At 38.7% G+C, this 144,179-nt stretch overlaps 1 non-coding gene across 1 annotated transcript; it reads right to left on the bottom strand.

Annotated features, from left to right (window-relative positions):
* Positions 1 to 75,498: 75,498 nt before the first annotated feature.
* Positions 75,499 to 75,604, bottom strand: LOC122003147. The gene has a single exon (XR_006117817.1). It is a non-coding gene; the product is annotated as a small nucleolar RNA R71 (small nucleolar RNA).
* Positions 75,605 to 144,179: the final 68,575 nt, after the last annotated feature.

The raw sequence follows: 144,179 nt of genomic DNA, 5'->3' as shown, positions 1-144,179 counted from the left end.
GTCACGACAGGTTGACGGGCTAACCAAATGTCTGGCAAAGCGGTAGGTTAAGGTAAGTCACTGAAGGGGAGTGACTTGGTGAGGATGCGTTCCCCGTTTGAGGGAACAGTAGGCGTCTATCCAACTTAGATCCACTTCGAAAATCTAAGTTGAGATCTTGACTAGATTATGGATTCAAGGAGATAGAATCTAATTACTACTCTGTTTTTATAAATGTGCTAACTTTTGTTTTGAAGGGTAGTATAATGTTTATTGCCTTGGACTAATCTTTTTCATACAGGTAAAAGTTTTGCTAGAAAAAGTGGTCCGAGCGCCCGTAATGCAAAAGTCTATCTCGTCGCAAATGTGGAGTGCACAGATTGGCTAGGCTGACATCATATTACATCTGCCCGGAGCAACCTATATAAGAAGCCTTCAGCCAGAACATGAAACACAACTTTCTACCATGATTGCTCTATTGTGCACTGCTCAAAAGACGCTCCTGCGATGCTACGAAGCACCTCCGACAACCCGCTACTCAATTTTAATTTCCTTGTTGTCGGTAATTTAGTTTTATAATTCTTGTACTAATCTTGCAAATCTTTTTATGCACTATTAGTGGATTGGCCAACGAAAGCACTCGGCGAGTGCAGACCTAGGAGTAAGAGTCAACGAAGGCTCCGAACCAAGTAAAAACTTGGTGTGCTAGCATTGTTCTTATTTTTCTGTTTCTGCTGCTTACTCGATTAAGTTTCAATGATCACTATTCACCCCCTCTAGTGAACTTTATGATCTAACAAGTGATATCAGAGTGAGTACCACTCTGAATTGGAGCAACCATCAATCAGGCAAAAGGGGTCCTTTTTAAATGAAAAATTATATATCGTTTGTGATTAAAAATATTTCTTACGCCTATTGGTGCAGGTTTCACTAACGGTCTAACATAAAGTTTTGATGAATGACAAAGTAAGTTAAGCTAGATTTATTGTGATCTAAGGAATTAGCCAAGTGTGCAGGAGAAGTACAGATACGTCGACGGGCTGACTGGATAGCTGGTACGATGTTTAGATAGGTCAATGGGCTGACCAGATATCTGGCTCGAAGTCCAGCTAGGTCAACAGACCGATCGGATAGCTGGCACGAAGTCCAGCTAGGTCAACGGGTCGACCAGATAGTTGGCATGAAATCCAGCTAGGTCAACGGGCCTACCGGATAGTTGGCATGATGTCACGATAAGTCGATGGGCTGACCGAATGTATGGCAAAGCGGTAGGTTAAGGTAAGTCACTGAAGGGGAGTGACTTGGTGAGGATGCATTCCCCGTTTGAGGGAAGAGTAGGTATCAATCCAACTTAGATCCATTTCGGAAATTTAAGTTGAGATCTTGACTAGATTATGGACTCAAGGAGACAGAATCTAATTACTACTCTGATTTTATAAATGTGCTAACTTTTGTTTTACAGGGTAGTATAATGTTTATTGCCTCAGACTAATCTTTTTCATGCAAGTAAAAGTTTTGCTGGAAAAAGTGGTCCGAGCACTCGAAAGGGATCCGGGCTCCTGGAGTCGATCGGCCACCCGCAACTGGTTCGGGCTCCCATAATGCAAAAGTCTATCTCGTCACAAATGTGGAGCGCGCTGATTGGCTAGGCAGATGTCACGGTCCAGGCGCCCGGAAGAGATCTGGGTGCCCAGAGCTACCCATATAATAAGCCTTCCACCAGAACATGAAACACAACTTTCTACCATGATTGCTCTATTGCGCACTGCTCCAAAGACGCTCCTGCGACGCTACGAAGCACGTCTGACAACCTGCTACTTAGTTTTAATTTTCTTATTGTCGGTAATTTAGTTTTATAGTTCATGTACTAATCTTGTAACTCTTTTTATGAACTATTAGTGGATTTCCCAATTAAAGCACTCGATAAGTGCGAGACCTGGAGTAGGAGTCGACGAAGGCTCTGAACCAAGTAAAAACTTAGTGTGTTAGCATTGTTCTTATTTTTTTGTTTCTACAGCTTACTCGATTAAGTTTTAACAATCGCTATTCTCCCCCCTCTAGCGAACTTTACGATCTAACAAATGGTATCAGAGCGAGTACCGCTCTAATGGTGAAACCACCAATCAGACAATGGGTGTCCTTTTTAATAGAAAAATTATATATCGTTTGTGATTAAAAATAATTCTTACTCTTATTATTGCAAGTTGCACTAACTGTCTAACTTAGAGTTTCGATGAATGACAAAGTAAGTTAAGTTAGGTTTATTATGATCTAACGAGTTAACCAAGTGTGCAGGAGAAGTCCAGATAGGTCGGCGAGATAATCGAATATCTGGCAAGAAATCCAGCAAGGTCGATGGGCTGATCGGATAACTGGTACGAAGTAGAGATAAGTCGATGGGTTGATCGGATATCTAGCATAAAGTCTAGTTAGGTCAACTAGTCAACTAGATAGCTGGCACGAAGTCCAGCTAGGTCAATGGGCTGACCAGATAGTTGGCACGAAGTCTAGACAGGTCGACGGGCTGACCGGATGTCTGGCAAAGCGATACGTTAAGGTAAGTCACTGGAGGTGAGTGACTTGGTGAGGACACGTTCCCCGTTTAAGGGAACAGTAGGTGTCAATCCAACTTAGATCCATTTCAGAATTCTAAGTTGAGATCTTATTAGATTCTGGTCTTGAGAAGACATAATCTAATTACTACTCTATTTTTATAATTGTGCTAATCTTTGTTTTGCAGACATGTATAATGTATATTGCCTCGGACTAATCTTTTTCTTGCAGGTAAAAGCTTTGCTGGAAAAAGTGGTCCGGGCATTCGGAATGCAAAAGTCTATCTTGTTGCAAATGTGGAGAGCGCTGATTAGCTAGGTCGACATCACAGTCCTGGCGCCCGGAAGGGATCCGGGCACCCGGAGCTACCTATATAAGAATCCTTCCGCCAGAACATGAAACACAACTTTCTACCATGTTTGCTCTATTGCGCACTGCTCCAAAGACGCTCATGCGATGCTACGTTGCACCTCTGACAACCTGCTACTCAGTTTTAATTTCTTTATTATCGGTAATTTAGTTTTATAGTTCTTGTACTAATCTTGTAACTCTTTTTATGAACTATTAGTGGATTTTCCAATGAAAGCACTCGACAAGTGTGAGACCTGGAGTAGGAGTTGACGAAGGCTCTGAACCAAGTAAAAACTTGGTGCGTTAGCATTGTTCTTATTTTTTTTGTTTCCGCTGCTTACTCGATTAAGTTTCAACCCTCTAGCAAACTTTATAATTCAACATGTGGTATCAGAGCGAGTACCACTCTGAATTTGTCCAACCACCAATCAGGCAAAGGGGGTCCTTTTTAAAAGAAAAATTATATATCATTTGTGATTAAAACTAATTCTTATAGCTATTGGTGTAGGTTGCACTAACAGTCAAAATTAAAGTTTTGATGAATGACAAAGTAAGTTAAGTTAGGTTTATTGTTATCTAACGAGTTACCCAAGTGTGTAAGAGAAGCCAGATAGGCCGACGGACTAACTGGATATCTGGCAAGAAATCCAGCAAGGTCGACGGGCTGACCGGATAGCTGGTACAAAGTCTGATAGGTCGACGAGTTGACCAAATATCTAGCACAAAGTCTAGCTAGGTCAATGGGCCCACTGAATAGTTGGCACGAAGTCCAGCTAAGTCAATGGGCCGACCAAATAGCTGACACGAATTCCAGACAGGTCAACAGGCTGACCGGATGTCTAGAAAAGCAATAGGTTAAGGTAAGTCATTGGAGGGGAGTGACTTGGTGAGGACGCGTTCCCCATTTAAGGGAAGAGTAGGTGTCGATCCAAATTAGATCTATGTAGGAAATTTAAGTTGAGATCTTGACTAGATTCTGATCTCGATGAGACAGAATCTAATTACTACTCTGTTTTTATAATTGTGCTAACTTTTGTTTTGCAGGCTTGTATAATATTTATTATCTCGGACTAATCTTTATCTTGCAGGTAAAAGCTTTGCTAGAAAATGTGGTCCAGGCGTCGGGAAGGGATCCGAGCGCGCAGAGCTAGTTCAAGTGCTTAAAACTGGTTCGAACGCCCGGAATGCAAAAGTTTATCTCGTCGCAAATGTGGAGAGCGTTGATTAGCTAGGCCGACGTCACAGTCCAGGTGCCCGGAAGGGATCTGGGCACCCGGAGCTACCTATATATGAAGCTTTCCACCAAAACATGAAACATAACTTTCTACCATGATTGCTCTATTGCGACTACTCCAAAGACTCTCCTGCGACACTACGAAGAACCTCTGACAACCTGCTACTCAATTTTAATTTCCTTGTTGTTGGTAATTCCATTTTATTGTTCTTGTACTAATCTTGTAACTCCTTTTATGAACTATTAGTGGATTGTCCAATGAAAGCACTCGATGAGTGTGTGCCTTAGAGCAGGAGTCGACCAAGGCTCCAAACCAAGTAAAAACTTGGTGTGTTAGCATTGTTTTTTTCTTATTTCCGCTACTTACTCGATTAAGTTTCAACGATCTCTATTCATCACCCTCTAGCGAACTTTATGATCCAACAAGTGGTATCAGAGCGAGTACTGCACTAAATTGGTGCAACCATCAATCAGGCAAAGGGGGTCCTTTATAAAAGAAAAATTATATATCGTTTGTGATTAAAAATAATTCTTATGCCTATTGGTGCAGGTTGCACTAACTATCTAACTTAAAGTTTTGATGAATGACAAAGTAAATTAAGTTAGGTTTATTGTGATATAACAAGTTAACCAAGTGTACAGGAGAAGTCCAGATAGGGTGATGGGCTGACCGGATATCTGGCAAGAAATTCAGCTAGGTCGACTAGCTGATCGGATAGCTGGTATGAAGTCCAAATAGGTGGACGGGCTGACTGGATATCAAGCACGAAGTCCAGCTAGGTCAACGGGTTGACCAGATAACTAGCACGAAGTCCAGCAAGGTCAACAGGCCTACCGAATAGCTGGCACGAAGTCTAGACAGATCGATGGGCTGACCGAATGTCTGGTAAAGCGGTAGGTTAAGGTAAGTCACTAGAGGGGAGTGACTTGGTGAGGACACATTCCCCGTTTGAAGGAACAATAGATGTCGATCCAACTTAGATCCATTTCATAAATCTAAGTTGAGATCTTGACTATATTCTGGTCTCGAAGAGACAGAATATAATTACTACTCTATTTTTATAATTGTGCTAACTTTTATTTTGCAGGGTAGTATAATGTTTATTACCTCGAACTAATCTTTTTCTTGCAGGTAAAAGCTTTGTCGGAAAAAGTGGTCCGGGCACTCAGAACTGGTTCGGGCACCCGAAATGCAAAAGTCTATTTCATCGCAAATGTGGAGCGTGCTGATTGGCTTGGCTGATGTCATATTCCAGGCGCCCGGAGATACCTATATAAGAAGCCTTCCACTAGAACATGAAACACAACTTTCTACCATGATTGCTCTATTGTGCACTGCTCCAAAGACGCTCCTGCAATTCTACGAAGCACCTCCAACAACATGCTACTTTGTTTTAATTTCCTTGTTGTCGGTAATTTAGTTTTATAGTTCTTGTACTTACTTGTAACTCTTTTTATGAACTATTAGTGGATTGCCCAACTAAATTATTCGACGACTGCGGGCCTTGGAGTAGGAGTCGACGAAGGCTCCGAACCAAGTAAAAACTTGACTCTTTTTATGCACTATTAGTGGATTGCCCAACTAAAGCATTCGACGAGTGCGGGCCTTGGAGTAGGAGTCGACGAAGGCTCCGAACCAAGTAAAAACTTGGTGCCTATAAATCTACTTAATTCTTAACCTAAATTAAAGAATTGACCTAACCTAATTATCTCTTAACTTATTTAACAAATTAATTAATCTATTAAATCTCTCAATTAAAATCCTTAACCTTAATAACTAAATTAACCATTTTAACTTCTTTACTTAATTTTCCAAGTTCACCTAATAAAAATTAATTAAACAATTTAACTTGAATCTATTTATCACTTAAATTAATCTTTAATTTAATAAATTTTAAATTAAATAGATCCTAAACCTTAACCCCTAACTAATTAATTTAAAAATATATATATATAATAAATAAATATATAAATAAAAAACAAAAAAAAAGGAGCCTGAAACCAGGGGCGCCCGCCCCTGGTATTTGGATCCGGGCGCCCAAACGGGGGTCCGGGCACCCCGCACCGCACCAAATCCAGGCATCCAGACCTAGTCCGAGCACCTAGAACGCCCTATAAAAGGGGGGTAGGGGTGCTCCCAACCCTTGCTACTCACCCTTTTCTCTTTTGGAAAAAGCCCCTTATCAGGTTTTACAAGCAAAAGCAAGAAAAGGAAAATAAAAATATTTTTCCTATAACTTTCCTACTTCGGTTATCAAGTCGTGCGTTATAGATCAACCAAGGTCATCAGTTCTTTTATAAATATTCCTGTTGCCTTTGTAAATTATTTTTAACCTTAAACTTTATTTTTTCCCCCTTTCTTACTTAGAATTCCATTTTTTGGATATTATTTTTTAATTAGGAAACTATCTCATTCTGGTGCTGGTCCCTTGACTGCTAGTACAGACCCTAGGTTCCCCATTGATGAACTTAGGATTAGATTTTCCTCTATCAAATATGTTGGTGCGGGAAGCATCTAACGATCGAACCTGAGTTTTGATAATGGCAAAGGATTCAAAGTTAAGGTGTGTTGTGATCTAACATGTTGAATGAGTATTTCAGGAAAAGTCCTAACTGCGGTTAGGCAGGTGAAAAACCCTAGGGGGTGGTAACCCTAGGTCCTAGGGGGTGGTAACCCTAGGTGGAGAAAAGTCCTAGCTGCGGTTAGGCAAAGGGAAAAACCCTAGGGGGTGGCAACCCTAGGTCATAGGGGGTGGTAACCCTATGCGGAAAGTCTTGGCAGGTCGATGACTTCAGGCAAAAGTCCTAGGGGGTGGTAACCCTAGGTGGAAAGTCCTGGTGTCGCGAACCAGGTGAAAGACTGGACTAGCCGGGAAGCGGATTTCCAGCAGAAAGTCTGGAAGTATCGAGTGTTGAGAAAAAGTCCAGTCGATCTGGAGGATCGCACTGGCAGCAGGTAAATCTCCTGAGTGGAGTAGGTGAGGACGCGTTCCCCGTAGAGGGAACAGTAGGCGTCGGGTCGACCTAGGGTTTCCGGTCAGAAATCCGAAGTCAGACCCGGACAGTCCGGAGACTGTCATAATTTCATATTCACACTATTATTTTGTGTTAACTTTGTGTTGCAGGTATTTTTGGATTAACATACTTGCAGGTACCAAAAACACAAAGAAGAACTCGGATGAACAGTGTCCGAGGCGCCTCCATGACGCTTGGAGGCGCCTCGGGTTCAAAATCCTGAGCTGGCGCGAGGAGGAGGCTTAAGGCGCCTTGGAGGGGTTTTAAGGCGCCTTGGAGGGGTTTTAAGGCGCCTTAGACAGCTTGGAGGCGCCTTGAATGGGTTTAAGGCGCCTTCAGGTCGCGGCAGTCAAAGGATTATCCCAGCGAGCAGAACGGGATAAAATTCAGGCTTAAGGCGCCTTGAAAGGGTTTAAGGCGCCTTAAACACTGTTTATAAAGGGGGTTCGACCAGCAGCTCAGGACAACAAGTTCCAAGTCTTCTTTACTCAACGTGCTGCTCCGAAAGACTCCCGGAAGTGCTGCTACACGTCTACGACGACCCAGAGCTCCAAGATTCCTCTTTTTCGTCGTAGGTATAGATTTCTGTTATCGCATCTCTTGTAATACTTAGTCTGTAATAATCGAGCTTATAGTTGTTGCCCACCGGAAGAGATCAAGGATCGCGGGCCTTCGAGTAGGAGTCGCCTTAGGCTCCGAACGAAGTAAATTCCTCTGTGTTTGTGTGTTTGCCTTTTTATTCCGCTGCGTCTTAATTACTCGAGTGTTTTACAAATCGAACGATTTAGCCACGAGTGCTATTCACCCCCCCCCCCCTCTAGCACGTCTCGATCCAACAATTGGTATCAGAGCGGGGTCGCTTCGAATAGGTGAAACCACCATTCAAGCATTTCTTTTGTGGCTTTGTCGTGTTTATAGGGTAAAAATAAAACCTTACGCCTTTCGTTTTTTTTCCCTCCAAAATTATTTTCGAAAAAATACATTTTCATCCTTTCACGATTTATTAGTATTGATAAAATATTGAATTTGACAAAATTTGAAATAATATTTTTAAATATTTTTTAATAATATTTTATTATTTTTTCTTGAAACTCGTAAATTTCTTTTTCTATCCTTCTACCACACTACTAATCCAGGATTAAGTCCTGGGACAAGTTTTTTTGCTCATTTTTTCGTGCAAGATTCAATGGCTCTCCAAGAAGGCTATAGCACCACTCGACCACCGCTCTTCTCCGGCGAAGACTTCGGCTACTGGAAAGGACGAATGGAGTCGTACCTACAAACCGAGTTCGATGTCTGGATGATCACCAAGACCGGGCTCGAAATACCAACTGACGACGCCGGCATGCCACTACCGTTCGAGAAGTGGGACGCAAACCTTATCAAAAGTGTAGAAGCAAACGCAAAAGCAACGTATACACTTCAGTGCGGCTTAACGAATAAGGAGCTGAATCGCGCCGGCCCATTCTCAAGCGCCAGGGAGCTGTGGGAGAATCTGATTCAGTTACACGAAGGTACCCAAGTAAGTAAGCATAATTTAATAGACGATTTATTTGAATTAGATGAACAGTATGATACTACTTCGGTCGAGGAAGGTATTACATTGGTTGCAGGTACAAGCAAGACAGAGGAAGGTAGAAAGAAAAAGACGAAGAAAGTGTTAAAGGCAACATGGTCCGAGTCATCAGACGAATCTGAATCCGATGAAGAAGAACAAGCAAGCCTCCTAGCTCTACCAGTACTAGCGAACATTATCGACACCGAGTCCGAGTTCGAGTCCGACTCAGAGACCGAGAGCGAATCAGACACCGAGTCCAAGCGAAGCCACGGATCCGTATCCGTTTCAGAAGGACCCAAAACCACTGTAAGTGCTTTAATGTCTAGTATTAACTTAGATGACTCGCAAAATTTAATTCTATACTTGCTTAAGAAGTTGGCTAAATCCAACGTCCGGGTTAAGTCGCTCCAAAAGGAGGTAACAACCCTTAAGGAAGTGACTGACTCGAGTTCTTTAACTAAGTCAGTTCAAATTGGAAGTTCAACTCAAGTCCAACAACTTGAGGAAGAAAATTCCAATATGAAAGCTCAAATTAGAGAACTCAAGAACACGTTGGAACGGTTCACCTTGGGTTCCAAGAATCTGGATCTGATTCTTGGAAAACAGCGAGCCGTTTACAACAAAGTCGGACTTGGATTTAAGACCAAAACGAAATACAAATCGTATTTATCGCTAGTTAATAGAAATAATAGAAAAATTGTCCAAGCATGGGTGCCAAAATCCAACTTGGTTAATCAAGTTGGAACTGGTCACTATTGGGTCCCCAAAGATCAAGTCTATTATCCTGATAGACCATATCGAGGCTATGATCTAGGGGGAGCTAATAGAAAAACAATATTAAGAACATAATTCAAATTAAAATTCTAAATAAAAAATTATAAATTCTAAATCAAATTCGAAATTCTAAATTCGAAATTCTAAATCAAAAATTCAAATTCAAAATTCAAATTTAATTTAAATTTGAAATTCTAAATTCAAAATTCTAAATCAAAAATTCTAAATTCTAAATCAAATTCGAAATTCTAAATTCAAAATTCTAAATAAAAAATTCGAAATTCTAAATCAAATTCGAAATTCTAAATTCGAAATTCTAAATTCAAAAATAGATGGTGGATCCAAACTAGCTGGTACCTCCAACTGAACTACCCGACAGGGTAACTGAACCTAATTTACCCGAAATGGGTAAAACAAGAGTAGATTACCCGGCAGGGTAATTAAGGATAGTTAAAAAGGGCTGAGTTTAACTTTAACCACAGTACCGGTGAAGTTTTTGGATGATAGTACGTTAGGGAAACTTGGGCATCGCATGTCTAGGAAGATATGGCTTCGACCTGGTGCATTTGGCCAAGTGGAACTGACCGAAGCTACCCTTAAATGGATCCTAACTAGTTAGACCAAGGTTTAGTATTAAGTTCAATGGGTAGGACTATTTGGAAAACCTCGAAGGCATGGTTACTTTAATGAGTTCCTTGTGACTCACCATAGCCCAGAAGTTTATCCAAAGAATGCTTACTTGTTGAACCCAAAACTAAACCTAAATCTAACACAAAATTAAACCAAACCCTTAAGTTGAACCTCAATTCATCTCACAATAAGAATAGGGGTTCCCTGATTGACAATTTAGATCGGGTAAGATGACTAAGAAATTAAAATTAAAATTGACTTGAACTTAAATCAAGTTAATTAACAATTAAATTATTTCAAAATTTCAAAATGATTTTTAAAACTCAATTTCAAAAATATTTCAAAAATATTTTAAACTTAATTTCAAAAATCTTTAAAGTTTATTTGAAAAATCTTTTCAAAATCATTTTAAAAATCTTTTTCAAAACTTAATTTCAAAATCATTTCAAAATCTTTTAAAAATCATTTTAAAATCTGCTCAAAATTTAATTCAAAATCTTTTAAAAAAAATATTTTCAAAATCATTTTAAAATCTTTTCAAAAATCATTTTAAAACCTTTTCAAAATTTATTTTAAAATCTTTTCAAAATTTATTTCAAAATCTTTTAAAAATTATTTAAAATTCTATTTAAAAATCTTTTCAAAATTTATTTCAAAATATTTTCAAAATTATTTAAAATTCTATTTAAAAATTTTTTCAAAATTTATTTCAAAATCTTTTCAAAATTATTTAAAATTCTATTTAAAAATCTTTTCAAAACTTATTTCAAAATCTTTTCAAAATTATTTAAAATTCTATTTAAAAATCTTTTCAAAATTTATTTCAAAATCTTTTCAAAATTTATTTCAAAATCTTTTCAAAATTTATTAAAATTCTATTTAAAAATCTTTTCAAATTTATTTTAAAATATTTTCAAAATTTATTTCAAAATCTTTTAAAAATTATTTAAAACTCTATTTAAAAATCTTTTCAAAATTTATTTCAAAATCTTTTCAAAAATCATTTTAAAATCTTTTTCAAAACTTAATTTCAAAATCATTTTAAAATCTTTTCAAAACTATTTAAAAAATCTTTTCAAAACTTGATTTCAAAATCATTTTAAATCATTTTAAAATATTTTCAAAACTTAAATTCAAAATTCCTTAAAATTTATTTGAAAAATATTGTTCAAATCATTTTAAAATATTTTCAAAATCATTTCAAAATCTTTGGAAAATACTTGAAAAACTTATTTCAAAATCCTTTGAAAAATACTTGAAAAACTTATTTCAAAAACCTTTGAAAAATCTTTGGAAAACTAGTTTCAAAAACCTTTGAAAAATATTTGAAAAACTTATTTCAAAATTCTTTGAAAAATCTTTGGAAAACTTATTCAAAATCCTTTGAAAAAATACTTGAAAAACTTATTTCAAAATTCTTTAAAATTATTTGAAAAATATTTTCAAAATCATTTCAAAATCTTTAAAACTTATTTCAAAATTCTTTAAAATTATTTGAAAAATATTTTCAAAATCATTTCAAAATCTTTAAAACTTATTTCAAAATCCTTTGCTCCCCTAAATTTACTAGACTTACAAAAACATGGAATTAGCCCTGAAGGAAATGGAGATTTGAAGTTTGAGCATGCTCATACTTTAGGGCTCTGATACCTTAACAAAACAATCTGGATAACTAAAAATGTATTTAACCTCATGCTTGGACTTAAAGACCAGCTAAAATAAATAACCTAAATTAAATTTTTAGCTACTCTCTCTCTCCAACTTAAAAATTAACAAGTTTTTTAATTAAGCTAAGTCACTTTTCACTTAAGATAAACTTTCAAAGTTCAATGTTTGCAAAAGGCTTAGCTAAGTGGTTCATAGAGCAACTTTCAAATTGTTTTTCAAACTTAGCCAACCTTGAAACCTAACGTTATATATTATTGCTAAGATATTTTCCAGATTACCTTTCAGATAGTTTTGTAAAATTTTAACTTAGTGCTTTCAAAATTTTAGGTGAAAAGTTATTTTTCAACTTGGCACTTATCCTATTTTTTAGTCTAATTTATTTTTCAAAAAGAAAAATTGAAACTGGCTTATTTTTTTGATAAAGGCAAAGGGGGAGAATAAGAAAATTCAAAAGTAAACTTTAAAAAGTAAAAATTTAAAAAGGAAACCCTGTATTAAGGGGGAGCTTCACAAAAGTTTAAGTGTTAGCTTAAGTTAGGCGTTGATTTGATTTTATATACTTAAGCTTGCTCACTTAAAACCTTTTTATGCATTTGTTTTTACTTAACTTTGAATTTGGATTGCCATAATCAAAAAGGGGGAGATTGTTGGTGCGGGAAGCATCTAACGATCGAACCTGAGTTTTGATAATGGCAAAGGATTCAAAGTTAAGGTGTGTTGTGATCTAACATGTTGAATGAGTATTTCAGGAAAAGTCCTAACTGCGGTTAGGCAGGTGAAAAACCCTAGGGGGTGGTAACCCTAGGTGGAGAAAAGTCCTAGCTGCGGTTAGGCAAAGGGAAAAACCCTAGGGAGTGGCAACCCTAGGTCATAGGGAGTGGTAACCCTATGCGGAAAGTCTTGGCAGGTCGATGACTTCAGGCAAAAGTCCTAGGGGGTGGTAACCCTAGGTGGAAAGTCCTGGTGTCGCGAACCAGGTGAAAGACTGGACTAGCCGGGAAGCGGATGTCCAGCAGAAAGTCCGGAAGTATCGAGTGCTGAGCAAAAGTCCAGTCGATCTGGAGGATCGCACTGGCAGCAGGTAAATCTCCTGAGTGGAGTAGGTGAGGACGCGTTCCCCGTAGAGGGAACAGTAGGCGTCGGGTCGACCTAGGGTTTCCAGTCGGAAATCCGAAGTCAGACCCGGACAGTCCGGAGACTGTCATAATTTCATATTCACACTATTATTTTGTGTTAACTTTGTGTTGCAGGTATTTTTGGATAAACATACTTGCAGGTACCAAAAACACAAAGAAGAACTCGGATGAACAGTGTTCGAGGCGCCTCCATGAGGCTTGGAGGCGCCTCGGGTTCAAAATCCTGAGCTGGCGCGAGGAGGAGGCTTAAGGCGCCTTGGAGGGGTTTTAAGGCGCCTTAGACAGCTTGGAGGCGCCTTGAATGGGTTTAAGGCGCCTTCAGGTCGCGGCAGTCAAAGGATTATCCCAGCGAGCAGAACGGGATAAAATTCAGGCTTAAGGCGCCTTGAAAGGGTTTAAGGCGCCTTGAACACTGTTTATAAAGGGGGTTCGACCAGCAGCTCAGGACAACAAGTTCCAAGTCTTCTTTACTCAACGTGCTGCTCCGAAAGACTCCCGGAAGTGCTGCTACACGTCTACGACGACCCAGAGCTCCAAGATTCCTCTTTTACGTCGTCGGTATAGATTTCTATTATCGCATCTCTTGTAATACTTAGTCTGTAATAATCGAGCTTATAGTTGTTGCCCACCGGAAGCGATCAAGGATCGCGGGCCTTCGAGTAGGAGTCGCCTTAGGCTCCGAACGAAGTAAATTCCTCTGTGTTTGTGTGTTTGCCTTTTTATTCCGCTGCGTCTTAATTACTCGAGTGTTTTACAAATCGAACGATTTAGCCACGAGTGCTATTCACCCCCCCCCCCCTCTAGCACGTCTCGATCCAACAATATATGTACCTATACCCTCTAGACTTTTAGATACACTTTTTCATACGATCATGCATTCTTACTATAGAGATTATTGATTATTACAACTTGCAGCAATTAGTTTATTGCTCTAGTTTAGTTAATGTAGGTTTGTGTGCTAAGTTGTATAACAACCTAGTTAGGGTCGATGACTTTACCTACACTACTAGGGTCGTCGGTACAGATATGACCTTATCTTCCACTATTATTCATGACTTTTTGGGTATGTGTCCATCCACATGTTCTTTCCAATGCTACCCTCCTTGGGATTCACCATTTGGTGATCCCTACTCACATATCACACTTGATACGATCTATTCATATTTTTTTGGGAGTCGGCGTATACCAACTGTGACCCTATTTAGATCAGTTACCCTTAGAGTCCAGGACTATGTCCTCTATCGAGTTCTAGTTACATGCATTTTGTCCCTGACCACTCGCGATGTAGCGATGATGCATCCTTTTCATTCTTTTCTCCTTTATGTATTATGTCATAGATTAGATATAGACATTAGTTTGCATATATTTCAAACCATCCTCTATTCGGCTAGCATTACCACTAGTCAGCGGGTCCACATGCCATATTGTCATATTTTGACTGCATACATTACCTCATTGGGTATTGATGTCACTGTAGGTGATGTTAGAGTCCTAAATGAGTTTGACATGGTAGGTGCTAGGAACTTCTCCTTAGGGGGTGTACATATAGATGATGAGAGTGTCCTATCCTCAAGGAGAGCGGCCCAGCACTAGCCCGATCCAGCTGCCCTGCCCAAGCATAATCCTGAGGCCCAGGATCAACCTGATCCAGCTCTAGACGAGGAGGCAGAGCTAGATGCATACATTGCTTATCTCTTTGGGGGCACTGACACCAACACCGGCACCTCCAGTCCCTCGTACATTAGACGACCGAATTACTGGACTTGAGGTTGCTATGACGAGTCTTCGACAGGAGGTCTCCGATCTTCGATGGGACATTACCAGTTCTCGAGAGGAGAACCAGACTCGTCATACTAAGTTGATGGATTTCTTACGATCCTAGGGTTCCGGCCCATCTTCCTCATCCTTGCAGTAGTGTAGTCTTTAACTGTTATTATTCTTGTTTGTTTGTTGTTGACTTGATATGACTTTATTTTCACTTCAGTTACTAGTATTCTATTTTCCTTTAGCAGTTTTGTAACGACCACCCTTCTTACTACTACTACTACTCTCTAAGAGTGACCGTTACTTATCTACTACTCTACTTAACCGGTTTATTAAAAATCTCTAGGAAAACCCTACCGAAAAATTTCGGCAGAATCTCCCCTGTACCGGTGACCAAATCAGCAATACAAACAAATAATAAACCATCAGCCACATGCGGCTGGTATAAATACTTCACAACCACGCAGTAATAATGTCACAATAACTAAAAGGAAACTATTCTAGCAATAATAAACGAATAGAACTCCAACGATAAGACATACCAAGCTACAAGTGCGGAATAGACTCAATTACAATCTCAACTTCATCATAGCATTAAAAGAGAAGTAAAATAACTAAACAGAAAAGTCTTGGCAATTTGTCAGCTCATTCTGGATCTCTCCATAGTCCAGTCATCACACACCTTCATCACCACCACCTTGTCGCCTTCCTTGCTAAATATTTTCCTTTCCTTTATCTGCAGTAGGAGGAAGTGTAGTCTATAAGCATAAAGCTTAGTGAGCGCTATCTACTCACAAAAACTCGATATGCATGTATATAAATAAAAACATGCTAAAACTGAATGCTAACATGTAAAGCTACTCATGCTCATACATAGCAAAGGAATCATGCTAACTGAAATACTAAACATGTATAGTTAATCATGCTCATAAGAATGAAACTATATAAGAAGCATACTAAACATGTAAAGCTACTAAACATGTAAAACTACTAAACATGCAAAGCTAAACATGTAAAGCTACTAAACATGTAAAACTACTAAACATGTAAAACTACTAAACATGTAAAGCTACTAAACATGCTGAATAAGCTAATAGCAAGAAACAAATAAAACTACTACTGCATGCTTCAAATAACAAGAAACTAAACTTTCTAATTCTAAACATATTTGAAGCTTGTTTCATTTGTTTCAAAACTTATACTTTAATACTTCAAAATAGTAATCAACTTCTTCTTGGGCCCGGCATTGTACCACTTTGCGCGCATTCTTAATAAGAATCGAGGTAGCTAATCCCGAAACTACTAAGATACTTCTAGGCCTTGTGCCTAGGGGCAACTTGGAGCCCATCCCTTGGACCTTGTGTCCGGTACATGCCCTTTAAAAGTAAAATACTTTTTATCTTAATTACTTATTCTTTAAATGCCTTGGCATTTTAATAGACACCTTGTGTGCAAAAATCCTAAAATCTTGACTTTGGGATTTACTTAAGGCCTTGGCCTTTCTCTTTCTTTTCTTTTCTTTCTTTTACTTGTTAATACTTCTAAAAGTATTTAATAGGATTCTCATTTTCCACTAGAATACATGGTTGTTCATGCATATTAAAAGAGCAAATGAAAATAACTTTGAGCTTACTAATCATGCTATAAAATAGAGTAAAAGAAAGTAACTTTGAACTTACTAATCATGCTATAAAATAGAGCAAAAGAAAGCAACTTGGACTTTCTAAACATGCTGTAAAATAGAGCAAAAGAATGCAACCTTGAGCTTTCTGTACATGCTGTAAAATAGGGCAAAAGAAAGCAACTTTGGACTTTCTAAACATGCTGTGATAAGAGCAAAAGAAAGTAACTTTAAGCTTACTAATCATACTTTAAGCAAATCTACATCCTAAGCTTAACAAATCTGCACTATACTGCTTAATGAAATCTGTAAAAACAAAGTGGATGTTCTAAAATTTCATGGGAAAAACTAGTAGCACATGCTCTACTGAATACTCCCAAAACTAAGACTGTACATGTCAAATGCATGGCACAACAAGACTATAATCTGCTAAAGTTTAAACCTATGTAAAGCTTGGTGCAGTAGCAAATGAAGTCAATTATTCTGTTATAATTGCATTTCTGGTAAATAGCACAGAAATAACAGATTTCAAAGAAATAAAACCACATGTACAATTACTACTACTACTACTCTATTTCAAGTTCAGCAGATCCTTTTCACGGTTCTGTTGTACGTGTGGTTCAACAAGTATTGACTTGATCCGATTTAATAAATCTGAGCCTTCTTATAGCCAGCTCAGTAGCCGAAATTGCACAGCAACCCAGTGGAAGTTACTCGTGCCCCTTTTTCTTTGCATAAGATCAAGTTCATCTTGCTGTAAAATTTAAAATAAACCTAAATGACACCTTCACAGCTTAACTCTTATTGTAAAGCAACCCAAAATCTCCAACGTGCTGCTAATAGGGTAGAACTACTACTGGAAACCTAAGTTTTGTAACTGTTCTTCATGCTTAACCTAAACTAATCCTTTTCTTCTTTCTTCAACCTCACGACAGCAAACACGAGGTGGCAACCTGTATGGTATGATCCGAAAACAGGGAAGCAAGGGAACAAACCGAAACCTAAATTTGCATGGCAAAATACCTAGCAACAACTAAAGGAAGGGATGCATGACAACCCTAGGACCATCTATTCGGCACAATAGAATCCATGAGCAAGGAAACGAAAATCGAAAACTCGGAGCTACTCCTACTACAGGTGAGAAGCAACTCACTTTTGCTTGTCCTTGCACTTACAACCGAGAAGAAGGGAAGGAGGGCTTCTAGGGCTCGGGTAGCAGCTTTCACGGCGTGTTCTCGGAGCTCTCGGGCTTCTCTCCGTCGGGAACAGCCACCGTGGATGAGGGACGACTGGAATCAAGTCTCGCCGGCGCCGGAATCTCCAACCCTAGCTCGCTCTAGGTTTCCGCCGCAGCTTTGCGCCGTCGCGAGGGAGAAGAGCGAAGGAGATTAGGTTTTCGGGAGAAAAAGTTAGGTTTTCTTAAAATCCCAAAACTTATTTCCTTTTATAAGTATTCGGATATAACCCAACTATACTATAACCTTATTTAACTCTATATGAGATTAATATAAATCTCTTATCCCAGCTGGTCAAGCCGGTTTGGCTTGGTTCAGTCCGACCCGAGGTCGCGGGTTTGAACCTCTCCTCCAACGTTTTTTGCTCAAACTTCTTTGGTTTTGTAAAAATACTAAACGACCTCCAAAAATTACGCAAAAATACTCTAAAAATTTCTAAAAATCTCTAGAATATTTTAACAGTATTTTCAAACATTTTTATGAACTTTTAGAACTCGAAATAGGGAAAATTGGGTCATTACAAGTTTCACTTTAGTAATTTTCCTTGTTATTATTTTTTACATAATGTTTGATCTCACAATATTATCAAATTAAGGGGGAGGGTTTTTTTAAATAAGTTAAAAATAATTTTTAAAAATAATCTCACTAAGCTTCTTTCCTTTATAATATCTTTCTCGCTTTGAAAATTTTCTTCATTTTTTTAACTACTAGACTTATATAGTTATATTTTTCAAAGTATTTTGGATTTTTGAAGAAAAATATTTATCTCTTTGAAAAATATTTTTAGAATATTTTGAAAAGTTATTCTATGAAAAAAAAATTTACTCTTCAAGTGTTAGAAAATTACTTTGAGAATTTTTTTACTATCTTTTATCTTAAAAATCCTTATTGGAAAGTTTTTTTCAATTACTTTACAATTAATTTCCTACAAAAATATTAAAACTTTAGAAATCACTTTTCTAATTTTCCTTACAAATTTTTTTTAAAATAATAAATAACATTGAATTTTTTTTCAAACTTAAAAAAAGTTTTTTTTAAAAGTTTTATTTCAACAAAGCACTTAAACATAATTCCTTAGATGTTTTGCTTTAAACTTCTATTAAATATATTACTTAGACATTTCTCTTAAAAGTCTTACTTAGAAAACTTTGAAAATCATTTTGAAACCCAGATTTACCATATCTTGAAATATTTGAAAACTTACTTGTAAAATTTATTAAAATATTTACTCCTCCCTCAAATGAACCTAAGCTATTATTTTACAGTAATTAGTATTCATAGTTCCTTACGTGACCATAATTCTTTGAAACTTGCTTGATGATATCAGCTTATAATATTTTCTTACTTCTTTTTATGCATTATGTCTTTCATTTTTTTGATGTATGCCAAAGGGGAAGGATAGTGGGTTAAGTTAGAAAAATTGAACTCACTTTTAAAATACTTTATGCTTTATTACTTTATTGTATTTTTTCTAACTTTAACTCGGATTGTCACTGTTGGTTGCTACTCGGAAAACCTAGAGGTTCCACTGTACAAAAATTTTGTACAAAGGTCTGAACCTTTTCCTAGCTACCATGTGTTCTTTTAAATTAAATTTTGGATTGCCTGCGGAACTTAACACGTTTGATCCAAAACTTAATCTATTCGTTCTTTTAGGTTTTGACTTGGGTCTCCTGCGGAACTTAACACGTTCGACCCAAATCACCTTAAGTTATTAATTCCATTAAATATTAATTTCCATAATTGGTTCCCAGTACTGACGTGGCGAGGCACATGGCCTTCTTGGATATGGGAGCAACCACCACCGACTAGACAAAACCTTTTATAGAAAGCTAATATTTAATTTCCTAAAATAACATTAGGTTAACCGAAAAGAACAATCAAATCACAAGGAAAAATAAAATAAAAGAACACAACATCGAAAAACATATTCGAAATACTAGAATCATAAGCCTCTTGTATTTGGTATTATTTCCATAAATAACTAGCATGATGCGGAAAAGGAAAAACTACTAGTTATACCTTCTAAAAAGACCTCTTGATCTTCTACCGTATTCCTCTTCTAACCTCGGACGTTGTGTGGGCAACGATCTTCCGAGATGAGAACCACCAAGTACCTTCTTCTTCCTTACAAGTTTTGGCCATCAAAACTTCTCCTAGGATGAAGAGGTTCGGCCACCACCACCATGCTCCAAGGGATGCTAGAAAAGAGGCTTCTTTTCTCTCCTTCTTCTCCTTCTTAGATCCGGCCACCAAAGCTATCTCCACCATGAAAAGGTTTCGGCCACACAAAGGAGAGGAGAGGAAAGAAAGGGTCGGCCACACCCAAGGAGAAAAGAGAGGAAAAATATAATAGAGTCGTTGGCCTTGAAGCCTCCTCTACCCCCTCTTTTATAATCCTTGGTCTTGGCAAATAAGGAAAATTTAATAAAAACTTTCTTAATTCTTTTGCCATTGAAAAGGAAAATTTATTTAATTAAAATAATTTTCTCTTTTCAAATTATAATGGCCGGCCACTCTTCTCCCCAAAACAAGGAGAGTTTTAATTAAAACAAAAATTAAAACTTCCTAATTTGTTTCTAGAAATTTATAAAAATTTCTCCAATAATTTTAATCCCTTCATGATTGGTTAATAAAAAGAAATTTTATAAATTAAAATCTTTCTTTTAAACATGTGGATAATTTCCAAAAAGGAAAGTTATCTCTAAAAATTAAAATCTCCTTTCAATCTACAAATAAAGAAAGATATTAAATCTTTTCTTAATCTTTTGTAGAAACTAATAAAAGAGAATTTTTAATTTTTAAACTTTCTTTTAAATCATGAATATAATTAAAAGGAAAGTTTTTACCAAAATTAAAATCAACCTTTTAATCTACAAATAAGGAAAGAGATTTTAACTCTTCTCTTAATCTTTTGTAGAATCTTATAAAAGGAAGGATTTAAATTTTTAAACTCTCTTTTAAATTATATTATCCACATAAGAAAAATTTTAAAATTAAAATTCCTTTTTAATAGGGCCGACCACATGAATTCACCCATGAACATACCCATGGTCGGCCCTAGCTTGGTCTCCAAGCTAGCTTGGCCGACCCCTATTGGATGGGTAAGAAGGTGGGTATACGGTGGATATAAATCTCTATATACTAGAGGCTACGATAGGGACCGAGAGGTGGAATTGGTTTTGGTCTCCTGATAAAATTAAGCATCCCGTGTTCGCCCCGAACACACAACTTAATTTTATCAATAATAATTCATTCCACTAAAGAACTATTATTGAACTACCGCACCAATCCCAAATTACATTTTGGGCTCCTTCTTATTATGAGTGTGTTAGTCTCCCTGTGTTTAAGATAACAAATGTCCACTAATTAAGTAAGTTACTGACAACTCGCTTAATTAATATCTAGATCCAAGAGTAGTACCACTCAACTTCATCGTCATGTCGGACTAAGTCCACCTGTAGGGTTTAACATGACAATCCTTATGAGCTCCTCTTGGGGACATTCTCAACCTAGATCACTAGGACACAGTTTCCTTCTATAATCAACAACACACACTATAAGTGATATCATTTCCCAACTTATTGGGCTTATTGATTTATCGAACTAAATCTCACCCATTGATAAATTAAAGAAATAAATATCAAATATATGTGCTTGTTATTATATTAGGATTAAGAGCACACACTTCCATAATAAGCGAGGTCTTTGTTCCTTTATAAAGTATAAAAGGCGACCTCAAATGGTCCTACTCAATACACTCTAAGTGTACTAGTGTAATTATATAGTTAAGATAAACTAATACCTAATTACACTACGACCTTCCAATGGTTTGTTCCTTTCCATCTTGGTCGTGAGCTACTGTTTATAATTTATAAGGAACCAATAACATGATCTTCTGTATGTGACACCACACACCATGTTATCTACAATATAAATTAATTGAGCAACTACATTTATCATAAATGTAGACATTTGACGAATGTGATTCTTATTTCTAGGTAAATGTTTATACCAAAAGCTAGGCTTTTAGTATACACTCTAACAATCTCCCACTTATACTAAAAGACTAAGCTGTCATATCTACTGCCATACATCTGATTTCCAACCCTTCAACATGCCCATCAAAAGCTCTTGCCTTAAGGACCTTAGTCAAAAGATCTATAGATCATCACCTGATGCAATCTAGGCAGCAACAACTTCTCCTCATTTATACGATTTCTCGTATTGGGTGGTACTTGCGCTCTATTGTGTTTACTTGCCTTATAGACTTATGGTTTCTTCGAGTTTGCTATTGCACCAACATTATTACAATAAATTGTAACAATCTTTGGACAAACCAGAAATCATATCTAAGTCTATCTTGAGGTTATTGAGTCATTCAACTTTTATGGCTACCTCAGAGGCTTGCCATATACTAAGCTTCTATGGTGGAGTCCAGAAAAACACCTATGCTTATCACTCTTCCATAGTTATGACTTTACCTCCTAAAGTAAACACAAAACCCCGAGGTTGACTTATTATTATCCCTATGGAAATCAAAATCCGTTCAACCCACAGGGACCAAATTAACTGCCTTGTAAGCTAGCATATAATCTCTAGTGCCTCTAAGGTACTAATATATGCTTTACTGCAGTCTAATGTCCTTGTCCAGGGTTACTTTGATATCTGCTAACTATGCCCTTGGCAAAACAGATTTCTGATCTCGTGCATAGCATACATTAGGCTTCCAACAGCCGAAGCATAAAGAACTGCCTTTATTTTCTTTATTTCCTTTGATGTCTACAGAGACATATCTTTAGATAAAGTTACTCCATCCTAAAAAAGTAAGAAACCTTTCTTGGAGTTTTGCATGCTTAAAACGAGCAAGGATTTTTCCGATGTATGAAGCTTGGAATAAGTAAAATATTCTTTTCTTGCGATCCCTTTTTACTTTGATCTCAAGAATATATACATTCTCCCAAGTCCTTTATATCGAATTGTTTGGACAACCATACCCTTACTTCTGACAACATTTTGATATTGTTTCCAACTACCAAAAATGTTATCTACGTATAGTACAAGAAATACCACCACGCTTCCATCACACCTTTTGTATACACAAGACTTATCTAGTTACTAAATGAATCCAAAGGTCTGGATTACTTTGATAAACTGGATGTTCCAAGACCTTGAAGCTTTGTATCAGTCCATAGACTGATTGAGCTTGCACACAAGATGCTCTTAGCCCTTTGCAATGAACCCTTCTGGTTGCTTTATATGGATGCTTTCATCAAGACTTCCATTAAGGAATACTGTCTTGACATCCACTTGCCAAATAGATAAAAGAATCCGGATAGACTTAAGCATGGCTACCAGTGAAAAAGTTTCCTTTTTCATCAAGCCTTGCTTTGAAAGTTACTACCTTCCTTTCTATTCCTCTTTTCCTATTATAGACCTTTTTACACCCAAAGGCTTTTACACCATTTGGTGGTTCTACAAGATTCCAGAATTTATTAGAATACATATATTCTAATTCTGTTATTCATTACTTTTTGCCAAGATATTGCATCTTTATCTTGGAGTGCTTCGTCATATGTCCAGAGATCAGGTTCATGTCCTCCGGGGATCGAGTCCAAAAAACTCTCCCAAAACATGAATCTATTTAGGTTGCCTAACAACCCTCCCACTACGACAAGGCACTTTCTGTAATTGTGTATCATTTGTGATACGTGTTGTAGTTTCCTTGTGGTATCTCATCTTGTACAGTTGGTACTAGATTAGACATGCCTTTTATTATTTCCTTAAGAACAAATTTTCTTATGGGCACATGGTTTATTACATAGTCCTTTTTTAAAAATTGGTCATTGATGCTAACAATGACCTTATGATTTTTAAGACTATAAACCTACTTTCATTTCACTAGGATAACCCACAAACAAGTGAATTCCTGTCCAACTTATCATTGTCTCTCTTCTGCATATGTGCTGGACTACCCGAATCTGAATATGCTTCGAAATAGGCTTACGCCTATTCAGCAATTCTATATGAATAGAGAGTTCTAACTTTAGAAGGTACTATATTCACTCCCGTTTCCAGAGTATATCCTTAAAATGATTTTGATAATATTCTTAATAACACATCAATCTACTTATTTCCATAAGAGTCCTATACCTTCCTTTTCCTACACCATTCTGTTGGGGTGTACCAGGTGCAGTTAGTTGGGATTGAATCCCTACTTCTGATAAATGACTCCTAAATTCTCCCAAGAGGTACTTGCCACTACGATCTTACCGTAGTGTCTTGATACTTTTACTTTGTCGTTTCTCCACATCAGCCTCATACTCTTTGAACTAATCAAAGCACTTAGACTTGCGGCACATCAAGTAAATATATCCGTATCTCAAATAGTTGTCTATTAAATATTTGAAACAACCTCTTGCCTGGATGCTCATAGGATCACACAAATCAGAATGAACCAATTCCAATATATCTTTGACTCCATACCCCTTAGACTTAAAAGCTTCTTGGTTATTTTTCCTTCCAAGTAAGACTCGTAGGTTGGAAAGATTTCCACTACTAATGAACCCAAAAGTTCATCAGCTACCAATGAATCCTACTCAAGTTAATATAACCTAGCCTTAGAAGCTAAAGATATAATTGGTTCATTTTCGAAGGTTACTTTCTCTTAAAGTTAGAAGATGTGTTACTAATTTCCATTTGTTGCATCGTGAGAGTTATTGGATTTATAAATTGCCAACCAACGTACCAGAACAGATAACTTCCCTCTTTTTCTTAATAACAACTTTGTTATTAAAAGAGGCAGAATATCAAGTTCTTTGAATAGTTTAGAAACTGAAAACTAGCTCTTTCTAAACTTGGTGCGTAAGGACAATTACTCAAAAATCCATGTTTTATTCTTATCAAAAGATAAACATCTCCCACTGCAACAGCTACCATTTTTACAGTAGTGCCCATGTAGACGGTGTTTTAATTTTCATTTAGTTGCCGGGTTTCCTGGAGACCTGCAATGAATTGCGGACATGATTAATGGCATCTGTATCTACACTCCAGGTTCTGGTAGATAACACCACTAAACATGTTTCAACTAATGAATTAAATACACCTATATTGTTCTTAATTCTAAAAAGACAGTCTACCTTAATGTCCAAGTCCTATTTCCAATCATTACAATTGGGACTACTAAGTCTTTTCTATAGTATGACTACTAGGTGATTGACAAACATTTTAAATCCTAAGAATCACAAAAATATTTGGTCAAGATTAACTCCTAAAAATCCCCATGAATTTTGTATGCCACGATAGTGTGAACGTATACAAAATCGAAGAGGAGATTTTATTCATTAATTTTATTATCTCGTCAACTTTACTTTATGACGAATAAAATTAATAGTTGATCTGTCTTTGATCAAATATTTGATCAAAACTTTTTGAATTTAAAATAACATTGATTCCTCAAACAATATTATTTAAATTCACCAACACCTCAAACACCGTGAATTTTGCATGCCACGTTAGTGTGGACGTATACAAATTCAACATTTGTAAAAGGAGGGTTTTAACCCATTAATTTTATTATCTTGTCAACCTAACTTTTTAACAAATAAAATTAATAGTTGGTATCATTTGGTCACACAAATAATAGCAGTGACTCCGATGGGGAGGATACTATTAGATGTGTCTAAGTGTATACCATTACTTGACACTAAGTCCATTAATAAGATTATGGCCCTTCCGTTGGGGAAGATCACACGCTCTTAATTAACTTCCTATAGTCATCCAGAAATGGAAGTCTGTTCTAGTGATCCACAAACAAGCTCATCCGTTATGGAGGAAGGCACTCAGAGCCAACGCGCAAGCTTGTTTGCATCACTTACAAACCAGTAATGGAGACCATGGGATTTACTTAAAAATCCCTCTCCCACTTAGTTATTTATAAATGAGGAATTTTAACTATGCTAGCCTACTAAATATGTAAACTAACATGTACACACAGCACAATATAAAAGCAATAAATAGAAAATCTAATTTTCAACTATTATGGCTTTTATCTCTTGTTGTCCTCCGTGTGTTGTCATCCCAAGCTGCTGCCATATTTGGCCACTGCCACCGGATCTAGCTGTCGCATCCATCTTTCTCCTAGTTCCGTTGCGCCTCTGGTCCTAAGAAGGTTCCACGCTTTGCAAGATTCGATCCGCGACATAAATAGAATTTTACGTTTTGATCCTATATTCCTCGAAGGAATGTACATGTAAACTAGATCGAACATAAAATAAAATTTACATTCATCGATCCTATATTCCATAAAAGGAATGTACATGTAAACTAGATCAAAAATAAAATCCTAATAAAACTAAATACAGCTCCTGCTGTATTTTATAATACAATCATGCACACACAATAAATGCCCTTGACATGTCCAAGGGTCCAATCACACACATAATAACTATAAGCCATAATAGTTGGATCCTGCATCCACAAAGTTAACACATCCTACTATTATCCTGCCTAAATTATGTATGACATGTGCATAATTAAACTAATACCAAATACACAGAGGCAAAACCCTAGCTCTGATACTAATTGTTGGTTGCCACTCGGAAAACCTAGAGGTTCCACTGTACAAAAATTTTGTACAAAGGTCTGAACCTTTTCCTAGCTACCATGTGTTCTTTTAAATTAAATTTTGGATCGCCTGCGGAACTTAACACGTTTGATCCAAAACTTAATCTATTCGTTCTTTTAGGTTTTGACTTGGGTCTCCTGCGGAACTTAACACGTTCGACCCAAATCACCTTAAGTTATTAATTCCATTAAATATTAATTTCCATAATTAGTTCCCAGTACTGACGTGGCGAGGCACATGGCCTTCTTGGATATGGGAGCAACCACCACCGACTAGACAAAACCTTTTATAGAAAGCTAATATTTAATTTCCTAAAATAACTTTAGGTTAACCGAAAAGAACAATCAAATCACAAGGAAAAATAAAATAAAAGAACACAACATCGAAAAACATATTCGAAATACTAGAATCATAAGCCTCTTGTATTTGGTATTATTTCCATAAATAACTAGCATGATGCGGAAAAGGAAAAACTACTAGTTATACCTTCTAGAAAGACCTCTTGATCTTCTACCGTATTCCTCTTCTAACCTCGGACGTTGTGTGGGCAACGATCTTCCGAGATGAGAACCACCAAGCACCTTCTTCTTCCTTACAAGTTTCGGCCATCAAAACTTCTCCTAGGATGAAGAGGTTCGGCCACCACCACCATGCTCCAAGGGATGCCAGAAAAGAGGCTTCTTTTCTCTCCTTCTTCTCCTTCTTAGATCCGGCCACCAAAGCTATCTCCACCATGAGAAGGTTTCGGCCACACAAAGGAGAGGAGAGGAAAGAAAGGGCCGGCCACACCCAAGGAGAAAAGAGAGGAAAAATAGAATAGAGTCGTTGGCCTTGAAGCCTCCTCTACCCCCTCTTTTATAATCCTTGGTCTTGGCAAATAAGGAAAATTTAATAAAAACTTCCTTAATTCTTTTGCCATTGAAAAGGAAAATTTATTTAATTAAAATAATTTTCTCTTTTCAAATTATAATGGCCTGCTCTTTCCCCAAAACAAGGAGAGTTTTAATTAAAACAAAAATTAAAACTTCCTAATTTGTTTCTAGAAATTTATAAAAATTTCTCCAATAATTTTAATCCCTTCATGATTGGTTAATAAAAAGAAATTTTATAAATTAAAATCTTTCTTTTAAACATGTGGATAATTTCCAAAAAGGAAAGTTATCTCTAAAAATTAAAATCTCCTTTCAATCTACAAATAAGGAAAGATATTAAATCTTTTCTTAATCTTTTGTAGAAACTAATAAAAGAGAATTTTTAATTTTTAAACTTTCTTTTAAATCATGAATATAATTAAAAGGAAAGTTTTTACCAAAATTAAAATCAACCTTTTAATCTACAAATAAGGAAAGAGATTTTAACTCTTCTCTTAATCTTTTGTAGAATCTTATAAAAGGAAGGATTTAAATTTTTAAACTCTCTTTTAAATTATATTATCCACATAAGAAAAATTTTAAAATTAAAATTCCTTTTTAATAGGGCCGACCACATGAATTCACCCATGAACATACCCATGGCCGGCCCTAGCTTGGTCTCCAAGCTAGCTTGGTCTCCAAGCTAGCTTGGTCGACCCCTATAGGATGGGTAAGAAGGTGGGTATGCGGTGGATATAAATCTCTATATACTAGAGGCTACGATAGCGACCGAGAGGAGGAATTGGTTTTGGTCTCCTGATAAAATTAAGCATCCCGTGTTTGCCCCGAACACACAACTTAATTTTATCAATAATAATTCATTCCACTAAAGAACTATTATTGAACTACCGCACCAATCCCAAATTACATTTTGGGCTCCTTCTTATTATGAGTGTGTTAGTCTCCCTGTGTTTAAGATAACAAATGTCCACTAATTAAGTAAGTTACTGACAACTCGCTTAATTAATATCTAGCTCCAAGAGTAGTACCACTCAACTTCATCGTCATGTCGGACTAAGTCCACCTGCAGGGTTTAACATGACAATCCTTATGAGCTCCTCTTGGGGACATTCTCAACCTAGATCACTAGGACACAGTTTCCTTCTATAATCAACAACACACACTATAAGTGATATCATTTCCCAACTTATCGGGCTTATTGATTTATCGAACTAAATCTCACCCATTGATAAATTAAAGAAATAAATATCAAATATATGTGCTTGTTATTATATTAGGATTAAGAGCACACACTTCCATAATAACTGAGGTCTTTGTTCCTTTATAAAGTCAGTATAAAAGGAGCGACCTCAAATGGTCCTACTCAATACACTCTAAGTGTACTAGTGTAATTATATAGTTAAGATAAACTAATACCTAATTACACTACGACCTTCCAATGGTTTGTTCCTTTCCATCTTGGTCGTGAGCTACTGTTTATAATTTATAAGGAACCAATAACATGATCTTCTATATGTGACACCACACACCATGTTATCTACAATATAAATTAATTGAGCAACTACATTTATCATAAATGTAGACATTTGACCAATGTGATTCTTATTTCTAGATAAATGTTTATACCAAAAGTTAGGCTTTTAGTATACACTCTAACAGTCACTACATCAAAAATGGGGAGATTGTTGGTGCAGCTTGCACTTACAGTTTAGTTTTGATGTATGACGAATAGGTTAAAGTTAGATGAATTATTTGTCTAACGTTTCTAACAAGTGTGCTGGAGTTGACTGGTCTGAAGGACCTGACACTAGTATGAAATCCAGCTAGGTCCACAGGGCCCGATAAAGGGCAGGCCAGTGCATGAAGCTCCTGCCATGCGGGGTCCCGGGGAAGGATCCATTGTACGCAGTCTTACCCTATTTTTTGCAAGAGGCTATTTCCAGGATTCGAACTCATGACCTTTTGGTCACATGACAACAACTTTACCGTTGTGCCAAGGCTGGTGGGAAATCCAGCTAGGTCCGCGGGGCCCAATAGCTGGTGTGAAGTCCAGAAAGGTTCGCGAGGCCCGATATCTGGCAAGAAGTCCTGTTGGGTTTGTGGGACCTAACAATCGGCCGAAGTCCTGTTGGGTCTGCAGACCTAACAACTGGCAAGAAGATCTTGTGGGTCAGAGGTAAGTTAAGTGACTGCAAGTGGTAAGTAACGGTAAGCAACTGGAGGAGAGATCCAGTGAGAACGCGTTCCCCATTGAGGGAACAATAGGTGTCGGTCCAGCTTAAGTTCATTTGGGAAACCTGAGCTAAGACCTTGACTAAATCCTGGTCTCGAGGAGACAGGATCTCATATATTATGTTGTTCTAAACTCTATTTTGCAAGGAAAAATTTATTTTTGGTTGCCCAGGACTAACCTTTTCTGTAGGAGAAAGCTACTGAAGAAAAGGGGTTCGGGCGTTCGGAAGGAGTCCAAGTGCCCAAACCTAGTCCGAGCACCCAGACCAAGCTAGCCCAGGTAGGCCGCAGGTTCTAAGGTTGTCCAGGTGCCCAAAGTCAGTCCAAGCACCCAGACTCAAAACTTCATCCATAAGATGACGTAGAGCGCATCAATTGGCCAAGCCACGTTGTCCAAGTACCCGGAGGGGTTCCAAGCACCTGGAATGGACCTATATAAAGGCCTTCAATCTAGAGCTTCAAAATAACAATCACTACAAGTTTTCTTTTTACTCGGTGCTCCAAAAAGTCTCCCACAACGTCGTTACGCTCCATCCACAACTAGTGACCAAGACTTTTCAATTCTATTGTTGTTGTTGGTTTTTTTTCAATTCTTGTACTTAACTCCTATAATCTTTTGTGAACTATTAGTGGATTTCCCAACGAAAGCACTCGACGAGTGTGGGCCTTGGAGTAGGAGTCATTGAAGGCTCTGAACCAAGTAAAACTCGGTTTGTTTGCATTGGTTCATTTTTTCTTCCGCTGCATACTTTGATTAATTCGCTATCGATTTTCGCAATCGCTATTCATCCCCCCCCCCCCTCTAGCATTCTTTTCGATCATAAACATGAGAGTTTCATTGAAGTTGTTGTTTGAAGACTCCTTTAAAGGTGATTTGGGCCCCTAGACCTGCTCGAGACGCCCTCAGCTTTGCTTATCCGATCCATCTTTGTCGATGAGTTAGCTAACTCCGAGTGTCTGGATACCTTCTGGACACCTAGAATGTTAACGTTGCTACACCTAGATGAAGCTCTATCTGCGTTGACTTTATCCCTTCTTGGGCACTTCCCTTTCAGGTTCTTGGAAACTAATGTGCATCGCTCAATCACGGCTAGCTACATCATCTGGACATGAGTTGGATTTTGAGCAATCTGGCCACTTGGACCCACTCGGGGTGCCCAAATGTCTGATCGCCTAGATCTACTCCGAATACCCAGAGTTCTCTATTTCTGACCAACTCCTATTTATAGCTTCCTACATCACAGTGTTAGCACAAGCATAATAAAAGTATGATTAATAGCTTTCCAGCTGTGACGCCCCGCCCCTCCTACTTAAGGGGAACGGGGGTCACTTTACTTATACTTACTTACTTATTACATATTAATATTATTTACTTGCATATCAATATTTTTTTCCTACATAAAACAGCGAAAGTCTAGTTTATAAAATTTCTCTTTTAAAACCTTTCATTTCTTTTCAAATCACCATTACTAATTACCTAGCATATAAGGTCACATAGCATGCTTAACATGATTTTAAGTCATAATACCAATAAGCATGATTAAATGTCATGGAGTCATGAAACAATAACATAAGCTAAGCATAATTCTTATTAAATAAAAGCAGGTCTTTCTCTTTTAGCCGAGCCACTACCACACACGTTCTTCTTGCCCCTCCTGCTGCTCCCTTAGTTCATCCATTCCTTGCCTTTATCTGTGGTACAAGGAAAGTAAGTTATGAGCACACAAGGCTCAGTAAGATCCTTCCTACTCACAAAAACCGTATAGCGTAGCATAATCACAAGGCATAAAACATGGAGATAAACTCATCATATCATGTATAGAAACATCATATCGTAACTCTCATAATCATAAAATACAGAACATCTTATCATATCATGTCATATTCATAAGAGCATCAAATCATATCATGTCATAAAGCACATCATAGCATATCGTAACATAATCATAAGGTATCATAGCATATCATGACATAATCATAAAGTATCATAGCATATCATGACATAATCATAAAGTGCATTCTGGTATATCATAACATAATCATAAGTATCATGGCATAATCATAAGGTGCATTCTGGTATATCATAACATAATCATAAGTATCATGGTATATCATGGTCTAATCATAAGGTATATGCAAGATGACTTTCAAAAACATGTATCATGAACATATATATGCAACATATCTTTTGAAAACTTATTATATACATACTTAAACATAATCTCAACATAACTAGGGCTCCGGCTTGTACCACATACATAAATGCGCACGTCCTATGTAGGTCCAAGGTAGCAAGTCTTGAACCCTACAAGGCATACATACTAGGCCTGTTTCTTAGTCCATCGACCTAGGGGCACTTACGAGTCCATCCCTAACGAGGCTCGTTTCTTAGTCCATCGACCCCGGGGCGCTTATGGAACCCACCCTTGGTACAAGCCATATAAAGTAAAGTAGCATGTCATACATATCATGGTTCTTATCATTTTATGCATATCATATTTTTAACATATCATAAAACATGCATAATTTGGGCACACAGCTCATCATAATCGCATGCATAAATTTGGGCACACAGCACATCATAAACACATGCATAATTTGGGCACACAGCTAATCATAATAGCATGTATAATTTGGGCACACAGCACATCATAAATACATGCATAGTTTGGGCACACAACTCATCATAATAGCATGCATAATTTGGGCACACAACATATCATAAGGGTTATCAACATGCATAGATCATGAGCATACGTAAATAAACATAGAAGCATAGCAAGTTCTTATCATATCATGAAGCATTGCATGTGAGATACATGGAGATCATAATTAGGTCTCTAACCCTAATTTTTCATATAGTGGCCGAAACATATGATTGTAAATTAGGTTAGCAATCAACATACAAGCATGTGAACCCTAAACCAATATCATATCATATATCATAAGGAATATCATGAGCATGTTTAGTTTAGATTCTAGGTTTCCTAAGCTTAGAAACTTGTCATGGCCGAATCTTATCAAGCATTACATTGGGTTAAATGAAACATACAAGCATGTGAACTCTAAACCAATATCATATCATATATCATGAGGAACATCATAAGCATGTTTAGTTTAGGTTCTAGGTTTCCTAAGCTTATAAACTTGTCATGGCCGAATACCATCAAGCATCACATTTGGTTAAAAATCAACATACAAGCATGTGAACTCCAAACCAATATCATATCATATATCATAAGGAACATCATAAGCATGTTTAGTTTAGGTTCTAGGTTTCCTAAGCTTATAAACTTGTCATGGCCGAATACCATCAAGCATCACATTTGGTTAAAAATCAACATACAAGCATGTGAACTCTAAACCAATATCATATCATATATCATAAGGAACATCATAAGCATGTTTAGTTTAGGTTCTAGGTTTCCTAAGCTTATAAACTTGTCATGGCCGAATACCATCAAGTATCACATTTGGTTAAAAATCAACATACAAGCATGTGAACTCTAAACCAATATCATATCATATATCATAAAGAACATCATAAGCAAGTTTAGTTTAGGTTCTAGGTTTCCTAGGCTTATAAACTTACTATGGCCGAAACTTGTAAATCATTTAACTAGGTTTCATGTGGCATAAAAGCATGGAAACCCTAAACAAATTTCATAGTATTTATTACCAAGAACATCATGAGTATGTTTAGTTCATGTTCTAGATTTCCTAGGCTTATAAACTTGTTGTGGCCGAAAGTTCATGGAGCATGAAATAAAGTTCTAACCAACCTACAAGCATGAGCATGTCATGATAACTTCATATCTTGTCTTAAGGAAAATCATGGCATGCTTAGTTTAGGTTTAAAGATCTCCTAGGCCCTTAATGTAACGCCCCGCCCCTCCTGCTAAAGCGACGGGGGTTACTTGGACACATACATGCTTAATACAGCGGAAGTCTTACTTAGAGAATTTAAAAACTTTTCTTACTTTAACATTACCATAGACATAAAAGAACCACATAGCATACCCATCATAAATTTTAAGTCTCAATACCCAAACACATACTTAATGTCATGGAGTCATAAAGTAAAAAAAATATCAACATGGCATATTTCTTATTAAACAAAAGCAGGTCTTTTCCTTTAGCCAATCCACTACCACACACATCCTTCTAGCCCCTCCTGCTGCTCCCCTAGTACATCCATTTCTTGCCTTTATCTGTGGTACAAGAAAGTAAGCTGTGAGCACTCATGACTCAGTAAGTTCCTTTCCTACTCACAGAAACCGTAAAGCATATTAAAATCACAAGTCAAGAGGAACAAAGACAAATTTATCATATCAAGCAGCATATCATGGCATATCGTAACATAACATAAAGTAACATGGCATAATGTAACGTGATCATCAAATGTATCCTAACATAGCATAACATCATCATAAATATCATGGCATAATCATAGAGTATAGCAAGGTAAATTCCTAAACATACATCATCATAAATATCATGGCATAATCATAGAGTATAGCAAGGTAAATTCCTAAACATACATCATGCAACATATGCAACATGTCTTTTGAAAACTTATAATATACATACTTAAACATAATCTCAACATGATTAGGGCCCCGACTTGTACCACATACATAAATGCGCACATCCTATGTAGGTCCAAGGTAGCAAGTCTTGAACCCTACAAGGCATACATACTAGGCTCGTTTCTTAGTCCATCGACCTAGGGGCATTTAGGAGTCCATCCCTAACGAGGCCTGTTTCTTAGTCCATCGACCCCGGGGCGCTTATGGAGCCCACCCTTGGTACAAGCCATACATAAAGTAAAATAGCATGTCATACATATCATAGTTCTTATCCTTTCATGCATATCATGTTTCTTAACATATCATAAAACATGCATATTTGGGCACACAGCACATGCATGAATCATAGCGTACATCATGAACATATCACTTATCATATCATAAAACATGCATATTTGGGCACGCAGCACATGCATGAATCATAAGCTTGCATAATGAACATGTCATTTTATCATATCATAAAGCATGCATAATTGGGCACATAGCACATACATGGATCATAAGCATACATAAAAGAGCATATCACTTATCATAAGAAGACATAACCATTCATGGAATCATTAAATAACATTTCTTGATTCATTACATAGCATGTGAGGTACATCTAGGTTACTAAACCCATATGGCCGAAAGTCATGAGTAGGGCATGATCTCTAGACAACATACTAACATAAAAATCTCATGATATCTTCACATACTAGCATAAGAAAGGTTATAAGCATGTTAACCTAAATTTTAAGCCCTCCTAGGTTTCTAATTCTTTCATGGCCGAAACCTTCATGAAGAGAAATCAAGTTCTAAGCAACATGCAAACATGTAAACCCTAAACACATATCATATCATATTTCATAAGGAACAACTTAAGCATGTTTAGTTTGGGTTCTAAGTTCCTTAAGCTTCTAACCTTATCATGGCCGAACCCTAGCATGTCTCATTCTAGGTTACAAGTAGCATGAAAGTGTTGAACCTTAAGCCAATATCTTATACATTTTCATGAGGAACATCATAAGCACATTGTTTTAAATTCCAAACTTCCTAAACCCATTAACTCAAGGTGGCCGAAACATATCAATCATGGAACTAGGTTTTTAGTGGCATAAGAGCATGAAAACCACAATTACATTTCATAGCATACATCACAAGAACATCATAAGCATATACAAGTTGGGTTCTAAATTTCTCTAGGCCTTTAAACTAGTAGTGGCCGAAACATATCAAGCATGAAACTAAGTTTCTAGGGGCACAAGAGCATGGAAACCACAACTACATTTCATAGCATTTATCACAAGAACATCATGAGCATATCTAAGTTGGGTTCTAAGTTTTCCTAGGCCTTTAACCCAAGGGTGGCCGAAACATGTGAGCTTGGTTTGGTTTTTCATATGGCCTAAAAGCATGGAAACCCTACACAATTTTCATGGAAACATTACAAGGAACAACATGGTAAACTTAGTTTAAAATCTAAGCATCCTAGCTTAAAAACTTAGTGTGGCCGAAAGTTACATGTAATCAATCTTCTATGTAACAAGCAACCATAAGAACATCAACTAGTTTCATATCATTTTATCAAGAAGGTCATGAGCCTCCTAAACTTGGTTTAAACTTTCCTATACTTCAAATTTCATCATAACCGAATCTTCATAAGCATGTAATAGGATTCATAATCAACATACAATCATGGCATAACATTATAGCTTCATATCTTGTCTTAGGAAAAATCTTAGCATGCTTAGTTTTTAGGTTTAAAACTCTCCTAGGCCTTTAGTTCTTCCATGGCCGAACATTCATGAGCATGGAATTGGAGTTTCAAACAACATACAAGTAAGAGAAAAAGTTAACAACATCATTATCATAGGGTACATAACACAAGAATAAGGAAACATGCTTAGTTTGAGTCTTAAGCTTACCTAGTCCTCTTGTTCATGCTTGGCCGAGAGTCTAGGGTTCATGGATCTAAGTTTTCATTGTTCATTCTAGCATGGAAACCTTAGATTAACCTCTTATATAAGATACATGTCACAAAAATAAATAATAAGCATATCTAGTTACAATTTTCTTAAACACTTCCTCTTGTCTTGGCCGAAATTCTCATAAAGCAAACCTTAGGTTTTTAAGCGATCTATCTTCATGGAAAACCATATAAACTATTGTACCACAGGTGAGGGGAATCTTACCTAGTGTTCCCTTGTTAATCCTTAAAGAAATGGTACCCTTGGTGAAGAGGAAGGAGGCTAGCACTCCTTTTGATTTCTCTTGCTTGGAAGGGTGCACCTTGAAGGCTCCTTCTTGTAATTTAGTTTCCTCTTAGGGAGAAACCTAAACTTGGCTTGTGGAGATGAGGGATGAGGGCTTCTAGTTTCAGCAATGGTGAGGGAGAAGGAAGAAAAATGAAATCCTTTCCTTTCTTTCCTTTTTATGCTAGGTGGGTGGAAGATACAAAGATGAACTTTGCTTCCCTTTTTCCTTAATTCATGCATGTATTTTTCTAATGAGAATATGTCCTCATTCCTTTCCCTTAATTCTTCTCTTCATTATTCTCTTAAACTCCATGAAAATAGAGAAGGAAAAGGAAGAAAGACAACTTGTCTTTTGCTTACTCCTTTTCTTAACCAAGAGGTAAACAATAGGAATAAACCTACTTGATTTTCTCTTGTTCCCTCACTTAATCATATCCTCACTTTTAACTACAATTCCCATCATTTTCCATTCATATGTTATTCATTATCCTAGTGGTTATCATACATAACTTTATTTCTATCCTTTGTGAGAGGTTCAAGGTTCAAACCTTCACCTCTTCTTTTTATTTCTCTTATTTCTTTTTCTTTTGATTCTTCTTTTATGCTCTAAAGCAAATAATACCCATATACTTATCTTATAATTTTGTGGGTGTTACACTTAATCCTACCATGGCCGAATGTTCATGAGCATGAAACAAAGTTCAATCAACATACAAGCATGAGCATATCATATTAACTTCCTATCTTATCTTAAGAAGGATCATGGCATGCTTAGATTAGGTTTAAGGTTCTCCTAGGCCCTTAATCTTATCATGGCCGAAAGTTGAAAGGGATACATCCTAATTCTAAGCAGCATACAAGTATGAGAAATGTTAACAACTCTCTTATCATAAGGTACATATCATAAAAACAAAGGGAGCATGTTTAGTTTGAGTCTTAAGCTTACCTAGTTCTTTTATTCATGCTTGGCCGAGAGTCTAGGATCATGAATCTAAGTTCTAACCAAACATTCCAGCATAGAAACATTAGATTAATCCCCTACCATAAGATACATATTACAAGAAACATATTGAGCATATCTAGTTGGGTCATAAAATTTCCTAGGTCTTCTTTTTGTCTTGGCCGAAAGTCCATGAAGAAATCCTAGGTTTTTAAGCAACCTAACCTCATAGAAAAAACTCATGAAATATTGTACCACAGGTGAGGGGAAACTTACGTAATTTCCGCTTGTTGTTCCTTAAGAAAATGATACCCTTGTGAGGAGGAAGAAGAACTTCTCTTCTTAGTTTTCCCTTTTTTTTGTTTTCTTCTTCTTGTAAAAGGTAAACCTTGAGACTCCTTCTTGGAAATAAGGTTTTCTTAGAGAGGAAACCTTAACTTGGCTTTTGAGAATGAGGGAGAAAAGCTCTAAGTTTCGGTGGAGAAGGAAAAAGGAGGAGGAAGAAGGAGGAAGAAGAAGAATTAGAAATTCTCTTTCTCTTTTCTCCTCTAAATCCTATTTATTCATCATGGGAATGAATTATGTCTTCATTTATTCCTCCCTTAACTCCTCTATCTCTTCCCTCTTTGATTCTCATGAAAAATTATAAGGAAAAGAGGGGAGGAAGGCAATTTGCCTTTTTCTTGCTCCCTCTCTTAACCAAGAGGAAGAGAAGGTAAACAACTTGGTTTTCTCTTGTTCTTTTACTTAGTTCTTTCTTCTCACCTTTAACTACAATTTCCATTCCTTTCTATCCATCTATTATTCATTATTCATGTGGTTATCATACACTAATTTACCTCTATTATTTGTGGGAGGTTCAAGGTTCAAACCCTCACCTCTCTTTCTTTTTATTTCTATTATTTCTTTTGATTCCTCTTACTTTTATGCTCTAACGAAAAACAATACCCATATCTTATAATTTCGTGGGTGTTACAGTACCCCGTACCTCATAGAAAGTTCGTCCTCGAACTTAGAATAGCGACGGATACTTCCGTTTCATATCATCTTCCCATTCCCACGTGGCTTCTTCGTACCGTTGATTTTGCCACAGGACCTTTACTAAGGGTACTTCTTTGTTCCTTAGTCTTTTGACGTCTCGATCCAATATCTGAATTGGTCGATTCTCGTAGGTTAGGTCCTCTTGCACTTGTGTTTCCCGTGGTTCGATCACTTGGTCCGTGCTCGGAATACATTTCTTTAGCATCGAAACGTGGAACACGTTGTGAATGGCTGACATCTCTTGAGGCAGCTTTATTTCGTAAGCTACTTTGTCGATTCTTTTCCAAACTTGATATGGTCCCACATAGCGCGGGATTAGCTTTCCCTTCTTACCAAACCTCATTACTCCTTTCATAGGAGCTACTTTGAGGAATACTAAGTCTCTGACACTGAATTCCAATGGCCTTCGTCGCTTATCCGCATAATTTTTCTGTCGACTCTGAGCAGTTTCTATTTGTTGGCGGATGTTCTGTATAGCACGGGTGGTGCTATCGATGAACTCGGTTTGAAATCCCATCTCTTTCTTTTCACCGCCTTCGTACCAACATATAGGGGATCTACATTTCCTTCCGTACAGAGCCTCGTAGGGCGCCATCCCAATAGTAGCCTGGTAACTATTGTTGTAGGTGAATTCCGCTAGGCATAAATAGCGACACCAACTCCCTTTGAAGTCTAATGCACAAGCCCGTAACATGTCTTCTAATACTTGGTTAACCCTTTCCGTTTGTCCGTCGGTCTGAGGGTGGAAGGCAGTACTGAATAATAGCTTCGTGCCAAGAGCCTTCTGGACACATTCCCAAAAATGTGAAACAAAACGATCATCTCTGTCTGAAATGATGGTCTTAGGAATCCCATGTAGTCTAATAATTTCCTTGACATATAATTGAGCCAGTTGCTCAATTGAATAAGTCATCTTGATTGCTAGAAAATGGGCGGATTTGGTTAATCTATCCACGATTACCCATATAGCGTCATAGCCGTTTGTTGTCTTGGGTAATCCTGAAATAAAGTCCATAGAGATATCTTCCCATTTCCATTCTAGAATTTGGACAGGCTGCAGTAATCCTCCAGGCCTCTGGTGTTCTGCTTTAACCCTCTGACAGGTCAGGCAGGCACTGACATACTGAGCCACATCTCTTTTCATACCGGACCACCAGAATTTCTTTTTCAAATCCTGGTACATTTTGGTGGATCCCGGATGCATTGCATAGGGCGTTGAATGAGCTTCTTCTAGTATCTTCCTTCACAACTCTGGATCCCCGGGGATACATAATCGATCCCTGAGGTATAATATTCCACTGTCCGTGATCCGGAATCCGTCATTCCTTCCTTCTAAGGTCTCTTGTTTAATCCTTTGGAGGCTTTGGTCACTGTTTTGTTTGTCCAATATATTGCCGAATAATGTGGGCTCTATGGTCAGGGTAGAGAGTTGCCCGGACATATTTTCGATCCAATGACACGAAATGTCTCTCGGCTTCCCGATAATTTCGAACACCGGTTCGCCTTCAGTATCAGATAAAATTTTAGCATATTGACTAAAAGTAAGTAACTGACCTGTGACTACAGTAGAGGCACTCGCCACATCTTTGGTAAGCGAGAAAACCCTGGCATTCGTTGTCGCTGGCGGGGCTTCCAATCTCCCTTGGCTAATCGGTGTTCCTTCAATAGCAGCTTGCATCTGGTGTAGCTGTGAGGGGGCACTCCTGTTCTGGTTATTCTGCTGGAGTGGTGCCTGAAACCGGGTAGTGCAGTCTCTGGCCAGATGTCCTTCCCCTTCTCAATTATAGCACTCTCTTGTACCCTTGTGGCATACTCCGGAATGCAGCTTCCCACAAATGGTACACTGAGAGTATTTCGGTTGCTTATTCACTGGACCACCTTTAGCATTGTCCCATTGTTTCCTTTTTCCGGTAGGGGTCCCTTTCCAGCCTGTTCTGGTACCTGGAGGTCTCTGTCCTTCTATTCGTGTCTGATTCTTATTCTCGTTCATCGCTTTCTGATAGTGTTCTGTGATCAGGGCATTGCTGACCAGTTCCTCTGTAGTCTGCGGTCTATTAATTCAGCCGGCCATGTTCAGTGCTATCTCGGGTCGAAGCATCTTCAGCATCAGTCTGACCCTTTCTCTTTCCGTGCGGACCAACTTTGGACAAAGGCGTGCCAGACGGTTGGAGCGCTTTACTGCTTCGTTCACTGATAAGTCACCTTGCCGGAACTCGGTGAACTCGTCGTAATGTCGGTTCGTCACTTGCATATGGAAGAACTCTTCGAAGAACTCTGTCTCGAAGTCCGTCCAGTTCATCAGATTAATTTGTCTCTTAGCCTTAACTCTTTCCCACCACATTCTTGCGTCACCGGAAAAACAGAAAGACACGCATTTGATCTTTTCCGATATGGGCCAGTCCAGTAATTTCACTATGCTTTCCACTGTCTTGAACCAGGCCTGGGCGTCCCATGGCTCGCAAGTACCCGAGAAGTTCTCCGGCTTCAGCCTTAGCCACTGTATCAAGTAGGTCTCCTGTCGGACCACTAGGGCAGGGGCTACCAGTGGTACTGGTGCAACTATTGGTATGACGGGCACTGTATTCTGATTTACTGGCGGGGTGGCAGGATTTCCTTGCTGACCTATTAAAGTCGTGATTAGCTGTTGTTGCTCTGTGATCTGACATTGGAGGTCGGTGACTACCTGGGTCAGATCTGGTGGAGTCGCTGTCTCGTCTGCTCGGGTAGTGCGTCTCCTAGCCATGCTTATCTTCATTGATGAAAATAAATTATCGTTTTCCGATCCAAGCTGACATAAGATTATTATCATTCCTATCCTACCATCATGCATACTTAAACTAGAACTGTGACTTATCATAATCAAAAGAATGAGTAAACATGCATAATATTAAAGCATCATAAAAGAATTTAAATTAAGCATATAGATTCTTAGTTGGAGCGGCAGGATGGAGGCTTGACATGTGTGAAGTGAAAAGGCTAAAACTTGGCTCTGATACCAACCTGTGATGCCCCGCCCCTCCTGCTTAAGGGGAACGGGGGTCACTTTACTTATACTTACTTACTTATTATATATTAATATTATTTACTTGCATATCAATATTTTTTTCCTACTTAAAATAGCGGAAGTCTTGTTTATAAAATTTCACTTTGAAAACCTTTCTTTTCTTTTCAAATCACCATTACTAATTACCTAGCATATAAGGTCACATAGCATGCTTAACATGATTTTAAGTCATAATACCAATAAGCATGATTAAATGTCATGGAGTCATGAAACAATAACATAAGCTAAGCATAATTCTTATTAAATAAAAGAATGTCTTTCTCTTTTAGCCGAGCCACTACCACACACGTCCTTCTTGCCCCTCCTGCTGCTCCCTTAGTTCATCCATTCCTTGCCTTTATCTGTGGTACAAGGAAAGTAAGCTATGAGCACACAAGACTCAGTAAGATCCTTTCTACTCACAAAAACCGTATAGCGTAGCATAATCACAAGGCATAAAGCATGGAGATAAACTCATCATATCATGTATAGAAGCATCATATCGTAACTCTCATAATCATAAAATACAGAACATCTTATCATATCATGTCATATTCATAAGAGCATCAAATCATATCATGTCATAAAGCACATCATAGCATATCGTAACATAATCATAAGGTATCATAGCATATCATGACATAATCATAAAGTATCATAGCATATCATGACATAATCATAAAGTGCATTCTGGTATATCATAACATAATCATAAGTATCATGGCATATCATGGCATAATCATAAGGTGCATTCCGACATATCATAACATAATCATAAGTATCATGGTATATCATGGTCTAATCATAAGGTATATGCAAGATGACTTTCAAAAACATGTATCATGAACATATATATACAACATGTCTTTTGAAAACTTATTATATACATACTTAAACATAATCTCAACATAACTAGGGCTCCGGCTTGTACCACATACATAAATGCGCGCGTCCTATGTAGGTCCAAGGTAGCAAGTCTTGAACCCTACAAGGCATACATACTAGGCCTGTTTCTTAGTCCATCGACCTAGGGGAACTTAGGAGTCCATCCCTAACGAGGCCCGTTTATTAGTCCATCGACCCCGGGGTGCTTATGGAGCCCACCCTTGGTACAAGCCATATAAAGTAAAGTAGCATGTCATACATATCATGGTTCTTATCATTTCATGCATATCATATTTTTAACATATCATAAAACATGCATAATTTGGGCACACAGCTCATCATAATCGCATGCATAAATTTTGGCACACAGCACATCATAAACACATGCATAATTTGGGCACACAACTCATCATAATAGCATGCATAATTTGGGCACACAGCACATCATAAATACATGCATAGTTTGGGCACACAGCTCATCATAATAGCATGCATAATTTGGGCACACGGCATATCATAAGGGTTATCAACATGCATAGATCATGAGCATACGTAAATAAACATAGAAGCATAGCAAGTTCTTATCATATCATGAAGCATTGCATGTGAGACACATGGAGATCATAATTAGGTCTCTAACACAAATTTTTCATATAGTGGCCGAAACATATAATTGTAAATTAGGTTAACAATCAACATACAAGCATGTGAACCCTAAACCAATATCATATCATATATCATAAGGAACATCATGAGCATGTTTAGTTTAGGTTCTAGGTTTCCTAAGCTTAGAAACTTGTCATGGCCGAATCTTATCAAGCATTACATTGGGTTAAAAGAAACATACAAGCATGTGAACTCTAAACCAATATCATATCATATATCATGAGGAACATCATAAGCATGTTTAGTTTAGGTTCTAGGTTTCCAAAGCTTATAAACTTGTCATGGCCGAATACCATCAAGCATCACATTTGGTTAAAAATCAACATACAAGCTTGTGAACTCCAAACCAATATCATATCATATATCATAAGGAACATCATAAGCATGTTTAGTTTAGGTTCTAGGTTTCCTAAGCTTATAAACTTGTCATGGCCGAATACCATCAAGCATCACATTTGGTTAAAAATCAACATACAAGCATGTGAACTCTAAACCAATATCATATCATATATCATAAGGAACATCATAAGCATGTTTAGTTTAGGTTCTAGGTTTCCTAAGCTTATAAACTTGTCATGGCCGAATACCATCAAGTATCACATTTGGTTAAAAATCAACATACAAGCATGTGAACTCTAAACCAATATCATATCATATATCATAAGGAACATCATAAGCAAGTTTAGTTTAGGTTCTAGGTTTCCTAGGCTTATAAACTTACTATGGCCGAAACTTGTAAATCATGTAACTAGGTTTCATGTGGCATAAAAGCATGGAAACCCTAAACAAATTTCATAGTATTTATTACCAAGAACATCATGAGTATGTTTAGTTCAAGTTCTAGATTTCCTAGGCTTATAAACTTGTTGTGGCCGAAAGTTCATGGAGCATGAAATAAAGTTCTAACCAACCTACAAGCATGAGAATGTCATGATAACTTCATATCTTGTCTTAAGGAAAATCATGGCATGCTTAGTTTAGGTTTAAAGATCTCCTTGGCCCTTAATCCTACCATGGCCGAATGTTCATGAGCATGAAACAAAGTTCAATCAACATACAAGCATGAGCATATCATATTAACTTCCTATCTTATCTTAAGAAGGATCATGGCATGCTTAGATTAAGTTTAAGGTTCTCCTAGGCCCTTAATCTTATCATGGCCGAAAGTTGAAAGGGAGACATCCTAATTCCAAGCAACATACAAGTATGAGAAATGTTAACAACTCTCTTATCATAAGGTACATATCATAAAAACAAAGGGAGCATGTTTAATTTGAGTCTTAAGCTTACCTAGTTCTTTTATTCATGCTTGGCCGAGAGTCTAGGATCATGAATCTAAGTTCTAACCAAACATTCCAGCATAGAAACATTAGATTAATCCCCTACCATAAGATACATATTACAAGAAACATATTGAGCATATCTAGTTGGGTCATAAAATTTCCTAGGTCTTCTTTTTGTCTTTGCTGAAAGTCCATGAAGAAATCCTAGGTTTTTAAGCAACCTAACCTCATAGAAAAAATGCATGAACTATTGTACCACATGTGAGGGGAAACTTACGTAATGTCACGCCCCCAAAGGAGTTCCTGTCAGACAAAAATCCGGCAGAACCTCCCCTGTACCAGTGACAATCTGAAGCATCACTACAAGCAAAATACATCAGCCACATGCGGCTGGAATATTTTTATACACAACCACGCAGGTATAATAACAGCCCACACGGCTGGAATGAAACAATCACAACCACGCAGTTATATATAAAACAGCTCACACGGCTGTACTAAAAACCAACACAGCGGAAAAACGAAAACGGAAAGCCCAATACAACACAATCAACACACTGCTAGCTGGCTAGGCTTATACAACAAATACAACACCCAAAACCATAAGATAGCCACACGGCTATACACAAATACAATGCCAAAAATAAGAAAAGAATATACAAAAGAAAACAATCACGATCTTCGGATGTGACGTAGGACCCGGCAGACAGGATACTCCGAGCGACACTCCAACCATCTACCTGAAAACATAAATATATACATGCGGTGGTGAGTATAGGTAACTCAGCGGGTAATAGAAAAGATAGTGCATGATCTATACATAAAACATGGAGATCACAAGTATACAGTCTCAGTAGGGAATAAAGAACATGATCATACTATCATAATCAATGCATCTGAACCTACCTAACGTAATAACCAGACATAATCATAACTAACCTACAAACTGCACAAACCGCTGCTGACATAATGGTAAATACATACCCAATCTGAAATCGACGCAAGGTACAAAGATCGGTAAACTCACTGGATCTGCAGCAGATATACCCGTGACACCTGTGCAATATAAGTACGACTGCATATACATGTAAAATAAATGACATGTATGCAGCATGGCAACCAAATGCAACAACCATATCTCAATCAAGTGCAACAACGACAATCACATGCAACTAGTATCTACTAGGCATGTATGCAAATGCAGATGCACCGCGCATCAAATGCAAGAATAATAACTGCGTATGCATGCTCCATGGTCACCCCCGCCACCTCTCTAGACACCACGACCCCTGTATGGCCGAGAGGCTTGGGTCTGTGACGACTGTACTACCCTCCAGCCCACTATATAGTGGTCGAGGCGGACAGTCCGCTAGTAGCTATCTAACTACATAGCATCAGGGTCCCTGACTGCTCACAACGCCGGATCTCACTAAACCTCGTGACCGGGTGGCACGACAGGACTAGCAGCAACTGCTCCAACTACCACTACCCATGAGTGGCCGAGTGGGCGGTGCTAAACCAAACCAACTGATGACTCTCTCACCACAAGGGAGACAATGGTCATCAGATGCAATGAATGATGAACATGATATATATATATAATCATCATCCATGCAACAACCCCAAACCTCATAAATACCTCCAACATGAGTATAATCGTCATGATACCTCCACATATCCCACCAAACATATGTATACAACTACACATGTATAATCAACCAATAATCCCCAATGAACATATCAGACACACATGGACAACCCCACATATACAATCAACATGTGTCCTCCAATAAAAACACATCGGACACGTGTATAAACCACAGACGTGCAATCAACACACTCCTCCAAAAGTACATAACGAATACGGATATACACACCGCATGTAAATGCACGGTTAACCAGATGACTCCTCTACACATACCCACCTATGTACCGTCCACATCATATACCCAATCAGCATGATAATACCAACCACCCGACAATCCCTACAGGACATATTCTACCCGTGTAGTCACCATAGAGTAGATATCAAGAGTTGAGACTGTATATGAATTAAATGGAACACCTCAAAGATCAAGCATAAGTCTCTAGCAGGAAGTCAACAAACAGATATGATATAAGGTAAAGCAGTCTAATCCATCGAATAACAACCATGCACTAAGTACAAGAAAATCTACATAGAGGTAAAGGAAGAAATACCCGCCTTAAGACATCTCGTATCAACAGACCCACCACATCGTGATGAACGTCTCATATCAAAGTCCTGCATAAATCAATACATATATCTCATTTTGCCAAATTCATATGATCAAATAGCTAAATAAAAGTCCTAACCCAATTAGGATCACTCCAACTAAATCTGATCTCTGAGTGATCCTCCAAACAATCCCTAATCCAACTCCTTCTAGATCCAAACATAATCCACAATTTATCAACCAATCCAAAACGCATCAATCATCACATCTTGAATCCAACTCACATATCCACCTCTAAATTACCAATCCACCACGTAATAATCTCAATTCATAACAACTTATCATATAAATCAAATCTCCATCATAAGTCCACATCAACCTATCAACCAAATCATCAAACTACAATCAATCACAAGCTCCAACACTAATCCACACTCATCACAAATCCTTTTAAAATCCACAAATCAATCCAATACAACTTAGATTTACCTTTCTACAATCCATCTCTACTAATCCAAACCAATGTAGAAATGAAATCACCTCTAGAAGTAAAACCTTAATCCACAATAATCCATCCAATCCACATCACAATACTCATAAATCTAAGCAATACAAAACCCTACCATCCTTTAGAAACCAAAATTTAGCTACATGCCAATGAAACCAATAGAAATACCCTACGGGAAGGACATCTCTTACCTTAATATATGGCAGCCAATTCAGTACCTAATAGTGCAGCACTCCACTGTCCAGAACTACACCAGAACACCCACACACCAAACCTTCCAAGAAACAATCCAAAACCCAATTATGCAGCAAAGAATTGCTGAAACCTTAATCCACAGTACCAAATTCACCTTAACAGAACCTTACCTCCAATAGACCTCCACCTCTTCACCCGACCACCACCAAGGAACTCAGCCACCAGACTTGGAGAAAAACCATGATCGGCAACAGAGAAACTTCCAAAGCACATTGATCCAACTCCTTCCTCTAATCCAGAACAGGAAAATCATCACCAACAACCCAATTAAGCAAGGACTTTGAATTCACAGAATCTTCCAACGAGCCTTACCTCAATCGATCCGTGCGATCCACCTCAACTGGAGACGATCCGCAACACCCTCCAGTGAACAGATCAAGGAGGGAAACTGAGAGAGCTCAGTCCGTTGAGAGAGATGCGAACCGACTCCCCCTCCCCTTGTCGTGCCCTAGCTCCGCCGACCCACTGCCGACTGCGAACAAGAACGGCCGAAGAGTCGACAACTCAAACGGAGCTAGCTGGTACCGTCGAGATCCAGCGACGCTTTCCCTTCGACGTCGCGACGAAGACAAGATCGCAGGTGGAGAGCGCTCTCCGTCGGTGTCGGGTTGTCCACGCGCGAGAGAGAAAGGGAAAGGAAGAGAGGAAGGAAGACTCCATGCCTCGGGAGAGAGAGAGAAGAGGGAGGCTTGGCCGGCGGTGGTTCAACTGGCGCCGGCGACATCGAGAGGCGGAGAGGAGAAATCGCCGATGGAGAAGCTCGGGGCACGATGAACAGGGGAAAAAGAATCGGGGAAAATGAGAAGAGGGAATTGGAAATTGATTAAATACTTAGGGTTAGCTTTATTAAACTCTAAGTTCACTCCTCAATTAACTCCCACTTAATTGGTGTTCCAAACAGGCTTCCTCTGTACCCCGAATCCATCTCCTCAAAATAGGTCATACGAACCCCGTTTAAATCCCGAAAAATTTCTAAAAATTTCAGAAAAATCCAATATGATTTTTCGTCCAATAATTTCTATTATTTAGTTTTTCCGGTATCTTACATTCTCCCCCACTAATAAAAATTTGGTCCCCAAATTTACTGGTCAATTTAGGGATCCTCATACAAGGGTAACATCCAAGCAACATACTCGTATACCACTCCAACCATATGTCATGACCAATTCTCCAACCGCAAGGGATGACTCTGTGGGTTATGAGCTCACCCTGCTTCCGCTACTTCCACATTACTATCTAACTCACTGCGGATAAATCAACTACCTCTAAAATCCATAATCCACCATCAATAGATTCTCCAACATCTGTATAGGGCGCGCAAACTATCCATCAGTCTGAGATTAAAATCTATACTAAAGTGAAACTCCTAATCCAAAGTCTGCTGTAACTATAATCAAAACCATGACATGTAATCACTGATCTCCATCCAAAACAATACTCAGAGGTACATCATCCAGTCTGGAAATCACTCTAGAGTATAATCCTGCTACTCCATCCAAAAGAATCTATCCTACAAATCCATAGCTAGGAAGCAAGTCATCACCCAACCATGATTACCCAAACCATCATATCCCCTCCGAGTCTTGGGTAATCCCACAACAAGATCCATCATAACATACTCCCACTCCACTCCAGTATCCAAATCAATGGAGATAATCCCATAACATAATAATCCTAAAAATAATTCTGATGGTCTCCGATGTTCAGCCTCGCTGATATACTAAACATCAAACTACAAAATCCACGATGTCATTCTTCATACCGTTTCACCAATAAGAATGCTCCAAATCTCCATACATCAGGTGTCACCCGAATGTATCGCAAATCCAGATCAATGTGTTTCCTGCAGTAACCCTTCTCGGACAAGAAGTGGCTCGGAAACACACATAATCTCTCATGAAAATAAAGAATCTCATTCTCATTACATGAGAATTCTCACTACTAGCACGAGACTACTCCGCTCATGCTATATCGGAACTGCACCGACTCCCAAATATGATACATCTGTGTAGAGTACAAATCTGTCTGCACTAGAAAGTACAACTAAGACAGTGCAGTTAACAACTTCTCGTTTCAACTCCTGAACTGACCTCATAAGCCTCTATCCAGGAAAATTCCATACTCATCCTGAATAGTCCAGTCAACGGCATAACAATACTGGAGAAACTCTAAATCAATCTCCGATAACATCTAGCCAAATCAAGAAAGGAACAGCGAATCTCCGGTATAGACTACGCCTACTCCCAACTGATAACAAACTCTATCTCCTATGGATCCACCGATATCCTTCTACTAAAGACAACATGTCCTAGAAATCTCGCAGAAGACAATCACAATACGTACTACTAACTGCACATATAGATGGTCCCGTCGAAACATCTCTAGAATTATACGAAGATAGCGTACATAATCCACCTCGGATCGGAAATAGATCACATCGTCATCAATGAAGATAATGAAATCTAATCCAAACGCCCTATGAATACCAAATACACCAAGTCCATGAAAACATCTAGGCATGGTATGCCTAAATGGTAACACCAAAGACTCCTAATATCTGTACAAGTACACTCAACCGTAAGATCTCCAACAACGAGTCTGTGATCGAATCACCCACTACAAATCACCAAATCCATATATATCACAGACATACTACACTCCATATCACTATCAACATAAAACACCAAATAATAGATCATCAAATCAAATATCCACTAATAGATCCTCAAAAGATAACATATCACCACACCTGATCCCAATAACCATCAATAAAAATCATCCTCAACATCAATCAATCATACCAGATAGTCTCCTAAACAAAGATAGAGAAAAAGGAAAGCATCCAACCCTCAACACCTACTGCCAACAAACTAAATGTATCCTAAAAAAGTCTGTCAGATCTCATCATCTCATCCTTTCTGATAATCAAATATCCATAGTAAAGGACTGCCAATCCAAAATCAAAGGGTCACACAATCTCTTGACTAAGAGTCTACTCATCCAAAGCGCATCAACATCACCCTCATAATCATCCTATATATATCCCTCGACAAAAGCTGATGAAAGGATCGAATCCTCTATCCTAAAATATAAACTACAAGATCAGGTAGAATGATCAAAGGTTCAAGATTTTGAGTTACTTGATAGAGACAATGTTAGATGAGTCGTCTCACCATTGTCTTGTACCCCTTATTACTGTGATTGCTCCATCTGAGGTTCAGTAACCTCCAGTATCGAGCAATGCACACGAGGTAAAGAGGTACTCTCTCTCCAAACACCTCAAGGAAATCACTAAGTGATGACCTGATCTCCAAAAACATTCTCTGCTTCTTCCTTCACGTGGTACCGGGTCACGTAAAGGTTAAGCAGCTAATTTCAACTCTCTCATGTCGGTACAAATCATATATCCAAATGTACTCTCCAACTCATACACCCTAGTAATGGATGTATCTCATAAGTGTTAAGCAGGTAGCTTTACACTTTTCCACATTAGTGGAGGTATCATATCCGAATGTACCTTCTAAGTCATCCTATCAGGTACAAACAGTCCATGGTCAAAGTCCCCATGGAATAGGATACAACACCCTCTACAGGCTGACCAAGCCGACAATGGTATACGGCTAACTCAGTCCTCCCCATGACGGTACAAGTCACGTACTCAAGTGAGTCTCCCAATTATCTAACCCAACACAAGTAACCCCAAAGATCAGAATCTCTAAAAATAGAGTATACCCTAATGATCGAACTGCTAAATAAATCGATCGTCAACTAACTGATCTAATAAGGGTAAAACAATCCTCGTCAAAAGCAACTAAGGTAAAATCGATCCACCACTACCCAAGTCAACGAGGGCAATCTACTAACCTAACCAACAGGAGTAAATCAATACTCTACTAATCAAAACAACAGGCATACAAAACCAACTAAGGTAAGTCAAACCACCACAACACAAGTCGATCAGGTAAGTCAAACCTAAACCGATCTAACCAACCGGAGTAATACAAACTGAGTCAACATATGTATACAGATATCATCCACTACCCAGCTAATAATAATAGACACTGATATGTGACTCTAAATCTCAACCAACTAATAGTATCAACAACTAACACAACTGGTAGTATGATATGAAGAATCCCTTGAGACTGTAAATCCTTGATCTCCATTAGGTCAACCGTGATCAGTGATTGACCCAACACATGCAATGGATGCTACAAACAAATAGGCATGTACTAACCAAAGAGTACTAACACATGTCATAATTAACTATCATGAGCAACAATACATACACTAACAGAAATGTATACTAACTATATGTAACCATACCTCCTATAGCCCGGGAGATGTCCTGCTGCTGCCTGGTCCCAAAACCCGAAAAGTCACATCAAGAAAATCGAATCACGAAATCCAAAAACACGAATAACAGGTATCGTACCTGCTCTGATACCAAAAATTGGTATCAGATAAATCTCGAAAATCCAAAACAAAATAAAACAGGCATCGTACCCGCTCTGATACCACTAAATTGTCACTCCCCCAAAGGAGTTACTGTCAGACAAAAATCCGGCAGAACCTCCCCTGTACCGGTGACAATCTGAAGCATCACTACAAGCAAAATACATCAGCCACATGCGGCTGAAATATTTTTATACACAACCACGCAGGTATAATAACAGCCCACACGGCTGGAATGAAACAATCACAACCACGCAGTTATATATAAAACAGCTCACACGGCTGTACTAAAAATCAACACAGCAGAAAAACGAAAACGGAAAGCCCAATACAACACAATCAACACACTGCTAGCCGGCTAGGCTTATACAACAAATACAACACCCAAAACCATAAGATAGCCACACGGCTATACACAAATACAATGCCAAAAATAAGAAAAGAATATACAAAAGAAAACAATCACGATCTTCGGATGTGACGTAGGACCCGGCAGACAGGATACTCCGAGCGACACTCCAACCATCTACCTGAAAACATAAATATATACATGCGGTGGTGAGTATAGGTAACTCAGCGGGTAATAGAAAAGATAGTGCATGGTCTATACATAAAACATGGAGATCACAAGTATACAGTCTCAGTAGGGAATAAAGAACATGATCATACTATCATAATCAATGCATCTGAACCTACCTAACGTAATAACCAGACATAATCATAACTAACCTACAAACTGCACAAACCGCTGCTGACATAATGGTAAATACATACCCAATCTGAAATCGACGCAAGGTACAAAGATCGGTAAACTCACTGGATCTGCAACAGATATACCCGTGACACCTGTGCAATATAAGTACGACTGCATATACATGTAAAATAAATGACATGTATGCAGCATGGCAACCAAATGCAACAACCATATCTCAATCAAGTGCAACAACGACAATCACATGCAACTAGTATCTACTAGGCATGTATGCAAATGCAGATGCACCGCGCATCAAATGCAAGAATAATAACTGCGTATGCATGCTCCATGGTCACCCCCGCCACCTCTCTAGACACCACGACCCCTGTATGGCCGAGAGGCTTGGGTCTGTGACGACTGTACTACCCTCCAGCCCACTATATAGTGGTCGAGGCGGACAGTCCGCTAGTAGCAATCTAACTACATAGCATCAGGGTCCCTGACTGCTCACAACGCCGGATCTCATTAAACCTCGTGACCGGGTGGCACGACAGGACTAGCAGCAACTGCTCCAACTACCACTACCCATGAGTGGCCGAGTGGGCGGTGCTAAACCAAACCAACTGATGACTCTCTCACCACAAGGGAGACAATGGTCATCAGATGCAATGAATGATGAACATGATATATATATATATAAGCATCATCCATGCAAGAACCCCAAACCTCATAAATACCTCCAACATGAGTATAATCGTCATGATACCTCCACATATCCCACCAAACATATGTATACAACTACACATGTATAATCAACCAATAATCCCCAATGAACATATCAGACACACATGGACAACCCCACATATACAATCAACATGTGTCCTCCAATAAAAACATATCGGACACGTGTATAAACCACAGACGTGCAATCAACACACTCCTCCAAAAGTACATAACGAATACGGATATACACACCGCATGTAAATGCACGGTTAACCAGATGACTCCTCTACACATACCCACCTATGTACCGTCCACATCATATACCCAATCAGCATGATAATACCAACCACCCGACAATCCCTACAGGACATACTCTACCCGTGTAGTCACCATAGAGTAGATATCAAGAGTTGAGACTGTATATGAATTAAATGGAACATCTCAAAGATCAACCATAAGTCTCTAGCAGGAAGTCAACAAACAGATATGATATAAGGTAAAGCAGTCTAATCCATCGGATAACAACCATGCACTAAGTACAAGAAAATCTACATAGAGGTAAAGGAAGAAATACCCGCCTTAAGACATCTCGTATCAACAGACCCACCACATCGTGATGAACGTCTCATATCAAAGTCCTGCATAAATCAATACATATATCTCATTTTGCCAAATTCATATGATCAAATAGCTAAATAAAAGTCCTAACCCAATTAGGATCACTCCAACTAAATCTGATCTCTGAGTGATCCTCCAAACAATCCCTAATCCAACTCCTTCTAGATCCAAACATAATCCACAATTTATCAACCAATCCAAAACGCATCAATCATCACATCTTGAATCCAACTCACATATCCACCTCTAAATTACCAATCCACCACGTAATAATCTCAATTCATAACAACTTATCATATAAATCAAATCTCCATCATAAGTCCACATCAACCTATCAACCAAATCATCAAACTACAATCAATCACAAGCTCCAACACTAATCCACACTCATCACAAATCCTTTTAAAATCCACAAATCAATCCAATACAACTTAGATTTACCTTTCTACAATCCATCTCTACTAATCCAAACCAATGTAGAAATGAAATCACCTCTAGAAGTAAAACCTTAATCCACAATAATCCATCCAATCCACATCACAATACTCATAAATCTAAGCAATACAAAAACCCTACCATCCTTTAGAAACCAAAATTTAGCTACATGCCAATGAAACCAATAGAAATACCCTACGGGAAGGACATCTCTTACCTTAATATATGGCAGCCAATTCAGTACCTAATAGTGCAGCACTCCACTGTCCAGAACTACACCAGAACACCCACACACCAAACCTTCCAAGAAACAATCCAAAACCCAATTATGCAGCAAAGAATTGCTGAAACCTTAATCCACAGTACCAAATTCACCTTAACAGAACCTTACCTCCAATAGACCTCCACCTCTTCACCCGACCACCACCAAGGAACTCAGCCACCAGACTTGGAGAAAAACCATGATCGGCAACAGAGAAACTTCCAAAGCACATTGATCCAACTCCTTCCTCTAATCCAGAACAGGAAAATCATCACCAACAACCCAATTAAGCAAGGACTTTGAATTCACAGAATCTTCCAACGAGCCTTACCTCAATCGATCCGTGCGATCCACCTCAACTGGAGACAATCCGCAACACCCTCCAGTGAACAGATCAAGGAGGGAAACTGAGAGAGCTCAGTCCGTTGAGAGAGATGCGAACCGACTCCCCCTCCCCTTGCCGTGCCCTAGCTCCGCCGACCCACTGCCGACTGCGAACAAGAACGGCCGAAGAGTCGACAACTCAAACGGAGCTAGCTGGTACCGTCGAGATCCAGCGACGCTTTCCCTTCGGCGTCGCGACGAAGACAAGATCGCAGGTGGAGAGCGCTCTCCGTCGGTGTCGGGTTGTCCACGCGCGAGAGAGAAAGGGAAAGGAAGAGAGGAAGGAAGACTCCATGCCTCGGGAGAGAGAGAGAAGAGGGAGGCTTGGCCGGCGGTGGTTCAACTGGCGCCGGCGACATCGAGAGGCGGAGAGGAGAAATCGCCGATGGAGAAGCTCGGGGCACGATGAACAGGGGAAAAAGAATCGGGGAAAATGAGAAGAGGGAATTGGAAATTGATTAAATACTTAGGGTTAGCTTTATTAAACTCTAAGTTCACTCCTCAATTAACTCCCACTTAATTGGTGTTCCAAACAGGCTTCCTCTGTACCCCGAATCCATCTCCTCAAAATAGGTCATACGAACCCCGTTTAAATCCCGAAAAATTTCTAAAAATTTCAGAAAAATCCAATATGATTTTTCGTCCAATAATTTCTATTATTTAGTTTTTCCGGTATCTTACACGTAATTTCCGCTTGTTGGTCCTTAAGAAAATGATACCCTTGTGAGGAGGAAGAAGAACTTCTCTTCTTAGTTTTCCCTTTTTTTTGTTTTCTTCTTCTTGTAAGAGGTAAACCTTGAGACTCCTTCTTGGAAATAAGGTTTTCTTAGAGAGGAAACCTTAACTTAGCTTTTGAGAATGAGGGAGAAAAGCTCTAAGTTTCGGTGGAGAAGGAAAAAAGAGGAGGAAGAAGGAGGAAGAAGAAGAATTAGAAATTCTCTTTCTCTTTTCTCCTCTAAATCCTATTTATTCATCATGGGAATGAATTATGTCTTCATTTATTCCTCCCTTAACTCCTCTATCTCTTCCCTCTTTGATTCTCACGAAAAATTCGAAGGAAAAGAGGGGAGGAAGGCAATTTGCCTTTTTCTTTCTCCCTCTCTTAACTAAGAGGAAGAGAAGGTAAGTAAATTGGTTTTCTCTTGTTCTTTTACTTCGTTCTTTCTTCTCACCTTTAACTACAATTTCCATTCCTTTCATTCCATTTATTATTCATTATTCTATTGGTTATCATACACTAATTTAACTCTATTATTTGTGGGAGTTTCAAGGTTCAAACCCTCACCTCTCTTTATTTTTATTTCTATTATTTCTTTTGATTCCTCTTACTTTTATGCTCTAACGAAAAATAATACCCATATCTTATAATTTCGTGGGTGTTACACCAGCTGTTCATACTCAACTTTAGGTCTCTCATGAAATCTTAGGTTGGACCAACGCCTTTTGCTCTCCTTATCAGAATATGTCCTCACCACTCCACTCATGAGAATTTACCTGGTGTCAAACTTTGGTCCACCCAACCTATTTGGACTTTTGCTCAGCTTGATCTTAATCCTCAGGACTTTCCGCCAAACCTCTAGTCCTCGACCCATCTAAACTTCCTGCTTAGTGTCCTCGACCCCCAAACTTCCTGCCCAATGTCTTTGATCTGCCAAGATTTCCTGTCCAGTTCCTCCGATCGAGATTTCCTTGCCTAGTTCCTCCGACCAATTGACTTCCTTGCCTAGCTTCAATTAAGACTTTCCTATAAACTTGATAAGTATATCAAATCTCAAACAAACTTAACTTTTAATCCTTTGCTAACACCAAAATTTAGATTCAATTATATGATGTTTCTTGCAATAACAATTAATCATTTTTTTCTTGCAACAACAATTATAGGCTTTATGTCACTGGTCATGAAAGATTTCATAAGGATCAATTATTACTGAATTATGTCAAACAAATAAATCAGTAGCTTACAATTTGATTGACAGATAATTTTTTTCTCATTTGTTATAGTTTATATATTATAACTACATCGTTTATTTTTATATTGAATTTAATATATTTATTTAATTGGCAAATTGATTCATTTTATTTTAATTTTTTCTTTTTCTATAACAACAACAGAATAAGCAATTTTAGTTATGAAACTTGTTAAAATAGTTCTTAGAAGAAGAATATTTAATAGATTCTATGATTATCTATATTGAACGAGAGTTGGTTGAACAAATTAATAACGATAGAATAATTAATGAATTTAACTCTAAGAATAACAGAAGGGCACAACTTCAATAATATTTTTAATATATATTTTTGAATGTATTAAATATTAAATATTTTTATTTTATATTTTAAAAAAATAATATTCACATACTTTTTATTTTATTTATTATTTTAATTAATTAATTTATTATATCAATCCTAATTATAATAATATTTTTAAATTTAGCTACGCCTTTATAAGAGAAAATAGCTAGATATCCAGTAAAATATTTTTATATCTAATAAAAATTAATTCTAAGACATTGAAATACATATTCATGGAGGTATCAATTACACTGACAAGTGGCCAGCTATTACCCTTCTTTGCTAGATAACAGAGATGTCCAGATGAATAAAAAGTAAATCGATAATACTTATAAAAATGCGTTTAAAAAATCATAATAATAAACTAGAAAGGACATTTGACAATATTAAGAAATTTACCCTTCCTTTGTTAGTGGAAGAAATATTTGCCTTTATAAAGGCCTAGAAACATGCGAATCATTGCAACATATGTATGAACAAAGAGAATGCAATGAAAGACCAATATCAATAAGATTTTTGACGGATCGAATAGATTAGAGGCACCTTTCTCTATTTTTATGGAGCTGAATTATCATACCCTAGAGGAGTCTGACTTGACAAACAGATAGCATCTCCACTATAACGATGATAATTGAAATTTGAATACATAGTCATATAACTGTATAATAATAATATCTACAGCTCATACAACTAGAAACAACAAACATAACCACACAATTGTATATGCATCCCACACAGCGAAAAATAATCACAACTATGAAGTTATATAAGCAGCCCACACGATTGTACTAAAACCACAACGGAAGACAAAAGGAAAACTTATAAACCAAAAACGGCAGACTACTAGTAGACTAAGCTTTACACAACTACAATAAGAAGAATACAAGACACCATATAGTAAAACTCCAAAAGAACGTCGAGTTATACAATGCCAAGTCCATAAGCACGTAATGTAAGTAAAATAGGAAACAAACCAAAAACCATCCTCAGATGTGTCGTGGGATCGACAAACAGGATACTCCAAGCGACTCCACATTCATCTACATGCTACCTGAGGAAAACAATACACAAATTGGGTGGTGAGTGCGGGTCACTCAACGAGTAATAGAAAAGATAGTGCATAGTCTATATAAAATATGAAGATCAAAGTATACAGTCTCAGTAGAGAAATAAGAACACGATTTATGGAATAATCAATGTACATAACCCTAACTGACATAATAATCGCACATAATCATAACTGACATAATAAATATATATGCCCAATCTAGAACAACATATATGGTATAGTGATCAGTAAACTTACTAAAGATCAATAACAGATCTGCTCGTAACACCTGAGTAATATAAGCAACAGCATATACATGTAGGATATATGAGCATGTATGAAGCATGACAACCAAATGCAACAATCATATTTCAAACAAATACAACATATCATAATCACATGTAGCTAGTAACTACTAGATATATAGGCAAATATATCTCCAAGAGATGCACTGCGCATCATATGCATATGCATGTATGCACCACTCCTACAAACCGCTCACAACCACCACTACATTTGAGTGACTGAACGGGCAAGACTATGACAATTGTTCGCATCTCCAAGCTACCACTACATCAATGTAGTCGAGACAGGTAGGATGCAAAGTAGCTATCTAGCTACATAACAATGAGGGTCACTATCTACATGACTCCATGCCACCACTACATAGAGTGGTCGAGCGGGCATGAAAGGACAAGCTCCACTCCAAGCTACCACTCCACCCTTGAATGGCCAAATGGTCAGCTAAAAATAACTGACAACCTGCTCAACTATAATGGAGACATTTGATTGTCAACATGTAGTATAATGATGGACATGATGTAATAATCATGATACAGACACAATCATCTTCTATGCAACAACACAGTAAACATAAATACCTCCAGTACATGATTCATCAAACACCTATATCTATAGGTATAGGTAGATCCAACAAGTGTCCACTAAATATCAAATATAGTAAGTAATAACACCTAAAATACACACTAGACACGTATGCACCCTACAATGATTAATAATTACCTAAATCACATCATATCCTCTCCGTGTCCTGGTAATCCTAAATCGCATCATATCCTCTCTGTGTCCTGGTAATCCCACAACAAAGCCCTTCATAGCTTACTCTCATTTTCATTCCAGTATCTGACTCTATGAACACAATCCTGCAAGTCTCTATTGTTCAACCTTCATTTGCTGACATACTAAACATCAAGCTACAAAATCCGCGATGTCTTTCTTCATGTCATCCCACCAATAGGAACGCTTCAAATCTCTATACATCGTATACTGCCTTAATGTATCGCATATCCAGATTGGTGTGCTTCCTGGTGTAACTCCTCTTGAACAGGATGTGACTCAGGAACACACATAATCTTCCACGGAGATAATAAATCTCATATAAATGATGTCTCCACATTTTTAGCGTGAAAATGGTAGCTACTAATTTCAAATCATGAATCAGATAATTCTTCTCATGATCTTTCAGGTGTTGAAAAGCATATGATACTACTCATTCACGTTGCATCAAAACTGCACTTAACCCCTGGTACGATATATTTGTGTAGAGTATAAATCCGTCTACACTAGAAAGTAAGATTAAGATGAGTGCAATTATTATTCTTCATTTCAACCCCTGAAATTGGTCTCACATGCATCTGTCTAGGTAAGTTCCCTACCCTTCCTAGATAGTCCAGTCAACAACATAACAATACTGGAGAAACCCTCAACTAATCTCCGGTAATATCCAGCCAGACAAAGGAAGCTATGAGTCTCCTATATAGACTTTGCCTATTCCCAACTGGTAATAACCTCTATCTTCTATGGGTCCACTGATATACACTACTAGAGGCAATGTGTCCTAGAAATCCCATAGAAGACAATCAACACTATTGAACTTCACATAGAGATGTTCTCATAAAAGCATCTCCAGAACTATGCAAAGATGGTGTTCGTGATCCACCTTAGATCGGAAATATATCATAATATTATCAATGAAAATAATTACAACTAATCCAAAGTCCCTAGGAATACAAAATTTATCAAGCCCATGAAAACATCTAGGACACTATAATCCTAAATGGCAATGCCAAGGACTCATAACATTTGTACAACAACACTCAACTGTAAGATCACTAGCAACGAGTCTATAATCTGATCACCAACTACAAATCACCAAATCTATAAATATCACAGACATGCTACTCCCTATGTCACTATCTATAAAAAAATACTAAATAATAGACCATCAAGTCAAATATCTACTAATAGATCATCAGAAAATCATATATCACAACATCTGATCTCATAATATCACCAATCCCTAATCATCTTCAACATCAATCAAACCTAATAGTTTCATCAGAAATTAATAGAATTGAAGGAGATCGCCCATCCTTCAACATTTACTGCCAACAAATTTAAATATATCCACTATAGTTCAATACCACCTTCTCTGCATCATTACAAGTCATATATCACTATGTACATCAAGGATATCTAACCATAACCAATTGGTCCATGAGTTAGGATCTCCCATGGAGCAACATTAGGCGAGTTGACTGATCATTATCTTATAAACCATCATGCCACCAAAGGAGGTAGAGAAGTATTCTCTCTCAAAACTCCATAAAGTAATCACTAAGTGATGCCTTGTTCTTAAAAATCGTCTTCTGCATCTGCCTTCACGTGGTGCCTGGTCACATAAAGGATAAGCAGCTAACTTCATCTCTTTCACATCAATACAAATCATTTATCCAAATGTACTCTCCATGTTATACACCCGAGTAACAGTTGTATCTCATAAGTATTAAGCAGCTAGCTTTACACTTTTCTACATCATTGGGGGTCATTTATCCAAATGTACCTTTTAAGCTACCTGCCCAAGTAGGTATAGTCCATGGTCAAAGTCCCCATGGAATAGAATACATCAATTCCTTTCTACGTCTATACAAGTCATGCAGTCATATGTACCTTCCAAGTTATCTAAACAAACATAAGGAATTCATGTATTAGAATCTCCATGAAATAGAGTAAGTCGGTCCTTTACTAACCAAACTGACAAGAGTAAATCAGTCCTCTACTAACTGAACCAACAAGAGTAAATCAGTCATCTACTGATTGAACCAACAAAAGTAAATCCATCCTCTACTGACTAAGTTAACAAGGGTAAATTGATACTCTATCGACCGAGCCAATATGAGTATGCAAGTACTATCCACTACCTAACTAGTAATAGCAAGAGTTGGTATGTGACTCTAACTCTCACCCAACTAGTAGCAGCAGAAACTAGTAATACTGGTGATATGGTAGGAGGAATCGCCTGAGACTGTAATCCCTGATCTCTAATAGGGTCATATAAAACTAAACAGTGGTTGTCCCACACATGTCATATATGCTACAAATAACTGGACAAGTGCCAACAGAAGTGTATGATAATAGTATATAAACATATCTTCTATAGCTTGGAGATGTCTTATTACTGCCTGGTCTCAAAACTTGAACAGTCACATCTAGAAAACAAATCACGAAATCTAAAACACAGGAAATAAGTCTTGTAAACTTGCATCTCTGATACCAATAAATTGTCACGCCCAGAGGACATGATTGTAACGACCTGGCCCTCTTGGCCCATTTGGCAGCCCATTTGGCGACCTCTCATGTCGTCGACCGTCGACCCTTATGTCGTCGGCCTATTTGGCGACCTCTAATGTCGTCAACCGACGACCCTTGGCCGTGCCGTTACTCACTAGGACTTTCCACCCCTGGCAGTGGATTTTTGCCTTCCCCAGGATTCGAACTCTAAACCTCCAGGCTTAAGTATTAGAGTTTATGAATCCTGGTAACCAAGTGATATCATCTCACTTGGTTACCAGGATTCATAAACTCTAATACTTAAGCCTGGACGTTTAGAGTTCGAATCCTGGGGGAGGCAAAAATCCACTGGCCAGGGGTGGAAAGTCTTAGTGAGTAACGGCACGGCCAAGGGGTCGTCGGTCGACGACATGAGAGGTCGCCAAATGGGCCGACGACATAAGGGCCGCCAGTTGGGCTGCCACAAGGGTCACCCAAGAAGCCAAAGGGTCGGGTTGTTACAATAAAAGGCGCCTTTTTATTATAACGATCTCACTTGGTTACCAGGATTCATAAACTCTAGTGCTTAAGCTTGGAGGTCTAGATTTCGAATCCTGGGGGAGGCAAAAAAATCCACTGGCCAGGGGTGGAAAGTCCTAGTGAGTAACGGCACGGCCAAGGGTCGTCGGTCGACGACATTAGAGGTCGCCAAATGGGCCGACGACATAAAGGCCGACGGTCGACGACATGAGAGGTCACCAAATGGGCCGCCAAATGGGCCAAGAGGGCCAGGTCGTTACAATAAAATTTAATTTCTATCTTTTACTCATTTTTTTTCATAATCCATTATTAGAGTTTATTGAAATCCTTTAGATATACCTAACAAGTATAGGATTACTGTAACAACCCACCCTTCTTACTTCTACTCTCTAAGGGCGAATGTTACCTAACTACAACCCTCAATCTAGTGTCACTGACGCTATTATTACAGTTAGTTAGATTTATCACGGTTCAGAGGAATTCCTACCGAAAAATTTTGGCAAAATCTCCCCTGTACCGGTGACCAAATCTATAATACACAAGATATATACGCAGCCACATGCGACTGGATCACATTTTATTCACAACCACGCAGTAATAAATTCATATTATAACCAAAAGATTAGTCTAACAACAAGAACTAAACACAATCTCCCAGAATGAAACATATTAAGCTACAATCCGAATCAAACTCAATCATAATCTCATAATTTTCATAACAATAATTAAAGAAAGGAATTAGAGCATAAACTCTAAATAACTAAGTCCTGCAGGTTTGCTAGAACCCTCTGGATCTCTCCATAGTCCAGTCACCACACACATTCATCATCACCACCACCCTGTCGCCTCCCTTCATATCTTAGCTTTTCCTTTATCTGCAGTAGGAGGAAAGAAAACAAAACTATAAGCTAAAACGCTTAGTAAGTACTAATCTATCTCACAAAACTCGAAGTGCATAAAAAGTAATGCAATAATACTGAAACTGAAATGCTAAAGCAAATCTACATCTGCTCATGGTATACAGAACATGAAACCGAATACTAAACATGCTCACTATCTAACAGGATAATAAAAAATCAACACTGTAAACTTAGAATTAAAGAAACTAACTTTTTATTTATTCTATGCATAAAACTTGTTTCAATTTCCTATATCCTTGTAATAGAAATTAATCTTTTAATTTCTATCTTTTACTTTCTTCTTCTTTCTTTCTTATTTTTTTTCTTAACTTTTCTTTTCTTTTCTTTGGGCCCAGGCTTAGTACCATCTTTGTTTTGCGCGCTCTCTAATAGTGACTGATGTAGCGAGCCTCTAGTCCTATGAGGTAAAGACCTTGGTCTTACCATGGCCAAGACCTTGGAATTGGTCACCTGGATTTATTTAACGACAACCTTGGAAGTCGGGTACTAGCCTCTTATTTTAATTTACTAGTTATCCTTTCTTGACTAGACTCTAATCTTTTCTTGACTCATACTTCTCATACTCTTTTATTAGAGTTTATTAGAGTCCTGTAAATGTATTTAACAGGTATAAGATTACAATTAACTAAGCATGCTATATACAAATACACTAGGGAAATCAGTTTGAACCCTCTAAGCATGTTATAAAACCAAATCAAGGAGAGTGTCTTTGAACTTACTAATCATGCCATATAATAGAGCAAAGGAAAGTGATTTTAGGCTTTCTAAACATGCTGTAAAAACAGATTTAACTACTAGGCACGCAATGGAATCAAGTTAAGCATACTGTGAAGATCAAGCTGTGAAAGTAAAACACATTCAACTACTGCTCATGCTTAAATCTATAGCAAAGAAATAGGACATGAAGTCCGATCATGCATGTTCGATAGCAAAGGGAAAAACTAAGCAATACTACTCAAGTTTTACTAATAGAAAAATTAGCAATCTGCTCATTGGAATAAAACTCTACTGCTGTGAAAAGAAGTTTTCATGCCCGGTTGCTGGAAATAAACAAGTTTAGGGCTGCATATCAAAAGAATACCACTCCTACTTAGTAAACCAGCAAGAAGAAGAGTCTAAAGCTGATCTGAAATCTAGGGCTGTTCTTGTTCGGATCTTAGCAAAAAATCTGCAGCTGAAATGCTAAACTAATCCACGAAAGTATCTAACTAATTCATGCTCATTGCTTGGCAATAAAACTAAATTCCAAGCATACATATGCATAATCCGGAAATGGCATCTCCACAAAGCATGGAAGAATTGAAGAATTCAACCTAACTAGCACTACACGGCACATAACATCTCATGTTCATTGTGACAGCAAGGAGGGAAATTTGAACAACGACACTAACCATGGCAATTCCACACAATCAGGAACAAAACTTAAGAAATCTCCTCCTTCTATTTCCCCAACCCTTCCCTTACGGCAGTATCATCAAACAAAAACCCAATCCTCCCTCAAAGAGCTCACGGCAGCAATCAAAAGATCTCAAAATCCATACCACTTCAATTCCAAAAAGCCAAGAAATCAAAGTAATACTCGGAACTACTCCTACTACAGGTGAGTAGTACTTACTCTTGCTTGTATGACTTACAGTCGACGGAGGAAGGTGACCTAGGGTTTGAAGGCTTGGGAGTCTCGGCCTCTTCTCCTGCCCGTGCATTCGCCTTGCCGAGAGGAGCTTGGGTTTGTGTAGAACCCTTGAAGAAGAATGCTCGCCAGTCGCCGGAACGCCACCCTAATTTCGGCGTCGTCTTCGCCCAAGCAATGTCGACACTGCCGCACGCGAGAACAAGAGGAGAGGGAAGTTAGGTTTTGGGGAAAAGAAAACCTAAACATTCACTTATAATTCGGGTTATTATTAATTACTATCTATGCTTTAAATTTATTTCTCCCCATACTTAGTTAACAAAGCGTGCGCAGCCCAGTTGTTTGGCTGTGTCCGGTTAGGTCAGGTCCGACCCGAGGTCATGGGTTCAAGCCTCGCCTTCAACTCTTTTTGTCAAAATTTCTTTCTTTTTGTAAACAAACTAAACAACCTCCAAAAATTACGTAAAAATACTCTAAAAATTTCTAAAAATCTCTAGAATATTTTAAAAATATTTCCAAATATTTTTATGGACATTTGGAACTCAAAATAGGGAAAATTGGGTCGTTACAATCCCCCATACCTTATAAAAAGTTCATCCTCGAACTTAGAATAGCTCTGGATACTTCTGTCTCATGCTGTCCTCCCGCTCCCAAGTGACTTCCTCATGCTTCTGGTTCTGCCAAACGACCTTCACTAATGGTACTTCTTTGTTTCTTAATCTCTTAACTGCTCTGTCCACTATCTGTGTAGGTCTGCTCTCATAACTAAGATCCTCTTGGATTTGCACTGACTGAGGCTGAATCACTTGACTCGGGTCATGGAGACACTTCTTTAGCATGGAGACATGAAACACATTGTGTATTGCTGATATGTCTTGTGGTAAGTCTAGCCTGTAAGCTACTTTCCCAATCCTCTCTAGGATCTGGTAAGGTCCTACGTAGCGAGGACTTAATTTGCCCTTCTTGCCAAATCTCATCACTCCCTTCATAGAAGCGTCCTTGAGGAAAACTGAATCTCCTACTTGGAATTCCAATGGCCTACGACGGGTGTCAGCATAACTCTTCTATCTGCTCTGGGCAGTCTCAATTCTCTGTCTGATTTTCTGGATTGCTTGAGTAGTCTCGTCTATCACCTCTGTTTGAATACCCAGCTCTACTTCCATTTCTTTTCTCTCTCCTACTTCTTGCCAGCATATGAGTGATCTGCATTTCCTGCCATATAGTGCCTCATAAGGTGCCATCTTGATGGTGGCCTGATAGCTATTGTTGTAGGCGAATTCAACTAAGCACAAGTACTTGCACCAACTTCCCTTGAAATCAAGTGCACAAGCTCTGAGCATATCTTCTAAAATCTGATTCACTCGCTCTGTCTGTCCATCAGTCTGTGGATGGAAAGCTGTGCTGAACTTGAGTTTGGTGCCTAGTGCAGTCTGAACGCACTCCCAAAAGTGTGAGGTGAAGCGCCCATCTCTATCAGAAATGATAGATTTAGGAACTCCATGAAGTCTGACTACCTCTTTAACATATAGCTGGGCCAACTGCTCTATAGAGTGGGACACCTTGAATAGACCAGAATGTCGTCAATGAATACGATGACAAATTTGTCAAGATATTCTTTGAACACTCTGTTCATTAAGTCCATGAAGACCGCAGGTGCATTAGTCACTCCAAAAGGCATGACCACAAACTCGTAGTGTCCATATCTGGTCCTGAACACCGTTCTGGGTATATCTCTTTCTTTCACCTTCAGCTGATGGTACCCAGAGCATAGGTCTATCTTTGAGAACACTGTTGCTCCTCTTTACTGATCAAATAAGTCATCGATCCTGGGAAGGGGGTACTTGTCCTTAACTGCTACTTTGCTCAGCGTTCTGAAATCTATGCACATTAGCACGGATCCATCTTTCTTCTTAATGAACAACTCTGGAGCTTCCCGGGGTGAATGACTAGGGCGAATGAAGCCTTTGTCAAGTAACTCCTGTAGTTGTTCTTGTAACTCCTTCAGCTCTGCTGGAGACATACGATACGGAGCTTTTGAAATTGGACCGGTTCCAGGAACCAATTCAATCTCAAATCCACTCATTTATTGGGAGGTAGTCCAAGTAGATCTACTGGGAATACCTCGGGATATTCACAGACCACCCGAACCCCCTCTTTCTTACCTTCTTTCTGTTCTTCTGCACTTACTTGACTGGGGCTCCGGGCTCCCTACTGTCTTGTCTTCTATCTTGACTGGCTTGAACTCTATAAACTCCTCATAATGCTTGTTGGTGATAGAACCCTTCATAGAACTCTAACTGAAAATCTGCTCAGCTCATCTAATCGGCTGCTCTCTTGGTCTTTATCCTCTCCCACTACATACGAGCATCTCCCGACAGGCAGAAAGAGGCGCACTTGACCTTCTCGACTTCTGGCCAGTCAAGAAGCTCCATAGTGCTCTCTAGTGTTTTAAACCAAGCCTGGGCATCCCAGGGCTCATTCGTTCCTGAGAAGCTCTCTGGTTTCAGCTTCAGCCACTGTATAAGATAAGCTTCTGGTGTCTGAGGTGCCGTGACGGCTCCCTGGGTAGCTGGTGGAGTCTCAATTACCACCGGAACCTCTGCAGTGATAGCTGGAGGAGGGGGAGGAACTGCTGGCTGGTTTGCCATCAGATTGGCAATCACTTGTTGATGTTCTGCTACTTGTCTCTGGAGTTAGGTAACAACTTCAGAGAGATTGGGCTTAGTTGATCTAAGCTCTTCGTTCTCCTGATCTTGGTTCTCAGTACGAACTGTACGGGGACATCCTTTTTCTTAACATCTAATTATGCAAAGGAAAAGACTTGGTATCCTCTCTCTAACCCTTCTAATCATACATAAATATGAATAAAGAAAAGGGAAACTAAATCTTCTATCTTACTTTAGTACTCAAAAAAACAAGCACTCTATACTGCAGTTAATAATAAGAAAAGCAGAATAAAGAAAGGATTTAAATACTTTCTTACTTGGAGACGGCGAGGATGATGCTGATGTGTGTGTGATGCTGGAGAATGGAACACTGCTCTGATACCAACTGTAACAATCCACCCTTCTTACTTCTACTCACTAAGGGCGAATGTTACCTAACTACAACCCTCTATCTAGTGTCACTGACGCTATTATTAGAGTCAGTTAGATTTATCACGGTTCAGAGGAATTCCTACCGAAAAATTTCGGCAAAGTCTCTCCTGTACCGGTGACCAAATCTATAATACACAAGATATATACGCAGCCACATGCGACTGGATCACATTTTATTCACAACCACGCAGTAATAAATTCATATTATAACCAAAAGACTAATCTAACAACAAGAACTAAACATAATCTCCCAGAATGGAACATATTAAGCTACAATCCGAATCAAACTCAATCACAATCTCATAATTTTCATAACAGTAATTAAAGAAAGGAATTAGAGCATAAACTCTAAATAACTAAGTCCTGCAAGTTTGCTAGAACCCTCTGGATCTCTCCATAGTCCAGTCACCACACACATTCATCATCACCACCACCCTGTCACCTCCGTTCATATCTTAGCTTTTCCTTTATCTGCAGTAGGAGGAAAGAAAACAAAACTATAAGCTAAAACGCTTAGTAAGTACTAATCTATCTCACAAAACTCGAAGTGCATAAAAAGTAATGCAATAATACTGAAACTGAAATGCTAAAGCAAATCTGCATCTGCTCATGGTATACAGAACATGAAACTGAATACTAAACATGCTCACTATCTAACAGGATAATAAGAAATCAACATTGTAAGCTTAGAATTAAAGAAACTAACTTTTTATTTATTCTAAGCATAAAACTTGTTTCAATTTCCTATATCCTTGTAATAGAAATTAATCTTTTAATTTCTATCTTTTACTTTCTTCTTCTTTCTTTCTTATTTTTTTTCTTAACTTTTCTTTTCTTTTCTTTGGGCCCAGGCTTAGTACCATCTTTGTTTTGCGCGCTCTCTAATAGTGACTGATGTAGCGAGCCTCTAGTCCTATGAGGTAAAGACCTTGGTCTTACCATGGCCAAGACCTTGGAATTGGTCACCTGGATTTATTTAACGACAACCTTGGAAGTCGGGTACTAGCCTCTTACTTTAATTTACTAGTTATCTCTTTCTTAACTAGACTCTAATCTTTTCTTGACTCATACTTCTCATACTCTTTTATTAGAGTTTATTAGAGTCCTGTAAATGTATTTAACGGGTATAAGATTACAATTAACTAAGCATGCTATATACAAATACACTAGGAAATCAGTTTGAACCCTCTAAGCATGTTATAAAACCAAATCAAGGAGAGTGTCTTTGAACTTACTAATCATGCCATATAATAGAGCAAAGGAAAGTGATTTTTGGCTTTCTAAACATGCTGTAAAAACAGATTTAACTACTAGGCACGCAATGGAATCAAGTTAAGCATACTGTGAAGATCAAGCTGTGAAAGTAAAACACATTCAACTACTGCTCATGCTTAAATCTATAGCAAAGAAATAGGACATGAAGTCCGATCATGCATGTTCGATAGCAAAGGGAAAAACTAAGCAATACTACTCAAGTTTTACTAATAGAAAAATTAGAAATATGCTCATTGGAATAAAACTCTACTGCTGTGAAAAGAAGTTTAGGGCTGCATATCAAAAGAATACCACTCCTACTTAGTAAACCAGCAAGAAGAAGAGTCTAAAGCTGATATGAAATCTAGGGCTGTTCTTGTTCGGATCTTAGCAAGAAATCTGCAGTTGAAATGCTAAACTAAGCCACGAAAGTATCTAACTAATTCATGCTCATTGCTTGGCAACAAAACTAAATTCCAAGGATACATACACATAATCCGGAAATGGCATCTCCACAAAGCATGGAAGAATTGAAGAATTCAACCTACCTAGCACTACACGGCACATAACATCTCATGTTCATTGTGACAGCAAGGAGGGAAAATTGAGCAACGACACTAACCATGGCAATTCCACACAATCAGGAACAAAACTTAAGAAATCTCCTCCTTCTATTTCCCCAACCCTTCCCTTACGGCAGTATCATCAAACAAAAACCCAATCCTCCCTCAAAGAGCTCACGGCAGCAATCAAAAGATCTCAAAATCCATACCACTTCAATTCCAAAAGCCAAGAAATCAAAGTAATACTCGGAACTACTCCTACTACAGGTGAGTAGTACTTACTCTTGCTTGTATGACTTACAGCCGACGGAGGAAGGTGACCTAGGGTTCGAAGGCTTGGGATTCTCGGCCTCTTCTCCTGCCCGTGCGTTCGCCTTGCCGAGAGGAGCTTGGGTATGTGTAGAACCCTTGAAGAAGAATGCTCGCCAGCCGCCGGAACGCCACCCTAATTTCGGCGTCATCTTGGCCAAGCAACGCCGACGCTGCCGCACGCGAGAACGAGAGGAGAGGGAAGTTAGGTTTTGGGGAAAAGAAAACCTAAACATTCACTTATAATTCGGGTTATTATTAATTACTATCTATGCTTTAAATTTATTTCTCCCCATACTTAGTTAACAAAGCGTGCGCAGCCCAGTTGGTTGGATGTGTCCAGTTAGGTCGGGTCCGACCCGAGGTCATGGGTTCGAGCCTCGCCTTCAACTCTTTTTGTCAAAATTTCTTTCTTTTTGTAAACATACTAAACGACCTCCAAAAATTATGTAAAAATACTCTAAAAATTTTTAAAAATCTCTAGAATATTTTAAAAACATTTCCAAATATTTTTATGGACATTTGGAACTCGAAATAGGGAAAATTGGGTCGTTACAATGATTTAGAGTAAAACAAATCTTAAATAGAGTCTAGAGCTTCCTAAAATGCTTGGGTTGCACTTACGAGGCATGGACGTGTGAAAATATGGCACAAACCAATGCCCACACAACCTTGCCATGACTTTTTAGCACGATCGTGTGGATTCCACACAACCATGTCATTTTTCACACTACAAATCAAAAGTAAAATGGTCATAACTTTTTGCTCGGTTGGAGTTTTGGATTATACCAAATTGTAACTAACTTTAAGATCTACAACTTTTCTAAAGACTTCAACTCGAGAATACCACGTTAAGATGTGCTAAAATGATCTATAAAGTCCACACAGCCATGTCAATCCACACAACCATGTGGATTTTCCAAAGAAGAAGAAGACTTTGACTGTGTGGAATCTACATGGTCATGCCACCGAAGCAGAGCCAAGATAGCACATGGTCGTATGGATTCACACGGCTATGTCACACCCCAAGAAAGAGTCATGTCTAGAGCTATAAAAGGGGTTTTCTTCCCTTTTTAACTTATCTTTGGATCTTGGGGAAGGGTTCTCCCACTTGGGGGAGCCGTAGGCTTCATCCTCATTGATCTTCACCGATTCGTCCACCTCCAGAGCAAGGGAATGCCTCCAAGGACACCACGCTTCAAGGATAAGCATTCTCTTCTCTTTATCTCTATGAATTGAGTTATAGTTTGCTTCTTTGTTCATCATCAGATTGTAATTCCTTGTTGTCGAGTAGATTCTCTTGATCTAGGATGTAGAAAGTAGTTGTGATGTGTTGTGATGCATGAACTATGTATTTAGATATTTTTCTATTTAATGATGTGTTTATATCATGTTCTATATGTGTTGTGCCTTGTATGTATTTGACAAAATGTATATGAGGTCAATTCATGTAGATGTAAGGGATTTGTCTCTATACTAAGGTTGCTACAAGACTGGATAACTGGAGAATCCTTACTGATAGAGGATACCCATTCAACCGGACATATATACCCTTAGTGATAGAGGGTATCGATACGTACCCACTTTCTAAAGTCAAAATAACATAGGGACTAATCCTTGTTAGGGTGCTCTAATTAGAGTTGATACTCTAGTGCTACCATTAGGAAGTATATTAGATAACTATAAAAATGTATGATCGGGGGGCCCTATGACAGAGGATAACCCTTTAACCAGACTTTCTAGAGTTACATTTTTACTTAATGGTATTAGGACTCGAGTAAACTTTTCGGTATGACTTTCATAGGGTTGTACCAGACTCTAGTTAGAAGCCCTACACAAGTATAAGCATGGAGTTAGGTAAATGAACAATGCACAGGGACATTAACTAGTATCATAACAAAATTCAAATCCTAGAATCTATCATCCTTAATTCACCTACGCTCCTCTCTCTCTCTATATTCTCTCTCTTCTCTACTCTTTTATCCTCTTTCTTCCTCTCTTCCTTTTCTCTCTCTCTTACATTTGTGAATGACCTTTCGATTATCTAGATAATTCATTATGTGAAGTTAACTAGTGCTTAATCAACAGTCCCTATGAGTTCGATATATTTTGTATTATTGTAAAATACCGGAAATAGGCGAATATTAATAAGGGAATTTTCCGGAATTTTTGGAAATTTTTCGGAAATTTTTCGGAGCTCGTACGGACAAATTGACGGGGATAAAAACGGGGTCTGGAAAAGCCTGTTTAGACTACCCCATTTAAGTGAGGAAAAGTTGAATTTATTTATTCATTTTTCTATTTTCTTTTTCTTTCTCCCTACACGTCGTTTCCCTTTTCCCCCGCAAACCCGCGCGTGCCTGAGCTTTCTTCCTCTTCTCACGCGTGCCCTAATCGGCGTCGGTTCCATCTTGTCCTCTTTATCTTCTTCATCGCGCCGGCCACCACAACCAACGCCGGCGACCTTCGAGTCACCGTCGGCCAAGTTCTCTCTCGGCTGATTCATCTCCGCCGGCCACCAGGTCCAAGCCCTAGCACCCTCTGCCAATCTCCCTTCTTTTCCGACGACACCACACGAGCGCCGGCCACCATGCTCCTCACGCGTGCCACCACTGTCCCGGCGCCACTTCCTTTGTCTTTGCCCTAGCCCTAGTTTCCACTGCTGCCCATTGCCGGCCGAAGTCTGTCTCCTCCTCTCCACTCTGTCCGACGCCATGCCCTAGTTTGCTGGGTTGGCTGTGGTCGGCCTACCAAATTGTGGCTTGCGTTATCTTGGACCAGGGAGGTATACTATCTTCTACTCTTCACTGGATTTTTGGATTTCTCTTCCTCGCTGTGCTTCAACAGACCCGTGCCACTTACCTTTGTATTGGCAGTGAGCTTGACCCCGTTTCCTACCTCGATTTAGTTCTCTAGTTGTCATGAAAAAGCTCCATCAGGTCATTGAGGAGATATAAGCATACGATTATTACTCTTTTGTTGGTTTGGTTTTCCTTTCTAGATTATCCTCTTTAGTCTCATGTTGGATTGTTCTGTTTAAGGGTGATTGGATTTAAAATTTATTGGCAGGTGGAATGTGAAGATTTTAGATCGGTATTGGGGATCTTGATTCAAGGTAAGCTATGTGTGGAGTTTTAGTTGTAATTCTATGAGTATTTGGAGGATATGCATTTGTATTGGATTATGTTGGAGATATTGTAACCTGCAGTTGCTTGGTTAGTTGTGGATTTAGCTAAGTTATGATGGATTCCTGTTTAACTTAACCTAATATGATTATGGAAGGCTTAATCTATTGTAGTTGTGATGAATTAAGTACAGTTGATTTATGTTGGATTAGATTTAATCCTTGGATTTATTAGAGATGATCATATTGCTAATCGTTAAGTTGATCAGCGAAAGGAAATGATTGTGTTGATTGAGGATTATTGATTAAGGAGATTAATTCAAGTTAATCATTAATTAGGATTAATTAATGATGGATCGATTAGGATTTTTCCTAATTAAGTTGGGTTGGATTTAGCTAGTTGTTGTTTATAAAATTAGCTAAATTATATATCACGTTATTTGCAGGACTTTGATTCGAGACGGTGTCTCGACGAGGGATCTATTTCGGATTGGACCTTTCTATTGGAGGCGGGTACTTTTGACTTTTTGTCTTTGATATGCTTAGTAATGAAATTAACATGTTGCATTAATTGTGTTTCTTATCTGTTTCGGTTAATCACTACCCAAATCTTGGTACATGCTTGATTGATTGATTGGTTTGCATCTCATGTATATTTTACCTGTTTATACATACTTATAGGGGTAGTGATATACCATGCTTTACCATGTTCAGGACCTAGGTTTTATACCTTCTGTGTAACTTTGGATTGTTTTGATTCGTTGACCTATGATGCATTTTTATATACATGTGGATTAGGTCAGGATATTTTGTGGTTAGTGCCACGCACCATTTGCATGATTGCATACTGTGCGATAGTCCGCTCCATTATTGTTGAGCACATCGCCAGTTACATGGATCTGCACACACCACCACTCATGGGTTAGTGGTCGATTCAGGCTGAGTGTGTTGCAGCAGGGACTCTGTTAGGCACCGTTGGTCCGCTCATGGGTAGTGTGACACAACGAGTTATCCGGCAGGGATTCCTCCCCGTCTTTGAGTACCGAGAGATGAGAGCATTGCGCTCCCCCATTTATGATTTGGGGTAGGAGGATAGGTGTACTCCGACAGCATCCCGTCCACTCGGTCACTCATCAGGAGTAGTGACGACAGAGTGCACGGTTGTCACAGCCCTACCCACTCGGCCTCACTATTGTGTGTGAGATGATCGACGGCGTCAGGGGTGACCAGGACGCATCATTGGCATCATATGCATGATGCATTTATTGCTTGTGTTTGTGCTTGCTGCATTTATATGCTGCATATTGTTTGGATACCTATGTTTGACATGCATACAGGATTCCTATACCACTCGGACTGTTTGTCCTTCTACTCAGGTCCTGGTTAGTACAGTTCCTCTCCTATTTACTTCAGATGCATGTTTTTATCTTTCTTATATCAGGAGACTGTACGCATGATTAGTGTTAGGTGTTATTTCTTTACTTTGCATATCAATTGTACCTGCTGAGTGTTGGACTCACCCCGCCTCCATTGTTGTTACTTTCAGGTTGATGCTGTCCGGAGGGGGTTCCAGTCGCTAGTCCTCACTGCACGTAGTGCTAGATCCCTGCAGACCTCGAGGATTTATTTACCATTTGGTTTGGTTTTTATTTGCTTATGTGTGTACTTGGTTATTTGGATACTTGGACATCATATGTTTTTTTTTTCTGTTGATATTGATGGATGTTCTATTCGATATGTTTTTACTACATGCCTGCCTGGACGGCAGAAGAGGTGAGATTCGTCGGATTTGAGTTTTACGAGTGTAGTGGAGTAGGGTGGATTTCGAGTCAGTGTAGTATTGTGATGTACTATTATAAACTGCGTGGTGAATGTTTTTTTATTTATTGTTATTATTCCAGCCACCTGTGGCTGAGGTATATGAGATGTAGAAAAGTTTCAGATTGTCCGCCATACAGGGGAGATGCTGCCGAAATTTCTTCGGACAGGGACTCCTCCGGGGCATAACAATTACTGACAACATAATCGTGCACTTGCGGTTCTTAATAAGTTTTTGACACTATTACTGGGAACTATTTTCGATTAATATTAGTTGATTAGCATATGAGTTATTCTAGACTTATTAATAGATTTTTCTTTTTCTTATTTGCTTTTATTTCCTCATCTACTTTTCTTGTTATTAGTTTATAGTTCAGTTTTTCTTTTCATAAATTGTTGCATTTACTTTCTTGCTTCTCATTAAGTATTTTACTTCTGGTCTTTAATTCTACATTTCTATGTTTCCTCATAATTGTTTTTTAATACTGTGAGCACTAACATGTCAAATAGACCCTTAAAAGAATTTCTACACTCAATTTTGCAAGATTTTTATCTCTAATTGTGCAACCTCATATTGAAGCAAAAGTTTCCAACTAGACCCAGAAATAATCACCATGATACAAGGTCACAAATTTGGAGAAGAAATATTAAAAAAACTCATATCTGCACCTTGATAAATTTCTGGAGCTTTATGATATGGTGAATTGTGAAAGAGTGTCAATAGATGTAGTTCAATTGATGACATTTCCTTTCAGTGTCAAAGATAGGGCAAAGATTTGGTTTAATTTTCTTTGTCCTCAAAGCATCACGAGTTGGGAACAATTAGAGTAGCAATTTCTAAATCACTTCTTCCCTCTAAGTAGAATGGTTTACATGAGGAATTGCATCACAAATTTTGCTCAGGTAGATGGAGAATCATTATTTGAAGCATGGGATAGATTTAAGAGTCTACAAAGATAATGCCCTCATCATGGCTTGGAAAAATGGCTGACTCTACACATATTCTATAGGGAAATTTCTTTCTCAGATAAGTGTTTATTTGATGCCCTCTATGTAGGTTCTTTTATGAATAAAAGTGTGGGAGAAGCATATACATTAATTGATCAAGTGACATTGAATCTCTAAGAATGGTTAGATAGAAGTTGGATGGAATTTCCCCTGAGAACTTAAGAAGTGCAAGCCATGAAGACAAAAGTGCTTGTCAAACAAAATGCAGTTCAACCTTCCAAGATTTTGGAAAGTCACAAGTCACAAAAGAGGGGTTCAAACAGTTGGAGGCAAAGATTGATATCATAGTTTCAAAATAGTTTAAGCATGACCTCCCTCCTACACAAAGAAGGTTTAGTGAAAAGTGTAATGATATTAAATTAAGAAGTGGCAAGAATCATGAAGAACTTTTAGAGATGGACTTGAATAGAATTGAGGAGAACAATAATGGAAGACTACAAAAACTTAGTTCCATTACTCCACAAAGTGTTCAAAGGCCATGAGTACCTTTCCCTTAATGGTTGATCATACCATCACTAGACAAACAAGTTGAACCTCCATCATGAGTTCAAAGGGAATATGGGGAAATGAAAGATCAATCCTCCCCAAAACCTCCACTAAGGGTTCCTTTTCCACAAAGGCTAGTGGGGGCTAACAAAGATAAAGATTTTGGCAAATTATGTGATTCTAATATGGTTGAGTGTAGATTTCTTAACTCTTCAGATGAGAAGTGTAATGTTAATGCAGTGGTTAGTATATTTTCATATCTGTCTCCTAGTTTTATAGGGCATTATAATGATACCGACTTTTCATATGATGAATGTACTGAGGTAGATCAACTTAAGAATGCAAATGAAGTCAGTGATCCTCCTATAGTTGATTCTCCTCGTGAAGATATTGATGGGGGAATATTCTTCACCACATGTGGTGATGTTAATGATATGAAAGGATGTGTAGGGGTTGTGTTATGGAAGCAACATCTCAAGAATCACCTCCTTTGTCCACACAACCCTTAGAGATTATGAGAATTGCAAAGATTAAACATATTGTGGATCAATGTGTAAGCACTTATGCAGAGTTAGCAGAGTCTCAAGAATCGCCACTTTCAGAAGCACCACCATTTTAGTCAGAACCAGAGCCACTACAAGGTTTAGAAGAAGTCACATCTACTGGTTTAGAACTTTCAGGTATCCCTCAGCAAAGCAAGGTGAGTATTTCTTGTGATCTTTTGGAAAACTTTATAGAGGTACCTAAAATTAACTTTGTTGGATGTGATTCATTTTTTATTACTTATTCATCTTATCTCAATATAGTTCTAGTTCTTTCTTATATTACTTGCTTGTGGGAGGTATGTTTTTCTTTTGCATGTGCAGATTTTTCTTGGGCCAAAAATTGGAAGATCACTCTAAACCGTCTTCGACCGCCTGAAAGAACTTTTAAGAAGACGAAGATAGAGAGAGTGTTACTTCACATTATAGCTCTTATGTTAAAAGCTCTCTCCATAATAAGAGCCCTTGGTAGGAGGGTGTTAAAATATCTTACCCCTCCAAGAGCGAGATTTCGATGAATCTAATGAGGTGGTTGAGCTAATGACCTTAAACAAGTACTTCTTGGGAGGCAACCCAAGTTCTTATTTCTTGTTTTCTTTATGTCTTTAGTTCTTTCTTGTTTTCATTTCTTTCTTCATAATAAGCCCAAATTCTCTACTTAATTTTTTGTGTCTATCTTTGTTTTATAGGATTCAAAATTGTGGAGGAATGTGAGTAATTGATAGAGGAGTATTTCCAAGCATATGGTGTAGCCTTGGAGCTAATCACTTGATAACTTCTATAACTTCAAAAACCTCCTCTATATTTGCATTTCTAGTTTTCATTGAGATAATGAAAATTTTAAGTCTAGGGGGATTTGTTAGGTTTAGTTTAATTTTTGTTATATTCCTTAGTTTTTATACTTTTTTACATAATAAAATTTTGCTAGTTGCATCATTCATCACATAATGATTGTTTGTTCCTTAATACAAAATACTAGCACATTTAGTCTAGATTTCATGTGGTTTATTTGTTACTTATGATGCTAGTATGTTTAGTAATCTATTTTTTTCTATATATGATAGTATGAAGTGAGCAATGTTTTTATTGTAAGAGTTTGAGTATTGATCTTATTTTAAGATCTCTTTTCACTATGCATAGTTTTGATAGTAGATAACTCTGAAAATAGTCATTATTCATAGAATTGGACTAGTATTTGTATTTTTAAAGTGATCTCTTAATTATATTTTGGTTACTGGATAATCTCGAATCATGGTAACTCACTTGAAAAAATCAAAATCCCTGCATTTGTATTTTCATATGTGTTAGTGCTACATTTTTAAAGCACTAAAAAAAGAGAGAAAGAAAAAATCATATGAATAAGGGATAAGAAAATAGTTGTCGTGAATGGTGTTAGTGCAATATCCCTTGGGTCAGGTTGACCAGGTTGACTAAGCTTGAGTTGGCTCAAGCTTGAATCTTGATATTTGGGTTTTGATGTTTAACAATACATGGAGATTGCAGATGTAATTGTCCGATTGGAGAGATTGTTGGATCAATTCCCCTTTAGTCAAGGACTAATCAGTTTGATGTAACAAAGAGTCAAGTAGGTCAAGGTTGACCGGATACTTTACTGGGAAAGTCTTAACTAGATGTTGGTAGTGGGAAAATCTTGGTGAGTGAAGCCAGGTGAAAATCCTAGTGAGTGAAGCGAGGTGAAAGTCCTGATGAGTGGAGCCTGGAAGATGAAAACACTTAGTGAGTGAAGCTAGGGAGGTGAAAGTCCCGGTAAGTGAAGCCGACCAGTGGGAAAATCCTGGTGAGTGAAACTAGGTGAAAATCCTAATGAGTAAAGCTAGGTGAAAGTCCTGGTGAGTGAAGCCAGACAAATGGAAAATCTTAGTGAGAAGTCAGGCAGATGGAAAGTCCTAGTGAGTGAAGCTAGGCAGATGGAAAGACCTGGTGAGTGAAGCCAAGTACGTCGAGATCCAGGTGGGTCAAGGTTGACCAGACACCTAGTGTTGGGAAGCCCAAGTAGGTCAAAGGATTGATCGAATAATTGGCACAAGGAAATCCAGATGAGTCCAAGGTTGACTAGATATCTGGTGGAAGTCCAAGTGGGTCATGGAGGATCGGACACTTGGCACAAAATGGTAAGTCCAAGTGGGTCAAGGTTGACTGGATGCTAGGCACGAGGAGTCCCAACAGGTCACAGTTAACCGGATGTTGGGCTTGGGGCACCTTAGACTTGACTAGGGCATGCTAGGGTTGGTCAATTTGATCAAGTGATCAAATTGGACCGAGGCCAATCGATTAGTTGATCGATTGGGCACAGTGCTGTAACAAATAGAAGCTCAATCGATCAGCCAATTGATTGGGAGCAATTGTTGGGGGAACAGAAGCTTCCCCATTCGATCAACCGATCAATTGGGCTCCTCAATAGATCGGTCAATCAATTGGGGGCTGGTTTTCTTGCGTGATCGCAAGAAAGCTTGAATCAATCAGTCGATAAATTCAGGTACTTTCTAGAGAGCAAAGAAGAGAGATGAATCGATCAGCTGATCGATTCAGCCTCCCCAATCGATCAGTTGATCGATTGGGAGAGGATCGTTGTGTAGGATAAAGCTTTGGCGAGTGTGTTCCTCTGCAGATCTTCCTCTCTAGTTCTTACGATCACTCTCAGCTGTTCATGCCAGTTATTGAAGCTTTCTTAGAGTAAAGTGTAGTTGCTATTCCAAGATCAAGAGGCGTTCCACACAAGAAGAAGAAGCTAGGGTTTGGATTTCATGTTGTAAATCTTGTAAGATTTTACTTGTATTTGCTTCCCGTTTCTTTCTTCTTGTATTGAGAGTTTGTACAAGGCTTCTCGGCCTTTGGTAGTTACTGAGAAGGGGTGTTTTATTATTGGATGAGTGAGTGAGGGTTGGATCCTTGGATTAGTCACCTCTTCTTGAGATGGATACCAAGTAAATCCTAGCGTTAGCATTATGAGTGTTCTTTGTGTGTATTTTCGCTACATATCATCTATTGGATCGAGACGCGCTAGAGGGGGGTGAATAGCGCTCGTGGCTATTTTGTACGTATCGGAATCGAAAACAGCGTTAGAGTAATTAAAGCAGCGGAATTAAAAACAAACAAACACAAACAGAAGGACACAGAGATTTACTTCGTTCGGAGCCTGTGACGACTCCTACTTGAAGGCCCGCGATCCTTGATCGCTTCCGGTGGGCAACAACTATAGGCTCGTTAAAAGATTATAATTATGAGTACAATTAAAAGCTATAAGTATTATACCGACAACAAGAAATGCTAAATCTGAAGCTTCGGGTCGTCCGGAACTTGTAGCAGCACTTCGGAGTGTCTTTTGGAGCAGCACGTTGATGAGAGATCACTTGGTATTCGTTGTTTTGAAGTGCTGGTCGAAACCCCCTTATAAAGGGTGTTCAAGGCGCCTTGAAGGCTGTTCAAGGCGCCTCCATGCTGCCTGGTCTTCCGCGTGGATCAAATCTGACCTGGTCGAATTTCATCCATTCAAGGCGCCTTAAACCTCACTCAAGGCGCCTTCCAAGGCGCCTTCTGCCTTCTTCAAGGCGCCTCCAATGGTGCTTCGCAGCCAGCTCATCCTTTGCACCCGAGGCGCCTCCAAGCTCCATGGAGGCGCCTCGGACACTGTTCATCCGAGGGAAAACTACCTTATTTTGTACCTGCAAGACTTGTTAGTCCCAAACAATATCCTGCAACACAAAATTAGCACAAAATAATAGTATGAATAATAAAAGAATGTTTATGACAGTCTCCGGACTGTCCGGGTCTGACTTCGGATTTCCAACCGGAAACCCTAGGTCGACCCGACGCCTACTGTTCCCTCTACGGGGAATGCGTCCTCACCTACTCCACTCAGGAGATTTACCTGTTGCCAGTGCGATCCTCCAGATCGACTGGACTTTTGCTCAGCACTCGATACTTCCGGACTTTCTGCTGAACATCCGCTTCCCGGCTAGTCCAGACTTTCACCTGGTTCGCGACACCAGGACTTTCCACCTCGGGTTACCACCCCCTAGGACTTTTTGCCTGAAGTCATCGACCTGCCAAGACTTTCCGCATAGGGTTACCACCCCCATGACCTAGGGTTACCGCCCCCTAGGGTTTTCCCTTTGCCTAACCGCAGCTAGGACTTACCTGAAAAACTCAAGTAGACTTGTTAGAAAACAAAACACCTTAACTTTGAATTCTTTGCCATTATCAAAACACGAGTTCGTTCGTCGGATGCTTCCCGCACCAACAATCTCCCCCTTTTTGATTATGGCAACTCAAATTCAAAGGTAAGTAAACGAACGAATAGATAGACATTTTTAACACAGGCAAATTTGCTAATTATAGATGAACACAGTAACTAAAGCAAATTTGCTCTATTTGCTCCCCCTTAACTTTTGCTCCCCCTTAGCTATTAATTTGAATTTTACACTTTGTAGTTTGCTACTCTCCCCCTTTGCCATATATCAAAAAGGGTAATAATTTGATTGACTAGATTTTAACTGTTAGGGAGTGTATCTCTTTGAGTTAAGTTTTGAAAAAATTTGTACAGGATTTTACTAAGGTTAACAGGTTAGCTAAGTTCAACAGGGTTTGAAAGTTAAGGTCTATTGGAACTTAGCTTAAAAAAATATTTTAAGTTTTAGGCCAAGGTTATTCATTCAAGTTCAGTTGGTCCTTAAGTCCAAGCACAGGTCATGTTTACTAGATTGATTTACTATGTATCAGAGCCATAAAGATCAAAATATTCTTAACTAGAAAATTGAGTAAACTTTGCCAACTGTCTAACCTTTAGTTATTTGCTGATTGTCTACAGGACAATAGCTTTCACTTGGTTAGTCAAGTTAAGTTACTTTGGTCCAGATAGACTTGACTAGAGCTGGAGGACTTAACTTGATTAATGTATATTGCGTATTTAACGCCCAGACTCATATTGATGCACAGATATAAACATTTTTGAGTCCAGGCTATACCCTATGCATCTCACGCTGTTCTATGTCTTTTAATCACAATCAAGGTATACCTAGGTGCTTGTGAGATGTTCTGGCTTAAGTCTAGGGGAACATGATTTCTAGGGGGAAAGCCTAGGCTAATTCCAAAATTTTGAACAATCTAATAAACATTGGAGTTTTGAAAAAACTGTTTTTCCTAGAATTTGAAACACAATGATGGTAAGATATCTATTCTACCCAACACATTCATATTTGCCTTCTAAGTACACTGAACTCAAGTTCAGGTAAGGGTTTTGTAAAGATGTCAGCTAGGTTTGATTTGGACTCAACATGGTTGAGTGCAATTTCACCTTTAGCTACATGATCCCTTACAAAGTGGTGTTTTACCTCTATGTGTTTGGTCCTAGAATGGTGAATAGGATTTTTGGTCAGATTAATCGAGCTGATATTATCAATAAAGATTTTTGTATTTTTATAGTCTAGTTGATAATCTTTTAGTGTATGCATCATCCATAACAATTGAGATGCACATTCTCCTAGAGCTATGTACTCAACTTCTGTAGTGGATAGAGCAACACAATGTTGCTTTCTGCTTGACCAACTTACTAGGCACTGACCTAGAATCTGGCAGCTACCACTTGTACTTTTCCTATCTAACTTGCACCCAGCATAGTCTGAATCAGAATAGCCATAAAGGTCAAAGGTGCAAGTTCTTGGATACCAAAGTCCTACATTTAGAGTTCCTTTAATATACCTAAGTATTCTTTTAACATATGTTAGGTGTGACTCTTTTGCACAAGATTGGTACCTTGCACACATACCTACTGCAAATAGTATGTCGGGTCGACTTGCAGTTAGATAAAGTAAACTACCTATGGCACTCCTATAGTATTTTAGGTCTACAGGTTTTCCTTCAGGGTCAGAGTCAATATTTATGTAGGTTGCCATTGGAGTATTTATAATTTTTGAATTTTCCATGCTGAATTTTTTAATTAACTCCTTAGTATATTTAGTTTGATAAATGTAGATTCCATCTTTGGTTTGTTTTATTTGTAAGTCTAAGAAAAAGTTGAGTTCCCCAACCATGCTCATTTCAAATTCACTTTCCATTAATTTAATAAATTCTTTTAGAAATTTTGAGTTAGTTGAGCCAAAAATTATGTTGTCAACATAGATTTGGGCTATAAAGATGTCTTTTTCTATAGTTTTCACGAACAAGGTCGGATCGATTTGACCTTGGTTAAAGTCTTTGGATCTTAGGTAATCAGATAATCTTTCATACCATGCTTTAAGGGCTTGTTTTAGTACATATAATGCCTTTTTTAATTTAAATACATGGTTTGGGTAGTCTATGTCTTCAAACCCTAGAGATTGGCTTACGTAGACCTCTTCTTTAATAAAACCGTTTAAAAAGGCTGACTTAACGTCCATTTGGTATAATTTGAACCCTTTATTTGCTGCATAGGCTAATAGCATCCTAATGGACTCGAGTCTAGCTACCGGAGCATAGGTTTCATCATAGTCTAAGCCTTCGACTTGACTAAACCCTTTGGCTACTAATCTAGCTTTGTTTCTTATTATATCACCGTGATCATCCAACTTGTTCCTAAAAACCCATTTGGTGTCTATTATTGATTTATCTATGGGTTTAGGTACGAGGTCCCAGACTTGGTTTCTCTCAAATTGTGCTAATTCTTCTTGCATTGCAATGATCCAGTCAGGGTCAGGAAGAGCTTCTTCTATAGTTTTAGGTTCAATTTTGGAAATGAGGGCAATCTGACTAAGGTTTCTATGGGATGATCTAGTTCTGACTCCTAGGTTTGGGTCACCCAGAATTTGGTCAGGTGGGTGAGAAGTACTTATTCTAGTTGGTCTTGGCTGTGGTTCAAGTACTGGTTCTTCTGTCTCATTAAGATTAGGTTGGATTTCATCATCTTCTGTAGCTCTTGGATGAATGTCAGCATTGTCAGTTATATTAGGTAAATTGTTTTCTTCATCAAATATTATATTAGTTGTTTCTTCAACTTTTAAGGTGTTTTGATTATATACTCTAAAGGCTCTACTGTTTGAGGAGTATCCTAAAAATATTCCTTGGTTAGACTTGGGTGTAAATTTTCCTAAGTAATCTTTAGTATTTAAAATGTGAACTTTACAACCAAATACTTTTAAATAGTTTAGGTTGGGAATTTTATGATAGTAGAGTTCATACGGTGTTTTATTGTGATATTTGTTTATTAAAATTTTGTTTTGAATATAATTTGCCGTATTTATTGCTTCAACCCAAAATTGATGACTTAACTTATATTCGTTTAACATTGTCCTAGCGGCTTCTTGTAGTGTTCTATTTTTACGTTCTACTAGTCTATTTTGTTGGGGGGTTCTAGGGCAAGAAAATTCATGTTGGTATCCATTTATTTTACAAAATTCGGTAAACCTATGATTTTCAAATTCTCCCCCGTGATCACTTCTTATTCTTTTAATTTTAGTATCTTTTTCATTTTCTGTTAATTTGCAAAAGTTACTAAATATTTTGTAGGTTTCATCTTTTGTTTTTAGGAATTTTACCCATGTGTACCTGGAGTAGTCATCAATTATTACTAAGCAATATTGGTTCTTGCTGAGTGACTTGGCTCCATGTGAGTCAAATAGGTCAATATAAAGGAGCTCGAGTATGGTGTTGGTTTTTTCTAGATTGGTTGATTTGTGGATTGACTTGGTTTGTTTCCCTTTTTGACACGCATCACAGATTGAGTTTTCAATAAATTTTAGTTTGGACAAACCTCTAACTAGACCATTGTGACTCATTTTTGAAATGAGTCTACTGTGAGTGTGACCCAGTCTTCTGTGCCATAGTTGAGTTTCCTCTTGTTGTGTCAAGAGACACTTTATTGAGGATATTGATAAGTCAATTGTGTAGATGTTATTCTTCCTAAGTCCCTTAAGTCTAATTTCAGGGTTTTCTATGTTTTTAACTAGACATTCAGATTTGTCAAAATTGACTAGATATCCACTGTCACATAGTTGACTTATACTTAATAGATTAATGTTAAAATTTTCAACCAATAAGACATTTCGAATAATGAAATCGGAACTAAGTTCAATATTACCTTTTCCGATTACTTTAAGTTTACCGTCGTTGCCGAATGCAACTGATCCTAACTTTTTGTACTTGAGTTTAGTAAACTTCAATTTATCTCCAGTCATATGTCTAGAGCATCCGTTATCCAACATCCATTGATTCAACTCAGTGGAGTCTGGCCCTTCTGAAACGGATGTGGATCCGTGGCTTTGCTCGGACTCGGCTTCTGACTCGCTCTCGATGATCTGGTCCCGGGCCATCAGTGCGAGTAGACTTGTTTGATCAACTTCATCGTCATCGTCCTCTGAAGAAGATTCATCCCAGGTTGCTTTCAGGGCCTTCTTTCTTCTTAGCTTTTTGGCCTCCTTTTGATTGGGACAGTTGGCTGTGATATGCCCCTTCTGGTTGCATCCGTAACAAGTGACTTCGAACTTTACCTTTGAGTTTGGTTGGGCCTCCCTGGACTGAACTGCCTTCTTCAGATCTTTCTTGTTGAAGCCCTTCTTCTTCTTGTAGAGCTTCTTCACAAGGTTTACGAGTTCGCTGGTTAGTTCATCCTCTGACTCTTCTGAGTCGGATTCGTCTTATGATTCTGTTTCAATTTTTCGCCGTACTCTAGATTCCCATGTTCGACTCGTACCTGCAACCAAGGCAATACCTTTCTCGGATGGCTGTGCATTAGTTTATTCATGAAGTTCAAATTCAGAAAATAATTCGTCTAATTTTAAAGAAGATAAGTCTTTGGAGACCTTGTAGGCATCTACCATTGATGCCCACAATGTACTCCTTAGAAACGAGTTAAGAGCATACCTTATTATGTCTCTGTTTTCTACCTTCTGCCCGATTCCATGAAGAGAATTCAGAATATCTTGAATTCGAGCGTGTAACGAGCTTGCCGTCTCGCCTTCCTGCATTTTTAAATTGTATAGTTTATTCAGTAACAAATCACGCTTACTTACCTTGGTTTCCGAGGGGCCCTCGTGAAGTTCGATGAGTTTCTCCCAAAGCTCCTTCGCGGAGGAGAATGGACCGACTCTGTTGAGCTCTTCTTTGGTAAGACCGCACTGGATGGTGCAGGTGGCTTTGGCGTCGGCTTCCACCTTTTTGATAAACGCTGGCTCCCAGTTCTCACAGGATGTAGGCTTACCGTCTGTCCCAGTTGGTAGTTGCAGTCCTGTTTTGACTATCATCCAGGTGTCGAACTGGATCTTCAGATATATTTCCATTCGCCCCTTCCAATATCCGAAGTCTTCTCCGGAAAATAGTGGGGGACGAACGGTGCTATATCCTTCTTGTTGGGTCATTTAGATCTAAAAAAAACAGAAACAACAAGATCTATTCCAAGACTGAGTCTTGGATTAGTAGTGCGGGAAGAAGTAGAAAAAATGACAAGCTCAAGTGGTATTGACCAACTTTGAGCAGAAAGTTGATTCGAAAAAAAAACAAAAAATTAGAATATAGCTATGAGGCTAAATTCTAATCGACTCCGAACAAAACCACGAAAAAATTATCTTGAATAGTGGTTGCACTGATTCAAGACGACCCCACTCTGATACCAATTGTTGGATCGAGACGCGCTAGAGGGGGGTGAATAGCGCTCGTGGCTATTTTGTACGTATCGGAATCGAAAACAGCGTTAGAGTAATTAAAGCAGCGGAATTAAAAACAAACAAACACAAATAGAAGGACACAGAGATTTACTTCGTTCGGAGCCTGTGACGACTCCTACGCTAAGGCCCGTGATCCTTGATCGCTTCCGGTGGGCAACAACTATAAGCTCATTAAAAGATTACAATTATGAGTACAATTAAAAGCTATAAGTATTATACCGACAACAAGAAATGCTAAATCTGAAGCTTCGGGTCGTCGGGCACTTGTAGCAGCACTTCGGAGTGTCTTTTGGAGCAGCACGTTGATGAGAGATCACTTGGTATTCATTGTTTTGAAGTGCTGGTCGAAACCCCCTTATAAAGGGTGTTCAAGGCGCCTTGAAGGCTGCCTGGTCTTCGCGTGGATCAAATCTGACCTGGTCGAATTTCATCCATTCAAGGCGCCTTCCAAGGCGCCTTCTGCCTTCTTCAAGGCGCCTCCAATGGTGCTTCGCAGCCAGCTCATCCTTTGCACCCGAGGTGCCTCCAAGCTCCATGGAGGTGCCTCGGACACTGTTCATCCGAGGGAAAACTACCTTATTTTGTACCTGCAAGACTTGTTAGTCCCAAACAATATCCTGCAACACAAAATTAGCACAAAATAACAGTATGAATAATAAAAGAATGTTTATGATAGTCTCCGGACTGTCCGGGTCTGACTTCGAATTTCCAACCGGAAACCCTAGGTCGACCCGACGCCTACTGTTCCCTCTACGGGAAACGCGTCCTCACCTACTCCACTCAGGAGATTTACCTGTTGCCAGTGCGATCCTCCAGATCGACTGGACTTTTGCTCAGCACTCGATACTTCCGGACTTTCTGCTGGACATCCGCTTCCCGGCTAGTCCAGACTTTCACCTGGTTCGCAACACCAGGACTTTCCACCTAGGGTTACCACCCCCTAGGACTTTTTGCCTGAAGTCATCGACCTGCCAAGACTTTCCGCATAGGGTTACCACCCCCTATGACCTAAGGTTACCGCCCCCTAGGGTTTTCCTTTTGCCTAACCGCGGCTAGGACTTACCTGAAAAACTCAAGTAGACTTGTTAGAAAATAAAACACCTTAACTTTGAATTCTTTGCCATTATCAAAACACGAGTTCGATCGTCGGATGCTTCCCGCACCAACATCATCATCATCAAAGCAATACAATGAAGCATGACGAGCTATTCACCCCCCCCCCCCCCCATCTAACACAAATTGACCCTAACAAGTGGTATCAGAGCGACGTCGCTCTTCACCGGAATCATCGCCAGAAGGGGGAAGAAGATAGAGGGTGAAGAAGTTGAAGCAATTTTATCAAGTCGAAGACTTCATCAAAAGCTCAAATTCAAGATGAAATTCTGAGATGGACTCGGATTTGACACAAGGGTGCCTCCGCCATTCACAATGATGAGCTTCGATTCTTGGAAATTAATAATCAAAAATTTCTCGATGATGGAGATAGAAAAATAGTTTGCTCTCATGGAAGGCTTTAAAGCTCCAAAAGATTCAAAAGGCAAAATCCTCAAAAAAAAAGTAAATGGAGCAAGGAGCAAATTCAAAGGTGCGAGGCAAATGACAACGTAATCAAGTTATTGGTTAGTCTATTGCCAAGCACAATCATTTGCAAAATTGGAGAATACAAGGATGTAAATGAACTTTGGAGCAAATTGGCCAAGCTTCATGAAGAACCCTCCACTATACCAACTCAAGAGAAATCCAAAGAGGGCAACTCATTGGAGTAAGACCAAGAGAAGGAGGACTCCGAGGTTGCACTACAAGAAATTTTAGATTTAACCACACCTAATAGACAACAGTTTTTCGAGAAACTGTTGTCTTTTTGCCATTTAACAACGGTTTTATTGAAAACCGTTGTTGTTCACCATAATTTTTTTTAAATGACAACGGTTTTTAAAAAATTGTTGTCTAATGTATGTCAAAGACAACGATTTAAAAAAAAACTGTTGTCTAATGTATGTCAAAGACAACGATTTTAAAAAACTGTTGTCTTTTAGCGTTGCTTACATGATAATATACAACAATTTTATTAAACTGTTGTCTATTGAATGTTGTTGAATCCCAAAAAAATAATAGTTTTTTTTAACTTCACGAAAAAAAACTCACGAACAAAAACCTAAAACCCATTTCTCCGAGACTCTTCCACGAACAAAAACCTAGCTCCGACTCCTCCTTCGCGACTCCTCTATGAAAGATGCTCCTTGTTGCTCTCGCTGCTTTGCTTGTAAAGTGTCGGTGCATTGATAAGAAATTTGAGATATCTACAAGAAAATTGAGATTTTACAACACTTAAAAGACAATGCTTTTTTTAAAAAGTGTTGACTTTATTTGTTTAACAACGCTTTTAGTGAAAAGCGTTATTTATCTCTTTATTTTCTAACTAATTAATAGACAACGTTTTCTTAAAAATCGTTGTCTATTATTGATTTTTGTGGGTCAAAGACAACGTTTTTTGAAAAACGTTGTCTATTATCAATTTTTTAGTGTCTATGACAATGATTTTTAAAAAGCATTGTCTATTGTCAAGTTATCATCTCAATCTGGGATGTTATGAACCGTTGGATCAAGTAATAAGTAATAAAACCCTTGGTTTCACTCGGCACCTACCTATAATCTGGACCGTTGATCAATATCTAAAATAATCTGGACCGTTGATCCAGATCTGAAATAATCTGGACCTTTACTTCATCAAGAATGAGATCAAGCCACCCAACCTTCTCATGATTAAATCTGACCCCACATCTCCTCTCCTCATAGATGGACGGCCCAGATGAAAGAGAAAACCTTCCTTTATCTTCTCTCACGCGGAAGCACAATAGTTGGCTCGGGCTTTACTCATCCTCGCGTTTTCCTTTCTCCCCCGATGCCCCTTTCTCTCTTCCGTGATTTCTCCAATGGCGACGAACGACGACGAGTGTCGGCGGCTGCAAGCGACGGTAAAGACATCTCAGATCGTGCTCAACTCATTGGAGGGGTTCTCCGGCATTTTTCCCCCTTCCGTGGCTACTATGTTGCTCTCGCCAACGCGAGTTGCAAGGGCTAGGGTTCCACAGCAAGCGGTGACAGGGCGAGCTTCGATCTTCATCCCATCGAAGTTGGTTCTTTGGTGTGTTCTTCACCTCCAGGCGTTTCTCAGACTTCTCTGTCTTTCTAGGGTTCAGACGGGCAAAGGAAGAAGAAGGCGGCGGGGGCACATTTGGAACCGTCCAAGCTCGTCATCAAAGGGGTCATCGCCAGGGGCACATTCGGAACCATCCATCGCAGCGTCTACGACGGCATGGACGTCGCCGGTGAGCCGTAACCTAACATTTCTGATAAACAATTAGGGCTTTGACTTCACGATGCCATCCTGACTGCTTGAAATCTCCCCTTTTTGTTTTCTAAAGATTGTTTCATTAATTCAATTTCTTTAGAATGCTTGCTTCCCTTTTTCTCTGCACTAAAGAGTAGAATCACCAAGATCAGTGTTCAATCTGACTTTGAACTCTCATCATCTATCATCGTATCTTTTCCTAGTTAATCTATTCTTCTACAAAAGTATTTATTACTTTCAAATGGATCATCACTAAATCTACCGTTGTTCATTAACAAAAATAAATTTCATTGGTTTATTACATTTTGCATTAATGATACCATGAGATTGTTATGTGTCTCTACTTTCACTATGGTTTGGTATGCTCAAGTTGGTTACATATATAAAAAGTTGTTGATTGTGGTAATCAGAAAGCTCCAAGGGACTTCATTGGAGGTTGGTGTTTTTCCCGTGACATTTGTTGGATCAGTTGTTTTCTCACTTGTACTTTCATGTGAACCTGGCTAAAATAATGAGGTGTTGGTCTTGTGATATCTTTTGAAGGAAGAACAAAATGCAGTAATGAAACCGGAATGAGTTATAATTGGGCAATTGCGATGAGTTATAATTTTTTTTGTGGGGTTTGGAATATTCTTTATTTGCCTTTTTCTTTTCATATCTGCTTTACACTTTAACCATGATGTTTCTTATTACACACTTTCTTAGCGCACACAACACGATCACATATCTACTCCTGTTCCTCATCCATCATTGAAATTCCTTGATCGAGTACCAAAGCAGCATGTCATTTGCCTTTCATTTTCTGCTAATGTAATTTAGGCTAGGCTAGCTTTCCTTTATATAGGTTTTAGTTGATACAATTTCTTTAGTTTAATTCCATGTAATGCTTGTTAGTTTAGTGATTTATGTTCCAATGATGTTTGTTCTTTATTTGAATGCAATTAGTTTAGGTTTTGTTACAAGCTCTAGTTTTTGTTTCACTAGATGTTTACTTGATATGTTTTTACTTTCCATGCTCTAGGTTAGATTGGATCAAAAATCCAGACTACGAACAAGTGAGTTTCCTACTTTCCCTTGCAAATTGTTGACATGCATATATAGTTTGTCATTGGATGATTATCTCATCTGTAATAATTCTTTTAAGAATTCAGTCTGCTCAAATGTTTGTTATCTTGAATCTGTTAGTTCTTTTATTTTTCTAGAAGTTGTGTAAGCATACTGAATTGGTTTATATTTTGAATCTTATTTTTTCTCCTATTTCATATTTCATGTCTATTATCGGATACTTGAATTATCCGAATAGGTGTCTATTTCTAATTTGTAATATATATCTTTATTTGAATAGGTGTCCTCGAGAGTATTGGGAAGAATGCCGACAAGCTAAAAAAATGGAGAGACTTTTACAAATTAAGGAGCACTAGGAGCTGCAATCCCTCCTCTTCACCGACATCTAAGTAGAAAATCTCGTGTTATATTGTTCTACCTTTGTTTTAATAGTGTTATCATTTTATTTGTTACTTATGAAATTTTGTTGGTTGCTTATGAAATTTCTTCAGAATGTTATAGATATTATTTTTGAATGTTAGAAAATTGTATATTAAATTTTATTTTGAAATTTAGTATTTTGAATGATTTATAATATTGGAAAATTGTGTATTAATTTTTTTTATTTTTTATCTAAAAAAGACAACGGTTTTTCACCGTTGTCGTAGATAGTTTAAAACTGTTGTTGAAGACCCTGTTATTAAAGGTAGACACTCAAAGACAACGGTGAAAAACTGTTGTCTTTGAAGGAAAAGACAACGATTTTTTACCGTTGTAAAACTGTTGTCTTTGCCTTCAAAGACAACGGTTAAAAACTGTTGTCTTTGGGCACCCCTTTTAACAACACGGCCTTTAACAACAGTCCGAAAGAGGCTACGACAACGGTGAAAAACCGTTGTTGTTAGGCTTTTTTCTTGTAGTGTTGAGAGGTGATCAACATCGAAAGAAGAAGTCCAAGAAGCTTCATCCTCAATGGAGTACAATAAAAAGGGCAAAGAGGGAGCATACTCTTTGTTCAATGGGCAAGAGGATGAAGGTGAAGAAGCCTCCACCTCTAGGATTGAGGGGGAGCGACATTCATTGACACCGGACCAAGAAGAAGGAGAGGCTTCTACTTCCGGGTCAAGTGAAGAAGAAGAAGATGGTGCCACCTTCACAAATCAAGAAAAAATCAAATGGAGGATCAAGTGTCATCCCTACATGTGAAGGTATAATAAGTTCAATTAAAAATAAAAATCATATTATATGTTTTGAGTGTAGGAAAAAAGGGCACTATAAAAGCAAGTGCCCCAAATTGGCCAAGAAGAAGGGCCAAGCGACACCAAAGGGCAAGGAGAAGCCCAAGAAGGTTGCTCCCATGATAAAGAAGAGCAAGAAGCACATTGTATCATTTTAATGTTATTTATCATAAAAATAGGAGGCATGATAGCATTAAAGAAAAATATGTAGCTCTTCATGCTAAGTCTGCCACACCTAAGGTTAGAAAGGTAGATAACAATTTAGGTAAGAACTCTTAGGACTTTAGACATAGGCCTAAAAATAAAAATACTCATGAAAATCAAGAAAAATCCAAATATAAGGATTTAAGGTTGGGAAACCAAGCTTTGAGGTCAAGACTTGATAAATTAGAAAAGACCCTAAAGAAAATAGAAAATATCATTAAGGATCAAAATGAGCATAACCTAGGGATAATTAGACAAGAATCATCCAATGGTAGGAGGGGTTTGGGATACAAACCTAAAACCAAGAAGGATGAAGCCTCTTACCATAGGGTTCCATATAATTATTTAAATTTCACGGTCTCCATTGTTGGTTTGTAAGTGATGCATTCAAACTTGCACATTGACTTTGAGTGCCTTCCTCCACATCGGATGAGTTTATTTGCGGATCACTAGATCAAACTTCCTTAATAGATGATTTTAGGAAATTATTTAGGTTTGTGTGATCTTCTCCATCTGAAGGGGCACAATCTTATTTAATGGACTAAGTATCAAGTAATGGCATACACTTAGGCACATTTAATAGTATCCTCCCTATCGAAGTCACTGCTATTATTTGTGTGACCGAAGAAAAACCAACTATTACTTTTATTTGTCATAAAGTTAGGTTGACAAGATAATAAAATTAATAGATAAAACTCCCTCTTACAAATGTTTGAATTTGTATACGTCCACACTATCGTGGCATACAAAATTCATGATGTTTTGAGGTATTGGTGAATTTAAATGATATTGTTTGAGGAATCAATATTATTTTAAATTCTAAAGTTTTGACCAAATATTTTGTGATTCTTAGGATTTCAAAAGGCTTTCAATCCTCTTGTTGATATATTGAAAGAGAACAAACTTACTAGTCTCAATTACATTGAATGGAAACAAAACTTGGACTATCCTCGCAAAAGGGAGAACAATAAAGGTGTATTTTATTCATTAGTTGTTGAAACATGTTTAGCGGTGTTATCTACCGGTACCTGGTGTGTAGATACGGGAGCCACTGATCATGTCTGCAATTCATTGCAGGGGTTCCAGGAAACCTGACAATTATATGAAGGGGAAATCACCGTCTACATAGGCAATGCTACAAAAGTGGTAGTTGTTGCAGTGGGAGATGTTTATTTATCCTTTGATAGGAATAAAACATTGATTTTACGAAATTATCTTTCTGTACCAAGTTTTAGAAAAAACTTTATTTCAGTTTCCAAACTATTTATGGATGGATATTCTGTTTCTTTTGATGACAAAGTAGTTATCAAGAAAAATAGGGTAGCTATCTGTTCTGGTACATTGGTTGACAATTTGTATACTCTAAATCCAATAACTCCCACGATGCAATAAATGAAAATTAATAACACATCTTCTAATTTAAATAAGGGAAAGCAGCCTTCGGAAATGAACCAAACATATCTTTGGCATCTAAGGCTAGGCCATATTAACTTGAGTAGGATTCAAAGATTAATAGCCGATGAACTTTTGGGTTCATTGGTGGTGAAAAACTTTCCAACCTGTGAGTCTTGCTTGGAAGGAAAAATGACCAAGAGACCTTTTAAGGCTAAGGGGTATAGAGCCAAAGATGTGTTGGAATTAGTTCATTCTGATTTGTGTGGACCTATGACTATCCAGGAAAGAGGTGGTTTCGAATATTTTATCTCTTTTATAGATGACTATTCGAGATATGGGTACATTTACTTGATGCACCGCAAGTCTGAGTGCTTTGATAAGTTCAAAGAATACAAGGCTGATATGAAGAAACGTCATGGTAAAAGTATCAAGACACAACGGTCTGATCGTGGTGGCGAGTACCTCTTAGGAGAGTTTAGGAGTTACTTATCAGAGGTCGAGATTCAATCCCAACTGTCTACACCTGGTACACCACAATAGAATGGTGTGGTAGAATGAAGGAATAGGACGCTTATGGAAATGGTTAGATCAATGATGAGTTTAATTCATTTTGGGGATATGCTCTGGAAATGGCAGTGTACATTCTGAACTTGGTACCTTCTAAGTCAGTACTCTCTACTACCACAGAATTGTAGATTGGGTGTAAGCCTAGTCTGAAGTATATTCGGATTTGGAATAGTCCAGCACATGTGTTGAAGGGAGACACTGATAAGTTTGAATCACGTACAGAAGTTCGCTTGTTTGTGGGTTATCCTAAAGTAACGAAGGGTGGTTTATTTTATAGTCCTAAAGATCAGAAGGTCATTGTTAGCACCAATGTCCGATTTTTAGAAGAGAACTATGTAATGAACTACAAGCCCATGAGTAAAATTATTCTTGAAGAAACAAGAAAAGACACGTCTACTTTAGTACCAACGGCACAAGATGAGATATCACAAGAAACTGCAACACGTGTCACAAATGATGCACGATTATAAGCAGTGTCACGTCGTAGTGGGAGGGTTGTTCAGCAACCTGATAGATTCATATTTTTAGGAGAGTATTCGGACTTGATCCCTGGTGAACATGAACCTGATCCCTACACATATGATGAAGCACTCCAAGAAAAAGATGTAGCATCTTGGCAAAGTGCAATGAACTCTGAAATAGAATCTATGTATTCTAATCAGGTCTGGGAGCTTGTAGAACCACCAAATGGTGTAAAGGCCATTGGGTGTAAATGGATCTATAAAAGAAAAAGAGGGATGATGGGAAGGTGGAAACCTTCAAAGCAAGGCTTGTTGAAAAAGGGTATACTCAGAAAGAGAGAATCGATTATGAGGAAACTTTTTCACCAGTAGCTATGCTTAAGTTTATCCAGATTCTTTTATCTATTGTTGCTCATATGGATTATGAGATTTGGTAAATGGATGTCAAGACAACTTTCCTTAATAGAAGTCTTAAAGAAAACATCTTATGAAACAACCAGAGGGATTCATTGTGAAGTGCAAAGAGCATCTTGTATGTAAGCTCAATCGGTTTATTTATGGACTGAAGCAAGCTTCAAGATCTTGGAACATTCGGTTTAATGAAGTGATCTAGTCTTATGGATTCATTCAGTGTCCGGATGAGTCTTATGTATACAAGAAGAGTGACGGAAACGTGGTGGTATTTCTTGTACTATACATAAATGATATTTTGCTCATTGGCGACAATGTCAAAGTGTTGTCAGACATAAGGGTATGATTGTCCAAGCAGTTTGATATGAAGGACTTGGAAAAATGTGGGCATATTCTTGGGATCAAAGTAATAAGGGATAGTAAGAAAATGATGTTGTGCTTATCCCAAGCTTCGTACATCAATACTATCTTAGCTCGTTTTAGCAAGACAAACTCCAAGAAAGGTTTTCTACCTTTTCGGCATGGAGTACCTTTATTTAAAGAGATGTCTCTTAAGACATCAAAGGAGATAGAGGACATGAAGGCAGTTCCTTATGCTTCATCTGTAGGAAGCCTAATGTATGCAATGCTATGTACGAGACCGGATATCTATTTTGTCGTGGGCATGGTTAGCAGATATCAAAGAAATCCAGGATAGAGACATTGGACTGTCGTAAAGCATATATTAAAGTACTTTAGAATGACTAGAGATTATATGCTGGTTTACTAGACAGATGATTTGCTCCATGTGGGTTACACGGATTCTGACTTCCAATCAGATAGGGGCAATAGTAAGTCGACCTCGAGGTATGTTTTTTCTTTGGGAGGTGGAGCCATAGCATGGAGGAGTGTTAAGCAGAAATGTTTTTGGACTCTACTATGAAAGCTGAGTATGTGGCAGCCTCTGAGGGAGCCAAAGAAGCTGTATGGCTCAGAAACTTCTTGATGAACTTAGATGTGATTCCTGGTTTGCCCAAAATTATCATAATGTATTGAGATAATAGTGGTGCAGTAGCAAACTCGAAGGAACCACGAGCCCATAAGGTAAGTAAATCGATTGAGCGCAAGTACCACCTAATACGAGACATCGTAAAACGACGAGGAGAAGTTGTTGTCGCCAAGATTGCATCAGCAGATAATCTGAATCCTTTCACTTAGGCCCTTCAGGTGAGAGCTTTTGATGGGCATGCTGAGGGGATGAGAATCAGATGTATGACAGTATATATGGCAGCATAGTCTTTTAGTATAAGTGGGAGATTGTTAAGATGTACACTAAAAGCCTAGCTTTTTGTATGAACATTTATTTTGAAATGAGAATAACATTGGTCAAATGTCTGCATTTAGTAAAATATAGTTGTCCATTTAATTTATATTATAGATAACATGGTGTCTAGTGTCACATAGAAGATTATGTTATCAGTTCCTTATAAATTATAAATAGTAGCTCACAATCAAGATGGATTGGGATAAACCATTGGAATGGTTGTAGTGTAATTTGGTACTAGTTTATCTTAACTATAAAATTACACTAGTACACTATGTGTGTATTGAGCAGGACCATTTGAGGTTGTTCCTTTTATACTGACTGCATAAAAGAACATAACCTCTGTTATTATGGATGTGCGTACTCTTAATCCCGATATAATAATAAGCACATATACTTAGGATTTAATTCTTTAATTTATCAATGGGTGAGATTTATTTGTTAAATCAATAGGCCTGATAAGTTGGGAAATAATATTATTTATATAGTGTGTTGTTGATTATAGAAGGGAAATGTGTCCTAGTTATCTAGGTTAATGATGTCCCTTTGAGGAGCTCATAAGGATTGTCATGTAAACCCTGCAGGTGGACTTAGTTCGACATGACAATGAAGTTGAGTGGTACTATTCTTGGAGCTAGATATTAATTAAGTGAGCTGTCAGTAACTCATTTAATTAATGGCCATTTGATATCTTAAACACAGGGAGATTAATGCACTCATGATAAGAAGGAGCCCATAATGTAATATGGGATTGGTGCGGTAGTTCAATAATAACTCTTTAGTGGTATGAGTTATTATTGATGAACTTGAGTTGGGTGTTCGGGTCGAACATAGAAAGCTCAAGCTCATTGAGAGGTCAAAACCAATTCCTCCTCTCGGTCCCTACTGTAGCCTCTGTAAAGCCTCGCATTCACCCGTTTTGATTTTTCTTCTTACCCAAATGAGGGTCGGCCACATCCTTGCTTGGTGCCCAAGCAAGGGGACGGCCAAGCTCTCTTGGTGCCCAAGATGTGGGTCGGCCAAGCCCAAGCATGGGGCCGACCATAGAAGAAGAGAAAAGGAAGTTTTGTTGAAAACAAAATTTTATTAAAATATTTCATTTTATAGCTTTTACAATGGATTAAAAGAGAGATTTAAATTTTGTTAAAATCTTTCCTTTTTTGTAGTTATCTACAATGGTTAAAAGAGAGATTTAAATTTTGTTAAAATCTTTCCTTTTTTGTAGTTATCTACAATGGTTAAAAGAGATATTTTAATTTTGTTAAAATCTTTCCTTTTTTGTAACAAATCATTATAGGAATAAAAGGAAGATTTTGTTTAAAATAAAATTTTGTTATAATCTTTCCTTTTATAGCTATTTACAATGGTTTAAAAGAGAGATTTTAATTTTTTTAAAAAATCTTTCCTTTTTTGTAACCATCTACAATAGCAAATAAAAGGAAATTTTATTAAAAACTTTCCTTATTAGTCGCTAGCAAAGATTATAAAAGAGGAGGGAGGTGCCCAAAAACTAACACATCCTAAGGCTCCTCTTTTATTCTCTTGTGTGGTCTGCCCTTCTTCTATCTTCTTCTATTGTCTTCTTTCCCTAAAGGTCGGCGTCATCTATCCTTTCTTCTTCATTAGGGCCGGCGCCCCTTTGGAGAAGACTCTACCTTGGTGGATGATTGCTTGGAGGAGAAGAAGAAGAAGGAGGAGGCATCTTCACTTTGTATTCTTTGGTGGACAAAAGCTTGGAAAAGAAGGAGAAGGTTGGGTGTGTTCATCTTGGTAGATTATCGCCCAGACGACGTCCAAGAAGAGGAAAAGAATACAGCAGAAGATCAAGAGGTCTTTAGCTACAAGGAAAGGTACAACTAGTTCTTTATTCCACTGCGAACTAGTTTAGTTTTTCTTTGTATGGATCCTGAAATACCAACACAAGAGGCTAGTGATTTTGTGTTTCGATTTTGTGCTTCGATTTTGTGTTTCGATCTTATGCTTCGATTGAGGTCTTTTTAGTTAAACCTAGGGTTTACTGTGAGAAGTTTAAATATTCAATTTATTTTAAAGGCTTTGTCTAGGAAGTGGTGGATGATCTCATAACCAAGAAGGCCGAGTGTCTCGCTAACAACCTGGATGTCAATCCTTGAAATAGATATTTAATCAACTTCTGTAATATGGTTTTACTTCTGAAGAACACATGAGTTGAACTTGGAGTAAAAATGTTAAGTTTCATTTCCAATCCATGTTTAACCTATGAAGAACACATGGTTTGAACATTGTGTAAAAATATTAAGTTTCATTTCCAATCCAAGTTTAAGAACACATGGGTTGCTAGGAAAAGTTCTATGCTTGTACAAATTTTTATACAGGGGAAACAGAATAGAATCCCGAATAACACCCAACATTTTTGAACCTCAAAACTTCTAATTTTGGGTTTCCTAAAGGTTTAGGGATTTCATGTCATTGTTGGTGCAATGACAGAAGTTCGAAGCATATTTTTAGGGGGAGCTACTCTTTAAAAACATGAAAATATTTTTCCAAAATCATTGAAGGTGGTAAATCCTTCGTTTGGAAAAATGCTCAAGGTTGAGCATTGGGGAATAATGGAAGATTGGATATCTTCATTGTCAAAAAGGAGTATGTTCAAGGATGAGAATTGAATATAATGAAGGATATGGGACCTTCATTGTGAGTGCGAAGTGGTAAATGCTCAAGGGTGAGCATTGAATACAATAAAGGGTATGGGACCTTCATTGTGGTATTGTGAACAACATGTGAGGTTGTGAACAACGTTGAGTAACTCTTTAGGGGGAGAGTTTTTGATGTGTGCCAATAGGGGGAGAATGTAAGATTAAGTTAGGCCTTCATTGTTCCTCTAGGAAAGTTTGGGGGAGAATGTATGTGTCTTCATTATCCAAAGGGGGAGTTTGCCCTCTAGCAAGGGAAAGAATGAAGGAAATCCTCATTCATGCCTTGGCTTGAAAAAAAAGTTAAGGCTATAGGATTAGCCTAACTTAAAGGTATTGTCAAACATCAAAAAGGGGGAGATTGTTGGTGCAATATCCCCTGGGTCAGGTTGACCAAGTTGACTAAGCTTGAGTCTTGATATTTGTGTTTCGATGTTTGACAATACATGGAGATTACAAATGCAATTGTCTAATTGGGGAGATTATTGGATCAATTCTCCCTTGGTTAAGGACTGACCAGTTTGATGTGAAGAAGAGTCAAGTAGATCAAGGTTGACCGAATACTTGACAAGAAAAGTCCTAACTGGATGTTAGACAGTGGAAAAATCCTGGTGAGTGAAGCCAGGTGAAAATCCTAGTGAGTGAATCTAGGTGAAAGTCCTAGTGAGTGCAGCCAGGAAGATGGAAAGACCTAGTGAGTGAAGCTAGGCAAGTGAAAGTCCCTGTAAGTGAAGCCGAGCAGTGCGAAAATCCTAGTGAGTGAAGGTAGGTGAAAATCCTAGTGAGTGAAGCTAGGTGAAAGTCCTAGTGAGTGAAGCCAGGCAGATGGAAAGTCCTAGTGAGTGAAGCTAGGCAGATGGAAAGACCTAGTGAGTGAAGCCAGACACGTGGAGATCTAGGTGGGTCAAGGTTGACTGGACACCTGGTGTTGGGAAGCCCAAGTAGGTCAAAGGATTGATCAGATACTTGGCACAAGGAAATCCAGATGGATCAAGGTTGACGGACATCTGGTGGAAGTCCAAGTGGGTCATGGAGGATCAGACACTTGGCACGAGACGGTAAGTCCAAGTCGGTCAAGGTTGACCAGACACTTGGCACAAGGAGAAACGTCCAAGTGGGTCAAAGGGTTGACCAGACACTTGGCGAAGAAGTCCCAACAGGTCAAGGTTGACCAGATGCTAGGCACGAGGAGTCCCAACAAGTCATGGTTGATCGGATGTTGGGCTTGGGGCACCTTAGATTTGACTCGGGCAAGCTAGAGTTAGTCAATTTGATCAAGTGATCAAATTGTATCAAGCCCAATTGATCAGTTGATCAATTGGGCATAGTGTTGTGACAAATGGTAGCTCAATCGATCAGCCAGTCGATTGGAAGCAATTGTCAGGGGCACAGAAGCTTCCCCAATCGATCAACCGATCGATTTGGCTCCCCAATCGATCAGTCAATCGATTGGGGGCTAGTTTTCTTGCATGATCGTGAGAAATCCTGAATCGATCAGTCGATCGATTCAAGCACTTTCTAGAGAGCACAAAAGACGGCTAAATCGATCAGCTGATTAATTCAGCCTCCCCAATCAATCAACCGATCGATTAGGAGACGGTCGTTGTGCAGAATAAAGCTTTAGCGAGCATCTTCCTCCGCAAATCTTCCTCTCCTCTTCTTACGATCACTCTCAGCTGTTCATACTAGGTCTTGAAGCTTTTTTAGAGCAAAGTATTGTTGCACTTCCAAGATCAAGAGGCATTCCACACAAGAAGAAGAAGCTAGTGTTTGGGTTTCATGTTGCAAATCTTGTAAGATTTTACTTGTATTTGCTTCCTTTTTCTTTCTTCATGTATTGAAAGTTTGTACAATGCTTCTCTGCCTTCGGTAGTTACCGAGAATGAGTATTTTATTAGTGGATGAGTGAGTGAGGGCCGGATCCTTGGATTAGTCACCTCTTCTTGAGGTGGATACCAAGTAAATCCTAACATTAGCGTTGTGAGTGTGTTTGTGTGTATTTCCACTGTATAACATCATCATCAAAGCAAGACAATGAAGCGCGATGAGTTATTCACCCCCCCCCCCCTCTAGCACAAATCGACCCTAACAAATGGAAACTAACAATTTACCCCTTTGATATCGAGTTAGGTTATTGGGAAAATAAATGTTATGTTTCTCTTGATTCTGAGTAGTCCTTTGAGACCTTGTGTAGTTTTAGAGATATGAACCATGCGTGTGGCAGGAAGTGCCTATAGATAAAAGCATAAGGAACACAGTTTTATGATGACCTGACTAGGCTTAGGGATTGATACTTGGCAAATTTAGGCCACTATTAGACTAAGCACAGAGAACTATTACTTAGGTTGTACTCAAACAACTTTTGTATCTTGCTCATCAACGAAATCATTTGATAGGATTAGATTGACTTGCTAGAAATTATGATACACTATTTAACCATATGAGTGTAGATGCAATTTTTACTTGAGGAAAAGCAAAGGTTTAAGTCTGGGGGTATGATATGCGTAGATTATATACATTTTTATGCACATTTTGACGCACATCTACTTGTGTTTTATGAGCATAATCTATGTTTATTGCACCATATTTCATTATGATATTATATTCCATCCCTTTTATTTAGAGATCTACTCTTTACTTATTTTGATTGATAGGACATGATTTAGAGTAAAATTGAGCTTAAATGGAGTCTAGAGTTTCCCAAAATGCTGGGGTAGTGCTTATGAGGCATGGACGTGTGAAAATATGGCACAAACCAATGCCCACACGACCTGGTCGTGCCTTTTTGGCACGGTCGTGTGGATTCCACACGGCCATATCATTTTTAACACTACAGAAAAAAAAAAAGCAAAATGGCAAAAACTTTTTATTTCGTTGGAGTTTTGGGTTGTTCTTTATACTAAATTGTAGCTAACTTCAAGATCTACAACTTTACTTAATTCAACTTGAGAATACAATGTTAAAATATGCTAAAATGGTCTACAAAGTCCTCACATCCTTGACACACAATCGTGTCAATTCACACGGTCGTGTGGAATTTTCAGAGAAGAAGAAGACTTTGGCCGTGTGGAATCGACACAGTTGTGCCATCGAAGCAGAGCCAAGATAGCACATGGCCATGTCTAGAGCTATAAAAGGGGGGTTTCTCCCCTTTTTAACTCATCTTTGGATCTTGGGGAAGGGTTCTCCAACTTAGGGGAGCCCTAGGCTTCATCCTCGTAGATCTTCACCGATCTGTCCACCTCCAAAGCAAGGGAACGCCTCCAAGGACACCACGCTTCAAGGATAAGCATTCTCTTCTCTTTATCTCCTTATATTGAGTTATAGTTTGCTTCTTTGTTTGTCATTAGATTGTAATTCTTTGCTGTGGAGTAGATTCTCTAGATCTAGGATGTAGAAAGTAGTTGTGATGTGTTGTGATGTATGGACTATGTATTTAGATATTTTTCTATGCAATGATGTGCTTATATTATGTTCTATGCGTGTTGTGCCTTATATGTGTTTGACGAAATATGTATGAGGTCAATTCATATAGATATAAGGGATTTGTTTCTATGCTAAGGTTGCTACAAGACTGGATAACCGGGGAATCCTTAGTGATAGAGGATACTCATTCAACCGGACATATGTGCCCTTAGTGACAGAGGGTATCGATACGTATCCACTTTCTAAAATCAAAATAACATAAGGACTAATCCTTGTTAGGGCGTTCTAATTGGAGTTGATACTCCAGTGCTACCATTAGGAAGTACATTAGATAACTTTAGGAATGTATAACCAGGGGCCCTGTGACAGAGGATACCCCTTTAACCGAACTTTCTATAGTTACTTCTTACTTAATGGTGTTAGGACTCGAGTAAACTTTCTGGTATGACTTTCGCAGGGTTGTATCAGACTCTAGTTAGAAGCCCTACACAAGTATAAGCATAGAGTTAGGTAGATGAACAATGCATAGGGATATTAACTAGCATCATAACGAAACTGAAATCCTAAAATTTATCATCCTTCATTCACCTACGCTCCTTCTCTCTTTTCCTCTCTCTTCTGTACTCTTTTCTCCTCTTTCTTCCTCTCTTCCTTCTCTCTCTCTCTCTCTCTCTCTCTCTCTCACTCATTTGTGAACAACCTTCCGATTGTCTAGATAATTCGTTGTACGAAGTTAACTAGTGGTTAAACAATAGTCTATGTGGATTCGATATCTTTTATATTACTGACGATGTAACCGTGCATTTATATTTCGTAACAATCATAGCATAAGAACAATCCTATTTAACTTAACACTATCCTTAATCAAATACCCAATCCAACACAAAATGGAACAAATCCTCTATTAATCGTAAACTAACCAAGTCTTACCTTAAATCTGATCTATAGATCCACGGCTGCTCAGCAAAGAAATCAAGATGCAGCCATGAGGAAGATAAAACTCTCCACTTCAGATCGGATGCAGAGGAAGAGATAAATTCTGACGGAATGATCGGGTCCCTCCTCTTGTCTCCAACCGATCAAGTGCTCCAATGCGCTAGACGACATTAATGCTGCCTAGTTGAGCTCCAAGTAGGACACCGAATTTGAGATGCGATGGGTGCAGGGCCGCTAAGGCTCAGCCGAGGGGTGACGGATCGAGACAGCAGTGACTGATGATTGAGCAGTGTGGTGAAATCGTGAGAGAGAAACAGCCAGCAGGTCAACGCAGCGTCAAGTGGTAAGTGATGCTAGGGCACAAGCGACAAATCAAGAGAGGGAGATAGTGGTTGGTCGACCCCCGGGTAGCTGCGACACTGGTGCTACATTGGTGACGACGGCGGGTGGCAAACAACAGGACGTGGTGGTGGTCGACTGCGAGATGAGGGGAAAGGATAGGAGAGTGCGATGGAATTGGGGATCGGGGAAAACAAATATATGATTAGGCTTCATAGACTTATGTTTAATTAATCAAATCTTAAGTTAATTTCTCAATCAACTCTAACTTAAATGACATTCCAAACAGGCTTTCTCTTAGCCCAATAGATCTATCCCCTTAAAACATATCATACGGACTTCATTTAAATTTTGAAAAAAAAATTAAAAATTCTTTAAAAAATCTATAAGGTTATTTCTCAAATAACACTTATTATTTGACAAATTTACAGTATTTTACATGGATCTATTGTCCTTCGAGATGGACAGTTGGTTAATATATGGTAGTGTTACCATCATGAGGTCTGGGGTCAAATCTCAACTAGTAGTCAGGTCTTTGTCCTCCTCCAAGTACTATTCAACTGTCCAAAACTAGTAATCATCCATAATTTACCTCTTTTGTATTGTCCTAAGGACGAACTAACGAAGACACTAAGGACGAATAAATTATCTTTTACCACTATAGAGCCAGATTCATCATCTTTTCATTTACAAATAAGGTCAATTATAGCAAAATATATTTTAAGTGGGTATAAATATAATTCAGTTCATCTCGAACCATCTGTGAGTATCACATGTCATCATCAACATCCACTTCAATCTAGCCCAACAATCAATGCCCACTTCAACCTAGAGCACCTATACCGTAGTTAACTAAAGTGTTCCCAGCTTGATTAGTCAATCAATCACTAGACCACCCTTTGATGAATTGTTATAATGTCCCCTAATTTAGTTCCGGTCAAAGTTGATTGGTATTTATGTAGTTATTATCCCACCAAGCTATTTGGTCTAAGTTCGATTAATCAAAAAAAATAAAATATTAATAAAGAACAACATTTGGCATGTCATTAAATTTTAATACATCAAGAAACGACAACGATAGTCAACTATCCCAATTGTCATGACACCACTATTGCTTCTTAAATTTATCATCTAACTCTTGAATGCTTGCTTGCTCTGAAGTCTTTCCAATGACCTTGAATCTCTAGAACACTTTTAAAAAAACAAAAAGAAATAGAGGTTTTAATATTTTTGGCCACTCTTTTCCGGTCCACCTCGATCGAGCATGATTGATGGTGGACTCTTCTAAAATATTTTGGAGTCTTGTGGATTCAAATTGGTGTAGTGTTTTTTCATCACAATAAATGAGAGCATAATTGTAGGCCCTTTATATGATACTTTATTATTTATATTTATATTAAATTTGTCCTAAACATGATTAATTTTAGGATGGTAGACCGATTGGATTAATTTAGGTGCCACTAAATTTGAAGGGTTTAAGTGAAAATTATAAGATAAGACAAGTTAATTTGAAAGTCAATTCATGCATGATGTATGTCAACCAGGCCTAATTAACTTACATTCATTCATATTTATTATTTTTTTTTTTATAATCTAGTTATTCAGCCACTCAAATCAATCAATCCGGAAGATGATCGATTTAATTTTATAAAAAAATTCATCTATCATCAAAGTATATTAGAAAGTGCTCATAGAAACTCATCGAAACGGTCAGCATAACCTCAAAAATAACAAATAAGTACATTAAGTTTAAAATATATATATTATTATGTAACATGGTTTAAAAGTTAACTTTCAAATTATGTTGGAGTAAATATTCTTTTTAGTTTTTAAATATATTAAGTTTGGGACCCAAGCACGGGAGGATTGAGTTGAGCCCAAGCTTACTTTATGATTGGAATGATGGGAATAAAAGATGAAATCGTTGCTTTAGTGAATATATACAGTTCATGCTCGTCAAGCGGCTATCATATCTAGCCAAACACATCAATGAGTTGATCGAGCTCATATTACGTTCAATCCTATTATATCCAACTCAAGTTTCAGGGATGATTATTTTTTCCTTTTGTCTTTGAAAAAAATGGAAAGATCTCCGAGGAAAAACATCCATAGGCAATGTCACTACTTGTCTCAACAAGGGGAAAAAAAAATACTCAACAGAAGTTGATGGATAATACGTTTGATTATTAGACTTTTGACTTTTAACTTTTGACTTTTGACTTTGACGTTTTGACTAAGTTTTAGAAATTGCATCCATTAAAAAAACCGTGGCGGTTTTCTATTTTTATTTTTTTTTTAAAGCAAACAAAGACCTTGAATAGATCCCCAACAATGATCTACACCTTCTAATGTAAATAAAAAAAAACACTAAACAACTTTACAAACGCTCATTTCTTTACAATATTTACCTCATTTTCCATTGAAATAAATTCCTTCGTTATATATTTATTTATCAAGATTTTTTTAAAAAATTAAATAATAATAAAACTCTAAGAAAATTTATGATGAGAAATAGAGGAGTGAATTTTGGACTTTTTGGTGTGTTTATGACCTTGACGTGAGAGTTGAGAGAGAAGTGTGTGGAGATATTTGTCAATTAGAAGATTGAGAAACGTGTGGTGTGGTTGAGTAGGTTTTAGGGCATCAAATTCATAAGAGAATAAGGAATTATTTTTCTATATGAAGTATCATTGTGGAGTTCTTTTTGGCTAAGTTGAATTTTTTTGTTTGACTGAAAGATAATGAATAATTGAGTTTGACAAATGATATTACTTAATGAATTGTTTGCAGTACTTATCATCCCACCGAACCTATTGCCATCATCGCAATAAACCCTAACCCTACAAGCTTTTTGAACAACAAAAACAAGGCATGACTTTCAGAATAGGGAACTTTTGAAAATATATTTTTTGTATATAAAAAATGGCCTAGAAAGTCATTGTGTAGATATTTGTCTTGCTTCCTTGTCCAATAATTGTTTGAAAGGGTGTTGCTCGATCGTATAATTAATATTCCCTTCCCTTCACGTAACACTTCTAGATGGAGGATCGTAATATTGTCTTGTTGGTTGTCAACCATCTTTTTCTCATGTCATTTCATATTCATGGGAAATCCTATCATATTTAATCACAATTTGAGGGGAAACAATTAATAATGGAATGAAGGAGGTCACTTTGAGAGGGGAGATGGCTATGGCTTTATAGGAATTGTGGTGTTTATAGCTCTAGAGGTCATAAAAGAGACTAATTGAATCGGATGTAATGTGGGCATGATTAGCCGGTCAAAATGATGTGTCAGGCTCAACACGAGTTGCCACCAATTGTACCAAGCACCCTTGTGACGTTAGGGTCCAATTCCAGGCACAAGAAAGGCATGTAATTAAATAGAAAAATATTGAAAAAAATAACAAAGAAAATGAGACAAAATAAAAAATAAAAAAATTGTTTTTATTTTTATTTTTTGTAAAATCAAATTTTATTAAGGCAAGTTTTTACGGCAATCAAAGAGACTTAGAATCGAGGTTAAGATGGACCTTAAGCAGCCACTCCATCTCTTAAGTCAACTCCGATGATTGTAAAAATGAAGGAAGAGAAAGTATAGTGAAGTAGAAAAAAATTGACTAGAATTATGTGCACACAATTGTGCCAGTGAGAGTGTACCTTTATTTATACCATCTTCTAGGTGGGATGAACGTCTCCATATCTGTGGGACCGACTCTAGGGGGTTGTTAAGGTAACGGATCTACCTTCTAGATGGGATGAATGGTGACCATGACCTCCATTAAGCCAAGTTTTGGATGCAGAATTTTTGCCCCCATGTAGCCACATTATGGTCGTGAGGGGGGACCATCCCATGCATTCAGTCATCCACATCTCTTCTACTCAGGCTAGAGGAGGACTCAGGAGTCTAGAACGAGAGAGGCTGAGTCTTAAGGGAATCGAGGGTGGCCAAGTGGTTGAGTCTTGGGAAGTCGGGGGTGGCTGAGTAACTGAGTCTTGGGATGTCGAGGATGACTGAGTGTCGGGAGATCTAGAGTCAAAAATTGGGAGTTGAGAGTGTTAGGACATGTATGAGATAGAGGGGATGAATAGCTCGCTTCTCTTCTTTGAACTTGAATGGCAATGGAAAACTTGAAGCAAAACTCTTAATCACTAACATCTTTGATTTTACTTAGTATTCACCTCCTTAAGATAACTAATGCTAGGGTCTACTCCTCACTCATAACTTCACTATGAAAAAGTCCTTCCCAGAGGTGGAGAAGCCTCATACAATCTCGAACACAAGGAATACAAGAAGAAATGAAAGAAAAATATAATGAATACAAACAACTTTATATGAATCTTGCTTTAAGTGCTTTCTTGTTACTTGGAAATGCTTCTTTATGGGTTGGAAATGCCACTTTATTGGTTGGAAATGTAGTAGCACTTCGCTTCAAACTTCTCAAGAAATGGCTTATCAAAAACATCGTGAAATCCTCTTTTCTAGGGTTTTGCTCGGGCTAAAAAATACCTCCTAATCAATTGGCCTTACCCACAATCAAGTATCATATCAGATCAACCGTTCAAAACCTATAGAACTGCTCTTTTTTGCTCATCCAATCAATTAGTGAGTCATACCAATCGATTTGCAGCTTTTAATCAATTGACCCAATTGATTCTGAAGCTTTTTGTTCTTGCAAAAAGCACTTCAATCGATTAGCCTAATAAATTGAACCCTATTAAATTGATTTCCCTAATCAAGTTCAGCACCTTCTGTGTTGTCATGAGAAATCAACCAATCAATTAGTCTTAAGCCAATCGATTCTAAGACATTGTGCTCCTGAATAAAACCTTCAATTGATTGCACTAATCGATTAGTGTTGGGGTTCAATCAAAGTCTCACATTGAAAAATATTTGGTAAAGATCATGAGTTTAAAAAGATGTAGGATATCTCTATTGGCATGAGGTCTTTTGGGTAGGGCCCAAGAGTAAAGGCATGAGGACTTAGGCCCAAAGTGGGCAATACCATGCCCTTGTAGAGATATGTGGGCATCCTTTGGCCACAACAAATGGTATCAGAGTCATGATCCAGACTAGATGTCATGTGGGGTAACCTTGAACGAAGTTGAGAGTGGGCCCGGGGTAGGTCAGGTAGACCGAATACTTGTGGGAAGGTCCGAAGCAGGTCAGGACAACTGAATGCTTATAGGGAGGCCTGGAGCAGGTCAGGGTGACCGGATACTTGCTGGGAGGCGAGTAGGTCAGGGTGATCGGATGCTCATGGGGAAGCACGAAGCAGGTCAAGGTGACCAAATGCTCGCGGGGAGACCCGGAGTAAGTCAAGGTGATCGGATCCAGATACTCGCGGGGAGACCCAGACCATGAGAGAAATTGTGGTCCTTCGTTTGAGGGGAGGATTGTTGGGGTTCAATCAAAGTCTCACATTGGAAAGATTTGGTAAAGAACATGGGTTTAAAAGGATGTAGGATATCTCCATTGGCATGAGGTCTTTTGGGTAGAGCCCAAGAGCAAAGTCATGAGGGCCTAGGCCCAAAGTAGACAATATCATGTCATTGTGGAGATATATGGGCATCCTTTGGGCACAACAAATGGTATCATAGCCATGGTCCAGATTAAATGTCATGTGGGGCAGCCGTGAATGAAGTTGAGGGTGGGCCCGGAGTAGGTCAGGGTGACCATATGCTTGCGAGGATGCCTGGAGTATGTCAAGTAGGTTAAGGTGACCAGATACTTGCGGGGAGGCCTAGAGTAGGTCAGGGTGATTGAATGCTTGCGGGGAGGCAAGTAGGTCAGGGTGACTGATAAGACGAAATATTGAGTGTCACGAATGGACTTATCAAATTAACAAATTATATCCATAAACCCCTTACATACACAATGATGTTGTAATAACGAGCCCAGGATCGAATCTCTCGAGGAACTAACGGTAGGATGTAATCTAGGATTGTTTGTTATTCCTATTTTTGGGGTTTTAATATATAAATGCGGGAGGGGTTTAAGCTTTGAATCTAAATCTAACGATTGAAAAGGAAACAAATAAGAATTTATCTTAATGCATAAATGAAATCTACCTTGGTACCAACAATCGAACCATAACGCATTGTCACTCTACGTTGTGATTAAATCATTAACACACTCAAACTAAGAATGAAATAACAAGGCATAAATGGAATACAATCTAAATCAACATTTAAATCTTAACTACAAAAACTAAACTACTCCACAGTTCTGTAATTTTAAGCTAAAACAAAATTAAGAACAACTTCTAACTGAATTGAAACTAAATTACCCAATAGACTTGAATTCAAACAATTAAGCTAAAAAGAACTACGATTATAGAATCCAAATCACATAAACTGAAATCTAAATCTAACAGCAATAAAAAGAATGCAAAAATTAAAACCTAAACCATCTCAACACCAAACCAATCTTCAATTCTCAATCACATTTAGCTAAATATCATTGAGTTTAACCATGAAAATCATCAAGAAATTCATTCAACACTCAAGCATGAAAACAACCACAACACATCAAATGAACTGACAAGGGTTTTCTAAATCTATGAATTGAAACTTAAAATTATCTTGGAGAGAACAAGAAAGGTAATTCAAACTAGCAATTAAAATGCAATCTACACTATCAGATCATCAGATCTGAGCAAGTTCAAGAATAATTCAAAGACAAAAATAAGGAAAACAAAACCTAAATGGCATTCCATAACCAAACCCGAGACTAAACCTCTCCTCACTGTCGTTCCACTATGCTTGCTTCTAGGAACGCCTCTTGAGCAAACACAGCAACCCACTGAATCCATAGCTCATTCCGGTGAAGTTCAAAGCTACTAGGAATGCCTCTTGAGCTCAGAATCATCTGAATTCTCCAGTCGCCAAAAAACAAAGCAAATCTTGCGGAATCCGGAGACGCGAGGTGAAAATGAAAATGGATTGCACTCTGAAGAACTGGGGAACGCCCTCAAATCCTCCAATGAGAATGACAGCAGCTCAGATCAGGCAACGCCCTCAAATTTTGGCTTGGATAAAGCTCACGGACAACAAGACAATGATCGGGGAACGCCCTCAAATCGTGCTCTGCCCTTTGATTGTTGGTGGCCGGATCGTAGATAGCTCGCTGGCAACGAAAGAATTTGAATCTTGGCTCTGGATATGGAATGGGAACTGCGGCATCACTGATGAAGAAGACACAGGAACAGTGGCAATGTCGCGGAACGCTGGGCTCGGGAAGCACTGTAGCTTCTCACGCGATTTAAATCAACCTAACATCTGATCGAACGGTCCAAATTAATTTAGGGCTCGATCAACGGCTAGAACATCTCAGATCTGGATCAAAGCTTCTGGATCTTCATCAACGGCTGTGATGTGCTTCCTCTTGGCTTAGATGGACCAGATTTTTGACGGATGACTTAGATCTCTCCGATCTTCAATGGATGGTCCAAATGGCTCCAAGGTTTGATCGACTTGTTTAGCCTTAGATTTTAGCCCAAATGTGGTCTGATCTGATCGGGTCCATGACCCTTTTGATGCCTACAAAATAATAATCAAATATTAGCATCAAATACCATGATAATTGGCTAATTTTTAATTAAGTCCAAGATCAAATATAATTTATAAAATGTAATATAAATGTGAGTTTAAGCTATGAATAGACCATCAAAAACATGTATTATAAATCAAAATAATGTAGCAAAATCATGGTTATCAAATCCCCCAGACTTAATCTTGGGCATCCTGTTCAAGTCAAGAAAAACTAAAAATCATCTCCACACAAATTCCCTAGCAATACCTAGAAGATAGTAAAAGGAATTTAACTAAAACCATCTAAAGATCACAAACAATCATGAATAAAATCCAAATAATAATAAGTAAGTATGGTAGTTTCAATCCAATTGAAAAAATAAACAAGTTGCAATCTCACAAGGTTTTTACCTATTCTATCCCTCACACTCAAACATGCATAAAAGTGGAGCTCAACTCAATGCAACTCACAACATTTCACTACCATAAGCTTGCTTATTATCTAATTCTCCGCCACTATAAAACATAGCATACATGAATCAAAAAGATTTTGTCAACAAGAATTGAAATGGAGTAAAAAATAATAATTAAAGTGGATGAAATATGCAAAAGAAAAGAATTCAATAAAGATAGTGAGAAGATGAGAGTATTGGAGGAATATACTTGATGAGTTGACTATTTTGATGTGAAAAGAGATGAATATCATTTGTCATTACTCATTTAAAATATCAAGCTAACCTCTCTTTCAATTTGATGACTATCCAAAAATCTTGATACTCTATCTTCACACTTGATACTCTTTTGATTTGCAAAAAAAAAAAATTCTTCATTGTTTTTCCCCTCAATTCCATCTCTCGAAAACTCAAATAATTTCAAATCAACTTATGGAGAAGAATTCCCTCCCCCACACTTGAACCTTTGGCCGTCTTGGACAATGCAACAAATCTTGCATTACAAATACTTGATACATTTCTAGCCAATGTTTTCTTTCTTCCTCCATTTATATTCTGCAGATTTTAATTTCAGCAACTTCTATTTCTAGCCATTTTTATATCCTTTTAGAACTCAAACAACCAAAAAAAACTTGATTCAGAACCTCAAATCTAGCAAGAACTCAAATCATTACAGCTTTTCTTGTTGCTATTCATAATCAGCATTAAAAGTTGGCACAATGCTAGGCTCTGATTCCATATCCAGCATTCCAAATCTGATTTCAAAATTCTAGATGTGCCATTACATTCTGAATTCTACAATCTTCAAAAACAACAAGGGAAAGAATAGAATTTAGCTTCAAAATTAGAATTCAGGCCTTGAATTCACCCATACATTGAATGGGTTCATCGAATTTGCATGCATCCATGATTCACCTTTACACTAATTGGTAGTGGAAAATCAAGTCCTCATCTTTACTATTATTGGTCAGAAACTTGGAACAGAAACTCATCACCCATAAGTCAAAAGCAGTTAGTTCAAATAGATTCTGGAAAATCAGGAATTTAGGTTCGAAGAAGTTTCAAATAGATTCTTGAAACAAGAAGGCTTGAAAAGAAGAGATTACCACTTACTAATGATTGAATAAGAACTTCACTTCAGTTCCTTTGACCAGAACCTTGCAATAAGTTGTTAAGATAGATAAACACTGATTTTCTGCATATCCATCCAAACAATTATGATTCCTGAGAATAGATTTGGTTTCACAGTTGGATTAATGTGGAGGGTTGTAAACTTCTCAATTCAACTTCTACAATATCAGGAATTTCAGAATCTCTAAATTCCAAATTTCTAATCACTTCTTAATCTTGGTGTCACGACAACAGCAGTTTCAGAAATCATATTTGTCTATGGCTGTTGTCTCTGTCCTTCCTTCTTATGAACGACTTCAAGCTCTACACGAGCAATGGAAACAATGTAAAAATCAAAGGTAAAGTAATAGCAATAGGCCTGAAAACAAATGAACCAGAGGTGTAAGCTCGATACAAAATTGGCACACCAAATCGTAACACTGCAAAGAACTTGCACTTAGGTTTTAAAAAATTGTTCCTGCTACAACCTAGCTTCAGAAATAGAAACACCTCCAGTTTAATGTAGCCTCAAATAGAATTTTTCCCAATTCTACATCCATTAAACTTCCCAATCTAATCCACGACCCTTTAGGCAACTGGTGTAGTTGTTTGTGAAGAATTTAGTCTCCCCAGCAGATTCCAATTATAGTAATTTGAGAATTTCAGAAAACATAAATCAATTCAATCACAATTATAGAAGACTTGAATATTTGAACTCCAAAGTAGACAATATCATGTCATTGTGGAGATATATGGGCATCCTTTGGGCACAACAAATGGTATCATAGCCATGGTCCAAATTAAATGTCATGTGGGGCAGCCGTGAATGAAGTTGAGGGTGGGCCCGGAGTAGGTCAGGGTGACCATATGCTTGCGAGGATGCCTGGAGTATGTCAAGTAGGTTAAGGTGACCAGATACTTGCGGGGAGGCCTAGAGTAGGTCAGGGTGATTGAATGCTTGCGGGGAGGCAAGTAGGTCAGGGTGACTGATAAGACGAAATATTGAGTGTCACGAATGGACTTATCAAATTAACAAATTATATCCATAAACCCCTTACATACACAATGATGTTGTAATAACGAGCCCAGGATCGAATCTCTCGAGGAACTAATGGTAGGATGTAATCTAGGATTGTTTGTTATTCCTATTTTTGGGGTTTTAATATATAAATGCGGGAGGGGTTTAAGCTTTGAATCTAAATCTAACGATTGAAAAGGAAACAAATAAGAATTTATCTTAATGCATAAATGAAATCTACCTTGGTACCAACAATCAAACCATAACGCATTGTCACTCTACGTTGTGATTAAATCATTAACACACTCAAACTAAGAATGAAATAACAAGGCATAAATGGAATACAATCTAAATCAACATTTAAATCTTAACTACAAAAACTAAACTACTCCACAGTTCTGTAATTTTAAGCTAAAACAAAATTAAGAACAACTTCTAACTGAATTGAAACTAAATTACCCAATAGACTTGAATTCAAACAATTAAGCTAAAAAGAACTACGATTATAGAATCCAAATCACATAAACTGAAATCTAAATCTAACAGCAATAAAAAGAATGCAAAAATTAAAACCTAAACCATCTCAACACCAAACCAATCTTCAATTCTCAATCACATTTAGCTAAATATCATTGAGTTTAACCATGAAAATCATCAAGAAATTCATTCAACACTCAAGCATGAAAACAACCACAACACATCAAATGAACTGACAAGGGTTTTCTAAATCTATGAATTGAAACTTAAAATTATCTTGGAGAGAACAAGAAAGGTAATTCAAACTAGCAATTAAAATGCAATCTACACTATCAGATCATCAGATCTGAGCAAGTTCAAGAACAATTCAAAGACAAAAATAAGGAAAACAAAACCTAAATGGCATTCCATAACCAAACCCAAGACTAAACCTCTCCTCAGTGTCGTGCCACTGTGCTTGCTTCTGGGAATGCCTCTTGAGCAAACACAGCAATCCACTGAATCCATAGCTCATCCAGGTGAAGTCTAAAGCTACTGGGAATGCCTTTTGAGCTCGGAATCATCTGAATTCTCCAGCCGCCGAAAAACAGAGCAAATCTTACGGAATCTGGAGATGCGAGGTGAAAATGAAAATGGATTGCACTATGAAGAACCGGGGAACACCCTCAGATCCTCCAGTGAGAATGACAGCAGCTCAGATCGGGGAACACCCTCAAATCTTGGCTTGGATGAAGCTCGTGGACAACAAGACAATGATCGGGGAACACCCTCAAATCGCGCTCTTCCCTTTGATTACTGGTGGTCGGATCATAGATAGCTCGCTTGTGACGAAAGAGTTTGAATCTTGGCTCTGGATATGGAATGGGAACTGCGACGTCACTGATGAAGAAGACGCAAGAACAGTGGCAATGTCGCGGAACGCCGAGCTCCCCGAAGACACTGTAGCTTCTCAGGTTTTAAACAACTCCCTCTCTGATCGGACGGTCCAGAATTTTTCGGGCTTGATCAACGGCTGGATGAACTCAGATCTGAATCAAAACCTCTGGATCTTCATCTACGGCTGAGATCTACTCCTCACTAGGTTAGATGGGTTGGATCTTCAATGGATGACTCATATCTGCTTGATTATGGATGAACGACTACAATTGTTCTGGAGCTTGATCGCCTAGTTTCGCCCTAGATTTGTTCACAAATGTAGTCTGATTTGATCGGGTCCATGACCCTTTTGATGCCTACAAAATAATAATCAAACATTAGCATCAAATACCATGATACTAAGCCAATTTGCAATTAAGACAAAGATCAAATGCAATTTATGAAATGTAATGTAAATGTGAGTTTAAGCTATGAATAGACCATCAAAAATATGCATTATAAATCAAAATAATGTAGCAAAATCATGGTTATCAGTGACTGGATGCTCACAGGGAGGCCCAAAGTAGGTCAGGTAACTAGATGCTCGCAGATAGAACCAAAGCAGGTCAAGATTGACCGGATTTAGCTGCTTACGGGGAGTCTTGGAACAGGTCAAAGTGACTGAATGCTCACGGGGGGCCCACACCATGAGAGTAATGGTGGTCCTTCGTTTGAGGGGAGGATTGTTGGGGTTCAATCAAAGTCCCACATTAGAAAAGATTTGGTAAAAATCATGGATTTAAAAGGATGCAGGATATCGCCATTGGTATAAGGCCTTTTGGGTATAGCCCAAGAGCAAAGTCACGAGGGTCTATGCCCAAAGTGGACAATATCATGTCATTGTGAAGATATATGGACATTCTTTGGGCACAACAATTAGCTTGAGTCAATCGATTGCCCAACCCTAAGCTCTAATCTGAGTTTAAGGTTCCTTTGTCCAACACTAAAGTCAATTGTGACTCATTGGGACTTCTCGTTGCCTAAAATCTAATCAACCTTATCATACAATGGTTTCTTCATCAAGTGTTCGTCATTCCTTGACTCACTTGGTCTTTCTTTTGCCAACTTCCTGTTAGATTTTCAATCACCAAGTGTCTAGTTAACCTTTGACCTACTTGGACTTTACACTTGCCAACCTTTCTAACTTTCAATCACCAAGTGTTTGGTTATCCTTTAACCCACTTAGACTTTTCCCTAGCCAACCTTTCTATTGGACTTTTCCTTACCTAACATTCAGTTAGGACTAGTCACTCGGTAGATTTCTCACCTACCTAACTACCAGTTACGATTTTTTCCCTTTTCTAACCTCAATTAGGATTAGACACTTGGTAGATTTTATTGGTGCAATTGTACTTAGATTAAGATTGACCAGTTTAACTAAGTTTGAGTTGTCTCGATCTTGAATTTTGATGTTTGATAATATGTGAGAGAGAAGTCAAGTACGTCAAGGGAGAACTGAATACTTGTCTAAGAAAGTCCTAACTAGAGGTTAGGCAATGGAAGGTCCTAACTGGTGGTTTGACAACAGAAAATCCTAGTAAGTGAAGCTAAGTAATAGAAGTCCTAACTAGAGGTTAGGCAACGGAAAAGACCTAGTGAGTGAAGCTAGACAATAAAAGTCCTAGCAGAGATATATAGGTAATGAAGACCTAGTTGGGAACTAGGTAATTAAAGTCCTAATGGGGCAAGGCAAGGGAAAAGCCCTAGTAAGTGAAGGTAGGTAGTGGAAGTCCTAGCAGGCTAGGCAGTGAAGATCTAGTTGGGAACTAGGTAGTGGAAGTCCTAGCGATGCTAGGCAAGGGAAAAGTCCAAGTGGGTTAAAAGTTGACTAGACACTTAGTGATCAAAAGTCCAATGGGAGTTGAAACGAGATGACAAGTCCAAGTGGATCAAAGGTTGACTGGACACTTGGTGAAGAAGCCTTGGCAAATCAAGGGTGATCGGATGCTAGGTAATGTGAAGTCCCAATGAGTCATGGATGACATTAGGGTTCGACAAAGGAATTCTAAACTTGAGTTTAGATTTTAGGGTTGAGCAATCAATTAGCTCATGTTGGTGCAGCGGGGTCGGCAAGAGGGGAGAGGTGAATTGACTGCAAAATAAAATATACCCTCCTCGTGCTTTCAACTCTTAAAATAGCAACAGTAAGATAATAACAAAATAAAAGAAACAAAAAATAAGAAGACTCAGCAATTTTGACTTGGTTACAACCTAGATAGTTGTTAATCTAAGGCGATTTAAGAAGCGCACTACAAGTCTCCTTCGTTGAAAGTGGAGAAACCTTTTACACACCGAAAGCTCTTAAGCGTTGCTAGGAAGTTAGTACAAGAGTTGAATAAATAATTCCTAGCTCCAGGGGCCTTTATATAGCTCCTGAAAATCCTATCTCGAGTCTTGAGGGTGCCTCCAAAGGGGTTGAAGGCGCCTCCAAGGGGATAAGCGGACTTTATCCACTCACAAATGGTCTGTTTGACCTAGTTGAGGGTGCCTCCAAGGACATTGAGGGTGCCCTCAATGCTGTTGAGGCCACCCTCACTCTGGTAAGGGTGGAGGCGCCTCCAACGATCGTTGAGGACGCCTGTAGCTGATTTTACAGGATTTCTTCATCTTCATTTCAGCTTCCGAAGTTTCGTTTGATTAGGTGATTGCGGTCAATCAAAATAGGGCTCACCCGAATCTAATTTCTGGCCTTCTCCTCGAGCAGGCTTCCACCCTGGCTTCTCATCCCTCGAACGTCGCACATATTCTTCTCGTTCACTAGTGTACTCTTCCGCAGCTCTTTCATCCTTCGGGCGCACCAAGCTCGTCGGCTCCCTTGCCGTGCCGTCCTTCTTGCTAGCTACGTCTTTCGCTCGACTTTCTGCGCTCCTAAGCTCCTACACACTTAGACACATGGATCAAAATCAAACAGGGTCTAACCTAACTTGATTGATCACATCAAAACAACCACGGGGACCAACAATCTCCCCCTTTTTGATGTGCATCAATCTAAGTTCAAGTTAGGGAAAAAACAGACAAGTAGTAATTTAAAGAAATTACAAAACTAACATTTTCAGCATAAAGATTGTAATAATAGAATTTATAATTTTCTAAGAAAAAATATTAACTTGTTCCTATCCAATAAATATCAACTTTAAAAATATTAAATCCCCCTAAACTTGTTCCTATCTCTCCCCCTTTGATCACAACAAAAACAGGGTTGGAATTTTTCAAAATAAATTCTAAGTTAACAAAGAACTCTAACTTTTAGGCAATTTAAAATATTTTTGAGAAATTTCTAAAAAATATTTTTAAAAAACTTGTTAAAATATTATCTAATTTCTATTTTCATGCTTTATCAGTAAGTTAATTAAACATTTTATTTTAATATTTTGGCTTCCAGACAGTGGCGAGGCACTAAGCCTTCTTGGTTATTGGAGCAACAACCACTTTCTTAGACAAAGCCTCATAAAGAAATTAACTGTTTAATTTTTCTTGCTGAAAGTGCTAACTTACAAAACTTTTAATGTAGAAAAGATTTTGGAACCTAGTATAGGTTCCTTCCTACTGGATTAATCAAAAACTTAGGGTGTATATAAATTCTGAGAACTTTTCTAAGTTATCCCTGATATTTTTTAATATACCAATTTAATTTACCATAAATTCTAAGTTTTGATTTTTGAAATTTATTTAAGCATGCATGATCATTTTTCAATTTTTCAATTTCTAATTTTAGCTTTCCATTTTCTGAGTTAAAACTATCTAACAGTATTTTTAAATCAGTAATTTCTTTTTCTGATTTGACTAAGTCTTTAGTAAGTACTTTGATAAAGTGAAAAGACTATTTAGGGGTTAGCGTGCGTACCTGACTTACCTCTATTTCTGATGCGTCCCCTTCATCATAGCTTTCTTCTTCTGATCCTCCCCCTTCATCTATGCTCATTTCTGAGCTGGTCTCATCTTCTTCTTATTGAATTGTCGTTAGAGCTAGTCCGACGTATTCTTCGACTTCAGATTCAGAGTATGACGACTCATCCCACGTTGCTTTGAGGCTATGTTTAGATCAAGTTGGCTTCTTATTCTTATCTTTACCTTTGTTCTTCAATTTTGGGCAATCATCTTTGATGTGCCCTTCTTCATTGCAGTTGTAGCATTGAACCGTCCTTTTGTTGCGTTGATGTTTTCTCATCTGTGATCTAAATTTATTAGTCTTAATAAACTTATTTAACTTTCTTACCAATAGCGTCGCTTCAATTTTGTCGATTGATGCTTCAGAGACGAAATCGTCCATCTTGACTTGTAGGGCAACATTGTGATTTGACTTCTCTATTTATTTAGATTCTGCAATTCGAGATTCGTGAAATTCAAATGTAGAAAATAAATTTTCTAGCATACTTACCTCAAAGTCCTTAGAGATGTAGTATGTATCTACTAAGGACGCTCATTCTAGAGTTCTTGGGAAGGCATTGAGCGCATATCGTATCGAGTCTCGGTTTGTTACCGTTTCTTCGAGATTGCTTAGTTGAGTTATCAGCTCCTTAGTTCTTGCTTGGAGTTGCGCTACCTTTTCGCCGTTGTTCATCCAGAGATTTGTCAGCTGAGTCCGAAGGATGTCACGCCTTGCTAAATTTGCTTCTGAGGTGTCTTCATGGAGCTCCAGGAATTTTTCCCAGAGGTCTTTGGCGAAGTCGTAGCTTCCGATCCGACTTACCTCCTGGGGTGGCAAGATGTTGAGCAGATGGAACTCTACCTTTCCATCAGCCACAAAATCAGCTTGCTCTTTTTTCCTCCAGTTATATTCTTCCTTGTCTTTAGGGGATGCAAAATTGTATTTCATAATTAGAAGAATATCAAATTCTGTTTTGAAGAATACTTCCATTCGACGTTTTCATGTTGCGAAGTCTCCGTCGAATTTTGAGGGATGAATACTTGCACTGGCCATCGTCTTGATCTTTGTTGCTTCAGACGGCGGTTAGTCCTTCTGAGGCTGTCGGGCTCTGATATCACTCGATAGTGGAGGGGGTCAACAATGGGTCAACAAGAGGGGAGGGGTGAATTGCCTACAAATTAAAATATACCCTCCTCATACTTTCAACTCTTAAAATAGTAACAGTAAGATAATAACAAAATAAAAGAAATAGAAAATAAGAAGACTCAGTAATTTTGACTTGATTACAACCTAGATGGTTGTTAATCCAAGGCGGTTGAAAAAACGCACTACGAATCTCCTTCGTTGAAGGTAGAGAAGCCTTTTACACACTGAAAGCTCTTAAGCATTGCTAGAAAGTTAGTACAAGAGTTGAATAAATAATTCCTAGCTCCAAGGGCCTTTATATAGCTCCTGAAAATCCTATCTTGAGTCTTGAGGATGCCTCCAAAGGGATTGAGGGTGCCTCCAAGCGGATAAGCGGATAAAACTTTATCCGGTCACAAATGGTCTGTTTGACCCAGTTGAGGGTGCCTCCAAGGACATTGAGGGCACCCTCAATGCTGTTGAGGGTGCCCTCAATGCAGTTGAGGGCACCCTCACTTTGGTGAGGGTGGAGGCACCTCCAACGACCGTTGAGGGTGCCTCCAGCTGATTTTACAGCATTTCTTCATCTTCTTTTCAGCTTTCGAAGTTCCGTTTGATTGGGTGATTGCGGCCGACCGAAATAAGGCTCACCCGAACCTAATTTTTGGCCTTCTCCTCGAGCAAGCTTCCACCCCGGCTTCTCATCCCTCCAACGTCATGCACATTCTTCTCGTCCACCAGTGTACTCTTCCGCGCTCTTTTGCCCTTCGGACGCACCGAGCCCGTCGGCTCCCTTCCCATGCCGTCCTTCTCACTAGTTGTATCTTCCACTCGACTTCCTGCGCTCCTAAGCTCCTGCACACTTAGACACAGAAATCAAAATCAAACAGGACCTAACCTAACTTGGTTAATCATATCAAAATAACTACGAGGACCAACAGCTTAATTGATTAGCCCAAGGCCAATCGATTAGGTAGATATTGGGACCTATTCCAATAGATTAGGCTGATAGGGAGGTTTTTGAGAAGCTTAGTAAGGCTCTAAATCGATTGGTTACTCGATTAAGATAATGGATTAAGGGTGTTTTCATGTGAAAATAGAAGGGTTTGGAATCGAGATAATAATTTAGGTTTCACCAATCGATTAGAGTAATCGATTGAAGCATGTTCGCAAGAGCACAGTAGGTACGAGAATCAACTGAGAGATTATCGCAAGAATAGAAATCTTTTAAATCAATTGGGAAATTGATTAGAAGGTGCCAAATCGATTGGTATGACTCACCAATCAATTAGTCAAGAGAAAAAGAGTCGTTCTGTAGGTTTTGAACGGTCCAGCTGATGTGATGATCGATTAGGAGTAAACCTAATCGATTAGGAGACGTCGAAGTAACTCTAGAAAAGGGGTTCTTGTGATATTTGAAGATAGACTTGTTTCGGTCAGTTCTTAGGTGTTTGGAGAAGAAGTGATGTTGTATTTTCCACCACCAAGAGGCTAAAGAAAGAAAAGAGCAAGCAAAGCAAGGTTCATATTGTAAAGGCATTTTTTATTTCCATTGTAACCTAGTTGCATTTCTTAGTTGTATTTTCATGCTTGAGTTCAAAGAAGTGATTGAAGCTATTCACCAACCTTTAACTCTCTACATGTCTTAACAGACTTTTCACCTACCTAACTTCCAGTTAGGACTTCCCGTTGTCTATCCTCAAGATAGAGATTTCTCTTCCTAACCCATGTTAGAACTTTCCGTTGCCTAACTTCTAGTTAGGACTTTCTCAGTCAAGTATTCTGTGTCTTAACAGACTTCTCACCTGCCTAACTTCCAATTAGGACTTCTCGTTGTCTATCCTCAAGTTTGGGATTTCTCTTTCCTAACCCATGTTAGAACTTTATTTTGCTTAACTTCTAGTTAGGACTTTTTCAGTCAAGTATTCTATCCTCTCTTGATCTACTTGACTTCTGTCTCACACATTGTCAAACAACAAAACTCAAGCTTGAACCAACCCGAGCTTAGTCAAACTGGTCAACCTTGACCCAAGGATAATTGCACCAATAGAGAGTGGCTAAGTTGCGATCTCGATCCTGAAGAGGGTTGGGATTAAACCCCTCTAGAACGCGTCTCGATCCGTCTGGACTCAACCTTGAGTTTCGTTTGACTCAGCTCTAATTCTGTTCTAACTAATCTCGTCCATGATCGATAAGTCACTTGACTTCTGATTATCTAGCTTGACTGTCTGGATTGATTTTTGACTACCCTAGTCACACCACGTATAGACCAACTATCCCCCATATTTGAGTTTAACACGATAAAACGTTAATGTAATAATATTTGAATTAAGATTAAAATTTTAAAAGAAAAAATATTTATCTTTCGAACTTCCATTTAGATTGTCTAAATATCTTCTTTCAAAAGGATCATGATTATATGACTATTCAAAAGCAGTGAATATATATATATATATATATATATATATATATATATGGTATTGTTGGACTATATATTAACGGTTCATATATATCTATATATATATGGTATTGTTGGACTATTAACGGTTGGCTAAAAGGGCTGAATAGATTTATAAGAAAAGTTAATAATTCTCTTACTTTCAAACTTAGCAAGGATACACACATTAATTAATCAGATAAAAATAACAACACATAAAAACAAAGTAAGAAAGGACTCTGAGTTTACTTAGTTTACAACCAGGAATGTTACTAATCCAAAACGATGAAAGCTCCACTAAGATCTCCTTTGAAGAAGGTGAAGCTGTTGGAACCTCAAGGTTATTTTGGTGTGATCAACAAGTTAAATTAGGTCATGTGTGTTTTTAACTTTGTATCTAAGTGTGTAGGAGCTTAGGAGCACAGGTAGTCGAGTGGAAGACGCAGCTGACCAGAAGGATGATACACGGTGCATCCGAGGGATGAGGCACTGCGGAAGAGTACACCGGCGGACAAGAAGGAAGCGCGCGGTGGTTCCGAGGGACGAAAAGTCGGAGCAGAAGACTGCTCGAGGAGGAAGAGACGCAGCTAGTGAGAAGGTCGGCACGAGGTGTGACCGAGGGATGAAGACTGCGGATGAGTACGCTGGTGGATGAGAAGGAAGCACGCGGCGATTCCGAAGGATGAGAAGCCGGAGCGGAAGCCTGCTCGAGAAGACCGGAAGTTGGGTTCGGGTGAGCTCTATTCTGGATGGTAGAGATCACCCAAGCGAGCGGAAGACTCGGTCTGAGGTGAACGGAGCTGGAGCAGAAGACCAGGGCTAAAAAAATTTAACGGGGTTGACTTTCCCAGTCGGGGCGCCCGGAACTGTCTGGGGCGCCCGGACCCCTCCGGGGCGCCCGGAACCCTTCCGGGCGCTCGGAGTTGACTTTTTAACCAGATCACATCAATCGTGATCTGAACATTGGGGGATAAAGTTTTATCCCCCCAAGGCACCCAGAACCCCTTCGGGGCTCCCCGACCAAGGCTATAAATACAGCCTTGGTCCAGAAGCTTTTCAACAACTCAGAAATTGTAATTCTAATACTTGTATGCTCAATATCTAGATTAGCTTCTTTCTTTTTTCGCTTTCATTGCTGTAAGAGGCTTCTCCACCTGAAGGAGATATTCTAGTGTGTTCCACTCTTTGGATTAACAACCTCCCCAGTTGTAACCAAGTAAACATCTGGTCCCTCTTTCCTTTCTGTCTTAATTTATTGCTTTTCCATTTTATGCGAGTGTTCTGTTGAAAGTTCAAGAAAGGGTTGTGCTTTTGTTTTTTTGGCAGGCTATTCAACCCCCCCCCTTCTAGCCGGCCCAGCGGTCCAACAAGTGGTATCAGAGCCAAGGCACTTCAGGAGGACTAACCGCCAAATGAAGTAATGATATAATGGCCGGACCAAGCATCTACCCGCCGAAGTTCGAAGGGGAATTCGCTAGCTGGAAAAAGCGAATACAGGTATTCTTTAAAACTGATTTAGATTTAATGTTAATTATGGAATTTGGTTTTACAGCATCGAAAGGTAAGGAGAAATACCATTGGACGAAGAAGGAGCTGGCCGACTACATGGTAAACGGTAAAGCTGAGTACCATCTACTAACCATTCTTCCTCTATAAGAAGTCAACCGGATCGGCAACTATGACTCCGCGAAGGAACTTTGGGAGAATTTCCTTGAACTGCATGAAGGAACGTCCGAATCAAAGCTCACAAAATGAGATTTACTCCGCAACCAGCTCACCAGCCTACGACTTGGGGAAGACGAGACTGTTAGTGCAATTAACCTCTAGGGTTTCGATGTTTGACAATATGACCAAGGGTTGACCCAAACAGGACCTGATGTTTGGGAGAGAGAAGTTTAGTCAGGACTAGATAACTAGCAAAGGTAAGCCCTAACTAAAGGTTAGGCAAAGTGGAAGCCCCGGTGAGTGAAGCCGGGCCCTAGTAAGTGAAGCTAGGTGGTGGAAGTCACGGGCAGTGAAGTCGGGCCCTAGTGAGTGAAGCTAGGTGGTGGAAGTCCCGGTGAGTGAAGTCGGGCCCTAATGAGTGAAGCTAGGTGGTGGAAGTCCTGGTGAGTGAAGTCGGGCCCTAGTGAGTGAAGCTAGGTGGTGGAAGTCCCGGTGAGTGAAGTTGGGCCCTAGTGAGTGGAGCTAGGTGGAGGAAGTCCTGGTGAGTGAAGCCAAGCCCTAGTGAGTGAAGCTAGGTGGAGAAAGTCCTGGTGAGTGAAGTCAGGCAATGGAAGTCCTAATGAGTGAAGCTAGGCAACCCTAGGAGGTAACCCTAGGTTATACTTGATATCTGTTAATACTGTGCTAACTCAGTATTGTAGGGAAGCTCAGCTAGGTCGACGGGCTGACCAGGTAGCTGACACGAAGTCCAGACGGGTCGAAGGGCTGACCGGACGTCTAGCAGGTAAGTGAAGGTAAGTCACTAGAGGAGAGTGACTATGAGGATGCGTTCCCGGGAAGGGAACATTAGGCGTCGATCCGACTTAGATCCAATTCGGATATCTAGGTCGAGATCGTGACTAGATTCCGGTCTCGAGGAGACGGAATCCAATTAATACTCTACTTGTTAAAATTGAACTATGCTAACACTTTGTTTTGCAAGATATATGTATTATATATTTGCCTCCGGACTAACGTTTTCTTGCAGGAAGTTACTGGAAAACTGGGGTCCGGGCACCCGGGATGGATCCGGGCGCCCGGAGGTGAAAAATTATCCTCAACGTCATTTCGCCGCGTGGAGCTCACTGATTGGTCCGGCTACATCACAACCAGGGCACCCTGAAGGTTTCGAGCGCCCGAACCTCCTTTATAAGGAGGGTCAAGGCTGGAGCTAGAACAACAACTGACAATCTGCTCTCCTGTGCTCCTGCGATGCTACGAAGCTACTCTGACCACGCGTTGTTCTTTTGTTTTCTTCCTTTTGTCGTTATTGCTTTCCTATTAGCATTCTTGTAATTTAGTTTGTAATCAAATATTCGAATTGCTAGTAGATTGCCCATCGAAAGCACCCTTGCATGCGGGCCTTGGAGTAGAAGTCGACAAAGGCTCCAAACCAAGTAAAAAATGACTCTTGTTAGCATTGCTTTATTCTTTTGCATTTACTTTTCTGCTGCGTACTTTCAACAAGTTTTAAATCAATATTCACCCCCCCCCCTCTATCGAACTCATCGATCCAACAGAGACAGTTGCGCATCTGCACTCAAGGATAAAAGAAATCATCACCGGACTTTCGAATCTCGAAGAGACGGTAAGTAACTGAGATTTGCTAAGGTACGCACTAAATTCCTTTCCTAGAAATTCAAAATGGCCGTCACTAGTAGATGCCTTTTATATTTCAAAAGACTTAGAAAAAATTACATTAGTTTAGAGATTTCGACAACTCCTACTCTAAGGCTCATACTCATAGTGTTTTCGTTGGGCAATCACTATGAGCTTGAAAAGATTACACAAATTTAAGTAATGCAAGAAAAATAAATAAACTAACAACAAAAGGAATAAAAGCTTGATCGATGGTTGTTGGAGCATCCTTTCAGTGTTGTAAGAGTCTTCTCAGAGAAGCACACAAGTACGAAAGTCAGAGCAAGATGTACTAAATCTTCTGGTCGAAGTCCTTTTTATAGGCCTTTTTCAGGCACCTAGACCACCCCCGGGTGCCTCCAACGAGGCCTATCTGATCCTGTACATCGCTAACTTATCCATGTCCGAGCGCTTGGACCCGGTCTGAGCGTTCAGACCTTTGACGTGGCCGCGTCTCATCAAAACTCTATCTCTGAAACTTCATCCATCTCTGGCTGCCCAGACCGGTCTAAGCGCCTGGACCCTGGCGTGTGCTGGCTTATTAGAGTCTACCACTTAGCTAGTTGCCTGTTTGGCCCCTTTCCGGGCACTTGGACCAACTCTGAGCTCCTGGACCCTTCCCGAGCACTTGGAGGCCCTTTTTAAGCCAACTGATTTTCCACATCACAAGGTTTAGCACAACAAAATATAACCTATAAAATTGAGTTAGCACAATACAGAGATAGCATTATCAATTAGATCTTGTCTCCCTGAGACTAGGATCTAGTTATGGTATCAGCTTAGACTTCCCAAATGGCTCTAAGCTAGACTATGCCTATAGTCCCACCAGGACTTATCCTCACTGGATCAAACTCTCCTACAGTGGCTTACCTCACTTACCATTTGCAATCAATTGACTTACCTTTTGACCCACCAGGTCTTCTTGCCAGTTGTCAGGTCTATAAAATCAATTGGACTTCAGTCAGCTGTCAGGTCCAGCTGACCCAACCAGACTTCCCACTAAATATCGAGTCACTCCTTAACCTATCTGGACTTGCCAGTTATCAAGTCCTCAGACCTAACTAGACTTTAGCCTAATATCAGGTCCTCTAGACACGTCAATTCCTGCACACTTAGTAATAAGGTTAGATAATACAATATCTAACTTTAATCCACTTATCATTCATTAAAATCTAAATTTGACCGTTGGTGATAACTACACCAACAGGCTATACTTACGTGGTCACCCTTCCCGGGCGCTTGGAAAGGATCCAGGTGCCTGGAAACTGTCAACTCTGAAATTGACCATTTTCTCATCCGATCGCTTGGGTGATACTCTGGCCATCCAGAGTTGAACTCACCTAAACTAAACTCTGGCCTTCTCCTAGAGCAGACTTCCTCTCGGCTTCTTATCCCTTAGATGCACCGCGCGCTTCCTTCTCGTCCACATATGTACTCTTCCGCAGCTTCTCATACCCCAAATGTATCGATCTCGTTGACTCACTTCCCGCGCTATCCTTCTCACTCATTATATCTATAACGCCCGAAAATTTCAAAACTATTTTAGAAATATTCTATGATTTTTCTGGAATTTTAGAATATTTTTATGGAATTTTTAGAGGAGCGGAGGTAGCAAAAAATAAATAGAAAACGAAAATAGCTTACGCGGGAATCGAACCCGAGACCCATGGGTCTTATGACTTATGGTGAACCTTAGTAACCAGGTGAACCCAGCAGGGCTGTGCTGAAAGGAAAGGGAAACAAATTTATTTAAGTTAGAGTTGGGTGAATTAATTCCTAAATATAAATAGGGATTTAAGTGAGGAATTGTTATTTTTTTTAAACAAGAAAACCTTTCCTCAAACCCTCACCGACGCCACCTCTCCCTTTTCTTCTTCCTTCGGCGCCAACCACAAGGAAGCTAGGGTTCCGTCCCAAGGGTTCCAAGGAGCACCTTCCGGCGATGACAAAGACACGAGGACGTTCCCCTCCGCGAGAAGAACACGTAGAAGCGAGAGGATCGTCAAGAAGATCGTCTCCACCGGAAAACTAGCGACTAGATTCATAAGAAAACTAGCGCACGAGGTAAGAAACTCCTCACCTACAGTATAAGTAGCTCTCATATGATTGTGTGCTTGTAAATTAGTCATATGCAGATTTTTGTCAACATACAGGGCGTATTTAACCCTCCTCACATATTTAGGGGTTAGTCGAGCAGCTCTAGATGGGCCGGACACATCTTTCCTCTTCAGTTGGAGGTTTAGATGTTGTCGGGTGCCTAGAGATGATCTCCCTAGTAGAGAGGAGAGTTGACGTACACCAAGTGTTCGATAAAGTAACTAGTATAGTTTAGCCAGTTTAACAGCTCAGTTAAATGCAACCGAAGCATTTAAGATAGTATAGTAGCCTTGTTTCAGCATTATGGGACTAAATGTCCAATGGGTGGGCTCCCACAGTCGCCTCTAGGTTCAGACAACCTAGCTCTAGGTTTAGACACCTAGTAAAAGCAAGACAAGAATTTATTAGCTTATGTTCAGTATTTTACTTTTCAGTGGCACTGTACTGGATTAGATATCCATTGGGTTGGGCTCCCACAGTCGTCCCTAGGTTCAGATAACCTAGTAACTCTACTAAATTCGGGACTTACAAACCCGGGTCTAGTTAGGGATGCGCGCATAGCACGTACAGTTGCCGGGCCCATCAGCAGCATGATTATGTATTTTCACCTATTATATGTACATAGTTTTCAGACTCTCACCAAATAGCTAGGTGAATTCAGTACAGCTTTAGTATTAGCTAGAATTAGCTCAGTTCAGCTTTTGTAACGGTGTAGTTTCTGTTATACAACATGATAGTTTATGGTTAGCTCTTATTTCCATGATCAGTTTCTGAATTCTATGTGTTGTATGCCATGCCATGCTTAGCATATTTAGTAAGTATTTCAAATAGCATGTTTTAAAAGCATATTGCATCGATTGCATGTTTTGTGAGGTAGATGGTTTCTTACTAAGCGAAAGCTTACAGATACTTTTTCCTTATACTGCAGATAAAGGTAAAGGAAAGATGGATTAGCGGAGGCTGGAGGGCAATGCGATGAAGATGTGTGTGGATGGAACTTGGAATAGAGATCTTAGGGAATTTCAGCAAGCTTATTTAAGCACTAGAACCTTTTAGCTTTTCGATATTTTGCACTTCAATATCTTAAATGTTATGAATTAGTTAATCATGCATCCTGTCATGTTTAGAACACCATTTTGTGATGTTAGAGTGTTTTGTATTTGGTTTAGAATTGTTATAGGTGATCTTGGCACGAACAAGTGCTGAAATCAGACTTTTGGTGGAAATCAGAAACTCGAATCGATCAGCTGATCGATTCGAGGGTTCCCAATCGATCAGCTGATCGATTGGGCAAATTGTTCCGCGAATAGTAGGCTTTTGGATCGATCGGCCGATCGATCCAGCAATTTCTGTCGCGAACAGAAGACTCTGGGATCTATCACTGGATCGATTGGCCAATCTGGATCGATCAGCCAATCGATCCAGAATATCGTCCCGAGCACAGTAGCGTGCTGGATCAATCACTGGATCGATCCAAACTATGTCCCGCATACAGTAGCCGGCTGAATCGATCACTGGATCGATCCGACTATTCCAATCGATCGGTGGATCGATTGGGAGGTCTGATAACAGCTGGAAAACATTTATTTCAGTTCCGTGACCGTAGGGGACGCAGTATATGCTAGGTATACTTTAAATGACACCCCTTAGCACATGTAGAACGAAGAAATGATAATAGTTTAGCAAAATTTTCAATTAGTACAGTTGTTGGTGCGGTTGGCACTAACGATTTAACCCAGGTTTTGATGAATGACAAATAGGTTAAGTTAGGTTTATTGTTGATCTAACACTCTGATCGAGTGTGCAGGAGAAGTCCAGACAGGTCGACGGGCTGACCGGATGTCTGGCACAAAGCCCAGCTAGGTCGACGGGCTGACCAGATAGCTGGCACGAAGTCCAAGCGGGTCGACGGGCTGACCGGACGCTTAGGCACGAAGCCCAGCTAGGTCGACGGGCTGACCGGATAGCTGGCACGAAGTCCAGACGGGTCGACGGGCTGACCGGACATCTGGCAGGTAAGTGAGGTAAGTCACTGGAGGGGAGTGACTGCGAGGACGCGTTCCCAGGAAGGGAACATTAGGCGTCGATCCGGCTTAGATCCATTTCGGATATCTAAGTCGAGATCGTGACTAGATTCCGGTCTCGGAAAGACAGAATCTAAGTCATACTCTTTTCTTGTTAAATCATATTACTTTAGTTATGCTAACAATCTGTTTTGCAGAATATATATTTGTCTCGGACTAACTCTGTTTTGCAGGAAAGGAAGTTTCTGGAAATAGGAGGTCCGGGCGCCCGGAGGTCCGAGCGCCCGAAAGGTATCCGGGCGCCCGGAGGTGAATTTTATCCAGGCCGAGTCGTCGCCACGTGGAGTTAGCTGATTAGACCTGCCACGTCGTACCAGGGCGCCCGGAGCAGCATATAAAAGAAGCCCCAGGGGTGGAGCTTCAAAAACAACTGAGAACTCTTCGACTGCTCGCTCTGCTGCTCTACGCTCTTGCGACGCTAACAAAGCCCCGACAAAGTGCTCCTTCTTCTGTGGTTAATTTTCTTGTCGGTATCACTTTATTTCCATTAGCATTTCTGTACCTTAATTTGTAATAGTATTTCGAATTGCTAGTGAATTGCCCAACGAAAGTACTCAAGGAGTACGGGCCTTCGAGTAGGAGTCGTTACAGGCTCCGAACGAAGTAAAAAACACCTTGTTCAGTTTGCCTAAGTTTTTTATTATTCCGCTGCGCTTAACTCTTCTTAATGCGATTTTTTCGAATCGATATTCACCCCCCCCCCCTCTTTCGACGTTTCACGATCCAACAAGTGGTATCAGAGCAGGTACCGCTCTGATTTGGTGCAACCACCAATCAGACAGGGGGTAAAAATTAATTTTTTTTCGGTTTTCAGTTTTACGTTTAATTTCAAACTGGTATTATTACCTGCTTTGAATTTTTTTTCGTTGCAATTAAATCTAAATTGGTGCAACACCAATTTAGATACTTCTATTACTTTTCTTCTTCTGCACTACTAATCCAAGACCAAGTCTTGGGATTTTTGTTTTTCTTTTCTTTCTTCTGTGCGCAGGACTAAAATGTCTCAGACAGAAGGATTCAGCACAGTACGACCTCCACTCTTCAACGGGGACGATTTTCCGTACTGGAAGAAGCGCATGGAGGTTTACCTCAAAACAGACTTCGACCAGTGGATGAGCGTTACGAGACCCTATAAAATTCCAGCGGACACCTCCGGGAATATATTGGATCCTGAAGACTGGACAGCAGATTTGAATAAAAAGGCATCAACAGAAAATAAAGCGATCAACACTCTACAGTGCGGATTAACAAGAGAAGAACTGAACAGATTCCGTCCACACAAAAACGCTAAAGAGCTGTGGGACAAATTGATCGAGCTGCACGAGGGAACGAGCGACGCCAAGGTAACAAAATGGGACCTGCTTTTAAATAAAATTCTTAACATAAAAATGCAGGAAGGTGAAACGGCGAATCAGCTCCACGCGAGGATCAAGGACATCCTCAATGGGCTTCATGCGATAGGCCACCAGATGGAAAATAGAGACTTAATAAGGTACGCATTAAATGCTTTTCCACGTAATAGTTTGTGGGCATCAATCGTAGATGCCTACAAAATTTCTAAAAATCTTTCTAAGTTAAAAATGGACGAGCTTTTCTGTGAATTAGAATTACATGAACAAACTAATGCTGGAGCCAAGAAAGGTATAGCTTTATTTGCAGGTTCCTCCAAAGAAAAGAAGAGCAAGCCTGAATATGAAGAAGATTCCGACCAAGACTCCGAAGACGAAGAATACCTGGTGAACTTGGTAAGAAAAATGTTCACCAGGAGAAAAAGGAGCTTCAGCAAAAAGGACCTTCAAAAGATCTGTTCTCCCTCAGAACAAAAGAACGTGACTTGCTTCGGCTGCAATAAAAAGGGACACTACAAGAACGAATGCCCAAAACTGAAGTTAGACAAACCGAAGCCAACCAAAAAGAAGGCCCTCAAAGCAACGTGGGACGACTCCTCGGACGAATCGGAGGAAGAAGAGCATAAACATCAGAGCCACCTCGCACTGATGGCTCGCGAAGATGAAACAGAAGACAAGACGAAAGATGAAGACGGGTCTGAACCCGAAACAAGCCACGAGTCTGTACTCGTTTCCAAAGGCCCGAATGAGGTATATTTGAATTTAAACAAAAAATTATTTAGAATCATTTCCTGTTTAAATAGTAAATTAATTAAAATAGAAAATGAAAACAAATTACTTCTTGAGGAAAATCAAAACCTCAAGGAACAAATCAAAAATTCAAATCCAACTCAAGATCTAACACTTGAGGAGGAGAATTTATCATTAAAAAATGATATTAACAATTTAAAAAAAATGCTAGAAAAATTTACAACAAGATCAAAAAATCTTGACTTAATCCTGAACAATCAAAAAGCATGTTATAATAAAACCGGACTCGGATACAAGTCGAATTCAAATAAAACTTTTAAATCATTAATAACTCAATACAAATCAACTAATCAAGCTTGGGTTCCAAAAGCGTGTCTGACCACGCAAGTAGGACTTAATCAATATTATATACCTAAAGAAAAAGTATATTATATAAACTCGATTAAACCAAATAAAAAACCAAAATACAAACCTAAATCGAAAAATTCAAAATTTAAAATTCAACAAAATTTAAACTATCACCAAGTTAATTATAACTATAAAAGAAACAGACACAAACCTAAAACGAAAATTTAAATTAATGGCCAATAATTCAGGGGGAGGCTCCAGAATAGCTGGCACCTCCAAAACTAACTTACCCGATAGGGTAACCTAAAACAAACTAACCCGGCAGGGTAATTAGAGACCAAGTTTAACTTGAATCATGGTACTGGTGAAGTTTTTGGATGATAGTACGTTAGGGAAACTTGGGCATCGCATGTCTAGAAAGATATGGTTTCGATCTGGTGCATTTGGCCAAGTGGAACTGACCGAAGCTACCCTTAAATGAATCCTAATCAGTTAGACCAAGGTTTAGTACTAAGCTCCGTGGATAGGACTATTCGGAAAACCTCGAAAGGTTGGTTACTTCTAATGACGTCCATGTGACTCACCAATCTTAGAAGTTTATCCGAAGAATGCCTGTTTGTAGAGACCAAAGCTAAATCTGAATCTAACACAAGTTAAACCAAAACTCCATAATTAAAAAATCCAATTTCATCTTACAAAATCATAGGATTCCCTGACTAATAATATAGATCGTGTGAGATGAATAAGGCTTAAATTTGTTTAATTAAAATTAATTTCAAAATTTTTTAAACTTAGAAATTAATTTCAAAATTTTAATTTTAAACTTAAAAATTAATTTCAAAATTTTAATTTTAAAAACTTAAAAATTAATTTCAAAATTTTAATTTTAAACTTAAAAATTAATTTCAAAATTTTAATTTTAAAAACTTAAAAATTAATTTTAATTTTAAACTTAAAAATTAATGTCAAAACTTTAATTTTAAACTTAACTTAAATAATGTCTGCTCAAAAATAAAAAGACTAACTTTAAGTAGGAAACCAAGTGGATTTTGGACAGTAGTTGCTCCAAACATATGACTGGAAATCACACCAAGTTCACTCAACTCACTTACAAAAGCTTAGGAACAGTTGCCTTTGGAAACAACGGCAAACTCAAGGTAATTGGTATAGGTAATATTGAATTAAAAATAGACTTTATAATTACAAATGTTTTACTTGTTGAAAATTTTAAATATAATCTTCTGAGTATAAGTCAATTATGTGATACTAGGTATAAGGTTAAATTTCTATCCACAGAATGTTTAATCAAACATCTAGATAATCCTACCATAAGCCTAAAAGGTTTTAGAAAAGACAACATCTATGCCATCAACTTAACCACTTCTTCCATTAAGTGTTATTTAACACAAAAAGAAGAAACATGGTTATGGCATAGAAGAATGTCTCACACCAACTTTAGAAATATAAGCAAATTAAATGGACTAGTGAGAGGCTTACCAAAATTACCTAACATAGATTCAACCATATGTAATGCTTGTCAACAAGGTAAACAAACTAAATCCACTCACAAACCAATAAATCAGCCACAAACCAACTCAATATTAGAACTTCTACACTTGGATCTTTTTGACTCCCATGGAGTCAAATCCATAAATGGAAACTTATACTGTTTAGTCATAATAGATGATTATTTTAGGTTTACTTGGGTAAAATTCTTAAAACATAAAGACGAAACTTTTGAAATCTTTACAAACTTTTGCAAACAAATTGAAAATGAAAAAGATCTTAAAATTAAAAGAATTAGGAGTGACAATGGGGGAGAATTTAAAAATCATAATTTTAACAAATTCTGTCTTGAAAATGGCTACCATCACGAATTTTCATGTCCTAAAACCCCCCAACAAAATGGAATTGTAGAAAGAAAAAATAGAACCTTACTAGAAGCCTCTAGAACTATGTTAAATGAATATAACCTACCTAAATATTTCTGGGCAGAAGCTGTTAGCACAGCCTGCTATGTGCAAAATAGAACAACATTAAATAAAAGACATAATAAAACCTTCTTTGAAATATTTTATAACAAACAACCTAACATAAAATATTTTAAAGTATTTGGGTGTCCAGTCTTCATCCTAAATACTAGAGAACATTTAGGAAAATTTTCCTCTAAAATTGAAAATGGAATTTTTGTAGGATATTCCCTAAATAGTAGAGGCTATAGAATTTATAATAAGGTTACCTTAAAAATTGAAGAAACTACTAATGTAAAATTTGAAGAAACTAAACAAAACTTAGAACTTACACAACCACTTGAATTTGTTCCAGAAACCAACCAAACTCTAAGTCATGAAGAAGAGGAACAACATCAAGAGAGTCAACCCCCTAGAACTATAAGGGTTAACCTAAATCACCCAACTGATCAAATAATTGGTGACCCAGACTTGAGAGTACAAACCAGATCATCCTTTAGAAACCTAAGTCAAATTTCTCTAATTTCAAAAATTGAACCCAAAACTGTAGATGAATCCCTACTAGACCCAGACTGGATTATAGCTATGCAAGAAGAACTAGCCCAATTTGAGCGTAATGAAGTTTGGGACCTAGTACCACCACCTAAGAATAAGAAAATAATAGAAACAAAATGGGTATTCAGAAACAAATTAAGTGAAACGGGGGAAATTACTAGAAATAAGGCTAGGCTAGTTGCCAAAGGGTTTAGTCAGGTTGAAGGACTTGACTATGATGAGACCTATGCCCCAGTAGCCAGATTAGAATCCATTAGAATGTTACTAAGTTATGCAGCCCATAAGGGATTCAAACTATACCAAATGGATGTTAAGTCTGCCTTTCTTAATGGACTAATTAAAGAAGAAGTTTATGTAGGTCAGCCTCCTGGGTTTGAAAGTCTAGAACACCCTGATTATGTTTTTAAGTTAAAGAAAGCATTATATGGACTTAAATAAGCACCTAGGGCATGGTATGAAAGGCTAACATCTTACTTAACATCTAAAGGATTCAACCAAGGTCAAATTGACCCAACCTTGTTTGTTAAATCATTAAATATAGACATATTTATTGCACAAATATATGTAGATGATATAATATTTGGTTCAACAAATTCAGATTTTTTTAGAAGAATTTATTAATCTAATGAAAAAAGAATTTGGAATGAGCTTAGTAGGAAAATTAACTTATTTTCTTAGGATTACAAATCAAACAAACAAATGAAGGAAATTATATTTATCAACACAAATACACTAAAGAATTACTTAAAAAATTCGGAATGGAAAATACAAAAGAAATAAAAACACCTATGGCAGTAAACACAATCTTAGATAATGACCCAAATGGAAAACCAGTTGATTTAAAATATTATAGGAGTGCAATAGGTAGCCTACTGTACTTAACTGCAAGCCGACCTGATATTTTATTTGCAGTTAGTATGTGTGCTAGATACCAAACTTGTGCTAAGGAATCCCATTTGACACAAGTTAAAAGAATTTTTAGATATCTTAAGGGAACAACAAATGTAGGAATTTGGTATCCTAGGACCAATAATTTTGAACTAATAGGGTATTCTGACTCAGATTATGCTGGATTAGACCGTAAAAGCACAAGTGGTGGATGCCAATTATTAGGTTCATCACTTGTTAGCTGGTTTAGTAGAAAGCAACATTGTGTTGCTCTATCTACAACTGAGTCAGAATACATAGCTATAGGCGAATGTGTTGCACAATTATTATGGATGATGCATACTCTAAAAGATTTCAACTTAAATATCACAAATGTAAAAGTATTAATTGACAATATAAGTTCAATTAACTTAACCAAGAACCCTGTTCATCATTCAAGAACCAAGCATATTGAAATTAGGCACCACTTTATCAGGGATCATGTTACTAAAGGTGATATTGAACTCAAATATATTGAGTCCAAATCAAATTTAGCTAACATTTTCACAAAACCACTCCCTGAAAGTGAATTTAGCAACTTACGTCGAAAATTAGGGATGTGCTTAATAGACTAGGAGTTTCAAATTTCAAAAACATTTTCAAAAATGGCTTTCTCAAATTATAGGTTGAAACATATTGTGTTTTCAAAACCTTCCTTCTTTTTAGATTTTCAATAAACTTTTAGCCTTAGACTAGTTCAAAATCCTTAGAGAACATGCACCCATAGGACTAGTTTTGAGCATCTCACCAAAACCCTAGGCTTACCTTGCTTGTGCTTGCCGAACAATAGAATGGGGTGAGATGCATAGGCCACTTGCCTAAGACTTAAGATGCTTATTTCAGTGCATCGACATAAGTCTGGGCGTTAAAAACAAAATATATATTAATCAAGTTAAGATTGACTTTAACTTGACTAACCAAGTGAAAGCTGCTATCTTTTGATAAGTCAGTCAGTAACTAACTAGTTAGACATTTGATTTAATGTCAGGTCCAGGGGGAGGAATCAATTAAAAAAAATTTTCAATTTTTCAAAACATTTTTATTAAAAATTTCTTTTTGAAAACTAAGTTATTGAATTTCAAAATTAGATTTAACGTAGTTTTGAAAATTGAATTTAAAAATCTAGTTCTGAGAACTTGACTCTACTTAATTCTACAAAAATTAATTTTTGTAAACTAAGCGTAAGTTTATAAACTAAGTCTTTTTAAAAAATTTTAATCTTTTACAAACTTAGTGTTGAAAATTAAACTTCAATCAATCTTGAAATATATTTTAAAACTTAGTTTTGAAATTTTGCTTATGTTTAAAAAGAGTTGAAACCTGTTTTAAAAAAAATTGTTTTTCTTGAAATTGAGAACTTGTTCTTAAAACTTAACCTTAGAAGCTATACTTGAAAAATTAGCTATTTTTTCACAAAACTTAGCCTTTAAATCTAGATTTTTTTTACACCTATTTTTGAAAAATAGCTTTAAAAAATCAAGTATTTTATGTACTTAAGTCTTGAAAGTTGAATCCTTTACCAACTCAGTTTTAGAAAATCATTTTTACCTAGTTTTGAAAAATAGATCTTTTAAACTTGTCTCAAAACTTAGCTCTTTTACAAAAAGATAAATTACTAAGTTTAACTCCCCCAGATTAACTTGACATGATTCCTTACTTGTCTGTAGTCTATATTTTTTTTATTACTTTAAACATGCTTATTTTTGATTAATGCCAAAGGGGGAGGGTTAGGTGGGTTAAGTTAGCCAAACCAATTGAAAATACAAACTAACTTAAAAAAAAAAAAAAAAAAAAAAAAAAAAAAAAAAAAACCTCCACATAATGATGTGATATGTTTTTTCTTGCAAATGTCTTCACTAACTTAACCAGGTTGTCATTCCATCAAAAAGGGGGAGATTGTTGGTGCGGTTAGCACTAACGATTTAACCCAGGTTTTGATGAATGACAAATAGGTTAAGTTAGGTTTATTGTTGATCTAACACTCTGATCGAGTGTGCAGGAGAAGTCCAGACAGGTCGACGGGCTGACCGGATGTCTGGCACGAAGCCCAGCTAGGTCGACGGGCTGACCAGATAGCTGGCACGAAGTCCAAGCAGGTCGACGGGCTGACCGGACGCTTAGGCACGAAGCCCAGCTAGGTCGATGGGCTGACCGGATAGCTGGCACGAAGTCCAGACGGGTCGACGGGCTGACCGGACGTCTGGCAGGTAAGTGAGGTAAGTCACTGGAGGGGAGTGACTGCGAGGACGCGTTCCCAGGAAGGGAACATTAGGCGTTGATCCGGCTTAGATCCATTTCGGATATCTAAGTCGAGATCGTGACTAGATTCCGGTCTCAGAAAGACGGAATCTAAGTCATACTCTTTTCTTGTTAAATCATATTACTTTAGTTATGCTAAAAATCTGTTTTGCAGAATATAAATTTGTCTCGGACTAACTCTGTTTTGCAGGAAAGGAAGTTTCTGGAAATAGGAGGTCCGGGCGCCCGGAGGGGATCCGGGCGCCCGGAGGGGATCCGGGCGCCCGGAGGTCCGAGCGCCCGAAAGGGATCCGAGCGCCCGGAGGTGAATTTTATCCAGGCCGAGTTGTCGCCACATGGAGTTCGCTGATTAGACCTGCCACGTCGCACCAGGGCGCCCGGAAGGGATCCAGGCGCCCGGAGCAGCATATAAAAGAAGCCCCAGGGGTGGAGCTTCAAAAACAACTGAGAACTCTTTGACTTCGCTCTGCTGCTCTACGCTCTTGCGACGCTAACAAAGCCCGACAAAGTGCTCCTTCTTCTGTGGTTAATTTTCTTGTCGGTATCACTTTATTTCCATTAGCATTTCTGTACCTTAATTTGTAATAGTATTTCGAATTGCTAGTGAATTGCCCAACGAAAGTACTCAAGGAGTACGGGCCTTCGAGTAGGAGTCGTCACAGGCTCCGAACGAAGTAAAAAACACCTTGTTCAGTTTGCCTAAGTTTTTTATTATTCCGCTGCGCTTAACTCTTCTTAACGCGATTTTTTCGAATCGATATTCACCTCTCCCCTCTATCGACGTTTCACGATCCAACAACAGCTTCCGTAATTAGACTTAATGGTGGTCATGGATTAGTTAGCACAGCATAATGTGACGATCGACCTCACAGCTTAGTTAGTAGAAGGCGGGTTGTTACAGAGTGGTATCAGAGCCAAGTTTCCATACTTCCTACACACACATCAGCATTGAACCTGCAGCTTCTAAGTAAGAAACGTCTCTCACTTTATTATGTTCTTTCTTTCATGTTTATAGATATTGTAGCATGTTAATTGATGATAGTACCTAACATGATAGTGATAGTAGTTATATGAACATGATTGCCTTAGTTATGTATATCCTCTATGTCTTTAAAAATGGCACGAGGACGCCCAGCTAGAAGGGCCCCAGCTACTAAGCCCCAGCACGAGGCAGGCAGTTCAGTGTCTCCCCCAGACCTTACAGCACTAGTGGCTCAGTTACAGCAGCAGCTAGCTGAACAGCAACAGGAAATAGCCACCTTAAAGGCTAATCAGCAAAATACTCCCACAGTTACCCCGGAACCAAACTTAGCGACACCAGTAGTCTTAGAGGTTCCACCAGTCCAGCCTGCAGTACCAGTAGCCCCAGCAGCAGAGGCAAAGAGAAAAGCCTATCTGATCCAGTGGCAGAGAGTCAAGCCCGAGAATTTCTCAGGCCGCAGTGAACCATGGGATGCTCAAGCCTGGTTCAAAACACTGGAAAGTACGATGGAGCTTCTGGACTGGCCAGAACCCGAGAAGGTGAAGTGCGCCTCCTTCTGTTTGACAGGAGATGCACGTATGTGGTGGGAGAGAATCAGAGTGAAGTGCCCAGTAAATTAGATGGCATGGGCAGACTTCGAGAAAGAATTCTTCGAGAAGTTCTTTCACATGCGGGTCACAAACCGCCACTACGACGAGTTCACGGAATTTCGTCAGGCAACCTTTTAGTGGAAGAGGCCGTGAAGAAATTCAACAGATTGGCTCGTCTATGCCCTGAACTAGTCAGCACAGAAAAGGAACGAGTCTGGTTGATGCTCAAGATGTTGAGGTCGGAAATAGCAATGAACATGGCTGGTGGCGTTCATAGGCCACAAACCACCGAAGAGCTAGTGAGCAGCGCTCTAATCACTGAGCATTACCAGAATAGCATCAAGCAGCAGAAGCAAGTCTTCTCAGAAGCTAAAGGTCAAGGAGGCTCAGGTACTCAGAAACAGCAGGGCCACAGCTCTCTTGGCTCTAACTGGAAAGGAAACTCCAGAAACAAGCGCAAGCCAGGGAGTTACCCAAAGGGAGGACCAGCTAGTAAACAGCCCAGTTATCCAAAGTATGCTACTTGTGGGAAATTCCATCCTGGAGTTTGTCGTAAGGGCACACGAGGATGCTTTGAATGCGGACAGGAAGGGCATATGGCCAAGCAGTGTCCGAACAAGACCAGCTTTCCTCCACCACAGCCGATCCAGTACGAAGCCAAGCCAGCACAGTTGCATCAGATGCAGGCCGCCTTAGATGGTCCACACATCAGCCAGGGCAGACTAGAAGCCCCTCCAGCTATGACGAATGCACGGATCTACTCACTGACCAGAGAGGATGTAGCAAATGCCTCGACAGTTGTTACAGGTCAGATTAGTATTTTACAGCAAAGTACAACTGTCTTATTTGATACTGGGGCAACCCATTCATATATATCCAGGGCATTTGCGGAGAAGTTAGCAATACCTCCAGAGGTACTCAGTAGTCAGTTTCTGATGACGTTACCTTCAGGAGAAATTATGGCATCCACGCACTGGATCAAAGCAGTGCCAGTCATTATAGCAGACAGAGAACTCTTTTGTGATCTGATAGTGCTAAATATGACTGACTACGATGTTATCTTTAGGATGGACTTCCTGATCAGATACGGTGCTTCCATAGAGTGTCGTAAACAGAAAGTTATATTCCAACCTGAAGCAGAAGTGCAGTTTGAGTACATTGGAGAACCCAAGAGAAAGGCTAAGAAGTTTCTCTCAGCTATGAAGGCATAGAGGTTAATGGATTCAGGATGTACGGGATTTTTAGCACATGTAGTCAGTACCAGTCAGGGCAAGGACCAACAGCTAGCAGAGGTCCGAGTCGTATGTGACTATCCGGCAGTCTTCCCTGAGGAGTTACCAGGTCTAGCACCAGACAGGGAGATTGAATTTGAGATAGAACTCATTCCCGGTACAAATCCTATTTCCAAAGCGTCGTACCGCATGGCTCCAGCAGAACTAAAAGAACTTCATGAGCAACTACAGGAGCTGCTTGACAAAGGCTTCATACGCCCTAGTCACTCACCATGGGGAGCACCTGTATTGTTCGTGAAGAAGAAAGACGGGAGCATGCGCCTGTGTATAGATTACCGGGCACTGAACCAAGTCACGATCAAGAATAGGTAACCTCTTCCCAGGATTGATGACCTGTTCGATCAGCTAAGGGGAGCAGCAGTGTTCTTTAAAATAGACCTCAGATCGGGTTATCATCAGGTGAAGGTTAAAGAAGGGGATATACCCAAGACAACATTCAGAACCAGATACGGGCATTATGAGTTCGTAGTCATGCCCTTTGGCGTGACAAATGCTCCAGCTACTTTCATGGATCTTATGAACAGAGTATTCAGAGAATACTTAGATAAGTTCGTTATCGTATTCATCGATGACATTCTTATCTATTCAGGAACTCAGGAAGAACACGCAGAGCACCTGAAAATGGTATTGCAGACCCTTCAGCAGAACCAACTGTATGCCAAGTTCACGAAATGTGAATTTTGGTTAGATTAGGTGTCCTTCCTGGGTCACATCATCTCAAAGGATGGTATCATGGTAGAACCCAGTAAGATAGAAGCTGTGAGTAACTGGAAAAGACCTAAGAACACCAGTGAGATCAGAAGATTTCTGGGATTAGCAGGTTACTACAGGAAATTTGTAGAGGACTTCTCCAGGATAGCCTCCCCGCTGACAGCTCTTACCAGAAAGAACAGGAAGTTTCAGTGGACAGAGGACTGTGAGAACAGCTTCAGTGAGCTAAAGAGGAGATTGACCAGTGCACCTATTCTGACTCTATCAGAAAACACAGGCAGCTTTGACATTTATAGTGATGCCTCTAAATTGGGACTAGGAGCAATGCTGATGCAAAATGGCAAGGTGATCACCTATGCCTCCAGACAACTCAAGGATTATGAGAAGAACTATCCTACTCATGACCTTGAGCTTGCAGCAGTGGTGTTCGCTCTCAAGATTTGGAGACATTACTTGTATGGAGCTCAGTGCAGAGTGTATACAGATCATCAGAGTCTGAAGTACTTCTTCACTCAGAAGGATCTGAATATGCGACAACGCAGATGGCTAGAGCTGGTCAAAGACTACGACATAGACATCCTCTACCACCCAGGAAAAGCAAATAGGGTAGTAGACGCACTTAGTAGAAAGTCCAGTGCTGCCCTATTATCTCTAGCAGCCATGTCACCACCCCTACAGAAAGAGATCACAAATTTCGATCTCGAACTCATAGTCGGACAGCTCTCTACTATGGCATTAGAGTCTACCTTGCTTGGTGACATCCAGACAGCTCAGGAGCATGATCCTGAAATTCAGAGAATCAAGCAAGGTATAGCAGAATCAGAAAGTGGAGAGTTCAGAATATCATATAGCGGGGTAATATATTTCGGCGACAGGCTATGTGTTCCAGATCAGGAGGAACTACAGAAGAAAATCCTAGATGAGGCTCACAAGACTCCTTACGTGATGCATCCTGGCTCCACCAAAATGTATCAGGACTTGAAGAAATGTTTTTGGTGGCCTGGGATGAAGAGAGACATCGCTCGATATGTCAGCACCTGCCTAACCTGTCAGAGGGTTAAGGCAGAACATCAGAGACCAGGAGGAGTTTTGCAGCCTATTCAGATTCCAGAATGGAAGTGGGAAGATATTTCTATGGATTTCATAGTGGGATTATCCAGAACCACGAATGGTTTTGATACCATCTGGGTGATAGTCGACAGATTGACTAAATCAGCCCACTTCTTAGCGATCAGAATATCCTACTCCATGGAACAGCTAGCTCAGTTGTATCTCAAGGAAATCGTTAGACTACATGGAGTCCCACGAACTATTATATCAGACAGAGATAGCAGATTCACATCACACTTCTGGGAGTGTGTACAGTCAGTGTTGGGCATGAAGTTAAAGTTCAGCACAGCCTTCCATCCTTAGACAGATGGACAGACGGAGCGGGTAAATCAGGTACTCGAAGATATGCTCCGAGCATGTGCCCTAGACTTTAAGGGAAGTTGGTGCAAATATCTGAGTTTAGCAGAATTTGCATACAACAACAGCTATCAGGCCACCATCGGCATGGCACCCTACGAGGCTCTCTATGGGCGGAGGTGTAGATCTCCAATCTGCTGGTATGAGAGTGGTGAACAGAAGGAACTAGAACTTCAGACAGATCTAGTGGCAGATACCACAGCAGCTATACAGCAGATCCGTCAAAGGATAGAAACAGCTCAGAGCCGCCAGAAAAGCTATGCTGATACACGGCGCAGACCTTTAGAATTTTCAGTTGGGGATTCAGTGTTCCTCAGAGTAGCTCCCATGAAGGGAGTAGTGCGTTTTGGGAAGAAGGGCAAGCTAAGTCCCAGATATGTGGGATCATACCTTATCAGTAGAAGAGTTGTCAAGGTAGCATATGAGCTAGAGCTACCCCAGGAGATGTCAGCTGTCCACAAGGTATTTCATGTCTCTATGCTGAAGAAGCATATCTCAGATGCCACCCAGGTGATTGAGCCCCAGTCGGTACGGATCCGTGAAGACCTCAGCTATGACAGTCGGCCTATTCAGATAATAGACCGAGCAGTTAAGAAATTGCAGAACAAGGAAGTACCATTAGTCAAAGTTATTTGGCACAATCACACAGCAGAAGAGGCGACATGGGAGACAGAAGCCAGTATGAGACAGAAGTACCCAGAGTTATTCTAAGTTCGAGGATGAACTTTTTATAAGGTATGGGGGATTGTAATGCTCGAAAATTTCAAAACTATTTTAGAAATATTCTATGATTTTTCTAGAATTTTAGAATATTTTTATGGAATTTTTAGAGGAGCGGAGGTAGCAAAAAATAAATAG

The sequence above is a fragment of the Zingiber officinale genome, chromosome 7A, assembly GCF_018446385.1.
Source record: "Zingiber officinale cultivar Zhangliang chromosome 7A, Zo_v1.1, whole genome shotgun sequence".
NCBI lineage: Eukaryota > Viridiplantae > Streptophyta > Magnoliopsida > Zingiberales > Zingiberaceae > Zingiber > Zingiber officinale.
The sequence above is the reverse complement of the archived record's forward strand: the minus strand, read 5'-3'. Positions and strand labels throughout refer to the sequence as shown.